A 144,179-nucleotide genomic window follows, 5' to 3' on the forward strand; every position below is an offset into this window, starting at 1 on the left:
TGCAGTTACTCCTAATGTCCGGTTAAGATTACTTGATAGTTGACACTCCAGGTGTTGTAGCAGATTTCCTCCAATCAGAGCGCTCAACGACTTGCCCGAATCGTTCGCCGTTTCTAGATGCCACACCAGTTGGTCAGTTGACTTGCAATTCCTTACCCGGCTTTCTTTCTTATTGTGTTTGGATCCAGAATCCTGGGTCTGGTCCGTTTAATTCGTATATCATAATAAACACGCTAAAAACACACACACACAAACGATGCTAACGGAAAAGAAATACACACGTTTCATACACAACACTAAGCAAACACTACTGGATCCTCCGGGCCAAGACGCGATTCAGCGTCACATATATAGTTATTATAATCAAAGAGGTCGGATTACATACTGATACGTGATTCCTTAATCGTACCACACTTACACACCATATCTTAAATACCAGCGGGATGGAATCATGAATGGTAGTCACAATTTGTAATTAAGACAGTTTATTGACATTGTTGTTGTTGTGGTCTTCAGTCCTGAGACTGGTTTGATGCAGCTCTCCATGCTACTCTATCCTGTGCAAGCTTTTTCATCTCCCAGTACCTACTGCAACCTACATCCTTCTGAATCTGCTTAGTGTATTCATCTCTTGGTCTCCCTCTACGATTTTTACCCTCCACGCTGCCCTCCAATACTAAATTGGTGATCCCTTGATGCCTCAGAACATGTCCTACCAACCGATCTCTTCTTCTGGTCAAGTTGTGCCACAAACTTCTCTTCTCCCCAATCCTATTCAATACTTCCTCATTAGTTATGTGATCTACCCATCTAATCTTCAGCATTCTTCTGTAGCACCACATTTCGAAAGCTTCTATTCTCTTCTTGTCCAAACTATTTATCGTCCATGTTTCACTTCCATACATGGCTACACTCCATACGAATACTTTCAGAAATGACTTCCTGACACTTAAATCTATACTCGATGTTAACAAATTTCTCTTCTTCAGAAATGCTTTCCTTGCCATTGCCAGCCTACATTTAATATCCTCTCTACTTCGACCATCATCAGTTATTTTGCTCCCCAAATAGCAAAACTCCTTTACTACTTTAAGTGCCTCATTTCCTAATCTAATTCCCTCAGCATCACCCGACTTAATTAGACTACATTCCATTATCCTTGTTTTGCTTTTGTTGATGTTCATCTTATATCCTCCTTTCAAGACTCTGTCCATTCCATTCAACTGCTCTTCCAAGTCCTTTGCTGTCTCTGACAGAATTACAATGTCATCGGCGAACCTCAAAGTTTTTATTTCTTCTCCATGAATTTTAATACCTACTCCGAATTTTTCTTTTGTTTCCTTTACTGCTTGCTCAATATACAGATTGAACAACATCGGGGAGAGGCTACAACCCTGTCTTACTCCCTTCCCAACCACTGCTTCCCTTTCATGTCCCTCGACTCTTATAACTGCCATTTATTGTAAATAGCCTTCCGCTCCCTGTATTTTACCCCTGCCACCTTTAGAATTTGAAAGAGAGTATTCCAGTCAACATTGTCAAAAGCTTTCTCTAAGTCTACAAATGCTAGAAACGTAGGTTTGCCTTTCCTTAATCTTTCTTCTAAGATAAGTCGTAAGGTCAGTATTGCCTCACGTGTTCCAGTGTTTCTACGGAATCCAAACTGATCTTCCCCTAGGTTGGCTTCTACTAGTTTTTCCATTCGTCTGTAAAGAATTCGTGTTAGTATTTTGCAGCTGTGACTTATTAAACTGATAGTTCGGTAATTTTCACATCTGTCAACACCTGCTTTCTTTGGGATTGGAATTATTATATTCTTCTTGAAGTCTGAGGGTATTTCGCCTGTTTCATACATCTTCCTCACCAGATGGTAGAGTTTTGTCAGGACTGGCTCTCCCACGGCCGTCAGTAGTTCCAATGGAATATTGTCTACTCCGGGGGCCTTGTTTCGACTCAGGTCTTTCAGTGCTCTGTCAAACTCTTCACGCAGTATCATATCTCCCATTTCATCTTCATCTACATCCTCTTCCATTTCCATAATATTGTCCTCAAGTACATTGCCCTTGTATAGACCCTCTATATAAACCTTCCACCTTTCTGCTTTCCCTTCTTTGCTTAGAACTGGGTTTCCATCTGAGCTCTTGATATTCATATAAGTCGTTCTCTTATCTCCAAAGGTCTCTTTAATTTTCCTGTAGGCGGTATCTATCTTACCCCTAGTGAGATAGGCCTCTACATCCTTACATTTGTCCTCTAGCCATCCCTGCTTAGCCATTTTGCACTTCCTGTCGATCTCATTTTTGAGACGTTTGTATTCCTTTTTGCCTGTTTCACTTACTGCATTTTTATATTTTCTCCTTTCATCAATTAAATTCAATATTTCTTCTGTTACCCAAGGATTTCTACTAGCCCTCGTCTTTTTACCTACTTGATCGTCTGCTGCCTTCACTACTTCATCCCTCAAAGCTACCCATTCCTCTTCTACTGAATTTATTTCCCCCATTCCTGTCAATTGCTCCCTTATGCTCTCCCTGAATCTCTGTACAACCTCTGGTTCTTTTAGTTTATCCAGGTCCCATCTCCTTAAATTCCCACCTTTTTGCAGTTTCTTCAGTTTTAATCTACAGGTCATAACCAATAGATTGTGGTCAGAGTCCACATCTGCCCCTGGAAATGTCTTACAATTTAAAACCTGATTCCTAAATCTCTGTCTTACCATTATATAATCTATCTGATACCTTTTAGTATCTCCAGGGTTCTTCCATGTATACAACCTTCTTTCATGATTCTTAAACCAAGTGTTAGTTATGATTATGTTGTGCTCTGTGCAAAATTCGACCAGGCGGCTTCCTCTTTCATTTCTGTCCCCCAATCCATATTCACCTACTATGTTTCCTTCTCTCCCTTTTCCTACACTCGAATTCCAGTCACCCACGACTATTAAATTTTCGTCTCCCTTCACAATCTGAATAATTTCTTTTATTTCATCATACATTTCTTCAATTTCTTCGTCATCTGCAGAGCTAGTTGGCATATAAACTTGTACTACTGTAGTAGGCGTGGGCTTCGTATCTATCTTGGCCACAATAACGCGTTCACTATGCTGTTTGTAGTAGCTTACCCTCATTCCTATTTTCCTATTCATTATTAAACCTACTCCTGCATTACCCCTATTTGATTTTGTGTTTATAACGCTGTAGTCACCTGACCAGAAGTCTTGTTCCTCCTGCCACCGAACTTCACTAATTCCCACTATATCTAACTTCAACCTATCCATTTCCCTTTTTAAATTTTCTAACCTACCTGCCCGATTAAGGGATCTGACATTCCACGCTCCGATCCGTAGAACGCCAGTTTTCTTTCTCTTGATAACGACATCCTCTTGAGTAGTCCCCGCCCGGAGATCCGAATGGGGGACTATTTTACCTCCGGAATATTTTACCCAAGAGGACGCCATCATCATGTAATCATACAGTAAAGCTGCATGCCCTCGGGAAAAATTACGGCTGTAGTTTCCCCTTGCTTTCAGCCGTTCGCAGTACCAGCACAGCAAGGCCGTTTTGGTTAAGGGTTACAAGGCCAGATCAGTCAATCCTCCAGACTGTTGCCCTTGCAACTACTGAAAAGGCTGCTGCCCCTCTTCAGGAACCACACGTTTGTTTGGCCTCTCAACAGATACCCCTCCGTTGTGGTTGCACCTACGGTACGGCTATCTGTATCGCTGAGGCACGCAAGCCTCCCCACCAACGGCAAGGTCCATGGTTCATGGGGGGTTATTGACATTACCACTGTAAAAATATTGACAATTACAAATTACGGACGAGCCACTAGATAAAACTTTGCAAATAAAATTAGAAACCCAACGTACTCAGTCTCTAACAAACAATTCGAAATTAAGAGAATAGGGTTACTGACAAACTTGAGAACTTCAAACTCCCATATAGGACTTCCGTCAAAATAGATATAATGAGAACAAGTGCTGGTAAAGGGTGACTTAATAACACTTGAACACTAGTGCCAAGCTAATATGCCATTACATAACATGACAGAACCACTTAAATAAAAAACTACGACAGAAACACTGATCTTTAAAAAATAAATGTTCACGTGTTCAGACGTGTTAAAAAAATTACTAGAAAAAGTTGCACAAGGAACTCAGCAGATGCTATGCAGTTTATGGTTTAGCCAGTTGCCAGTTCCTAATAATTGAGAAAACTAGTTCATATACAAGCAGATTACATACAATATATGTATCTACCAGCTTAACCCGTCTTGACGGAAGGAAGGTAAATACCAAACTTTGGAAGGAGATGTGTGAACAACTCCAGTAGTGGCCAGGTTCTTAAACACTGCCAGGCCTAGACCTCGGATGACATTTCAGTCCCCGCCAAGGCGCTGGCACAATCAAAAGTTTATGTGCAAATCACAAAGACATTCCAATAACTCCGAAACATAGAAACACTCGGAAGAACCTTTGACACACTTACACATGGACAACTGTATTAATAGAGTGCAAGCTTTAAAAAACGGCAACATAAAATCATTTGATTGCAAGAGACACAAAGCACTAGTAAAAATTCTGAGAAAATTTTCAAATAACGGCCACCATTTAACTAGGCCAACTGAACTCTTCCACACCGTCTTAAGATTCGACTATGAAAGTCTCACCATAATAATAATAAAGTTTAATTTCTCTGAGTGCGTCGGTGAACAAACACAATCAAGACGACTTTCTCCATATCAGGTACACGACACGGGGGAGCGGGTTCCACAGCTTCACCGCTTCCCTTCAAATTTTGTTCCCACTGAAGTCACAGAACTTGTATCTCCAAGCTGCCCATGTCAGCAAAACGTCCAACCGATTTCACACCACAACCTGTAACGGTCATCACACTCGTTCGGCAGCCGTTGACACTCGTCTCCCCGCGAACGTCACCAGATCTCGAGGGTTACCCGTCGAAGGCTAACAACCAACCACCTCGCTTCGCCCGCCAACCCGGAAGTAAGACACGCGAAAGCAAAGATAACTTAGCTCAACCACAATCGATCTCAACGATACATGAACAAAATAACATTGGCGCCAGCTCGCCACGGCTCACAGACATAAGCTTCGTATGACATTGAGTGAAGCCGAATTTTTGGAGGCTGCAATTCGTTGTTGCGATTGGGTTATCAGAGTGATGAATATAACAACTTCACGCCGGGTACTGGCGTAGCACAGGGGATAGCGTATGAACCTGCAGTGAAGAAGGCTGTAGTTTAATTTCTAAATGTAATCAAAAGAGTCTTATAATTATTTTTATTTAATTAATAGGTTTAAATGTAATTTTTTTATTTTTTATTCTTTGCTGCGTCATTTTCATCATCGTTTTGATTGACTTCTTTATTTTCTCTTATTTTTGGTGCTATCCTTCTTTTTTCGAGTTGAGTCGCCCGTGTCGTCTGCGATCTGCAAGCAAGTGTCGACCAGAACTGCTTGTCGGTTGGTAACGCGCCGGCTTGTGTAACCAGTGTGAGGATCGTTTCAGGTGACCAATGATTGCGAGAAATTACAGTTTGCTTTTAGCGCTGAAACTGAAAGTCTTGTGTCTTGAGTTTACTCGTAGAGGTTAGCTTTAATGGTCCTGCATAAAGCGATTTAGATTTTAGTTCTGTGGATGATTGTTGACTGCCATTTCGTGGGACACTTCGCACATCAAGGGGTTGTGATTAGGTTAGGACGTGAGTTTAAATTCAGGGCTTCAAAACGCGTCGTCTTCTGCAGTTCAGTCTTTGGTCACTTAAAATTAACTGCCAACAGAGCTTCTCGCATTCCCGTCACACCTCGTAGCGGCCAACATTGCCCGACGTTACACATTAACAGCATTTGTGAAGTGACCCACCTATAACCGAGTGGTAGCTGGCAGCCGATGTGGCAACACTGTAGGGACAAGTGACAAACGTCAATTACCAAGTAATTTTAAACGGACTATAGTAGTTCAATTATTTTTGTTATTATATGCTCACCGCCAAACATTCTTGTATACAACAGTTTACCTTATACTTCGAAGTCGAACACATGCCGCTAGTGATAAGATCCAAGTTATGCTACAAGGATCGCTTCCGGAATGTTTCTACAATGTGATACTACCCACTGCTTAGTTTGACACGCGCACGCCGACTATGTTTCGTTGCAAACGGTTGTGGGTAATGGTACGCGAATTAAGAGAAATAAGTTTGTGTTCCAGATCACCATTACTTTTGAACAGTTCTACATTTATCAGCTTTAACCGTGGTATGGAATCCTGGGAAATCAGAAATCCCATTTTAAATTGCTAAATACACTCCTGGAAATGGAAAAAAGAACACATGACACCGGTGTGTCAGACCCACCATACTTGCTCCGGACACTGCGAGAGGACTGTACAAGCAATGATCACACGCACGGCACAGCGGACACACCAGGAACCGCGGTGTTGGCCGTCGAATGGCGCTAGCTGCGCAGCATTTGTGCACCACCGCCGTCAGTGTCAGCCAGTTTGCCGTGGCATACGGAGCTCCATCGCAGTCTTTAACACTGGTAGCATGCCGCGACAGCGTGGACGTGAACCGTATGTGCAGTTGACGGACTTTGAGCGAGGGCGTATAGTGGGCATGCGGGAGGCCGGGTGGACGTACCGCCGAATTGCTCAACACGTGGGGCGTGAGGTCTCCACAGTACATCGATGTTGTCGCCAGTGGTCGGCGGAAGGTGCACGTGCCCGTCGACCTGGGACCGGACCGCAGCGACGCACGGATGCACGCCAAGACCGTAGGATCCTACACAGTGCCGTAGGGGACCGCACCGCCACTTCCCAGCAAATTAGGGACACTGTTGCTCCTGGGGTATCGGCGAGGACCATTCGCAACCGTCTCCATGAAGCTGGGCTACGGTCCCGCACACCGTTAGGCCGTCTTCCGCTCACGCCCCATCGTGCAGCCCGCCTCCAGTGGTGTCGCGACAGGCGTGAATGGAGGGACGAATGGAGACGTGTCGTCTTCAGCGATGAGAGTCGCTTCTGCCTTGGTGCCAATGATGGTCGTATGCGTGTTTGGCGCCGTGCAGGTGAGCGCCACAATCAGGAATGCATACGACCGAGGCACACAGGGCCAACACCCGGCATCATGGTGTGGGGAGCGATCTCCTACACTGGCCGTACACCACTGGTGATCGTCGAGGGGACACTGAATAGTGCACGGTACATCCAAACCGTCATCGAACCCATCGTTCTACCATTCCTAGACCGGCAAGGGAACTTGCTGTTCCAACAGGACAATGCACGTCCGCATGTATCCCGTGCCACCCAACGTGCTCTAGAAGGTGTAAGTCAACTACCCTGGCCAGCAAAATCTCCGGATCTGTCCCCCATTGAGCATGTTTGGGACTGGATGAAGCGTCGTCTCACGCGGTCTGCACGTCCAGCACGAACGCTGGTCCAACTGAGGCGCCAGGTGGAAATGGCATGGCAAGCCGTTCCACAGGACTACATCCAGCATCTCTACGATCGTCTCCATGGGAGAATAGTAGCCTGCATTGCTGCGAAAGGTGGATATACACTGTACTAGTGCCGACATTGTGCATGCTCTGTTGCCTGTGTCTATGTGCCTGTGGTTCTGTCAGTGTGATCATGTGATGTATCTGACCCCAGGAATGTGTCAATAAAGTTTCCCCTTCCTGGGACAATGAATTCACGGTGTTCTTATTTCAATTTCCAGGAGTGTATATAATGGAGAAAGACAGAAAAAGCAGATTTGGGTTGCATCTGGAGGGACTTTACAGCCTCGTTGCAGGCTGATTATTTCGCTTCAGTTTCCCGAAGGGAACCAATTTTTAAAGCCATTGCATTTCAGCATGTGGAAGACCACCTATCAGATTTGGGTTTAATTCGTCGGAGAAAGGTTGCCAACGAATCTTCATTTTGAAATAATGGATAGGCTAGAAATGAGTAGAATGTTTGAGAATACGAGTTTTTATCGTCCAATATAAGTGATAGAGCCACTGTGTCGTCAGGTGTCAGCTGCTCGTAATCTTGTGGTTAGCGTTGCTGAATCTCGATAACGGGGCCTCGAGTTCGAGTCCCAGGTGGGTAGGGGACGTGTGTGTGTGTGTGTGGCTATTTCATCATCATCGACGCGACAGTCACTAAATTTGCCTCAAATAAAAAGACTTGCTCAAGACGGCCGAACGCACCAGGAGGGGACTTCCGGCCAAGTATGCCATGCGCACTTGTTTTTGTTTCAATAGGTGTTGGACCAAATAATTTGAACATTGTGTGGATCTCTTTTTTGTTCTCAAGGCAGAGTGAACCCTCTGGAGGGTCACCATATACAAGCTCTGATTCGTCTTCAACAGGAACGCGATCTGATTGCACTGTTGAGAAAATACGACCTAGAACAGGAGAAACTCATTAAGCGTAACATACATTGACTAGCCAGAACATTATGACCACCTACCTAATAGCCGGCATATCAACCTTTGGCACGGACAACAGCTGTGGCGCGTCGTGGGATGGAAGCAGTGAGGCCTTGGTGGGTCACTGGTGGGAGTTGGCACCACATCTGCACACACAAGTCACCTAATACCCGTAATATTTTGACTAAAGTTCAGTCTTGATCACATCATGTATGTTTTAATGATATAGGTAACCGGTTTCGGTTCTTTCTACAAAACCATCATCAGACCTGTGGATAAATTTTAAGAGATACTAGATACCAATCTTGAAATGAAATGAAAGTGTCTAATGATGTCAAAATTTAACAAGATAAAATAAAATTAATTATACCCATGACTCCCTTAGGATGGTAGGCGGAGCTCTCCTCGCTGCTACACAGTCAACTGGTGTTTTTGAGTGCTGAGCACGAGCTTAAATATGCAGAGGCTCCGCCTACTTCCTGTCACACTACTTCACGACTGCCAATCAGCGTTCATAATATGACGCCATCGTCAAAGTATAAAAGTAGGAAATACACTAATAACATAAAATTGATTCATTTAAATGTCTGATTAACAGATAGTTAGTATGTCTACAGCTTATTTAAATTTTGGATAAAAACAGTGAACTACGATGTGTAATAGTTGTGCCCTCTATGGGCAACATTAATACTATTACAGTGCCAGTTACATCAAAGATGTGAAAGTCCTTGGCGTTGTGATATATATCGATTATACCGAGTCGCCTACATCACAATTGCATCTTTGTTGGATGCTGCAGAATCGTCTTATTTTAACTGTAGTTTTTATAGCAATATTCTTTATAGCAGTAGGGCAGCAGCCACGAGTACGTTCCACATTGTGTATATCTGATTAACTGATGATATTGCTGATTAAATTTTTTTTAAATCATCAATCTAATAGTATTTATAATAATCGATGTCAATTTAATAACTTTTTTATGTTGTGCAGCATATTTTACATACATTGCTTTTGCCATGGGTATAACTAGTCTTATATTTAAAAAAAACAAAAGAGTAGATGCTTTTATTATAAAATTTCGTCAAAAAGGTCGTAATAATATTTTTCGCGAAAATCGAATTGTTCATTGAGCAGCATTGATGATTTGGTTTTCAAATGAGCATATATCTCAATTTCTTCTAGGATATTCATAAGTAAGCCTTTATTTGCATAATGAAGAACTTGTAAATTCTGTTCTACTGTCCCCTCAGCATGATTATTGAATGCTATATGATGGCCAAATACAGACTTTGTTCGTGAGGTACCCGACGTATGTTCTTTGTACCTTACTGCAAAATTTCGACCTGTTTGGCCGATATATATTTTCTCACAGTCTCTACATTGGATCTTGTACACTCCTGATCTGGTAGATTTTCCATTATCTTTACTTACAGTATGTCTTAATTTTTGTTGTAACGTATTGTCAGTATGTAAAATATGCTGCACAACATAAAAAAGTTATTAAATTTACATCGATTATTATAAAAACTATTAGACTGATGATTAAAAAAAATTAATCAGCAGTATCATCAGTTATTCAGATATACATAATGTGGAACGTACTCGTGGCTGCTGCCCTGCAGCTATAAAGAATATTGCTATAAAAACTACAGTTAAAATAAGACGATTCTGCAGCATCCAACAAAGATGCAATTGTGATGTAGGCGACTCGGTATAATCGATATATATCACAACGCCAAGGACTTTCACATCTTTGATGTAACTGGCACTGTAATAGTATTAAGGTTGCCCATAGAGGGCACAACTATTACACATCGTAGTTCACTGTTTTTGTCCAAAATTTAAATAAGCTGTAGACATACTAACTATCTGTTAATCAGACATTTAAATGAATCAATTTTATGTTATTAGTGTATTTCCTACTTTTATACTTTGACGATGGCGTCATATTATGAACGCTGATTGGCAGTTGTGAAGTAGTGTGACAGGAAGTAGGCGGAGCCTCTGCATATTTAAGCTCGTGCTCAGCACTCATAACCATCAGTTGACTGCGTAGCAGCGAGGAGAGCTCCGCCTACCATCCTAAGGGAGCCATGGGTATAATTAATTTTATTTTATCTTGTTAAATTTTGACATCATTAGACACTTTCATTTTATTTCAAGATTGGTATCTAGTATCTCTTAAAATTTATCCACAGGTCTGATGATGGTTTTGTTGAAAGAACCGAAACCGGTTACCTATATTATTAAAACATACATGATGTGATCAAGACTGAACTTTAGTCAAAATATAACAATTAATTGATCACTGCTTTCCAAAAATGTTTACCAAAATAATACCCGTAAATTCCGGGGAGGGGGGCGATGAGCTCTGACGTCACGTTCTATCAAATCCCAGATAAGTTCGATTGTGTTCAGATCTGGCGAGATGGTGGAGCAGCACATCAGTTGGACCTCACCACTATGTTCTCGAACCACTCCATCACACTCCTGGCCTTGTGGAATTACGCATTATCTTGTTGAAAAATGCCACTGCCGTCGGGAAACATGATCGAGATAGAGGGATGCATGTGGTGTGCAACCAGCATATGATGCTTCTTGGCTGTCATGGTGCCTTCCACGAGCTCCACTCTCCACTGGACCCATAGATGACCTTGTGAATGTTATCCGGATCGTAATGGAGCCGCCACCAGCTTGTCTCCGTCCCGCAGTACAGGTGTCAAGGAGCCGTTCTCCTTAAAGACGACGGATTCGCGCCTTCCCATCGGTATGATGAAGAAGTTATCGGCATTCATCAAATCATACAACGCTCTGTGACTGAGTGAACGTCTAATGCCGACGGTCACGTGTCCATTTCAGTCGTAGTTGCCGGTGTTGTAGTGTTAACATTGGCACATGCAAGGGTCGTCGGTTGCGGTATAGCGAGGAAAGTAATTTAACTTCCCACAGCTAACGAGTGAAGGTCTAGAAATGACAAGCATCTCGTAAATATCTTCAGCGTTGCCATGCATGTTACATTGTTTGTTCTGTTTCGAACAGGTTTCCTCTGCAAGGAAAAAAAAAAAGCAATGGATCACTGCCACTAAACGTAAAGGCTTTACACTTACAAGAGGCAGTTTTTGTGTGGAAATCATTTCATGGAAGTAGCCTGTTTAGTAAGACCTGTTACTTCGAGGAGACATCTCAGACCAGAAGCAGTGGCATGACAGTTTGCATTTCCAACGCATTTAATGCCCAAGAAAAAACTTCCAGGGCGACAGATCAGAATAAAAACTCACCATTATAGTGTAGAAACTTGTGGTCATGTTGAACAAGTTAATCACTTGAACTTTTCGACACATAATTCTTGTATTTCTTTTCAGATAAGCGCATTTTCTCATTAGTACTGTGCAAGTTTAGTTTCATGTTTGTGCTACTAGGATTCTATTCTTGTTTCACTTCTCTCAGAGTTGCAAGACATCTAAAGAGTTTGAAAGTCAGTCACAATTAGAACTGGCTGATTAAGCCGTTGAACCGTTCATTTTTAAACCACATGTTGTTCATTGAGAAGAAAAGTCAAGAGTTTACAGGAGATGGGAGGAGAGAAATTATTCGATGAATGACTTTCTAAGTGCTCTTAAACAATAGATGTAACACTGAAGCATTAACGGCAATGAAAAAATAAAGTTCATATTTGATCTTTACAGTGTATTTTTTTGTTATGTAGTTTCAGTATCCTTGTTCATGCTAAATGTTTGCATTAGTCATCATTGTACACAGATAAATGATGGTTTCTCTTGGAACAATACTGTTGATATCTGTTAACTTCCATTAAAAAAAACCGCTTTAAACTTAATGATTTCATTACAGTTCCACTTTAGTGTACGGGAATTATATACAGTGAAAGAAGAGAATACAATTTTCATGTCAGGCAATTTTGGCAATTTAATACCGTGTCTATAAACAAAAATCTTAATAAGTTTCCTTTAATTTACGTCTATGGACACAAACTTTTTTTTTAACAGATTACCGGTTTGGGTCTACAATGACCATCAGCAGATCTGTTTTATAAAAACAAAGTCCTAACGTACTGCAGCCATAGTGACATCACCAAACGTTAAATGCAAAATCAGCAACAGCATTCCACTTTAGCGCGCTACTTTAGTTCACTTGTTGCAGTTTGTAGTGCCTTTGGATTAAATTTACTCTTGATTTTACTTACTGAAAATCTAGCATCTATTTTTTTTTCAGTTGGCTGAAATTTAGCTATTGGGTGTATTTTATTCTTACATTATAATTTTTGTTTCATGACTCTAGGCACATTTCTTATGATAATATAATTTTGGTTTATATTTGTAATAAAATTGTGTTGTTTAGGATAATGTATTTGCTCTCCAAAAACATCCAGCCACTTCTACGCCCACTGCTGCTGCAAAATTTGCCTTATCACTTCTTCTGTCTGAGGTTGTGTTCGGCCTCCAATAACCTAGTCGTCAACGAGATGTCAGACCGTGTCCTTCCTTTTTCTTACCTTTATTTTCTTTCTGGAGGTGGGAACTGATTCTTAACTAAATCAGATCATAGTGGCTCGGTAATATTTAGTAGTTGACGAGGCCAGGGACTACCCATTATTTCATCCCCACGGTCAGCAGACAAATATAGTGTAACGCCGGGACGAGGAATATTAGCATTACCAAAAATACACTATAAATCACGATGTTGTTGTTGTGGTCTTCAGTCCGAAGACTATTTTGATGCGGCTCTCCATGCTACTCTATCCTGTGCAAGCCTCTATGTTTCCGTGTAACTACTGATGCCTGCAGCCTTCTGAATCTGCTTAGTGTATTCATCTCTTGGTCTCCCTCTACGATTTTTATCCCCCACGCTTCCCTCCAGTACTGAATTGGTGATCCCTTGACGCCTCATAATGTGTCCTACCAAACGATCCTTCCCTCTAGTCAGGTTGTACCACAAATTTCTCTTCTCCACAATGCTATTCAGTACCTCCTCATTAGTTACGTAATCTACCAATCTAATCTTCATCATTCTTCTGTAGCACCACGTTTCGTAAGCTTCTATTCTCTTCTTGTCTAAACTGTTTATCGTCCATATTTCAATTCCATACATGGCTAAACTCTTTACAAATACTTTCAGGAAGGACTTCCTGATACTTAAATCTATACTCGATGTTAACAAATTTCTCTTCTTCAGAAACGCTTTCCTTGCAATTGCCAGTCTACATGTTATATCCTCTCTACTTCGACCATCATCAGTTATTTTGCTCCACAAATAGCAAAAGTCCTTTACTATTTTAAGTGTTGTGTCTAGACAAGACAGCCTAGACACAATGAGAGGAAGCCGAAAGGCACGCGCTAAGCTAAAGCAGGATGGCGTGAGGTCTGAAACAGGATACGTAATGAATGCTATAAAGAAAAGTATGTAGCTTCTGGAATACTTAACTTTAATCCACCCTTTTGGTACATCTGGAGATTGTGGCGATACAAGTGAGACTCTTTAGATACATGCAATGTTACTAATGGCGCCTTGCTAGGTCGTTGCCATTGACTTATCTGAAGGCTATTCTAACTATCTGCTCTGCAAATGAGCGAGGCTTCGTCAGTGTGCATCGCTAGCTACGTCGTCCGTACAACTGGGGCGAGTGCTAGTCCGTATCTCGAGACCTGCCTTGTGGTGGCGCTCGGTCTGCGATCACACAGTGGCGACACGCGGGTCCGACATGTACTAATGGACCGCGGCCGATTTAAAACTACCACCTAGCAAGTGTGGTGTCTGGCGGTGACACCACATTAAGTGTCTCATTTCCTAATCTATTTCCCTCAGCATCACCCGACTTAATTCGACTACATTCCATTATCCTCGTTTTGCTTTTGTTGATGTTCATCTTATTCCTTCCTTTCAAGACACTGTTCACTCCGTTCACTGTTCTTACAAGTCCTTTGCTGAGATAGATTTACAATATCATCAGCAAATCTCAAAGTTTTTATTTCTTCTCCATGGACTTTAATTCCTACTCCAAATTTTTCTTTCGTTACCTTTAATGGAAAAGAAAATTGAGAATGCGCTAGGTGACGATCAGTTTGGCTTTAGGAAAAGTAAAGAGACGAGAGAGGCAATTCTGACGTTACGGCTAATAATGGAAGCAAGGCTAAAGAAAAATCAAGACACCTTCATAGGATTTGTCGACCTGGAAAAAGCGTTCGACAATATAAAATGGTGCAAGCTGTTCGAGATTCTGAAAAAAGTAGGGGTAAGCTATAGGGAGAGACGGATCATATACAATATGTACAACAACCAAGAGGGAATAATAAGAGTGGACGATCAAGAATGAAGTGCTCGTATTAAGAAGGGTGTAAGACAAGGCTGTAGACTTTCGCCCCTACTCTTCAATCTGTACATCGAGGAAGCAATGATGGAAATAAAAGAAAGGTTCAGGAGTGGAATTAAAATACAAGGTGAAAGGATATCAATGATACGATTCGCTGATGACATTGCTATCCTGAGTGAAAGTGAAGAAGAATTTAATGATCTGCTGAACGGAACGGACAGTCTAATGAGTACACAGTATGGTTTGAGAGTAAATCGGAGAAAGACGAAGGTAATGAGAAGTAGTAGAAATGAGAACAGGGAGAAACTTAACATCAGGATTGATGGTCACGAAGTCACTGAAGTTAAGGAATTCTTCTACCTAGGCAGTAAGATAACCAATGACGGACGGAGCAAGGAGGACATCAAAAGCAGAGTCGCTATGGCAAAAAAGGCATTTCTGGCCAAGAGAAGTCTACTAATATCAAATACCGGCCTTAATTTGAGGAAGAAATTTCTGAGGATGTACGTCTGGAGCACAGCATTGTATGGTAGTGAAACATGGACTGTGGGAAAACTGGAACAGAAGAGAATCGAAGCATTTGAGATGTGGTGCTATAGACGAATGTTGAAAATTAGGTGGACTGATAAGGAAAGGAATGAGTAGGTTCTATGCAGAATCGGAGAGGAAAGGAATATGTGGAAAACACTGATAAGGAGAAGGGACAGGATGATAGGACATCTGCTAAGACATGAGGGAATGACTTCCATGGTACTAGAGGGAGCTGTAGAGGGCAAAAACTGTAGAGGAAGACAGAGATTGGAATACGTCAAGCAAATAACTGAGGACGTAGGTTGCAAGTGCTACTCTGAGATGAAGAGGTTAGCACAGGAAAGGAATTCGTGGCGGGCCGCATCAAACCAGTCAGTAGACTGATGACAAAAAAAAAAAAAAAAAACCTTTAATGCTTGCTTAATATACAGATACAATAACATCGGGGATTGGCTACAACTCTATCTCATCCTCTTCTCAACCAATGCTTCCCTTTTGTGCCCAGGTTCCTGTACAAATTGTAAATAGCCTATCACTCCCTGTATTTTACCCATCTAGACCTTAAGAATTTGAAAGAGAGTGTTCCAATCAGCATTGTCAAAAGCTTTCTCTAAGTCTAGAAATTCTATAAATGTAGGCTTGCCTTTCCTTAACCTATCTTATGTGACAAGTCGCAGGGTCAGTATTGCCTCGCGTGTTCCTACATTTCTCTGGAATCCAAACTGATCTTCCCGGAGGTTGGCTTCTATCAGTTTTTCCATCCTTCTATAAGGGATTCGTATTAGTATTTTGCAGCCGTGACTTCATAAATTGATAGTTCGGTAATTTTCACACCTGTCAGCACCTCCTTTCTTTGGAATCGGGATTATTATATTCTTCTTGAAGTCTGAGGGTATTTCGCCTTTCTCATACATCTTGCTACGCTTATTTTCATTCAGTATCGTCAGATGGAATTCATTTACGGATACCTCATCTTTAAGGCAGAAAGACTTCATTCCACAAAAGCGTGCCATGATAATAATAAATGGGTATGTGATGCTCACCCTCGATGATCTTGTAGACAACTTCTTAAGAAGTTGGGTATTTTAAGTACGGCACGATAGTATATATTACCATCTCATGAAATTTGTTGTAAGTAGCCCAGAAGAGTTTAGAACGAATGACGACATCGGTAGTTACAACACTACCGAAAAAAGACCTCCATTATTCTTAATTAAAATTCACTGTACCTCAGAACGAGATGAGTAATGGTGCTACCAAGTTCTTTGATCATTTATTCAATGATGTTCAATGTTTGACAAACAGCAGAGCTAGGTTTGGAAAGAATCTGAAAGTCCTACTCTACAGAAGAATACTTATTTAGAAACTTTTAACTTATTTAGTGCGAAGGTATTAGATACTTACTTGTGTTATTAAACTAAACTTGTTTGCTGTTATACGATCTCATCTGCAATGGGTCGGCGTATAGCCATATTCAAACACCAATTAAGTTAATATTCTGTAAAATGATTCGTTTTGTGTCATCTTGATATATCATACAAAGTGATCCATGAAACGGATAACTGACTAATTAACTCGGACTAAATTACAGGTGATCAATGATTATTAGTCCATGTTTTAAGATCCTTTAGCACTGAGCTATATCAACATAGCCCCCCCCCCCCCGCCCCCGATGAACCATGGACCTTGCCGTTGGTGGGGAGGAGAGGCTAGCGTGCCTCTGCGATACAGATGGCCGCACCGTAGGTGCAACCACAATGGAGGGGTATCTGTTGAGAGGCCAGACAAACGTGTGGTTCCAGAAGAGGGGCAGCAGCCTTTTCAGCAGTTGCAGGGGCAACAGTCTGGATGATTGACTGATCTGGCCTTGTAACACTAACCAAAACAGCCTTACTGTGCTGGTATTGCGAACGTCTGAAAGCAAGGGGAAACTACAGCCGTAATTTTTCCCGAGGGCATGCAGCTTTACTGTATGGTTAAATGATGATGGCGTCCTCTTGGGTAAAATATTCCGGAGGTAAAATAGTCCTCCATTCGGATCTCCGGGCGGGGACTACTCAAGAGGACGTCGTTATCAGGAGAAAGAAAACTGGCGTTCTACGGATCGGAGCGTGGAATGTCAGATCCCTTAATCGGGCAGGTAGGTTGAAAGGGTACAGTACCGCCCGACATTGAAAATAGATACAAAATACTTCATTATTTTTGTCAGAACAACACATTTTTTTTTGTAAAATAACTCAATTTCAATTAATACAGAGAAGCCAGATACCAGTGTGGGAAAGAATGACAATTTATTTATTTAATTGATCACATGTGCACTCCCACAAAGTAAATCCCTACATCCAGATAGTGAATGTGAATATATGATCATCTTTGAGGCGATCCTTTGGCCACCTTTGGTGGAACCAAAGAGATGAAACTTACCGAAGCTTTGAGCGCCTGAAATGTGACTGACCAATACGGTAGCAAGGTGCTCCCCCACTTCAGCAGAGGTGCAAGAGGACCTCGAGAACGGCCATGTTTCAGCACTCTGCCGCTGGATCTTGTGCTGTTAAGACCTGTCTTAGTTGTGCTCCGTAAAGACAAAAGAGTGGAGACATGGTATGTATGTGGAATATTTAAGAGTAGTTGGAAATAATAATTTCTCTGTTTCAGGAACTTTTGTGGGGAGAATTAAATGTCAGGCAGGTAATATTAATGGGATCGTAGTAATCTTCGGAAGTGACCAACGGTTACAATGAAACCACGTGTAGCAATAAGTTGAAATACTTCCGTGTGCTTAAGTTAAGCTGAATTACTAGCGTGTGTACAATAAGTTGAAATATTTAAGAAATAGCGTGTGTACCATAAGTTGGAATATTTAAGAAACGGCGTGTGCAGGACTTGAAATTAGAGACGAGTGCTTCCACGTGGTGAGTACTGTGTGAGTCTCAATCTGTGTATGAGACAAAGGATAAAGAGAAGTACTCGTCCATGGTATCAGTTGAGGACTCGCGTGTGTGATGAATATGTTCTTAATATTACTTTGCGTGATATGATTCCCTTTGACGCTAGATTCAAACTCTGAGAGAGAAGCAAGGTGAGTCGGCCGTCTATCCAGCAACGCCACTTGGCTTGCATTGCACAGGAAGACGTGCATATATCTCCAGAGTTCATAGTAGGAAAGTAGAATTGCGAAGTGGGGCAGTGTCGTGTGAAACTGGGATAAATATTAATTGAAGTGGGAAAGCTGAAAGTGATAATGTTGTGACTATTCCCTGTGTAGTATTTCATACTGTAGTGTGGTGTATGTCATGTAATTTGGGTATGTGTGGTTTGCATGGGGGAGTAGCAAGGTAGTTTCAAAAGATTAGTGGGTTATGCTTGTTCCTTCTGTACCGCTCGATCTGGAGGAAAGTTTCGTGATGATGATTGTGAGAGTCGAAGTGTGAGATATAATAAAAGATCCACCATCCTATCCAGAAAGTGCACTGTAGCATTAAATAATTACGAGACCATAATATAGAGACTCACCAATGTAAAGCCATGCCCACTGGGCGGAATTTCTCATGTGTTATTGTTGTAGGTTATAGAATTTGTGTGTTTAGGTTATAGAATTTATCGGAATAAATAAGATAGTGAAAAGAAAAAGATTGGTGGACTTTTCCTTCGAATTGTATGTTGTCATGATGTCCCGAATTTATAATGTGTGCGCCATTCATATTCAGTGCGGTGGCCACGTGTTGATAAAAGCCGTTAAATAAAAGACAAAAACAAAATGTGGTATTGCCAGTGCATAGTGAACAGTCAGAGTTCTGTAATTTACTGATAGTCAGATGTGCGTTTCCGTTGCGTATTAGTCATATAGGAGGATAATTGGTAACTTAATTGTGAGTACGAGAGTTCATGTTACTCGATAAATAAGAATGAATCCACTCGCTTGGCACACCACTCATCTTGCAGGCCTTACTGCTTGATGCCACAGTATGTGCAAGGCAAGTGGGTGCCTCTCAAGGATAGAAAGTTTAAAAAGGGAAATGGATAGGTTAAAGTTAGATATAGTGGGAATTAGTGACGTTCGGTGGCAGGAAGAACAAGACTTTTGGCCAGATGAATACAGGGTTATAAATACAAAATCGAATAGAGGTAATGCAGGCGTAGGTTTAATAATGAATAAAAAAATAGGAGTGCGGGTAAGCTACTACAAACAACATAGTGAACGCATTATTGTGGCTAAGATAGACACGAAGCCCATGCCTACTACAGTAGTACAAGTTTATATGCCAACTAACTCCGCAGAGGATGAAGAAATTGATGAAATGTATGATGAGATAAAAGAAATTATTCAGATCGTGAAGGGAGACGAAAATTTAATAGTTATGGGTGACTGGAATTCGAGAGTAGGAAAAGGAAGAGAAGGAAACATAGTAGGTAATTATGGATTGGGGTTAAGAAATGAAAGAGGAGTCCGTCTGGTAGAATTTTGCACAGAGCATAACTTAATCATAGCTAACACTTGGTTCAAGAATCATAAAAGAAGGTTGTATACATGGAAGAATCCTGGAGATACTAGTTGGTATCAGATAGGTTATATAATGGTAAGACAGAGATTTAGGAACCAGGTTTTAAATTGTAAGACATTTCCAGGGGCAGATGTGGACTCTGACCACAATCTATTTGTTATGAACTGTAGATTAAAACTGAAGAAACTGCAAAAACGTGGGTATTTAAGGAGATGGGACCTGGATAAACTGACTAAAACAGAGGTTGTACAGAGTTTCAGGGAGAGCATAAGGGAACAATTGACAGGAATGGGGGGAAAGGAATACAGTAGAAGAAGAATGGGTAGCTCTGAGGGATGAAGTAGTGAAGGCAGCAGAGGATCAAGTACGTAAAAAGACGAGGGCTAGTAGAAATCCTTGGGTAACAGAAAAAATATTGAATTTAATTGATGAAAGGAGAAAACATAAAAATGCAGTAAATGAAACTGGCAAAAAGGAATACAAACGTCTCAAAAATAGGATCGACAGGAAGTGCAAAATGGCTAAACAGGGATGGCTAGAGGACAAATGTAAGGATTTAGAGGCTTATCTCACTAGGGGCAAGATAGATACTGCCTACAGGAAAATTAAAGAGACCTTTGGAGAAAAGAGAGCCACTTGTATGAATATCAAGATCTCAGATGGAAACCCAGTTCCAAGCAAAGAAGGGAAAGCAGGAACGTGGAAGGAGTATATAGAAGGTCTATACAAGGGCGATGCACTTGAGGACAATATTATAGAAATGGAAGAGGATGTAGATGAAGATGAAATGGGAGGTACGATACTGCGTGAAGAGTTTGACAGAGCACTGAAAGACCTGAGTCGAAACAAGGCTCCGGGAGTAGACAACATTCCATTAGACCTACTAACGGCCTTGGGAGAGCCGGTCCTGACAAAACTCTACCATCTGGTGAGGAAGATGTATGAGACAGGCGAAATTCCCTCACACTTCAGGAAGAATATAATAATTCCAATCCCAAAGAGAGCAGATGTTGACAGAAGTGAAAATTACCGAACTATCAGTTTAATAAGTCACAGCTGCAAAATACTAACGCGAATTCTTTACAGACGAATGGAAAAACTGGTAGAAGCCGACCTCGGGGAAGATCAGTTTGGATTCCGTGGAAATGTTGGAACACGCGAGGCCATACTGACCTTACGACTTATCTTAGAAGAAAGATTAAGGAAAGGCAAACCTACGTTTCTAGCATTTGTAGACTTAGAGAAAGCTTTTGACAGTGTTGACTGGAATACTCTCTTTCAAATTCTAAAGGTGACAGGGCTAAAATACAGGGAGCGAAAGGCTATTTACAATTTATACAGAAACCAGATGGCAGTTATAAGAGTCGAGGGACATGAAAGGGAAGCAGTGGTTGGGAAGTGAGTGAGACAGGGTTTTAGCCTCTCCCCGATGTTATTCAATCTGTATATTGAGCAAGCAGTAATGGAAACAAAAGAAAAATTCGGAGTAGGTATTAAAATCCATGGAGAAGAAATAAAAACTTTGAGGTTTGCCGATGACATTGTAATTCTGTCAGAGACAGCAAAGGACTTGGAAGAGCAGTTGAACGGAATGGACAGTGTCTTGAAAGGAGGATATAAGATGAACAACAACAGAAGCAAAACGAGGATAATGGAATGTAGTCGAATTAAATCGGGTGATGCTGAGTGAATTAGATTAGGAAATGAGACACTTAAAGCAGTAAAGGAATTGTGCTATTTGGGGAGCAAAATAACTGATGATGGTCGAAGTAGAGTGGACATAAAATGTAGACTGGCAATGGCAAGGAAAATGTTTCTGAAGAAGAGAAATTTGTTAACATCGAGTATAGATTTAAGTGTCAGGAAGTCGTTTCTGAAAGTATTTGTATGGAATGTAGCCATGTATGGAAGTGAAACATGGGCGATAAATAGTTTGGACAAGAAGAGAATAGAAGCCTCGTAATGTGGTGTTATAGAAGAATGCTGAATATTAGATGGGTAGATCACATAACTAATGAGGAAGTATTGAATAGAATTGGGGAGAAGAGAAGTTTGTGGCACAGTTTGACAAGAGGAAGTGACCGGTTGGTAGGACATGTTCTGAGGCATCAGGGGATCACAAATTTAGCATTGGAGGGCAGTGTGGAGCGTAAAAATCGAAGAGGGAGACCAAGAGATGGATACACTAAGCAGATTCAGAAGGATGTAGGTTGCCGTAAGTACTGGGAGATGAAGAAGCTTGCACAGGATAGAGTAGCTTGGGGAGATGCATCAAACCAGTCTCAGGACTGAAGACCACAACAACAACAACATGTCAACATTAGCTTCACCAGGGAGTTTCTTTTATGCATTTCCTGTACGATGGTTTTCGTGGGGTATTGAATCCACATAGATCTATGCAGATTAAGTTCAACAATCACTTTGTTGACCGGTAAAAACTTGCTTAATTGTCTACGATTATGTGTTTCAGTATGTTTAAATTTTCTCCCATTACTGTGTCTGGTAGACGAAATTTTGCTTATGACATTGGATAGTGTAATTACAGCTATATCTGTTAGATTTGTGACTGTTGTCACAGACGCGTCAACTTAGCAAACAATCTGCCGTTTATGGAAGTCTGAATTTAGTCATGATGGTGAATCAACACAGAACCATAACGATCGCATATGTACAGACGTCTCGGAAAACACCCAATGGTGTCAATCACTAGCTTTATAATGAATCAGAAAATGAACTAGAGAAATAATGTGTCGATAGCAGATTGTTCATATCTTTTCTCCAACAAATGTAAAGTACTGTGTCTGTTGTATAAAACTTCATGTTCGTAATTAAATTTTTATTTCCGCTTACATTCGATTCCTGTGTACCACACTGTTCTTAAATATTCGTTACCTGTATCTCTCATTCTTTCTTTCTCTTTTGGTAGAATTACAGTTCACTTCCGGATAGTTGCTTAGTATTACTCATGGTCATCGTAATCGTCCTTCTTACCTTATTCTTTTTATACAACGTAATTCAATCTTCTTATTTAACTTCCAGTGTCCATTCCCTCTCGAAAAGCGGTGTATCCAAAGAAACTTGAACGGTTTAATCTTTTCTGTTTGTTTGTATGAAACTATTGTTTAAGACCTAACAGGTTCTCGTCATTTAAATGGAATAGATTGCTTCTTGTTGTTTGAAATGGTGGGAGTGTTCCTTGCAGCTACGAAATTCTCCTATGGATATATGGAGTACATGTGCTGTTGTTTGTTAATAGTGCTAAATGTCAGTAACTAAGATATCTAATTTTGTAAATTATTTGTCTAGTTCTAATCTTCGTGTCGATTACTGTAACAGTTCAGCTGTGTAATGTAAAAGATACGGTGAACATATTGCACCCTTATCACGCTCCTTAATCTGCAATCTTCTAAGAAGCATCATTCCGAAGAATGCCAGTTTCTGACTAAGCTTACATGGTAAGTAGGTAGCTCCTCTTCTCTAGAATTTTTCACAATTTTTCGCGTTTATATAGAGTTTTTGGTGAGTTTATCGTGATATTCTGGAAGTTTTTTCGGGCGTTAGGTTAAAGGTAAAAATACTATGAGTACTTTATCTTCCTCAGATAAAACAGTTTCTAGTAATCTCGTTTCAAAACTTATGGGCACCATGCTTTTATTTAACTAAAGCACGAGTACATACGTGAACATTCTTAAGAGTAAAATCACAGGGGATAAATTAATGGGGATCACGATGATACAGGTAAGGATTAACGATGAAGTTCTGAGAAATACAAGGGCACACATACATACACACATAGATTAACTCTAAGTACCAATAAATTAATTTGTACAGTAGATGTTAAACAGCTGTTAACGTTGAAAATGGTGTACCGGAGCGCCCAGGCGACATAATGGGCGGGACTCAGCAGAGCAGAGTAGCTTCCTCCAAAACTCATAATGAGAATGGTATGCTGCGTTTTAGTATCTGATGGACTATGTTTCCACCTATTTGTTAACGATTAAAAACAATTGTAGGTGACCTAAGTGAAATTTGCTGGAGAAATGATGGGTACCTAAAAATATTTTGCACCAACTATAGATTATTTGGAGGTACTTCTGTACTGTCGACGTACTGTAATGTACAGTAGATAAGGAAAGAAATACTGAGTTCTTGATTTTGACGCAAACTGTTTCCTTGAAAGTGGTAAACTGAGTCATCTATCTATTTTGCTACGAGTGAAAAGTTTTGTTTTGTGAAAGGGGATCGCTAACGTAAATAAATTTCAGTAGGATATCCAAACTAACTTTTTTTTTTTCAATTCTTAAACACGTTTTTTCGGGTAAAGAGTAACGGAAGAGCTCGCATATTCATCCAGTTGGGTCATTGACGATGGACATCCAGTATGTTCAAAGAAGGGCAGATCGTTTCGTATAATCGCCAAATAGTAGCGAGAGTGTCACGGATATTTTAAGCACGTCGGGATGGCAGTCATTAAAGCACAAACGTTTTTAGTTCCGACGAAATTTTTTTTACGAAGCTACAATCGACAAATTTCTCCTCTGAATGACAAAATATTTTGTTGACTCCCATCTACGTCGTGATAAAATGAAATAAACTGTAGTCCATACGAAAAGGTTTAGGCATGCATTTTCACCCACGTACTATTCGCGAGTGGAGAAGTAGAGAAATAATATGAAAGCGGCTCCACGCACCCTCTGGGTAACACTTAAGAGGGAGTTTCAGAATAATCGTGCAGATGTAGATGTGGCAATTAGAGTATACATAACGAAAATGATAATATTTCCAGGAATGGGTCGTCGGTATTGTTACGTTTAAGGAGGAAGCTGCTCTGCGACTGCATATAAGAGAATCAGTCAAGAGCGAGGAGGGAAGTTTGTAAATTACATAACAAAAGCTGATTGAATGAGTCGACTTGGTATGTGAGATTCGCGAGAACTACCGCGGTATCTCGGGGGAGAATCGATTGGTTTGGAGAGTTCCGCATGTAACTACACACACGCACAAAGGCATTCCACAGTGTCCGTCGATGCCGACTGCACGGGAAACAGTCTGCCTGCCTTCTCTAGTCCAGTTCGGGACGCGAAGTCGCATCCTGGCTGTGACAGGAGGGCGCTTCTAGCCCTGGCGGAAGGGCAGGTCGTCGTATTCGTACTCGTCATCGTGCTGGGGGCCGAAGCCGCCCCTGACGGGTGCTGGGGGCGGGCCCGAGGGCCTGCGCTGCTGCAGCGGGATGTTGACCTCCTCGGGCGAGTGGAAGACCTGGTGAGGGGCCGGCTGGGGGCGGAACTGCGGCACCTGGGGGCGGCCGCGCAGCACGGGGGCGGCGGCCGGGGGTGGCGGGGGCGGCGCGGCAGACCCGCGGATGGGCGCCGGCTGCTGGTGCAGACTCTCCTCCTCGTAGAAATTGTCCGGGTAGTAGCGGTCAGAGTAGCGCAGAGTCACGTTCGGCTTGTTCTGCACCTCCTCCGCGTTGATGGGCCGGTACAGGTAGTCGTTGACGAAGTGGAACTGCGACGACTGCTTGCAGATGTTCTCGCTGCTCGGCGGCATGCAGATCAGGTGCACCTGGGGGCAACGAGACTGCCGTTCAGAGCTGCTATCCAGATTCTACGTGAGAAGTAACAGAGCATCACAAGCTCTAGTAAGAGATGTAGTTACTTTGAGTGTACGCGAGCGACACCTATGATCTGTTTCTTGAACTAATAATTTGCACGACTGTGAGCTAATGCAGAGCCACCTGGCCAAACTTTAGAGTAGTTATTCTTGAGCTATCGTGAAAATCCGTTAGATGAAACTGTAATAGTCTTTAAAGCTAAGTAATCTAATAGGAATCAGAGATAGGGTCACAATACGTCTGTATTTATGCGCACGTGTCCGCATTTTCGACGTTTAGTGTAGCGTCTGTATATATTTTTATGATTTCTGCTTATGCCCGCATTTTTTTAGCTTTGGGAATTAAGATATTTTGATTTTTATTTTCATCTCGTCTCGTCAACAATTTATATACCTTTTCTTTCGGTTACTGAATTAAATCATTTGTTATTTGCTTACAGTTCACATGTAAACAGTTTGTTAGTGAAACGGAAAATATCGATTTGTATTGGTTAAAGTCGATATTTCGATCTTTTTAGCTTTATGACCTAAGATGTTGAGTCCCATAGTGCTCAGAGCCGTTTGAGCTTACAGTTAGCTGTAATATCTACGCTTCTTGGTTGTGTTTGTCTCCCTGCTTCCGGTTTTCACTTAATAATTTATTTTGTGCGATACACTTATTTTTAGCGATCTAGTGCACTCATCTAGCTATGTTTGTATAATAATATAACCATTTCACAACATAAAACTGAGCTAATCATGTTTCAATCGGCAGTACTAAAGGGATTAGTCTGGATCTTGAAAGGAAGATCATAGTCAGTGTTTTACAGTAGTCGTACTTTCTTATTCAAAACCAAAAATCATCCCAATCTAGTGCTGATTACCATAATTTTGTAAGAACTCATTATAAATGTTACTGTGGCCACGAATTAACAATAAAAAGGACAGGTCCATGGAAATGAACCATTGAGTAAACGAAGTCGCCTGAAATGCTACGGAACTGGCGGTATGCATTGTGCAGTTATTATTAGACTGGGTATCCATCAGATTGTGTTGATTGCTTAGAAGGACTCAGTATTGTTTTATGATTTATATGTCCACTGTGATCGCTTTCTAAATCTACGAGTATTTCAAGAAGTTAAATAATAACCGTTCAGCCGGCCGGGGTGGTCGAGCGGTTCTAGGCGCTACAGTCTGGAACCACGCGACCGCTACGGTTGCAGGTTCGAATCCTGCCTCGGGCATGGATGTATATGATGTCCTTAGGTTAGGTAGGTTTAAGTAGTTCTTCCAGTAACGATCAATTTGTATTAATTTTTGCCGCACAGAATTCTTCATATAAAAATCTGTTTTTCCAATTCTTCTTGATTAAGCATTGTCCTATAGCACAAATAAACGGCCGCTCGTAAATTCACAATGCGTTGCTACATTCTGGATGCCACGTCAACAAAGCGCTTACTTCTGTCTTTAATCACTGTCAGCTTGCAACTCTTTCTCTCTGTCTGCACACAAGTGCTTCTCAATCATGCTAGTGCCGAACTCTTAACCAGTCCACATTAGGTATTACTCATTAGGTATTACTTTGTCCCCAACTGGATCAGAATTAACTAGTTCAGTAATTGAATTTTTAACAGGCAATAGGTTTACAACATAGTGAATAGTTGACACGGTGTAAAAAAACCATGGACTAATAAAACATTATCGAATCACATATTCCGTAAGTCTACGAAGTCTAAGTCGAATGGGACTGTGTTTGGTCAAGAAGGACCAGGTATGATTCTTTAATTTATGTTCATTAATGACCAGATTTTCGAGTAATTTTATTTTCTACCTTTAGTTCCTCTATGGAGAACATCACATTTAATATCAAATGAAACCGTACTAGACTGGCTGAGCGTGAAAGGAGGTGGAGGCTGAAAGAGAATGCTTCCACCTTTGCTGAATATGCTCTGAAGGAATGTCGTTCATATGACATTAAATGAGAGTCCTCAATAGAGGAACTAAACGCAGGAAATCAACATTACTCGAAATTCTGGTCATTAATAAGCACCAATCAAAGAATCCTGATATAGTCCTTATTGACCAAACACAGTTCCATTACTAAACGTTCCCTTTCTCCCCTCGCCCCTTCCCTCCTTTTCTCGACCTTTTCCTCACTTTCATCCATTTGTCCGTATAACATAGTAGTCTGTGCTATTACCCACTTGTACAAAATATTAGGCTTAAACATTCATATTCTTTTAACATTTGAATACAGCATAAGAATTATTTACTCAAAGTCTCTTTGGGTACAATATAGTGTAATATAAGATTTACTTGTTCAGAGTCTCCTTGGGTACTACGTAATGCTTCTGTTTTATACCGACATGGACATAAAGTTACATATCTCTGTAGAACGATCTGACGATGGGATAGGAAGTCGAAATCCTGTTCATAACTGACTATTAAATAAATATTATTGTGGAACATTAAAGCTGCGTATTCATGTTTTAATAAATAACTGATATATTAACAAAACATCATTTCTCTGTAAAATGAAAATTCTGTGCAGTAAAAGTGTGTCTTGTTTCATATCAGATCGGCACTTCTATGAAATAAAGGCCTCCTTAGACACTACCACAATAAGCAATTCTCTCGGGTAACCAAACCAACTTGTTAACAATTTGGAAAGCTAGTGTTTCGAATGTAACTGTTTTCAAGGCACTAATACCATCGAATATTCCACATTTACATATAAGATATCATAACTATTTCAACTTCAAACTCTCTGATACCTTCCAACACAGTTACTGATATATATATATATATATTGCTTTCCCTATTATCTCACATACCTTCTGACTGAATAATTTAAGCATTTTTTTATTTTCATATATAAGACGCTTCAATCGTCACACAAGCTGGAAATATTCTGCATTATTTCGTGACAATAGAAGAACATAAAATCTGAATTCAAGGATGAACGGTTATTATGGTTAAAATGGCTCTGAGCACTATGGGACGTAACTTCTGAGGTCATCAGTTCCCTAGAACTTCATGCACAGTGACTGGAGGTGGAGATCCTCACACTCGGCAGTTCTGCGTGTTCACCTCATCGCCAGAAAAAAATGAGCTTCGTCTGTCCATAGGAAGGTCAAGGGCCAGCCCTCGCCAACTTCAATCCTTGCGAGAAAGTGGAGAGCGAAGTCAACACGACGTTGTGCGCCCTGTGGTGCAAGCTACTGTGCGATATGGTACTTGTACGGATATCGTTTGAGAATGGTTCGAAGCACCTTGCGTACAGTGGACCACGGGATGTTCAACTGTCGCGACACAGAAAGCGCACTACCTGACGATTGGGAAACGGGCGCAGCATTGTCTGCCACAGCAACAGCAATTTCATCAATCACGTGTGGTGCAACCGGTCGTCGATCTCTTCCCGGAGCGACGCCCAGTTCTCTAGTTGATACGAACTTCTTCATCATGCTCCGCACAACAGGTGGAGAGAGAGGACCCTTCCGTAATCTTTTCAGCCGGTGATATTCTCGAAATGCAGCTGCAGCCATAGTCTTGTTTTGATAATAGAGCTTCATCAATAATGCCCTGCTCATGTTGACACGTCAACAAGCGCACTGTGTCAGTTCAGGTATGTGAGACTATGACTCACGATGACTGAGCACGCCACGGGTTGGCCATAGTTGGAACTGGACGGTGGCGCTGTGACGCATATGCTCTCCAAACTCTGGACATTATTGCTACCAAGTTTGGTACTCGCACGGTAATTAGTTTCCATGTTATAACACGTTAAATAGGGAAAGTTTAATTAGAACCACCCTGTACCGGAGGTTGCTGATTGGGTTACAAGGCGAAATGCTAATGGTACCACAAACACCCTCTGGCACGCGCCAGAAGTTGGCTTACTGAGTGTAGACGTGGAAGCTGAAGTTGATGTAGATATGAAAAACTACTGGCGATACTGGGCGCCCCTGTTTTCATAATTCGGTAGTTATTTCGAGAGTGAGGATTGTTGTATTTCTTTCAGCGCTCCTGTGTGCACGCCAGCTTCATACGCCGACAGATCTCCGTAGCGAGTTTCTGGGAAAATCTAAACGAGGTCGGAAGTGGAGTTGGCGGCAACGCGTCAGAGCGGTGCGCCTGCGGAATATGCACACGGCAGCGCGCGGCTCGGCCGGCTTATCTGCCAAAGCCAAGGGCTGGCTGCCCCTGCACAGGATGGCCGCTTCCGGCCAGGGAAACGTCGCGTCCCTCCCCGCGCCGCATCGCATTCTCTGCGCCGGCGATTATGGAAATCGCCACGTCAGGACGCAGGTAGCTCGTTTTGCAAGAGCCGCCCTCGATACCGGCTGTTGGAACAGTAGTGACGGGAGAACTCTATTTAGACTGCCCGCTACTTAATTTCCACACAGGTTACGGCTTTGCTTGCAGGGCCATATTATTTTGCAGAAGCTACACGGTTTAAAATGCGGAAGTAATTGATATCTTTCCTCTGTACTGTGTAAAAGTCCTAAACGTACACTGATCAGCCAGGACGTTATGACCACCCATCTAATAGCTAGTATGTCCATCTTTGGTACGGATAACAGCAGCGACGCTTCATCGCATGGAAGCAGTGAGTCCTTGATAGGTTGCGGGAGGGTGTTGCATCACATCTACACACACAAGTCACCTAAGCCCCATAAATTATGGGGAGGGAGCGATGAGCGCTGACGCCAAATTGAAGCACATTCCATATGCTTTCAGTTGGGTTCAGATCTGGCACGTTGGGGAGTCAGCACATCAATTGGAATTCGCCACTGTGTTCCTCGAATCACTCCATCCCATTCCTGGCCTTGTGGCATGGTTCATTATCCTGTTGGAAAACGACACTGCCGTCGGGAAAAATGCTCGTCATGATGTGCTGTACATAGTCTGCAACCAGTGTATGATACTCCTTGGCGTCAGGGTACCCTGCACGAAATTCATTGGACCCATCGATGGCCATGTGAATGTTCCCCAGAGTGTAATGGAGCTGCTGCTAGCATGTCTCCATCCCATAGTACAGGTATCAAGGAGTTGTTCTCCTGGAAGACGACATATTCCCACACTTCCATCAGTGTGATAAAGAAGATATCAGGACTCATCAGACCCTGCAACTCTCTGCCATTGTACCAACATCTAGTGCTGATGGTCACGTGCCCATTTTCGTCGTAATTGCCATTGTCGTAGTATTCACATTGGCACACACATTGATTGTCGGCTGTGGAGACCCATCGTCAGTAGGGTTCGGTGCACTTTGTGTTCAGATACATTTGTACTATGCTCAGCATTAAAGCCTGATGTTAGTTCCGCCACAGTTCGCTGCCTGTCCTGTTTTACCAGTCTACCCAGCCTACGACATCCAACATCTGAAATAAGGGGTGGCCGGCCAACCCTAAGACGTCTGGACGTGGTTTCACCTTAGTTTTGCCACGTGTCGAAGACACTCACCACAGCACTCCACGAACACCCAACAAGTTGTGCAGTTTCCAAAATGCTCGTGCCGAGCCCCTGCGCCATCACAATCTGCCCTCGGTCGAACGCAGATAGATCGCGCGCCTTCCCCATCCCACACACGGACATCACGCTCACTGATACAACATGCACCGTGTTTGTGCCTGAGCAGCAGTAATTCCTCGCCAGGTGACGCTGCTATTGCCTGTAGGGGCTTATATCGATAGTACTTCGGTGATAATAATTTTCTGGCTGATCAGCGTACATCTGTACTTTGACGGATACTAGCTTCCAAACCTCGATTCAGAGAATGTTTTCCGTGATGGGAGTCTCGTGTGAACTATTCAGGAGCTATGCGAAGGCGAAATAGCGCTAGTATTTTCTTAAATTGACAAAGTTGCTACAGAGGTATTCTAACTAGAAATTCCTCCAGTATTTTCGTACCATTACGGTCCAGATAGCACAGTACGATCATCTCCACGGAGGGGAAAGTGGTGGTGTGGGGGGGGGGGGGGGTCAGGATAGCGTACTTGCTCCGTCCATCCCTCGCCTACACCCTCCCCCAGCCCTCGGGCCACCACGCCCATCTACTCTGGGGTACAGAGCGTGACATTACTGCCACATATGCTAAGCTATATTTTTTGTCACTGTTTCGTGGTTTTTTTATTGAGAGTATTGGATACGTGGCGCTGGGAGGACGGCTTTGCGTTTTCTGAATCACACTCCTGGTGTCGTCTCAGCATTCTGTTATTGGCAGAAGGCAGTCACTGAACTTCATTACAAAAGGCAAGCCACCCCAGGGAGAAGGGCAGTTTTCATGGATATGAGGGTGTGGCTTCCTTCGTGCTTTTGTGGGGAGAGCTGTTGCCTGGCCTAGGTCAGGGCGACGGATGCCTTGCCACCACTGCCATCCACAAAGAACAATTGAATTGGACATCTTTTCGTTTTCTGCGTGAACATGGAAGCTCGAGACGCTGCGGCACCGTCCGGCCAGCGTGAGAAACACACTTGCTTTCGCTCCTGACTTTAAGCCACCCAATCGAATTAAGTCGGGCCACGTCTGTGCTTGGCGCGAAGAGGCCGACCAATCAAGGAGACACTGCTCTAGGTCAGTACCAAACTTGTGTGTGTTAATATGCGTTTTGTACTTCAAGAGTGAGAATTTTCTGTTTCGTTCCCCTGTACTTTGAAGAAATAAGCAATATACTGGTTTGACACATTGGCAACAGCACTAACCTGTCGCCCATGTACAGTTTTTTGAAAGTTGGAAGTTGAGGATGGACAACGACGTTTCGTGGCAGTTGGTATCCCAGCCACTGTCTGGTGCTGATGGGCACACGCTTTGCTGATTTTAGGGAAATGTAAGTTTCACAGTCTGCAGTAGCACGATCTGTACTCCAAGCAGCTCACTTCTTACTTGTTCTGGCACCAACTTGCCCATTTCATTATAATTTGTGGTTTTGACTCGTTAACATTGAAATCGTGACCTGGCCTAATAAAGATAACTTGTTATGTTTTCTCCACACAGTCTTCCACAAAATTTGGTACCTTCCCACAGTGTTAGTGCCATTTTTGCGTGAACTCAATTCAAATTTTTAGAAAACTTGCTCTCTGTTAGCTACTTGTGTATTGGTCCAACATTTAGAGGAAATAATGTCCGTTTTACTCAACCTGAATTTCAATTACAAGTTCCTTTAAGTGTCCTACAACTTTTCCATTGTTAGGTGGCCCATTAATAATAAATGTAGCTTGTTGCACACCTAAGCTCTTGGTATTCAGTGGAGGTAACGAGTATTACTCATCTTGTTTCATTATAAGTCTGTTTATTGACTGGGGACAGAGCTGTGTCGATTTCCCCCTAGGATAATAAGTTTGCTCTATGTTGTTTTATGATTATTTGATTAATAACCTTGCAGTATTCATACGAAAGAACCAATAACATTTTATACCAACATCCATCCCATGAACCATGGACCTTGCCGTTGGTGGGGAGGCTTGCGTGCCTCAGCGATACAGATAGCCGTACTGTAGGTGCAACCACAACGGAAGGGAATCTGTTGAGAGGTCATACAAATGTGTGGTTCCTGAAGAGGGGCAGCAGCCTTTTCAAAAGCTGCAGGGGCAACAGTCTGCATGACTGACTGATCTGGCCTTGTAACAATAACCAAAACGGACTTGCTGTGCTGGTACTGCGAACGGCTGAAAGCAGGGGGAAACTACAGCTTTACTGTATGATTAAATAATGATGGCGTCCTCTTGGGTAAAATATTCCGGAGGTAAAGTAGTCCTCCATTCGGATCTCCGGGTGGGGATTACTCAGGAGGACGTCGTTATCAGGAGAAAGAAAACTGGTGTTCTATGGATCGGAGCGTGGAATGTCAGATCCCTTAATCGGGTAGGTAGGTCAGAAAATTTAAAAAGGGAAATGGATAGGTTAAAGTTAGATATAGTGGGAATTAGTGAAGTTCGGTGGCAGGAGGTTGGTTGTTGTTTGGGGCACGAAACCAAACAGCGAGGTCATCGGTCTCATCGGATTAGGGAAGGAAGTCGGCCGTGCCCTTTAGAAGGAACCATCCCGGCATTTGCCTGGAGCGATTTAGGGAAATCACGGAAAACGTAAATCAGGATGGCCGGAGGCGGGATTGAACCGTCGTCCTCCCGAATGCGAGTCCAGTGTGCTAACCACTGCGCCACCTCGCTCGGTGGCAGGTGGCAGGAGGAACAAGACTTCTGGTCAGGTGAATATAGGGTTATAAATACAAAATCAAATAGGGGTAATGCAGGAGTAGGTTTAACAATGAATAAAAAATAACAGTGCGGGTAAGCTACTACAAACAGCATAATTAACGCATTATTATGGCCAACATAGATACGAAGCCCACGCCTACCACAGTAGTACAAGTTTATATGCCAACTATCTCCGCTAATGACGAAGAGATCAATGCAATGTATGATGAGATAAAAGAAATTCTTCAGATAGTGAAGGGAGATGAAAATTTAATAGTCATGGGTGACTGGAATTCGACAGTAGGAAAAGGAAGAGAAGGAAACTTAGTAGGTGAATATGGAATGGGGGTAAGGTATTAAAGAAGAAGCCGCCTGGTAGAATTTTGTACAGAGCATAATTTAATCATAGCTAACACTTGGTTCAAGAATCATGAAAGAAGGTTATATACATGGACGAGGCCTGGAGATACTGGAAGGTTCCAGACAGATGGTAAGACAGAGATTTAGGAACCAGGTTTTAAATTGTAAGACATTTCCAGGGGTAGATGTGGACTCTGACCACAGTCTATTGTTTATGAACTGTAGATTAAAACTGAACAAACTGCAAAAAGGTGGGAATTTAAGGAGATGGGACCTGGATAAACTGAAAGAACCAGAGGTTGTACACAGTTTCAGGGAGAGCATAAGGGAACAATTGACAGGAATGGGGGAAAGGAATACAGTAGAAGAAGAATGGGTAGCTCTGAGGGATGAAGTAGTGAAGGCAGCGGAGGATCAAGTAGGTGAAAAGACGAGGGCTAGTAGAAATGCTTGGGTAACAGAAGATATATTGATCGACAAACTGTCTCCCAGAGAACCGTGCATCGTGAATCACGACAAATAGCGTGATAAAACAAAGGTACTCCGCACAAGAATATGCAAGAGCGTGCTGCACACCCCGTGCTGCGTTCTAAGGGCTCTGTTTGGAGTGGCTCAATCAGTAGCCGGGCCTACTGCCGCTTGTTGGATAAACTTTCTAACAAACTTTCTACCGTCTGATCGAAAAACTTGTGCGGCGTAAAATGGAAACGAAGGCAGGGGACAGTCATGCAGCAACTTTCGTTCGGAATTAACCGGACGGTCCCGGCGGTGTCGCCTCGCACTCACTTTCACGGGAACCAGAGCGTGCAGTCCCACCTGCCGCGACTCGCGACTCCAACGTGTTGCGTAAGGGCCTCTCGTCAACCACAGACGTGACCTGAGTTAGGCTTCCACAATTTGTTCGCAGTGACAAGCTATTTAAATTACGAACAAGTCCGACATTATCATTTGAGAAAGACGTGGTGTAAAACGATATATCAGCGTTTCGACCACTGTCGTAAGTTTCTTTCGTCAGAGGCTATGTATAAGCGAAACGTTGGTACTTCATTTTATACCATGACGTGGTCTACAAACCAGAAGTATTTTTATGGAAATTGAGGAATATTATCAATTAGATATATTGCAAATACCGGGTGATCAAAAAGTCAGTATAAGTTTGAAAACTTAATAAACCACGGAATAATGTAGATAGGTAAAAATTGACCCACATGCTTGGCATGACATGGGGTTTTATTAGAAAAAAAAAAAAAAAAAAACAAAGGCACAAAATGTCCGACAGATGGCGCTGGACAGCAAAACTGCTACTGTGACGGGTGAGAGATACGCCGATATGTTACAGAATCGCATCATCTCCAGCCTGGCTGATAAACACCTTCTGGAACGTTCGATGTTTATGCAGGATGGCGCTCCACCCCATATTGCTAGATGGGTGAAAGATCTCTTGCGCGCGTCGTTTGGTGATGATCGTGTGCTCAGCCGCCACTTTCGTCATGCTTGGCCTCCCAGGTCCCCAGACTTCAGTCCGTACGATTGCTGGCTTTGGAATTACCTGAAGTCGCAAGTGTATCGTGATCGACCGACATCTCTAGGGATGCTGAAAGACAACATCCAACGCCAATGCCTCACCATAGCTCCGGACATGCTTTACAGTGCTGTTCACAACATTATTCCTTGTCTACAGCTTTTGTTGAGGAATGCTGGTGGACATATTGAGCATTTCCTGTAAAGAACATCATCTTTGCTTTGTCTTACTTTGTTATGCTAATTATTGCTATTCTGATCAGATGGAGCGCTATCTGTCGGACAGTTTTTGAACGTTTATATTTTTTGGGTTCTAATAAAACCCCATGTCATTCCAAGCATGTGTGTCAATTTGTACCTCTCTATCTACATTATTCCGTGATTTATTCAGTTTTCAAATTTATACTGACTTTTAGATCACACGGTATATGGAATATATGGTGAACGCTAAAAGAATGAACAAAATACCAGGCTATGTGTTAAGATACAGGAAATGATTTCCGTGATGGTAGAGGCAGCCATAGAAACCAAAACGATTCACATACGTTCGACAAATAATTGAGGGCGCTGGTTGTGCTATTCTGAGATGAAGACGTTGCACAAATTGAAGACGTTTGTTTTTGGCGTGTGCTTATTTGTGGCAAGCTGTAAAAGTTAACTGTCGTCATTTGTGAACATGGTTGACATCTTTACAGTAACTATTTTGCTTAAAAACGCAAAATATGTAGAAAATCTTCACCTTTAGATTTCAATGTGCAGGAAATTTAAGGCCACTATCTGCCTAGGAACGTAGTCCCCTTTTTTGAGCTCTCAGTGGTGGTCGCAGTTCTTATGGAGCTACAAGTAAAATTCGGTGACATCGTTGGATCAGTATTGTATATAAATCAGAAAAAATTAAGTCTTGTTCACTACAATGCAATACCACAATGTATCGACAGCAACAAATTCAATTCCAAATTGAACAGGTGCAGTTTTGGCTTCAGAGGAACAGATACCACCAACCTAAAGGTCTTTCTTCCTTTTCCTTTCCTTGGAAAATTATCGATATTACTGTTTACCAAGGGTAATTGAACAGAAGAAAATACTTGTGTCGATTCAGTATCTACCGTAGGGGGTTACTGAAATGTATTTCCGCCATTGAAGAGACTATGAGATTTCTTTTAGCTGTAATAGCATATGCAGGGGTGGCCTAAAATGTGGAAAGAACACAAACACAACACGTTACCATGCCTAATACGGTGTAAGAAAACTGTTGGCATTCAAAACAGCTTCCAGTCGTTTCGGAATGGATACATACAGGTCTCGGAATCTCAATCTTTTCTTCCGGCAAACGAAGCGCAAGTTCAGTTAACGACGATGGAGATGAATAGTTATCTCGAACCCTTCTCTCAAAAATAGACCATAAAGGCTCAATAACACTGAGATCTGGTGAATAACGTGGCCGGGGGCAATCCCCGTGTTGACAAAACTAGGCATCGATAATGTGAGCTGCGTGAACAGGGGCCCCGTCGTCTTGGAACACAACATCACAATTGGGGAACAAATATTGTACCATGGGATGCACTTGATTAACCAAATCCGTCACATAGTCCTTCGCAGTAATGCGACGCTGCAGGGTAAGCATGGGGACCATGAAATACCGCCATATGGCTGTCGAAATAATCACCGAACCTCGCCATGTTTCACTCTTGGGACGTAAACTCGGCCAGAAGTTGGAAACATTGTGAAACAAGACTCATCCGACCAAATGACTTTCTTCTATTACTGGACAGTGCAGGTTTTATGCCGGCCGGGGTGGCCGAGCTGTTCTAGGCGCTACAGTCTGGAACCGCGCGACCGCTACGATCGCAGGTTCGAATCCTGCCTCGGGCATGGATGTGTGTGATGTCCTTAGGTTAGTTAGGTTTAAGTAGTTCTAAGTTCTAGGGGACTGATGGCCTCAGAAGTTAAGTCTCATAGTGCTCAGAGCCATTTGAACCATTTTTGCAGGTTTTATGGCTTCGGCACAACGTTTTCCTGTTACTTGACTGGAATTTCGAGTCGCTCTGTAGTCCCCAGCTTAAGGAGCTCCCTTCGTGTTGTTTTGGTGTTAACAGGGATCCAGAATGAGACACGCAGTTCTACAGTGACTTTTGCAGCTGTCGTCCTGTTTATTTTTGGTCAGGTTCCTTTTCAGTAACTGCCTGTCACAATAGCTCAGCACACAATTTTGTCCGCGTTGTGGCTTAGAGGATCTTCCACTTACCCCGTATGCGGTATAAATCTTCCTTTGGTTACGGAAGCACCCATCATACGAGCACCGACAATTCGCCCACGCCCGAATTCATTTTGCTCCGACGTAATGCATCCTAGCTACGCAGGACACTGTTCTGACCACGACTGACATGTTGACTGCATTGTACAGGCGCCGTTCGTGGTCAGATACAACAGCGCCATCTGCAGGCTTAGCTAGCATCTGCATTTGTGCTCAAGCATGTATTTCTCGCTGTTTTATATTATTTTATTTACACAAGTTCTGTAGGACCAAATTGAGGAGCAAATCTCCAAGGTCATGGAACATGTGAGTACATGAAATTAGAACGTAGAAGTAATAACAGCTAAAAATAAAATGTTTATGAACCCGAGAAAAGCTAATCTATAAGTTTCAGTAAACGCAGTCAACAATATGACATGAGAATCAGCTTAATTTTTCAAGGAACTCCAGAACACAATAGAAGGAGTGACCCCTGAGGAAACTATTCAGTTTTGATTTGAAAGCGCGTGGATTACTGCTACGATTTTTGAATTCTTGTGGTAGTTTATTGAAAATCGGTGCATCAGTATACTGCATACCTTTCTGCACAAGAGTTAAGGAAGTCCGATCCAAATGCAGGTTGGATTTCTGCCGAGTATTAACTGAGTGAAAGCTGCTTATTCTTGGGAATAAGCTGATATTGTTAACAAGAAACGACAGTTTCCACATTTTTATCTAACCTCTGTATGTATGTACATAGGAAGGCAACTTTGCAAAAAAAAAGTTCAATGAAAGCGGAGGAAGTCGTGACAGAGAAACTGGGAGATCTATATACAGTTTCACACATATTACGGATCAAACAAATGGGTCGAAATTTTATGCTCTACCATTTATAAAAGTTAAATAAATTAAAAACTTGGGGATAATTTTGACAGGAAAATGCGAATAACGATCTGCATGGAATTTTCAAGCCTAGTACCCAAACACAACGGTGCACTCCAAACAGACATAACCAGGAAAAAGTTCTGGGTAAACAGATAATAAACTTTACAGCATTTATGAACAAGTCTTGAGAACTGATTTCCCAGTTAATGATGCGTATCACGGATGCAGATTAAACGTTTGGTGAAAGAGGAGAATTTTATCAGTAATGATGTCCGAGGTCGGCCACACATTTGAAAGCGCTGTCGTTTCCGATAAAAAAAGGGTCTGTTACCAAACTGTGCACACTCTTATAAAACTAACTAACAGAAGAAACTCGTCCGCTTTAGAGCACTTGATGGGGCAGAGGCGGCGCCTCGTAGTGCGTTTACCTGGTGGAAGAGGAAGCCCTCGGGGCAGATCCAGGAGTGTCGCGCGTTGTCCTGGCAGTAGTGGAAGACCTCGCAGTTGAGCCCCTCGTCGGCGTAGTAGCCGGTCTTCTTGTTGTTGCAGTCGAACTTGGACTGCGGCAGCAGCAGGCTCAGTCTGTCGGGCTTCTCCTCCTCCAGCTCCTCCTCATCCTGCGAACAGCCCGACAGTAAGCGTACGCTCCGTATTGTAGAAATAATGTCTTAGCAAGGGAACATACCGAAAGAGTGGGCAGTGTCGCGTGTACACCTAGTGTGATAGCAGTCAAAATGAGATCGTCTTAGGGTGCTAGTGTTTTAACAAAAATAATCTACAAAACCAGTGACGTAACTAAACTACTTATCTTAGAAGATAGATCAATGAAAATCAAACCTACGTTCATAACGTTTGTAGACTTAGAGAAAGCTTTTTACAGTGTTAACTGGCATACTCTCTTCGAAATTGTGAAGGTAGCAAGGGTAAAATATAGGGAGAAAAAGACTGTTTAAAACTGGTACAGAAAGAAGACGGCAGTTGTAAGAGTCGAGGGGCATGAAAGGGAAGCAGTGACTGAGAAGGGAGTGACACAAGGTTCTAGCTTATCCCCAAAGTTATTCAATCTGTACATTGAGCAAGCAGAAATGGAATCCAAAGAAAAATTTGAAGTGGGAGTTAAAGTTCAGGGAGAAGAAATAAAAACTTTGTAGTTTGAGCATGATATTGTAATTCTGTCAGAGATAGCAAAGGAGTTGGAAGACCAGTTGAATGGAATGGACAGTGTCTTGGAAGGAGGACGTAACATGAACACAAACAAATGTAAAACAGGGATAATGGAAAGTAGTCGAGTTCACTCAGGTGATGCTGAGGGAATTAGATTAGGAAACGAGGCACTTAAATCGCCAAATGAGTTTTGCTATTTGGGCAGCAAAAAGCTGATATTGACCGAGATAGAGAGGATATAAAATGCAGACTTGCAATGACAAGGAAAGCGTTCGAAGAAGAGAAGTTTTTTGACATTTAATGTAGACTTAAATGTTAGGAAGTCTTTTCTGAAAATATTTGTATGGGTGTGGGGCGGGGGGGGGGGGGGGGGGGGGTGGAGGGAGAGGTGGCCATGTACGGAAGTGAAACATGGACGATAAACAGTTTAGACAAGAAGAGAATAGAAACTTGTGAAATGTGATGGGTAGATGACGTCACTAATAAGGAGGTAGTGAACAGAACTGGGGAGGCAGGAAATTTGTGGCACAATCAGACTAGGAGAAGAGACTGGTCGATAGGATACATTTTGAGACATCCAGGAACCACCAATTTACTGCTGGAGGGAAATGTGGGGAAGGGGGGGGGGTTAAAAATCGTAGAGGGAGACCTAGATATGAATATATTAAGCAGATTCAGAAGGATCTAAGTTGTAGTAATTATTCGGAGATGAAAACGCTTGCATATGATAGAGTAGCATGGAGAACAGCATCAAACCAGTCTTCGGTCTGAAGCCCACAACAACTACTAAACTAGGTACTGACTAAACAGTATAGGCTGGTTCATAAAGTGTCACATATTCCTACAGGAAGTTGTATTGGTCAACAGTAGAAGAAAAGTTACTGTAATGATATGTACGATTACCAATACATGTCGAGATATGAGCCAATCTATCATTTCTTCCCCTTCTATGTGTTACCTAGAGCGGAGAGTATAGGTAGTGCTGCATGAGACTTCTACGCATACCGAAACATCCTTCAGCTCTTCTTCGCAGTGAATCACGCACTTTTTTCAAACACACCTGGCTCCAAATTGATAGCATCACACGCTCCTGCAGTGTCTGCACATTGTCCACGGGTTTGGAATACACCTTTGCTTCTAAATGTCCTCATAGCAAGAAATGCAACGGATTCGGGTCCGGTGAGTGGAGAGGCATGCTGCCAGACCTTCTCAAGCAATCTATCTCCAGTGAAACGTTTCGGTGAGGTACTGTCTCAGGATCCGTACAAACGTGCCTCTGCCCCGTCGTGCATAAAGCACAGTCGCTATCTTTCTGCGAGGTTAACGTTCTCCAGTAGCGCTGGTTACTCATCACGCAGAAATGGCTGATACACAGCACCTATTAATCTGTTTGATGAAGTGTATGATCCTATGAGTCTGTCACCGGCAATTGCTCCCCACCCATTGACACTAAAGCGAGCTAGATGCCTCACCTCCATTATAGCTCGAGGATTTGTATCTGGACATACATGCGTATTGTGGTTATTTACTATGCTGTACCTTGTGAATCCTGTCTCATCTGGAGGTATACATCAGTCAGCACTAGTAGAAAGGCTCTTATCTTAACAGGAATTGGTTTCTGGACATACAGTGTGATTCACTAAGATTTGCAAATATTTTAATATGTTATTCTACAAGTAAAACTAAAGAAAAAAGTTCATATAAACATAGGTCTGCAAATATTTGGTTACAGAGTTACACCTAACAAAGCTAATAAAAGTTTTTGCCTGAAATTTACCAACTTCACTAATATGAAGCCATCGCAAAACTGTACGAGGTTAAAGTAAAGTAAGATTCCCATTATTTTGTTGTTATTGATCTGGTGAATCTAATAAAACATGTCCCAGACGTGTATCTACAGTAGTTTTCCAGAACATCCAGAGAAGCAAAGACGTAATTTCGTAAAATTTTTAATTTATTAACTAATTGGCCTTATTTGTTTTTTAAATTCCAGACAACTGCACAAAGTTTTCAACAGACATGTTGGAAATACTTTTCCAATCGCGTAGTAAGTGGAACTCTTCGAGCAAGCGTGGCATTTCTTCTTGAAGGAATTGTAAGAAGAATGACAACTGATAAATAAACGATAATGATAGAAACGCTTAGTACGAGGGAGAGTTGATAAATGAATTGTACTGCGATAGAGACATCAGAGTCGCACTTAACAATCTGAAATTTATTTTCCTTTTCAAGATACTCCCCTTGTGAGCTTAAACACATTTCCCATTGTTGGACAAGGCGATAAAAGCCACAGTGTGGAATTATTCTGGCTGCGTTCGCATCTAACGATTGACCTCTCAGCACAAGTTCGTTTGGTTCCTTACATTGCTGCAACCCACAAGACCGATGTGTTCTGCGGGTAGCTAAATATCCCTAGATGGGGGAAACTATCAGTATAACCAGGGCGGCCAGGACCTTCCTTGTTTATGACTTTTTCATGTTCTTTACTGAATTATTGTATCCGGTTGAACAATAATTTCCGTAAAATACGCTTCCAACAATATACAGGACGTATTTCACTATGGACGTGATCTGCGGACAATCCCTCGGCTCACAAAAATAACGTTGTTATAGTCGGGTACAAATTCATAGCACACCTGCCATCTTGGTCTGGCTGCAAGTCATCAGGCGTTTGCAGCGTGATACTGTGTATCGGCTCTCTCCCACGCTACATGTGCTGTCACCTTCTAGATACTCACAGGCAGGACATTTAAAACAATGTGTGGTATCCTGACCTTTGCGATTTATTTATTGATCTACTCATTTATCCTCGTAACTGGAGTACCAACATGTGAAATGAAAATTATCTCCACTTAAAAATCAAACATGCTCCTTAGCTACATAGGTCCAAGACAGCTCCCTAGCGACACTACAAACAGAAATTGTGTTTTAGTATATTATAGGCGGGTAGTACCGCATTTCATCTTCTAGACACCGTTAGTTTCGTCTGCAGAACATTCAGAACAATGTAAGGAAATTATTTGGCTAATAATATCGCTAGATGAGACACCACTGGAATAATCATGAGATAAAATCGGAAATTCAAAATCTACTCCCTACAGTCAATCATGAACCTATGGACATGTATGGCACGACATGGAACATTACGTCCTGAGATTTGCGCCGACCGATTAAGTGCATCACATGCCAAGATGCTTCATATCCATGAGAAACAGGTGACGTTACACGTTATTATTCTGTAAATTTTGGATCTCCAGTGAATAAGTTATACAACTGAACCTCCGAGGCATATTTTAAAATTACCTATACGAAATTTTTTTTCTTTGTGTGACTTGAGATGACGACAGACATCTACTTGACTGAAGGTAATTGAACAGAAAGAGGCCGAGCGTTCGAAAATACAACAATTATCGCAGCACAACAGTAAAAACGTTTGGTTTAATCGTCGGTTCAACGCCAGTAAAATGCGAGTATTAATAATGCAACAATTCGTTCGATGCTAAGTTAAGGTCCCTGGGAGTTCACTGACTACATGTAGACTAGAAACATCAAAAATACTGTAAATCAGTCCATCAGTTTGGTGACAAGATGGTAAGATATTAAAAACAATTAATTATAACAAGAGAATGATTCATCGGTTGAAAATCATAATATAGATCAACATAGATATATCACAAATCAAATAAAACAAGAAACTACGAAGATATCGTCAGCAGCCAGTGGGCGCATGTTGTATGGAATGGTCTCTACGCATCAGTTTACAGTACCACCTCCTAAAATGTTTGCTATTCCTCCTGAAGCAGCCTGGATCAGTAACAAGATCGAAGTTCAAAAAACCGCCTGACAGACTATACGAAGGGGGCCTTGGTTGGTATTCGAGGGAAACAATGTAATGTGTTCTGGTGCAGTGAGCGAGTATTGATGTCGTTCCGAAAGGAAGAGGGCTTCGTGACTTTTATCAAGAGGCAAAGGGAAAGGATAGTGCCGGAGATTGTGCCGGTGCTCGCTGAATGGCTTCTGTGGGGCAAGGAGCAAGAAAGGCCCGGAAGACGTGCTTTCAAGAGCAGCGCTTTTAGAGTGTCTTTCATTGTGTCTGCGGGAAAAAAGCCTCAGAGCTGTTACTTGTACGGAGGCCTTTGTTCCTGGCACAAACAAAGCGGCAGAGCGGCCGTGCCTCGAGTCTTGCACCTGACCGAGGGCAAGGCTATCTGCGCTAACCCGTATCACACCGGAGAACAATGCCTGAGTCAGTCGCGCTCATTTCATGGAAAGTGCGACGCGAACTGTTACATACCAACACGTGCTTTACCTGCGAAAGCAGAAAACAGTAGCGTCCTCTCGCTTATACTGCGTATTTCACGCACGACGCGACTTCAGCATACGCTGCGGCCCGCTCCTCCGACTCGATTTTAGCCGAACTACTCGTAGATGAGTCAGCGGTGGCCTTCGAGAGAAGTCCAAGAAAACTGTTGGGACCATTTAACGCTTCAGACTCCTGTTTCAGTAACAGTCGTTCGTGTGACCATCTCGACTATTTCCAGTTAGAGCGATAAGGAAGGACTTCACCATTATGAACAGACATTGGACAAGGAAAAGTAGAAAGCTACACTTGGAGCGGTGTCGCACTATAGTCTAAGGACGTTTCAGTGCCAGATTTCGATATCATATTTGGTACTGATACGAGTAACTAGAGTTATATCGATATCATGATAATAATGGAACAAAACTATCTATTCAAGCTGCATGGCTAGATACTGATCCCTTATACGAGGCCGGCCGGGGTGGCCGAGCGGTTCTAGGCGCTACAGTCTGGAACCGCGCGACCGCTACGGTCCCAGGTTCGAATCCTGCCTCGGGCATGGATGTGTGTGATGTCCTTAGGTTAGTTAGGTTTAAGTAGTTCTAAGGTCTAGGGGACTGATGACCTCAGCAGTTAAGTCTCATAGTGCTCAGAGCCATTTGAACCTTATACGAGGGGCGTTCGATAAGTAATGCACCCCAGTTATTTTCCTCCACCAACCTCCGTTGAAAAAAAGTGGAACTTGTTATAGGACATCGTGGAATATACCCGCTATAGCCTCTATAGTTTCATGAAGTCCCGACAGGCGACGGCGCTTCACATAGCGTTCAAAATTGCTTATGTAATGGAGATGCGTTCCAGGCAGACAACAGTCATCGCAGCGCAACAGTGAAAACCTTTGGTTTTTTGATCGCCGGTTCAAATTTGAATGATTTCGACAGTAAAAAACCACTACATTGGCTAACTACCTTCCTTTCTTGACTATTGCAAGAGTTAAAAGTATCAATGCAACGAATGGATTAATAATGCAACAATTAGCTCGATACTAAGTTAAGATAAGGTCCCTGGGAGCTTACTGTCCACAATCAGACTAAAAACATAAAAAAGTACTGTAAATCAGTCCATCGATGGGTGACAGTGTGGTGTGATATTCAAAAATCACAGTGAAGAACAGAGTGAGTCATTAGTTGAAAATTGTAAAATAGATCAATACAGATGCACAGCAAATCAGATAAAACAAGGAATGTTCTGAGACATAGACAACCACTTCTTGGCTGAGATATGTTTCCAAAAAGGATGGTCGAAAGAAATTAACATGAATTAGAACAACTGAAAACCACGAAGGAAATGGCTTACAACTATTTAAGACCATCGCACACACTTTCCAAATGTGACCAAATAATGTACGGCCCAAAACTACCAAGAGATAGCCAATAGAGGTTGAGTCTTCACGTAATACACTAAAAAAAAAGACAGATACATGTGGCATGACAATAGAGACTTAACTCTGTGAGGTGTTTCGTAACAGCGGAAACGAGCACTTTAGTAATCTTCCTCGGACGCTAAGGTATGCTGAAATCATTAAAGTGGGGTCGTAACAATTCAAGCCTGTAGCAACACAGCGGAAGTCGCAACCGTAATCTGAAAGTCACAGCGTGATAAGAGAGTCACAAAAAAGAACTGACAGATAAATGTTGATTAGCACTACCGCTTAACACACGTTGTACCTCACTGTCTAGAGAGGGAGCCTCTGCCTTCAGTCGCCGTAAATGATGTTCCAGACCGCACCGCCACGTGGACAGCTCATCGCAGCGAGAATTTTCCGCTTTAGGTTTGTGTAACCGCAGCTTAAAGATGAAAAGACCTCTTCTGACTTCTTATAATCGTTAGGCTAAATGTATGTATGATCCATGACAGCACATATAGCAAAAGATAGAGTAAACTGCGAATAGTTCATCACTATATTGCATGCTATGATGGGGTCTGGGGAGTAGATGAGAACAGTGGACTAATATTATACCGTGCCTTAATAAGTCCAGCTACGGAATAAACACGTCGTTTTCTTTTATTTTCTTTAGAGAGAGAGAGAGAGAGAGAGAGAGAGAGAGAGAGAGAGAGAGAGAGAGAGTATGCAAGCAGTATTGAAATGTCAGCTGTAATACAGAACTTGGGCAGCGACATGAATAACAAAACATGCTGTTGTAGATATTTCTGTTAAAACACGTTTTAAGCATGATGACCACAACTCCAGCTTAAATGGTTTCTCATCCAATATTTACTCATCATGATCATCATCATCGTCATAATCATCATCATCCCGTTCCAAGGATTAGGTGCTATAGTCACCTGTTCTAGTTTATATCATCCATCTACCTCTTGCAAGGTTTCCTTGTTCTCTCTTTCCAGTCGGCAGATAGTTCATTAATATTTTTGGCAATCTCTTCTCTGTCATTCTATCAACATGATTCTTCCATTTCATTCTGTACTCTTCTCTCTTGTCATTAACTGTAAAGACTAAGATCTTATTGTTTCATTCCTTATTTTATCCGTTTTATTACAGCCCTTTACGCATGTAATGAACTTGATTTCTGCTGGCACAGTTTTTTTATTTTTTATTTTTTTTTTATTCCTTGATTCGGAGCCACATGCAAGAGTAGGTACAACCGTAACTTTGTAGGATTTCATTTGTGTTATTCCAGTTGTTCCACAAACAGCTTGAAATTTATTAACCTTCTTCTCATTTAGTATTTGACAGTAAAATGAATAGAAAGTCCCTGATACTTATCTAATCCGAACGAAGCACGCGTGGGAGAAGAGGAAAAAATAAGAAATTGTGTTTTGCTGAAGGGAGAAACTCGTGAAATATTTATTGATCAAACAAGGACGGACACAAGTAGTGAGTTCTCCTAAGACAGAAATCCACTTCAAGATCATGTAAATACCATCGTATATCAGGAGCATTGTATTCCATTTAGGCAGTGACTACGCCAGCAATGTCATGATTCTCTCTGGAGCTGTATTTGACGGGTAAACATAGCGCTAGTGCGTAGTTGGCACTTACAACGCTTCGCTCATCAGGGCAGTCGAAAGCGTATGCAAACAGGGCAGCGGACAAAGTAGCACGGCGGGCGCATGCGCACTGCGGATGTCGGCCTGCGTAAACGACAGCGAAGGGCAAACAGAAGACTCGCGTGTTTACACTGGCGGGTGCACTCTCGTGAGCGAACGCTGCTGTACCGCGGAGCCGCGCCGAAACCTGACTACCTGGCACGAACAGGAACAAGAGACAGGCTTTATTCGGGACTGCCAAGGTCTAGGGCGCACACTATCACAAGCCGAGGGAGAAATACACAAGCACTTTTACTTTGGAATATTTAAACGATTCTGACAGGCGTAGTGGCGTCCGTCTTGCCTTTCTTGCACGGGAACTATCTCAATGGAGATCCGCTTAAGAAAAAGAATTCATCAACCATTCACCTGAAACAGATTTGTTACGCAGTAATTATAAATGCATGTCACTGCGTTCTGGCTGAAAATCTTCTTGCTGTGGAAAGATAGTGTAGGCATTGTCTCCAACGTAACGTTGGTATCGCTAATATTACATAACGATTTGAGACAATGATAAGAGGTTTCCGTTAAATGATGGAACGCGAAGGAGAAAGCATATTGATGCATTTTTAATCATTGTCATGGGTGTCGGTTACGAGACTGAAGTAATTGTGTTTGCTTTCTTTCAAGAGTATAATCGAAGTGAATGTCTGATTCACTCTCTTAGACAGATAGAGAAGTATGCAGTTAGGATATGGAGAAAGATGATTACCTCTAGAGGGAAATATTCTTAATGACCGAGCAATCCAGGCACTGCTTTACTTCTACCACTACCTTCATCCTACTTTCCGAACTTCACAGAAGTTCCCCTACATACTTTGCGGAACTAGTAATTTTGGCTTAAACGATATTGCAAATAAATGGCTTAGCCACAGCCTTAGAGATTGTTTCCAGAATGAATTTTCCATTCTGCAGATAAATGTGCGCTCTGCTGAAACTTCGCTGAGAAAATATGATACTTCCTCCCGAAATATGGGGGAGCGCTGTCTGTACTACATGGAAGAATCAGTTACAAAACGTTTATTGCTGGGAATCAATATTGTGCTCTTTATGTTTATCTGATTCAGGCAAGAGTGTATTAGTGGCTGCATGTCCTCTTGTCGTTGGTTGCTTACGTTGCTATCCAACAATTATTTGAATAAATTGGCCGTAGCGTTCTTTAACTTTAGAATATATTGTTAACTGAAGATTCGTCTTCTTTTTTTCTATTTCTGATCCTTTTCGATCATTGTAGCTTACTAGGAACTCCCTGTCAGGACTCAGGAACGCACAAGCAGCAACTCCAAAATGCAGGTGACTCACAAGACTCTTGAACATCGCATGTAGCATAACGTACAGGGGTTTGTAACAAATACATCAGCTGGTTTTATGTATTCTCTGCGAATACGCAATGTAATTCTACTACAGTCACGCCTCTCACCATGTAAAGCTATTGATAAGATAGCGTTAGAATATAGCATCCGTCAAGAGCGCGCTGGAGAAGAATAAAAACGGAAACCGTTCGTGTCCATTTCGAGGGTACTACCCAGGCACTTTCCTTCAGCGGCTTAGGGACACCGCGGGAAACTTGAAATTGATTGTTCAGCTTGAAACACCAACCTGCCGAATGGGAGTCCAGAGTCAAACTCTGCGCCATCTCGCTCGTTCTCTCAAACGAAGTACTGCCTCTCATTTATCTTTAGGGAGTGAAACTGTACTGATGTTACAGTAGGGCAGTGTCTGTGTTTTACAGTCTCAGGACTGAAGACCACAACAACAACAACACAACGTAGATCTATGCGACGTTGCTTCGGACATCCATGCAAGCAATCTTACGAGCATAAAAATGTCTCTTCCTTTGCAGGAATCATACCATTTTTATGCAAGCACTAAGGGACGTCGACACAAGGACATATGGAAGTTTTGTCTGGCTGTGAGTAATGTACGGCTAAAAAAACGGGTAAGGCGACCGCTCCTGTAAATCGAGATTCGAGTCCCGGCCCGGCACAAGTTTCCGTATGTTATTAGCAAATCGTATAGCCGTTGTGGCAACGGCCTTGCCGCAGTGGATACACCGGTTACCGTGAGATCACCGAAGTTAAGCGCTGTCGGGTGTGGCCGGCACTTGGATGGGTGACCATCCAGCCGCCATGCGCTGTTGCCATTTTTCGGGGTGCACTCAGCCTCATGATGCCAAATGAGGAGCTACTCGACAGAATAGTAGCGGCTCCGGTCAAAGAAAACCATCGTAATGACCGGGAGGGCGGTGTGCTGACCAAATGCCCCTCCTATCCGCATCCTCAACTGAGGATGACACGGCGATCGGATGGTCCCGATGGGCCACTTGTGGCCTGAGGGCGGAGTGCTGCTGCTGCTGTATAACCGTTGTACAATCGTATTTCCAGTATGCGATTGCATTTCATAATAAACTGATGGTTATCACTAATTTGACCTCAACGTCTTTGGCGACGGACTCGTGGATCAAAATGTTCTTTACCTAAATCTCGCTTTGAAGCCGAATAAAATTTCGATTTTTTTACTGTTATCATAAGGTTAGTAGTCAAGGAGCGAATGATTATGGCGTATGCAGGTGAAACTACTCTGAAAGACCGAAGTCCACTTCCAATTGGTCAGTACATGTCATCAAAACGTGACTCGGAAGGCAAGAACCCCAGAAACGGGAGCTACAATGGCATTTCGAATGACATAAGATTACATCACATATGTTTGGATGAGAAGAATGGAGCACAATTCTCTGTAGACTTTCTGAAACAAGTGTGTTCATCTATGCATTATTGAGCTCGTAGCACACATTACTGTTAAACTTCCTAACTCAGAGTCTGGTTTCCACTGGCAGCTTGATGAATCTGCCTAATATAAATGTGGGCCAAGATCCACTGCTCCTTAAACAAAATATTCTTATTCATGATTCGTTGTTCGTCCATACATGACAGGCAATCATAAGATTTTAGTTTTCACCTCAATAAACAGCGTTACCTGATTGATTCTATGTATGTTTGCAGATACATATCTACAGTGCTGGTACGCATTGAAATCACCGCACCACTGGACCGTAGCATGCCACCAGAGTAACCAAAGCAAAATGGCGCAGCTCACTGGTAAAATGGAATACCCTGCGGTTATTCGTTTTCTGAAGTTGCTAGAAGCGTGTAGTAACAATACACCATAATACGAGGCAGTGCTTTGGTGGTGCAGAGGGTGCCTGTGTTGACAAACAAGTCTGAATGAGGAAGAACGAAGTGGCGGACCATCCCTCTGTGAAGAACAGGAATTCTCAAGGGAAGTGGAACCCATCGCGCTCGAAGACCAGGGTATCACAGTCGATGAGATTGTGGGAGAAATGAAAATCAGACATGGATCAGTTTTCAGAATCTGATGTTAGACGGCTTTTGGACAGCAAAAAATTTCAGTTACCTACTTTCTCGTGCGAATACGAAAATATTTTGATAATTCCTTCCTACAAATGGGAAAATGGCCATCGTAGCATGATGGGTGTTCAGAAGAAAGGTTCGAAACAAACTGTGGGTATAATTGAAGTCTTTATTCAAAAGTAATCACTAGAGGCCCGAGCGCAGCTATCTTACTTTTCGCGAGCCGAAAGATTCCATGTTCCAAGAACTCCTGTGGCTGTGACGGGAATCAGTCTTTCACTGTGTCCTTCAGTTCGTCGTCCCAGTTGAAGCGCTTCGCTTCGAAAATTTTTTCAGCGGACCACACACACACGGAGGTCGCAGGGCGACTTGTCCGGGCTGTAGGGCAGATTGTCAAGCTGCTCCCACTTGAAATTGTCCATTAGACTTTGTGTGACCCTAGAGACGTGTGGACACGCGTTATCGTGGAGTAGAATTACTCCATCCGTGACGAGCTCAGGCCATTTGCTGTTGATGGAGTTGCGTAGGCTACGGCATGTCTCTCAGTGCACGTCACTGTTAATGGTTTTCCATGATGGCTGTCGAGATAAAGCATAGCGGGAAGCTGCACAACGGGGTGATTCTGCTCCACGGCATCCTTCACCTCATTGTGTACAGAACACGGTCACACATGCTGCCTCTTTGCGCTATCGATTTTTGCCTCACCCTCGTTTCCGCCTAACATGGCACACAATGACTCTTTCCTGTTTCCTTGGATGAAGAATCTATTGAGTGGTAGGCATTTCCAGGATGAAGACGAGGTGCTTTTCGAGGTGTAACGTTTCCTGAGTAGCCAAAAAGCAGACTTCTTCAACGAACGTGTCCACCAAGTCATCTATCATTGGTAAAAATATCTCGCATTGAAAGGTGAATTGTGGACGAGTCCTATCGCTATCACCAGGTTTCCTGGTCCCAAATGTACTTGTTCGAAGCAATAGGCAGAACTTCATTGTTGTTGAGGTAGCACAGATATGAGGAGGACTGTGATTTAAATACATGTACGGGAAGCAGGGACCGCGTCCGTAGCGGTGTGGTCATCGTAGCTGTCTGTCATGTCGAGGACTTCCCGGTACTGCCAGGGATTTTTCCTTGGTGGGTCGACTGTAACGGGATGCACTCTGGTTCGTAATGCCAGTTGAGGAGCTACTTGAGTGAAGACGAGCGACTCCAAGGTGCGCTAAATCGACAACGGCTGGAAGAGTGGTGTGCTCACCAGACGCTGACTCCATACCGCACCAGCATGATGCCATGTGGCAAACAACGGCACGGCGGTCGGTCGGACCGACTGACCCGGCCAGAGAATAGGAGCTTACGGGAAGTAGAAAGGCAACAAAATAAATGAATTAATAAATATAGATCACAGTGAGGTGGGAACATGATCTTACCGGAATTACAAGAACATCCTCTCAGTTCAGCATATCCTCTGGGATAATTAAAACATTTAGAGGTAAGTGTAGTGCAGTCTTCATTGCACCGGCGGCTTGTTGGGAAACGCTGTCAAGTTTCGCAACGTGCCAGCTGTTAATGCTAGTCTGCGAGGCCCAATGCATTTTCACGCGCTGTTGGCAACGGCCTCCGCTCTGTGCAGCTTTCACGCGAGCCGCTGTACACACTGCTGTCAATCTAACTGTGAGAGAAACCAGTGTAAATACCGGCGAGGGCAGTCACCCTTCTCTTCAAGTTGAGTTTCTCGACTTTTATTCACCAGGAAATAAGGTAAATAAGCATGTAGCGTCTGTTCGAAAGAACAGTGCAGATGCACACCAAGCTCGAACTCTTACGGGAATCGGCGAGCTGCCGCGAGTAATGAGGTTAATGAGCAAGGGCACCAAGTCAGTAGTGTGTGGTATAAGTTGAGGACGTGAGTCTGACGGGAGGCGTGCTAATGGCAGTCTGTGCGGGTGTGGTCACCACTGTGCCTGAACGGCGTAGTGGTCAACACAACTGCTTAGTGAACAGAAGACCTGTATTACACACCTGGTCTGGCACAATTTTTCAACTTGCCCCATCTATATAAATCAGTGCCCAGTGGCAGATAATGTCTTTATTTCCCTCATGTCTTGAATATTAGAGTAGCTGCATAGATATTATAATTAGATTTTCCTCCAGACGTTTTGCTACGGTCGCAGTTTCGAATCCTGCCTCGGGCATGGATGTGTGTGATGTCCTTAGGTTAGTTAGATTTTGAGTAGTTCTAAGCTCTAGGGGACTGATGACCTAAGATGTTAAGTCCCATAGTGCTCAGAGCCATTTGAACCATTTTGATCCAGACGTTTGAGACATCTTTATCTACGATAATGATGGAATATGAAGAAAAGGGGGGGGGGGGTATTGGACATGTGGAGAGCGTGCAGCAATGGTAGCCATAGTCCTGTGGTCGTGTAATGGTTAGCATTCCTGCCTCGCAAGTAAGGAAGCCCACGTTCCAGTCCCAGCCGTGGCACAAATATTAACTCGTTTCTTCGGATTGCATCATTATCGTAGAATAACTTTGTTTAGCGCTGGAGAAAGGTCCAGTCAGTGCGTAATTTATCACTCGTGAAACATCTATTTTTATTTGGAACTACAAGCAATGCTAGTTTCGCCAAAGGTGCGTTCTAACCTTTCTAGGAGAGGTGGATAAAATTTCGTATAGATGTTAATGCGCCCTCTGGCAAATCAATTCGTGGCAAACGTCCAATATTTTCGCACCGCATTCTTTCAGAATTCTGCAGATCTGAAATCTTACAAATTTCCTTCAATTTCTAGACAGTTCATTGCTCTTCAGTTTCTAGGGGAACCAAGTAAGACAGTAATCGTATACGTAAACAGAGCGATGGAAATGAGGTAACGTCCGATAGGCATGCAACACACTTAATTTACAGGTACAATCTTAACTGACCAATGCCACCAGGAAAACTACCATAGTCTTCGCTTACTTACGACAGTCTACGGTAGCCTACTATAGCTTTACAACTGTACGTAGTACTTACGCAAATATGAAACGTCTGGTGTAAGGTAGAGTGCAACACTGTTCGAAGAAAATCTTCGGTTTTGTGAGAGCAACAACAATAAGTAATAGAACCCAGTACGTTGTCCTCGATGGTGAGTGTTCATCGGAGGTGACGGTATCATCAGGAGTGCCCCAGGAAAGTGTGGTAGGTCCGCTGTTGTTTTCTATCTACATAAATGATCTTTTGGATAGGGTGGATAGCAATGTGCGGCTGTTTGCTGATGATGCTGTGGTGTACGGGAAGGTGTCGTCGTTGAGTGTCTGTAGGAGGGTACAAGATGACTTGGACAGGATTTGTGATTTGTGTAAAGAATGGCAGCTAACTCTAAATATAGATAAATGTAAATTAATGCAGATGAATAGGAAAAAGGATCTCGTAATGTTTGAATACTCCATTAGTAGTGTAGCGCTTGAGACAGTCACGTCGATTAAATATTTGGGCATAACATTGCAGAGCGATATGAAATGGGACAAGCATGTAATGGCAGTTGTGGGGAAGGCGGATAGTCGTCTTCGGTTCATTGGTAGAATTTTGGGAAGATGTGGTTCATCTGTAAAGGAGACCGCTTATAAAACACTAATACGACCTATTCTTGAGTACTGCTCGAGCGTTTGGGATCTCTATCAGGTCGGATTGATGGAGGACAGAGAAGCAATTCAGAAGCGGGCTGCTAGATTTGTAACTGGTAGGTTTGATCATCACGCGAGTGTTACGGAAATGCTTCAGGAACTCGGGTGGGAGTCTCTAGAGGAAAGGAGGCGTTCTTTTCGTGAATCGCTACTGAGGAAATTTAGAGAACCAGCATTTGAGGCTGACTGCAGTACAGTTTTACTGACGCCAACTTACATTTCGCGGAAAGACTACAAAGATAAGAGAGATTAGGGCTCGTGCAGAGGCATATAGGCAGTCATTTTTCCCTCGTTCTGTTTGGGAGTGGAACAGGGAGAGAAGATGCTAGTTGTGGTACGAGGTACCCTCCGTCACGCACCGTATGGTGGATTGCGGAGTATGTATGTAGATGTAGATGTAGAATAACAACAAAGAACTTTACGGAAGTAGTGTGCGGTTGCTGTTTTTGGCTGTAATAAGTTGACTCGTTGCACATTTGAAGCCTCCGCTCCATTATGAGCTTTAAGGAATACGACGTGCGAATGAGTGAAGTTAGCAAGTGTGTGGAGATGGAAACAGTAGCCCAGAGAGGTAGAGGAAGAGCACAGCCGGAGCCCAGTGCGTGGGATGGAAGCTACTGGTGTGGGTGTTACCAGAGGCTGTCCCTTTCCGGGCGGCGGCCCCGGCCTGCGCACGGCGTTGGGCGACTGCGGCTGCGGCCTCTGTATGGAGTAGTCGCGCTGCGAGTCCTGCGGGGGCGGCGACGGCGGCCGGCGGTACACCGGCTGCGGCGTCGGCGTCACGATGTTGCGACTCAGCTCGTCCTCCTCGTCCACCGGTGCCGCCTGCCGGAACGCCTGCACAGCGGCGGCAACAGCCGCGGTCAGCAATCGGGAATGAGAGACATTCATTACGTCTGTTTTTACACCCGGAGCAAGCGGCACCTACATCCCACTCTTACAAGGGAACATTTCGTATCAGATGTCTTACATATTCTCCGTAGGGTTTGAAGATCAGCGTGCGGACATGACTGTCCTAACATAAATCAGTTTTTTGAAAAACTCCGAAAAATCGACTTTGAATGTTGGAGGATTACCAAAGGCTGGTAAGTGCAAAACAATCATAGTGAGCACTAGCGTAAAACTTGAAAGGTATGTGCTGAGATTCGATCAGGATAGAGCCAGTGAAAAATGTCGATAGTTCCCAACCGCAAGGTTGGACGAGTAGTACATCTTCGAGTAGTAAGATCTTTGACAGCTAACAGATATAGGTGCACGCAGTAAAGGTTTGAGGAGTGGTGAGGAGATGCGCAGAGACAGCAGACGTGTTTCGAGTCGGAGCTAGATGCCTGCAGGAGGCAGCCGAGTCGTGACAGCATCAAAGTAAGAATTGGCGCTACGCACATAATAAGCTATATATTGAGCGAAACTCGGCACATACCTGGGGAAACTAGAAAGAATAATTAATAAAATAGGTTTTCTTTGGTTAAATAATGTCTAAAAGCTAGATAGAAAACCCATTGTTGATGCAATAAGCGTTTAGTGAAACTTTCTCGCAAATCCATGCTATAGAATTTTTTTTTTAGTTTTTCACATATGGCTTAAAAGTTTGAACAATAAATATTTTTTAGATAAAATTAGACTTTCATCTCACACCTTATGCTGTTCTCCGCATCCTGTGCTTACATTGAACCAAAAGGAACATTAAAGTAAAGTTCCCATGGGTAAAGATAATAATTTCATTTATCAGAGTAAAATAATCTATATGCCATTGCACAATTGGCAAATTATTCAGATCAGGAGCGAATTTTTATTAAGTAACAAATAGGGCCAAAATGAGTAAAGTTATGTAGAATGACAATTTTATGCCATTGCATTACGGCTGAGTTGAATATATGTTTTATTATCGGCTAAACGGGAAGGAGTGCACGAGCTAAGTCCACAGACGCAGTCAGATGCAGGTTGGTGAATTTCATTTATTTTTACCACGAAACTTTCATGCAGTCAGATGTGTATTTTGAGTATTAATTTTCCAACAATATTTTCATGCAGTCAGATAAAGTTCAGTTCAGTTAAATACGCAGTCAGATGCAAGTTTTATTAAAGACTAAAGCAGTCACATGCAGTTCAGTCTAGTTTAAATAGAGAATTTTTATTAACAACACTTTCAAAGTCTTATAGTCGTAAAGTGTTTGTTTCGAATACTGCTAGCAGAAATTTTTTAAAAACTTTCTGTTTGTATTACATATTTATTAACAAATGGAAATATTGGCTAACAAACACCGAGTGATATTTTTGTAATATAAATAACATATATTACTTTTAATTGCTGGTCATATTAAGATAAATTGAATTTTGATCCAAACAAGCGCAATGCCTTATTGTTAAATAAAATAGATATACATCATTAATACTGTTCAATCTCTGGAAAAAGTATTTAATTTTCTATTTATTTTTTTGTATTTTCGTACTAAATTTTAACTTGTCAATAGTCACATTGAAAGGGTCCTGTAGCCACCTTTCATTGCCAACTCTCGTAGTGGTCAAGTCGGCGAAGAGGTTTCCGCTACTTGTGAGAAATCCACCTGCGTTAGGTTGGTGGCGGAAATGGCATCTTGGGGTTTTCCGGTCCACGCGGAGCGTGGAAGAGGCTGGAGAAGCGGGAGGCAGTCTGCCGCCGGTACGGGAAGCGTACACAGCTGTGCTCCAGTTGAAGAAGGGTGAGTTGGACTGACCGCGTGGCGCGTTGTCACATAGAGAGGGGAGCTTTTAGCTTTTGGTCTCGAATTTCGTCTTATAAAGATTTACTTGCTGGGTTGCAGCAGGGAATGCAAGGCTTTTGTAGACTTTCAGTTTGATTCCCAATGCAGTCTCGACTTTGATCCGTGAGAGGAACGTGGCACAAAGGAGTTGCATATGTTGAAGTGCCCTCGGTTCAGTGTGAATGTTTATCTGCCTACAACTGTGTGTGTATGCTTCTAATATTTTCCGGATCTTGGTAATTTTTGTGTATTTGTGAATTTTCTTTGTCTCATGTGATTAAAATTTGGCCACGGTCCATAGAAATTGTCTCCGCGGACCGAGTGGGCACGCGAGTCTGTTATGAAACGTGTAGTATTTCACAAGCAATTGTACATAGTTAGCATGCAACAGCAGTCTATAGATGCACTACATCAATGTTTTAAGGAATAAATAATTTTGCCTTCAATCTTATCTTGTGTACCGATGTTACGTCGCCGTTACCTTCGCCATTTACCTTGTAGTTTTCCTTGTTGGCCCACCTATAGCGTTTCCATGTGCACAGGTGTAGTGATTAGTGTCCCTTTTTTTTTATCTGAAACAAATGCTCTGGAATAGATCGTGTTTTCACGAATATTGCTGCAGGCTGCACTTACGCATGGTGTTCACGCCCTCTTTACTTTACTCAATATTTGATTCATGGGAAGAATGCCTGGATCATATTAATAACTGCATCCCATTCTTTATCAATGACTTTACAATGAATGTTCTTTTGTGAGTTTTTCTTATTAATAAATTAAGTAATTTTCCGACTCAGTGCTACTTCTTCTTTGTCGTGTGGCTAGAGTTGGTGGCGACCCTATCTTTTATATTGATTTCAGTGTCAAGTAGCATTTTCTTATTCAAAGTGCGCGTGGCTCTTTTAGCTACCAGGATACATTCAAAGGGCGCTTCATGCTTCTTGCACATAGCGTCCTTTTATTCACGCTACTTACAACATATTCATCTGATTAGTGATTAGAAATAAAAAGATGTTATTTTCATTAAAACATCACTGAGCCTCAAGTCCTATGAAGAAAACAGAACTCCATCCATAGAGGGTCATGTGGTCAGCACACTGCTCTCACGGCCTTCTTCAGTTTTCATGACCGTAGCCGCAGCGTCTCAGTCAAGTAGGTTCTCGATTGGTTACGTAAGAGCTGATTGCATCTCACTTGCCAATAGCGCTCGGCAGATCCGAACGGTCACCCGTCCAAGTGCTGGCCACGTCCGAAAGCGCTTAAACCCGGTGACTTGACCGGAGCCGGCGTTACCTCTGCGGCAAGGCCGTTGGCACTTCAGATCCTCTGAGTATGAAGGAAATCTGACACGGTCAATCCCTAAGGTCCCCTCGTTAGTGAAGAGCATTAAATCTTATTTCCGAAAAGATCACTTTCCAGAGATTAAATTTACCATATGTATATTACAAATTACTTCACGATATATGTACAAGGGTATTCATAAACTTTTAATTATCACATAAAAAAGCGTAATTAAGTTTGTGTTTGAAACTTCCTCGCAGATTAAACTGTGTGCCGGACCGAGACTCGAGCTCGGGACCTTTGCCTTTCGCGGGCAAGTGCTCTACCATCTGAGTTACCCAAGCACGACTCACAACCCGCCCTCACAGCTTCAATTCTCCTAACTTCCAAACTTCACAGAATCTCTTCTGCGAACCTTGCAGAACTAGCACTTCTGGAAGAAAGGATATTGCGGAGACATGGCTTAGCCACAGCCTGGGGCCGGACAGAGACTCGAACTCGGGACCTTTGCCTTTCACAGGCAAGTCCTCTACCAACTGAGCTACCCAAGCACGACTCACGCCCCGTTCTGACAGCTTTACTTCCGCCCGAGTTCGAGTCTCCGTCCGGCACACAGTTTTAATCTGCCAGGAAGTTTCATCTCAGCGCAACCTCCGCTGCAGAGTGAAAATCTCATTCTGAAGTTTTTATTTGTTTGCAGCTACATGCCTGCAATCCTGGTAGACACTGTCAAGGTGCTGCACTACCATATTAGATCTTTAGAGGAGCCGGGACAAATTGGCGCAGGCCATTGAGAAGGTCTAGTATCGACACAGCGGAAATGGCGCCTTCCTGACAGGCCAATCTAGAGCGCTGAAGGAGGTGACAGTTAAAAACTTGTCGGCTGCCCTTCCTACTTATATGATTGTCCTTTTCCACAAGGTATCCCAACAAGAATGGTCAATATCCTGGGATATGGCAGCAACGATCATTCGAAGGAAAAAAGGTCTTGTAAAAAAGAACTCTAAAACACATACCTTAAAAGTTACGAGCACTTTTTCAACCTCACTACTGTGAAGCAAAATTTTTCTGCTGCAAGCTCTTTGCCTTCTGCAGTTTGAGAAGAGAAAGTATGAACCAAAAAAAAAGAAAAAAAAGTCAAGCGAACGTGTGCTTTGGGGAGGATACGTTACGAGCTATGAATAATCATTCGATAGAAGAGATATGCTTCAGAGTAGCGAACATGAAAAGTGCTTATGTTTACTGGACTTTTTTCTTGGTCTGGTTCATACTAGCACGTTTCAAAATATGGAAAGCAAAGAACTTGTAGTAAAAGAGATATTTTCACAGCAGTGAAGGTGAATAAGTGCTTATAGCTTTTAGGATATGTATTTTAGAGCCCTTGTTTACTAGACTTTTTTCCTGGTGCGTATTGTCCAGTAGTTAGTCGCAGTGTACCTGTTCATTACGCTCAGTAGATGTCAGCGTTTTCATTCGGAGTGCGCGAATACACTATCTGATCAGAAGTATCCGGACGCCCCTGTGTAACGCGGAATTGAGCACTAGATGTCGGACCAGTTAGTATGCAAGTAAAAGGAGTCGGAGTATTATATTGTCAGTAGAGAAGCAGTAAGAGTAGAATAGCTCGGTTAGGAGAGCTCCGTGACTTCGAAAGTGGAATGGCCTGAGTAACAGATCCATCAAGGACATTTCGACTCTTCTAAAGCTGCCGATGTCGACTGTTGGCGATGTGATTGTGAAGTGGAAACACGAAGAAACAACCACAATTAAACCACGGCCGCGCGGAGTGGCCGCGCGGTTTGAGGCGTCATGTCACGGACTGCGCGGCCCCTCCCGCCGGAGGTTCGAGTACTCCCCCGGGCATGAGTGTGTGTTTTGTTCTTAGCATAAGTTAGTTTAAGTAGTTTGTAAGTCTAGGGACCGATGACCTAAGCAGTTTGGTCCCTTAGTAATTCGCACATATTTGAATTGATGTACGGTTAGGGACCATCGAGCTTTGCTAAGTGTGGCTGTAAAACATCGCATGAAACCAGTGGAAGGAATCCCTAGTGAGATCCAAAATGCTGCTTGGAGATCAGCTAGCACAATGACTGTGCGAATGGAGTCAAGAAGAATGGGGGTACGTTGGACGTACAGCTCCTCATAAGCCACACATTTCTGCAGTCACTGCTAAGCGACATTTGAGGTAGCGTAAAGAGCGACGCGACTGGACAGTCGATTACTGGAAACGAGTGATTTGCAGTGGTGACAACTCCATGAACCTGTGACAACTCCATGAACGGTCTTGGTTTGGCAAATGCTTGAAGAATTATTCCTGCCATTATGTGTAGTGCCAACAGTGAAGTACGGAGGATGTGGTGTGATGGTATGGAGGTGTTTCTCAAGGCCAGAGTGTGATACCCTTATTGCGCTTAAGAAAACACGAGTTGCGTAATGTTATGAACACATTTTACAGCATTATGTACTGCGTAGAATAGAGGAACAGTTTGGACGATGGAAGATTGTTTGTATCAGCAAGACAATGCACCCTGTCGTAAGGCACCATCTATCTGTTAGGCAAGCTTGGTGGACAGTAACATTTCTGGACAGTAACATATCTGAACATGTACTGACTTTCCCAGAAGCGCCGTCTGAACCCAGTGGAATACCTCTGGTATGAGTTAGAACCTCGACTTTGCCCCAAACAACAGCGCCCACCTTCTGTGGTTCGGCTCTTGAGGAAGAATGGTCTAGGATTCCTTCACAGACATCCAGACACTTAAGTGAAAGTGTTCCCAGCTGAGTTGAAGTCATCATAAAGGTGAAGGGTGGAAAAATCCCATATTAATGTCCACTAGTAGGTATCCAGAAAGTTTTGATTGATAATGTAGATCTGTTGCACATCGATTCGCATAGAAGGTAATGGTGCTTTGGGATGTCCGTTGTCATCATTTCGCGTGTTAGGTATTACTGATTGTTAAAAAAGAATTGTATCCACCACGACAAGTGACGTGAAGAATCTAAATGGTCTACAAAATAGGGAACTAACTACTCAAAGAAGAAAGGGAAGATATCGTGTATTTGGTTTGCGTATATCATAAAATTGTATAAGTGAACCAATGACTGCGGTTTTGCACCTGAATGGACACAATGTCTGAGGTAGCAGAATCTTTTGTTTCTGAAGTGTCCTAGGCTGTTTTCTAACAACAGCTATGTACAATGGCAATCCCATTAACATACAAAGTCACTGGCCACTGTCTAGTGTGATAAGTGTGATAATGGAAGGAAAATACTTGTCAATCGAAATCTCAGAGGCGAAAGTTTAAAGTAAGAGAGAGCATTTTACCTTGAGGATGGTTTATCTCCGAATACATCTTGGTTCCTGGTCGGCGTTTCAGTCACATGAAGGAATGTACGCTACGAGGCACCGTAAAAATTTTGCGGTATTTTCTATTTTCTTTATTGTGGAACCTGACGTTGTCTCTTGTGTGGGGTTGTAAATATTTTCAGATCTACACATTTATGTGCTGTGTAATATATTGAAGTTATTTGGAAGATACAGTTAATTCTTTAGTTACAGAATTTTATGACGCGGAGAACTATCAGGTGGTTATAAATAAAATGCAGCTACTCACAGAGGTGCACTATGGCCTGTAATTATAGTATGGCAGCGAAACTTGATAGATATTCTAATGCATTGATGTGAAACCGATTTGCGCTGAAAAAAGTTCCAGTTTTGGCCACCAGGTGCAAATCTGGCACTATGAATGCAAGAAAGATGTATAGAAATGTTTCCATATGTGATTGATGTGCAATGGTACGTGGCCAGAAAAGGTCAAACCAGTGAGAAATATATAATGATTTTATTATTAAACGACGCTTGTACAATTTGTTCAGTAGGAGCAACGGAAACCTCACCGAGATGCTGTACAGTGCCTGATTTGCACCTGATGACCAAAATTGTAACTAGTTTTTTTTTTTCAGCGTAAATTGTTTCCACATTAGCATGTCTAATGCACATCTATCACGTTTCGCTGCCATACGATAATTACAGCCCCCTCGTGAGCAGCTACACTTTACCTATAGTATGCAGCTTGTGGAAGGCTGAGCCACAGTTTGTCGGTCGTCCACCATCTTATACCTCGTAAAGGAAGAAGACGTTCTAAAACGGAACATGGGATCTTTGCAAATTAACTGAGTTTGTGTAATGTGTTAACACTGTTTTGAAAAAGGAAATTTGTATTATTTTTCAACAGCTTCTGTTTCAAAACGTATTTAATTTGTAAATGGTTTTTAATAGTACTTGTACTTAATTTGAACTCGCTTACTGGTTATTGTTGTGTAATATATAATGTAACTGATAGACCATTAAATATAGAATGTAAGAGGTATACGCGCAGAAATTTTTGTACGTGGTAGCTTTATACGTACACAGATGAGTGTGCTGGTTGTTTTTTCTCTGGACTGAACAATTTTCCCACAAACACATCAAGTAATTTACTACGTGATATTTTCTGCGTGGTCGTAACTGCACCACTAAGTAGAGTATGTCTTTCATTATAGGCTAACCATTCTGCGTCCACATGTCGGCACTTCCTGACATGCTGCCCGGACGAAAATAAGCATTAATGGCTTGCTCTTGCCACAAGCACTTGGAGGTGCTGGCCAAGCTAAAACATACTACTGGTAACAGCTACAATTATTAGTCTGCAAATGAAGTAAAGACTGATGTAATGTTGTTCAGGACACTAACCCCAGTCACCAATAAAGGTGTCTGCACTTATACTCTTTACCCCCAGAACGGTTCGTACTCGCTTCGGCCATCCTGATTTAGGTTTTCCGTGATTTCCCTAAATCGCTTCAGGCAAATGCCAGGATGGTTCTTTTGAAAGGACACGGCCGACTTTCTTCCCATCCTTCCCTAATCCGATGGGACCGATGGCCTAGCTGTTTGGTCCCTTCCCCCAAAATCAGCCAACCAACCAACCGAGTCTTTACACCCTTGTAGTACTAACAAAATGTTCTCGAGTTCAGCATTTTCAAATTTCCATAGGATATTTGTTCATAGTTATACGACCATGTTGTACCGTGGAACGTTTTTTAACTTTTGGAAAAGACTTACTTTACAGAGCAATTTTTGTAATTTTAGAAAAAAAGACTGCAGTGCACAAAAAGTGAATGCCATTATTTCAAAAAGGAATAATAAAATATAATAGCCTCTATTACTGGACCTTCTAGAGGCGAAAGTGCGAGAAGTGTTCCAAGGTACAGCACTCTCCTGTACAATTAAGGGGAGTGAGTAATGTTGGCGATATTAATGCCATTGTATTGCTGATTTGTAAATGGAAGAACGAAGTCGTTAACAGTCGTCCGATTGGGGACTGGGAAGGAAACGGATAGTGTTCTTTCAAAGCAAACGTCTTGGCATTCACCACTGGCGTTTAAGGTAATCACTGACTTCCTAAATCGGGCTGGCCACACGAAGATTTGACCCACCGTCCTCCCGCAAGAGTGCAGCGTGCTAACCACTGCGCCCCCTCCTTCTGTGCAAACTTGTCTTATGGTTTACGGGTAGTTACGGGCAGGGGGCAGGCTGCGGTACCTGTGGCGGCGGGAAGCGCAGCTGCTGCGGCAGCGGCACCCCCTTGGGGATCTGCGTGACGCCACGGGGCGCGAACGTCTGCCGCTTGCCTCGCTCCTCCTCCAGTTCCTCGTCGAACTCCTCGCGCACCTGTGCGCGCGCGAACGCCGCCAGCGCCACCACCAGCAGGAGCACCCTCATCCTCGTGCCTGTAACACAGACACACAGCCTTCTTATAGCACACGCCTGTGGTATCTGGTCGCCTGCGTTGTAGGTTACCCGCCAAGCAGTGGTGCTTGCAGTGTTGCCTGTGCAGCAGGCGAAACTCTCACTTCGGCGAGGCAGATACAGCAGGGCTTCCCAAACTTTTTCTCTGACGGAACACTTTGAAAAACCTGGTACTTTGGTGGAATACGTTGATTATTTTCAGAGTCAATAAAATTAAAAAAAAGAGAAACATGTTTTATTTCGTGATTACTTCAGTTTTAAATTTTAACTAATAACGAAAAAGCCATAATAAAGTTTAAAAAATATTTAGTACCGTCAAAATATGGAAAAAAACCATATTATTAATAGATTTTCACGGGGTATTGATACATTTCATGCGGAGCACCAATGTTCCCATGAACTTATTTTGCGAAACCTTGCCCTAGAGAAGCACAGAGACTTTCTTGTGTACAAACTTTTTTTTGTATTTTGTATTTCAGCCTAAGATCGCTCACGTGGTGTCATTACAGGTTCCGACATTTTACGAAGTCACCAGATGTTCTTTTTAAAAAGAAAGAAAATACTAATCCACTAAATTACAAAATCAAAGTAACTGCTACGGATACGTCCTTGGATACGTTGTTTACTTACTCGCCAAAGTACAGTTGAATAGGTCACGACTGGCGCCTACAAAGTAATCATATCTGAACTTTGAGTGTTGAAACTGAAGGCAACGGCTGACTACGCAATACCTTAAAGTTTTGCATCACATAACGAGATGCGACGCGTTCTTGAAAAATGTTGATAATCCAGTTGTCGAATAAATAGGGAATGGGTAAGAAATATTGAGTTTGTAATATGTTATTTTCTTTCCCGTCTGCACGAAAAACATTAGGTTGAAAATACAAAAGAAAACTTAGGTACATCCTTATAAAAAGAAAATATTCCTTGTGCTACATATATTAAGAGATGAACAGTTCAGTATCAGACAGCAGAGACCGCCATAATAAATTTTTAGTTGGAATAATTTTAGATGTAACTGGAGGGTAAACTGTCTTGGCCTTCCATTGTTTACGCAATTTAAGAAACCATTGTCGCATGAGGAACTGAGTTTTAATTTCTACGTCAGTCTTTCGGTAATGCGACTCGCTATAAGTCGAACAAGAAATAGTTTTGTTACTTGCCGTCTAAACCTAAAGAACACACACACACACACACACACACACACACACACACACACACACACACATATATATATATATATATATATATATATATATATATATATATATATACTTGCAAATACAGTAACTTGCCGATTATCCTCGATAATGCAGACGCGGAGCTCCACGGACATCGGTAAACACCTGTAACCCGAAATACATATTATGTTTCTCCCGGAAATTGCTATTTACTGCACTTACAAAGACATGGTACATGACACATTTGAAAACCCACTGCTTTACTGAGGCGTTACTCGCCAGTAACTGAGAATTTACACAAAAAGCTTAAACCGACTCTCAGCGGAGAGCTTTGTAATTTTCTTTCACGAGGGATCTGTTACTCTTATTTTCACGTTGTCCCAAGACTTGCAGCGGAAGGATTTGTCAGGGATGTTCGACGGTGGAATTGCTGTCCGCATCATCTTTCTGCGATAAAGAACGAGGGACATGCATGATGCAATTGTTACTGTTGTTGTGAATTCCAGTCCCAAGACTAGTTTAATGCAACTCTCCATGTTGGTGCAAGTCTCTCCAGCTATGCATACTACAGCGACCTTCATCTATTTGGATCTGCTTCCTATATTCAAGCAGGGTGCTACTGACAATTCTTCGACAGAAAGGTGATGTTTTTCGGCAAGTCAATGCACGCCCTCCTACGGCTGCTGCAACGCAACTGCCCTGACCAGCAAGATCACCAGATTTCTCGACAACTTAACGCATATGAGACGTGATGAAGCGGAAACTTACTAGTTCTCCTGAGTCAGCAAGAACCATTGCCAAACTGATACTAAAGCTCAGGTTGCCTGGGACAGTTTATAACAGGATGCCATTCGGAATCCTTATGACTATTTGCATGCAAGGATACACACTTGCTTTACTGCCAGAGGGGGGTACTATGTATTAATGCGATTGTTTGGGCAATCTTTACTGTGGCAGGTGTTTCTCATTTGGTATGAATTTGTTATCGTACACTCCTACTACGACGAACTACCTGTCACAGCTGATGTCAACAAAATGGTCCTGCGCTCTTGTCCTTGAGGGTATTGCATTCTTTTTCGGGAGTATGTATGTTTCACCACGCTGTGGCTGCCTGGTGAGAGAAGCAGCATTGACGCTCACTCGAACTGATCAGAGCTTTGAGTGCCAGGACGGGTGTAAATATTTTGTCTGTACAGGTACAGGAGACGATCGGACCAGCCATGGGACCCCTCCCCGCTCAGCCTGCTCCTGCTGCTGGGTAGGGCTGCCGGCTTCCGCCTCGCAGTGAAAGCTGCCGCTGCCGGCTCGGCCCTAATTCTGCCATTACCCGCCTTACGCAACAGCGCCGCCGTATGCCTGCAGGGGAGGCCCTGCCGATGAAGCCGTAGATCGGGTCGGCGATATCGGCCACCCTGCTCCACATCTGCTGCGTCACAGCGCCGTTGAGAAATAGCGGGAAGCGATCAAGCAGCTACTAATCACTGCCGCACCGTGGATATGCAGGCGGGTTGTCAGGTGCTTGTGGAAAAGAGACTCTCTCTCCGTCCAACAACAGCCTCTAACCTGTGTTGTAACATCTGTTCGTCCTGAATCTGTGCTCGTGACAAACTTTCTTTATCCTCTGATACATCTGTAGTGTTTATTTATTGCCCAGTAGCTTTACATCCTTCAGCTGTTGCACTGAACACTGCTGCCTTTTAACATTTATAGCAAGACCATCGGACAAAAAATTGGTGACGCACCCCGGACTCATGACGCTAGTACCGTATAACACCGCCTGTAACCTTGATAATGGCATCAGTTCGACGAGGAAGAGAGTCCGAAAGTTTCTTCAGGTAAGCTACATCCAATTGAAACCGCAGATTGAGAATTAGATCCCGAAGAGATATCAAATTGCGCAGATGTTGACCCATACGTCCCATCAGCTAATTTCAAGTAGTAATCGTAAACACTACTTTAGGGATTGGCCTTAGGCTTGCTCCGACTGACCGAATGCTGCCTACATGGCAGTACGAGAAGCGCTCCATGATCTTCGAGCAAGTGATCAGCACGTCGCCAATCCCTCCAGCTTTTATTGCTAGCAGATCAAACCTGGCGATGCCTTTGCTTCTTTATTGAAGCAGCTCCTCAGATGGCCTCATAAGGACTGAGTGGACCCTGTTCCAGAACTCCCTACCACAGAAAAATCCGAGGAGATACCGGGAATCGATCCTGAGTCCCCCATGCCGCAGGCGGCGATGCTAATGTAGAGTAATTACATTTCTGGAATACATTTGTCTAGGTAACATATTTAAGAGATTAACATTGCAAATCACAGGTAAGTACAAGATAAGCCATTGTAAATGTGAAATGCTAGTACATTAATAACCGGTGTAACCGAAAGAATGTTGAATGCAAGCATGTAAACGTGCATGCATTGCATTGTAATGTCAGTATTTGGGATGGTGCTCCATGTATGTTACACTTGGTCGGAACTGTCGTCTGATGATGAGTCATTATATGTTCGATTGGAAACAAATCTGGTGATAGAGCAGGCCAAGGCAACATGTCGACACTCTGTAGATCATGTTGGATTACAATACCGGTATGTGGACGAGCGTTATTCTGTTGGAATTCTCCTGGAATGCTGTTCATGAATGGCAGCGACTAATACGGTCGCAGGTTCGAATCCTGCCTCGGGCATGGATGTGTGTGATGTCCTTAGGTAAGTTAGGTTTAAGTAGTTCTAAGTTCTAGGGGACCGATGACCACAGATGTTAAGTCCCATAGTGCTCAGAGCCATTTGAACCATTTGATTTCATTTACCGTGTGATCACTGACACGTGCAAACACGATGTGTTATCTCTCACGTCTCCATCTGGAGCCGTCTTACTGCGCTGATGCCACGAATGGGACTGCCAGAAACCACTGCAATGACGTTACTGACGTTAGCGGTGGAGGGTCACATGACTTACAGCGCTCCAAATCGACCAGTGTGCTCTTCTCAATGTGATGACGGATATTTTGTCTGTTTAGCTTATAACCTTGACATAATCTCGACATCTATACTTAGCAGATTAAAACGTTATTATAAAGAACCTCCTGTTTGAATGTGTGTGCTATCGATACTTCTCGTAAACCTATCAACGTCAATAGTTTGTTTCGTAACAAAACAGCTACATCGAGCAATACAGAGGACGAAGATGTATGGAAGCAAACCGCTGAAAATCTTAAGGTTCATTGAGAGTTGTAATGCAAAACGGAATAATAAGGTGAAGAGAAAGAACGTGCCACATTTGTGGACCATGACGTAGTACCCGAAGCGAATGAAATGGGAGGTGGGTGATGTGTACAACAACAACAATGAGGTAGACTCTGCTAACGCTTGACCGTGACGCTCTGGTATCGATAAAGCAACGCCTCTCTCGGCGGCTGAACATGGACTGTTGACGGAGCACACCTGCTCAGCTAGGCATCGAACCAGGGAGCAGCTGGTGAGCTGGCGTAGCAGCGCTTTCGCCGCCGTCACTTTCGCCGCTGCGGCTGGCCGGCCACTGACCGCCAGCAAGTGGGACGCCGTGGGGGCGGAGAGACCGGCGAAACCCGGCGCAACCTGCGGCAGGAATGCTGCGTCATTTTCGCGCTGTTCTCTTACTTATCAGTATCTGTCATGATTACAAGCGTGGCCTATCACAAAAGGAAGCTACTTGTTTCATAGTACCAATGCACCATTTAACTTGCATTCCTAGTCGATGTCGCTTACTCAAACCAAGGCGCTCCACACGGTGATCGTAGAAGCTATCATTAGTAAGATGTGGTCGGAAAGGAGAGTGCTCTCTGGATTGATGTTGAGCAAGGTTTGAAACCTGCTTATTCACCTCACTTTCGTTTTAGTTAGCAATCCAAAGTGAATTACCAAGAAGGACCGGAGGAATAACAGCCAAATTGATAAGGAAGGTAACACTTTGTACAAAGATCATATGATTGGAAATACAGCTCCATGAAGAGATGATGAAGGTAGTATTGAACGTTGCCTCCATCGCTGGCTATAACCGCTGCTACATGCCTCGACACTGAATAAAAGAGGCTCTGGATACGTTGTTGGGATATAGCAGTCCATACTGCTTCCACATATCGTCAAAGGTGATATGGTGTACCAGCGAGTGGTGTATACCGGGCCAGTAGTTCCGCAGTCATCGACCAGATGTTTCCGATAGGTGAGAGAACAGGTAGGCAAAGGCAGCACTGCAATACGATGAGCGACGAAGAAGACTTGAACATTCCGAGCCACGTATGGTCGGGCATTATGCTGCTGCAATGTGGCCATCGGAAAGCTCCGAAATATGGGAGGACAAGAGGCTCCAACACTTCAGAGATGTAACGCTGGCTGGTTAATGTACTGCCAATGCGTATTAGGGGGGCACGGGAGTGGAATCCCGTACCACCCCAAACCACAATAGGGGTGGATGACCGGTTTGGCGGTGCATAAGGCAAAAGTTCAACGATCTCTCATCACGTTGTTTTCAGACTCTAATCCGACCATCGTGGTGGTGCAGGCAGAATCTGCATTCGTCGGTAAAAGTAATGTCGTTTCATTTGGTTGTCCGTGTCCGTCTTTCTTCGCACCGCTGCCTGTGCAAACGCCTGTGGCGTTGACTCAGTGGTAAACGAAATAATGGACGCTTTGCAGACAGTCCACACTGCTCCAAACGACGTCGAATGGTAAGCGCGGACACTGCTTGTTGCGCAACAGACCGAATTTGTTGTGATATGGTTCATAATATGGCCGAGCGATCCATCACTGTCACACGCATAACATGCCTGTCATCACACGAGGTGGGCGCAATCGGTCTCGTCGGTCCGTCGTTCCCTCCTGCACCCAGCGATTACAGATCCTCATCACAGTTGTTTGGTTCCGTCCTACACTATCATCGATTTCTCTGAAGGATAATACGCAAGCCCTACAGGCAACTATTCTTCCTCATTAGAACTCCGAAACGGGCTCCAAAGATGCTTGCTGTCTTCTACGAGCCGTACTGAAGCTGTTTACGCAAAATAACCGCACGCAAGAACAATTCCGTCTGTTCCCCCTTTATACACTCCTGGAAATGGAAAAAAGCACACATTGACACCGGTGTGTCAGACCCACCATACTTGCTCCGGACACTGCGAGAGGGCTGTACAAGCAATGATCACACGCACGGCACAGCGGACACACCAGGAACCGCGGTGTTGGCCGTCGAATGGCGCTAGCTGCGCAGCATTTGTGCACCGCCGCCGTCAGTGTCAGCCAGTTTGCCGTGGCATACGGAGCTCCATCGCAGTCTTTAACACTGGTAGCATGCCGCGACAGCGTGGACGTGAACCGCATGTGCAGTTGACGGACTTTGAGCGAGGGCGTGTAGTGGGCATGCGGGAGGCCGGGTGGACGTACCGCCGAATTGCTCAACACGTGGGGCGTGAGGTCTCCACAGTACATCGATGTTGTCGCCAGTGGTCGGCGGAAGGTGCACGTGCCCGTCGACCTGGGACCGGACCGCAGCGACGCACGGATGCATGCCAAGACCGTTGGATCCTACGCAGTGCCGTAGGGGACCGCACCGCCACTTCCCAGCAAATTAGGGACACTGTTGCTCCTGGGGTATCGGCGAGGACAATTCGCAACCGTCTGCATGAAGCTGGGCTACGGTCCCGCACACCGTTAGGCCGTCTTCCGCTCACGCCCCAACATCGTGCAGCCCGCCTCCAGTGGTGTCGCGACAGGCGTGAATGGAGGGACGAATGGAGACGTGTCGTCTTCAGCGATGAGAGTCGCTTCTGCCTTGGTGCCAATGATGGTCGTATGCGTGTTTGGCGCCGTGCAGGTGAGCGCCACAATCAGGACTGCATACGACCGAGGCACACAGGGCCAACACCCGGCATCATGGTGTGGGGAGCGATCTCCTACACTGGCCGTACACCACTGGTGATCGTCGAGGGGACACTGAATAGTGCACGATACATCCAAACCGTCATCGAACCCATCGTTCTACCATTCCTAGACCGGCAAGGGAACTTGCTGTTCCAACAGGACAATGCACGTCCGCATGTATCCCGTGCCACCCAACGTGCTCTAGAAGGTGTAAGTCAACTACCCTGGCCAGCAAGATCTCCGGATCTGTCCCCCACTGAGCATGTTTGGGACTGGATGAAGCGTCGTCTCACGCGGTCTGCACGTCCAGCACGAATGCTGGTCCAACTGAGGCGCCAGGTGGAAATGGCATGGCAAGCCGTTCCACAGGACTACATCCAGCATCTCTACGATCGTCTCCATGGGAGAATAGCAGCCTGCATTGCTGCGAAAGGTGGATATACACTGTACTAGTGCCGACATTGTGCATGCTCTGTTGCCTGTGTCTATGTGCCTGTGGTTCTGTCAGTGTGATCATGTGATGTATCTGACCCCAGGAATGTGTCAATAAAGTTTCCCCTTCCTGGGACAATGAATTCACGGTGTTCTTATTTCAATTTCCAGGAGTGTATAAAGCTTGCAAGTGGCACTACTGGCGCCCGTGATGCGTGCCTGCGCTGAAATGCTAATCTTGTGCCTCTTCGTTGCCGCAATCACACGCTGCACATTTCACCCCATTTGGATGTTTCCTTCAGGGTGTTGCATTTTGTGTGACCAGCAGTGTAAATTTATTTGATACAATGTACTCCGAAAAGAGATGTATATTTATTTGATACAATTTATTCCGAAATTCGTTATTGTAAGGAGGATTTCAAAATGAATATAGCAATTGCGAACGGCTACAGATGTTTAATCCATCATAGAGAATGTTAAGGAAGGTCAAAATTTCTATTAGTGAGCAAGCGCAGTAAATCGGAAGCCGGTGCCTGCACAGTGAGGCATAAGAGAAAAGTTCCGTGTCATAAGTGGATCCCGTAGAGAAGGTATTCTGCGTGTTAGAATTGTGAACTTGGTTTGATTCAATGGATTTCATCTTTCAGCAGGATGGAGCTCCACCCACACTGGGGTGTGGAGTTTCGCTCATTATCAAACGAACATCTTCCAGATAATTGAATCGGTCGTACTGGACATGGCGATACTGTGGTCTTGGCCACCTCGAGCTCTGAACATGACACCCATTGGGTTGTGCGAAGGACCTTGTTTGTGAATGTGCCTCCTTTGCAAAAAACGATTCCAGAACTCAAAATGCGCTCGCGTTGGTGACTCCACATATGCTTCATAAAGTGTGGGTACAATGGATTATTACCTATGTGTTGTCCATGTGACATAGGGGAGTCGTAAAGAACACATGTAATGAAGGCAAAAAATGAATACTTTCTTTTACATTACCTGTTATTTTTATCGATATGTCGCTATGAAAAAATGGTTTCAGTCGTTTTTAATCACGATGTTCGTTTTGGATTGCCTCAAGTAGCCAGAGACCGAAAATGACAAGCGAGAAATATCGTTTATAAAGCTTTATCTGTCGTCCGCTAAGGCAGTACTCCTAGTTTGCGACTTATTCCATTTTAAAGCAACACTCTTCATACGAAGCGACGTCGCTTTTTCTTTAACTAGCCCGCATTCATTAGCCAAAGGGCTCAGCTGTTTTCGGCCATTATCAAGTTATATTCAGCTGATCGTGGAAGACTTTTTGTATAATAAACGCTGTCAACTTAAAGGAAAATTGACAACGGCCCGAGTAGACGCGCGCATTAGCACGCCACTTTCGGGATTTTGGGAGACGTGGAAGTTTGTTGGAAGTCACTAAGCGCTCCGTTTTATGAAAATCTCGTTTTTCATGCATTACATGTTTGCGACGTCATATCTCCTGAACTATGTGTCGTAAAATTATGTATTTTTTTTAGTACAATCAGTGGTATATGTGGATACTGTCCACAAAATGTGTTGCACAGTATAATATAGAAGGTAATTGACAGAAATTCGTAATGAAACGAACAGAAATGACATTTTATTCGAAGACAATAAGTATACCGAAAGAGCGATTTATAATGGTCCCCGGGACATTACAGAAGGCGGGGAGGGACATGATTCCTAATAGGATGCGTGATCACCACAGACGGCATCGCATGCTCTGCAACCCGCTCCCACGATGAACACAAGGTTGATAAGGACCCCTGTGGTAAGCCGTTCCATTCCTCCACCAGCGAAGCTGACAACTGTTTGGTGGTCGTTGCTATGTATGGAGATCCTGCGATACGTATTCCCAACCTATGGTACACGTGATCTATGGGATTTAAATCGAGATAACGGGCAGGCCAGTTCATGCGCCGAAATTCTCTCGTTTCAAGACCTCCTCTACCTACGCTGTTCGACGCGATCGCACATTGTCATCCATAAAAGTGAAGTCAGGGCCGAATGCATCCTTGAAAGGACACACATGTGGAAGGACTACAATGACACAATTAACACTGACAGGTGAGTGCGCCGTGTTGAAAGATATGGAGGTCAGAACACCCATGCAAGATGTTGCCAGCCGACGGGGTTCATGTCTCGCAATCTCGATGCCCAAATCATTCGCTCGAATAGTCCAGAATGTTCATCAAACCAGTCACGAACATGTATGGCCCTGTGACATGACATCGTTGTTTGGCAACATGAAGTCCATGAATGGGCTGCAAATGTTCTCCAATGTCGCCGAGAATAACCATTTCTGGTCAATGATGGCTTCAGTTGGACCAGAGGACCCACTCCGTTCCATGTCAGCACAACCTACACCATTATGGAGCCATCAATCAGCTTGCACAGTGTCTTGTTGACCACGTGTGTCCACGGCTTCATGGAGTCTTCGCTCCACTCGAATCCTACCATCACCTCTTACCAACTGAAATCGGGACTCATCTGATCAGGCCACGACTTTCCGGTCGTCTAGAGTCCACGGATGTGATCGCGAGTCCAGACGAAGTGCTGCAGACGATTTTTTACTATTAGCAAAGGCACTCGCGTCGGTCGTCTGCTGCCATAGCCGATTAACGCCGAATTTCGCCGCAGTGCGCTAACGGATACGTTCGTCGTACGTCCCACATTGATTTCAGCGATGCGATTATTTCACGCAGTGTTGCTCGTGTGTTGACAATGACAGCTCTATGCAAACGCCGTTTCTCTCGGTCGTTAAGTGAAGTCCGTCAGCCACTGCGTTGTCCGTGGTAAGTGGTAATGCCTGAAATCTGGTATTCTCGGCACACTCTTGGCACTATGGATCTCGGAACACTGAATTCACTAACAATTTCCGGAATGGAAGGTCCCATGCGTCTAGCTCCAGTTACCATTCCGAGTTCAAAATTTGTTAATTTTCCTTGTGCGTCTATAATCACCTTTCACTGTGAATTATATGAGTGCAAATGATATCCCCGCCAATACATAGCCCTTTCATACCTTGTGTACGCGATACTACCGTCGCCTGTTTATGTGCGTACAGCTATCCCATGACTTCTGTCTCCTCAGTGAATATGAAGTACTAAAAATCAAATTTTTGTAGTCCCTGGAAGCGGTTACAGGGCAGCCAGCAACTGGGACCGTGGACCATGAAGCAGGTCAGCAGTTTAGTAATGTATGTGTGTACAGCTTTATCGTGATTAGTACATACACACGGTTACAGACTTCGTGGTTCAGCTAGCGGATCACCTTAAGTGCAGCGCTGGCGGCGGCGCGTTCACTTTCGGGAGTGCGGTGAGTTACAGCGGCTGCTGGGGAATGTAGGCCGGTGTAAAAAAGCCGACGTGGGGTGTGAAAGTGCGGCTCTTGCCGGCTGCCGTATGGCGCACCAGGAAAGTGCCGCCTCTCGGGCACAGCCTTGCCTTGTCTCTCTGCCTCCCAGCAGCCGCTTGGCCTTCGGTTTCCCTCTGCGTGACAAAGCACACAGCTGCCGCGGGCCCGGCAGCGGAACCAATCGAATGGCACGGTTTCAGCCATCCCTCTACAAGTGAACGGCCACTTAACTCTCCACCTCGATTTAAGAGCAGACGTGTAAGACTCAAGTGCTGCATATTCACATGTCCGCCTTTATGTAGTTCTATAGGGATATAGGTACAATTTGATGTGTCACACCAATAAACATTCTATATTCTTGTATCCTCAATAACTGACCTTCCGTTTTCAGTGCTTCAATAACTGCAGAGTTACAGAGTAGCACGTTCTGCTGCTTTTGTTAACATGGGTACTGGAATATCTAAAACGATACGGGATCTGGAACATGTGTTGATTCCGTTTACACTATCTGACCAAAAGTATGCGAAAACCTATAGTGGATATTAGTAAGAGATGTGTCCACCCTTCCCATTTATGACGGAGTCTGCTGGGGACACTTTCAACGAAGCGTCTGAATGTCCGTACAGGAATGACAGCCCATTCTTCCTCAAGAGCAGAAATCAGTGAAGGTCGGGACTGATGACCTCAGAAGTTAAGCCCCTTAGTGCTCAGAGCCATTTGAACCATTGTTTTCAGAGAAGGTAGTAATCTTGGACGCCGGTCTCACAGATGCTTCTTTGACAGGGTACGATGACCTGCTCACACTATCATTCTCTCCGAAATGTTTCTCTACTGTAAGCAGTACACAATACTGTAAAATGTGTTCATATCTTTCCGCATTTAGCGTTTTCTTAAGCGCAATAATGGCGCAATGTCCTTACCAGAAGAAACTCCCGTACCGTAACAGCACCTCCTCCATACTCCACAGTCAGAACTACACATGACGGCCACTAATGTTGTTGAGTAATCTCCAAAACCCAAACCTTCCATCGGAGTGCCACAAGGTGCACCGTGTTTCATCACTCCAAATAAATCGTTTCCAATCATTCACTGTCCAGTGGCGTTGCTCTTTACACCATCTCAAGCATCGGTCATCACTACAGAAATGTACGGCGTATGAGGACACTCTCGACCATTGCACCCCGTTCTCTTTAACTCCTTACGTACAGTCATTGCGCTAACTGGACTGCAGGTAAAACTTAGGAACTCACAAGTGATTCCTTCCGGTGAATCCATGCGATATTTCACAACCACCCTCGGCAACGCTCTACAGTCGCTATCCGCCAGAAAAAGAAGTCCGACTTTTCTTGATTTAGCTGTGGTTGTTGCCTCTCGTTTTCACTTTGCAGTCACATCACCAACAATCAATTTGGGCCCCTTTAGCATGATTAAAGTATCCCTCATGGATTTGTTGCTCAGATGACATTCAATGACTAGTCCATGTTCGAAGGCACTGCGTTCTCGCGACCGACCCACCATGCTCTTATTGCTTTACTGCTTCTCTATGGACGGGACAACAGTATGCCTCAGTCTCTTTTTATACTGGGGTGTCCACCGTGCGGGATTAGCCGAGCGGTCTAAAGGCGCTGCAGTCATGGACTGTGCGGCTGGTCCCGACGGAGGTTCGAGTCCTCCCTCGGGCATGGGTGTGTGTATGTGTTTGTCCTTAGGGTAATTTAGGTGCGTAAGCTTAGGGACTGGTGACCTTAGCAGTGAAGTCCCATAAGATTTCACACACATTTGAACATTTGTTTTATACTGGGGTGTCCGTCTCTCGTTACATCTGATGGCCAATTCCATACTACTTAGGAATGTTGAGATACCTTTAATCACATAATGCTATACCAGAAATACCGTACCACGGGTGAGCACACAACAGAAACAGTTGGACTCGGAGAAGTATCGGACACTGATTACAATGTCATTGCATCATGCTTGGCAGGAGATCAGTCAAGTATGTATACACCGAGGAAAGCAAAACATGGTCTGTGACTATCTATATCACTTTGCACGGGACAGTACAAATATTCTGTACGTGTGTCGCACCTGTCCTGTCTCTACGCGACATCACGATCCTAACGGGCCAACATTTCTCCGACGGTAATCCAAAGCTATATAATTCATATCCGAGGGATACATAGGTAACTCTGTTCACACGATGAACTGTCTGTCTCTCCAGTCTTTTTGCATCTCCGTCTTTGCACAATGCCTTTCCAGTATGATACAGCTCTCTGTGCGGTTATGTCCTTGCACTTAGCATGATGTCCATCCAGACTATCGGTCAATGGTCACCACAAGTGCCCCGTTCCGGTGTATTAAAAAACTAGAAACCCGCCTCGATTGCAAAAAAGCACCTAGTGTTAACCTAGGTTTCGGTGTAGATAACTACACCTTCTTCAGAACAATAAAACCCACAAGTGCCTAAGAAGACCTTTGTCAATGATTAAAAGAACACTATAGCTAGGGCACTTATGGGTTTTATTGTTCTGAAGAAGGTGTAGTTATCTACGCCGGAACCTAGGTTAACACTAGGTGCTTTTTTGCAATCGAGGCGGGTTTGTAGTTTTTTAATATATTAACCAACGATTGCTGACGCGCTGCGATGTTGAAGGTTCTTCCGTTCCGGTATGTTTCCTCCGTGGCAAAGCGTTCCTCATTTGTTCCATATGAGCTGGTATCCAGAATCATTTTCTACACCGAACTGTGGTGGAGTCAGCGAAAGAAAATCTCTGACAGCTGCCAACTTCCAACTGGGAAGCACAAACGACTGCAGCGAAAACGATTGTCGTCTACAGAGCTGCAGTAACAGTGAGCCGTTGCCATAGAGACACGTACAAAATCGCGTTACGTGATTGGTGGAGGTAGACGCACGAAGCAGCAACGCCAAGCCCACTGCACTTGTCAGGGATATTCTTTCGACGAGCCTATTATCGAATTTATTTGCCGTGTCTAGAGCTCATTGCTGCTGACCGTGTTCACAACTCAACAGATCACTGCAGTTTGCTTTGGTGGTGAATGAGAGTCAGCGGGAGGAACAGCAACGGTTTCCAGGCATACATAATGTATTTATGGGGAAATACGAGTGCTTGAAATGCTAGCTAGAGATGAAACCAGTTTCAGAGTACTAGAAAACCTGTTCCTTTCCACCAATCGCGCTATAATTGACGGCTTTCTCTTTCAGCAGTCACCTGGGTTTGCTACCCGTAGACTAACTGCATCAGGTTTTTCCTGATATGAGAGCATCAGTAATCCTTTTGCATGAAGTACTGGATCGGAATCTCTCAACTAGTAGAGATATAAAAAATATGTTGCTACAAAACAGCGACAGATGCAAAAATACAAAAATATTACTACGCTGTGTAGCCAAAAAAGGGAATGCTTTGAGGCGCACGAAAAAAAAAAAAACCGTTCATTCGAATGATGTCTGGCGAAGAGCGCCGTTCTCTTCTACACGTTGGCCAACAAAGACGAATAGTAGCTTCCTGAACTCAAAGTTGGTGTAATTTCACTGTTGCAGAACTTTTCCTCGTGGGATATCTTAATCGATTTTTCCAGTCATTCAAAAAGCGACGCCGACCAGAAACTCTACAATGCTCCTGTGAGTGGGCTCCTTACAGGAAATTGCTTATCTCGAGCAATTAAGCAGTATTTCGCAATTAGTTCGACTTCTGCAGTTATGAGAAGATTTTTCAAAGAATTGCTGTAGATTTCTTCACATATGTCGATCGTTACATTTGGAACATGACAAACACTTATCCGTTACGGTGTGGCATGGTATGGTCGATAGTATAACTGAACATGATGGACTAGGCTGGACTGCGTTGAGATCTGGGCTTCGTTTCAGCTATGTGGCACTCCTGTTTTAGCTCATCGCTCGGCTATAGCTTTTGCTTTATTAACACCGAAATGATCATGTTGACAGATCCAACTAGTAGACACAGCTTGAAAGTTGAAGAAGTGCTCATTATTACGTTATTGGCTTCAACGTTCCTATCAAGAGATCAAAATACGCCGAGAAAAACATGCCCTCAAGATAATATCTCCTCCACCAAAGTTTATGTTCTCCACCATGTTTGGCATTATTCGTGTCGACACATGACGACTTTACAGCTACACCGTGTAGTTTGATTCCTCACTTCACATAATTCACTTTCATTATTTTAAAGTGAAATTCGGCATGTTTTGCAGCACTGGAATTCGAAATAAAGGTTAACTTCCATGATATTTAGTTTACTTACTGGAGGTAACCAACGGAATCTGAACACAACAACAGTAAAAGGCGTCACTTCTAGATGCAAATCAGAACTCTGGAGCCATAGTTTCTAACGAAGGCTGCCGATTAGACTTCACTACGACAATGACGGCCTCGATACATAATTTGTTTAGCGTCCCACGTTTATGTCGTGATTAAGCTATTCTAATCACTCGGTATGATCCCACACCTTCATATCGGCATTAGAGTCAGCCAAATAACACGAAAAAAGAGAACATACGTTTTTTTATTTATGTGCTCGGGATTCACTAATTGCACATTGCAACTATCGTGGCTGTAGGTTATGATCCTGACTTTACGATTGGGGATTGGCCTCCAGGTGATGACTGTACGCTCGGCGCTGCTATTACGATGATACCGTTATGCACGCGTTAATAACAGCACATCTGTCTGTGAGAAGCTCAGGTTCGTTAGCAAATCACAGGTCTCCTCCGCGCAACGCTTGTTTCGCTTACGCAAGCAACGCTACGCTGGCTGCTGCAAGCGCACGACTTTTCGTGACCCGGAGCGCTATTCGCGATGAAGCGGATCTCATATCCGGACCAGCGGCCTCGGAAATTAACGCAAAGTTTTCCTGACTCCAGCCGCGGCATCGACTCTTGCTCACGACTGACATTGGAGCCAATTCTGATTGCCTGTCGTAATCCTGTCTCTCCACTGCACACTCACTCCTCGTGCTACGCAATTAAACTGCTGGAATTTCCACGTGCTGTCTGATTGCTCCTATATCTGAAGTTAGCGACATTATGTGTTGTAAAACGACATGCGAGACTCCCGTTCTTGTCATAATAAGCAGTCGACTTTACTGTGTTACCCAAACAATTACACAAACGCGGACGAGGCCTCTTCTTTGGCTGGGATGCATTGCCTCAGAAATGAATTTAAATTAGTTCTAATCTCCCGATTGCAGTAAAGGCCTTCAAGAGCTATCCCTCTGTTGTAATGCAAATGCCAGCAATGGGAAAACCCCTTCCAGATAATTCCCATTCCGAGCCTCTCCACTCAATTCTCAACTCGCTGGGCATTGGTCAGAAAAAATTTGAGCTGTGCAATGGCTCCGATGTCGCATGGCTCTTCGAGGTTAAGAATGATGAGTATATGTGTAATACAATCCGCCTCCGTAGCCACTGATGCTCACGTACAGCGTCACAATCTCGCTCGGACTGGACATAATACATTCTAGTGCTGATCGCAGAAAAAACTGTCACTGAAATTTGATATGGGGAACTGAGAGACCGACGTGTAGTTATTGGCCCCTAGACTGTGTGCGATGACGGTTTAAGTGGCAAAAACTCATCGCAGAGTCTCTTGGACATTCCTTATGCGTATTCGTATGGGGCCATCACACCCAGAGGCCACCCACAAGAACAGGCCACACCCGCTCCATCACTGGGTTCAACTTATTTCTTGTTGAAATTTCAAACGTACACAACACCACAAAATCAGCAATGAACCATGAAACACTAGCCGTAATCATCCGCACGATACACACGCTTTACATTTAGCTGGCGAATCTCATTAAAATAACTTCACACATACAATATATAAACACAAAAAAATAACTATTGCAAATAAATGTGGGTTGTTACTGTCGGTATTTAGACCAGTTAAAACTTGTAGTTTGAGAGGGTCTGGTCGATAATTATAGTATTCATTATTCACTGACGTTTCCTCCCCATCTGAGGGCTACTTCTTCAGAGATGACTCGGCAGCTGCAACAGTGACCGGTTCGTCACTGAAGATGTATCCCGCAGATTGGCATGGAACCTCAATGAATAGTTTCATATATCGATCGCGGCCTCTCATCCCGGAAGTCTTAACTGAATACTCTTCAAATGCTAAACCTTTTTCTTAGAAAGCGAATTCTGAGGAAACAGTAAATTTTTAAACTGTCACCTGATATTCAGCAAACAGAAAATCAATTATTTTGTGTATCAAACACTTTAAGAAACTGATAAGTAAAGTCAACGTCTACGTATGGAATTAGAACAGAAACAACTCTGTGTTGAAAAAATTCTGACTTCGAATATTGTTTAAAATCTTCCTAAGCCACAGCGGAGAAACTCTGACTTTCTCTCTTTAAGGTCCGTTTTTAGCGGTATTCGCCGTGGATTGTCTGAGGAAAAGAAACAAAACCTCCGCTCTCACTGACCTTAATTCCTGCAATACCTCATTTCTTGTTGTTTGTAGCTACCATTTCCCTACAGGTAATGTGATGGCATGACTATTGGAGAAGTTTATCACTGACGGTTACGATGGAGTCTTAGTAACTTTCATGTGCAGGGTGTTTCTGGTCTTCCTCCAAACTTCTTTTTACAGGCTTGTGGAAGCAGCGGACCTGAGGGCTGAAACTGTGTCCTAGACAGACGACTAAATACGTTGTTACGAAAGAGTGTATATACTCCGCCTTTTAAATAACATGCTGGTTATCCGCACCACCTATAAAAATACTTTGTGATATTTTGAGTAGGGGCACGGTGGAATTTCAAGGGAGTAACGACCCTCCCAGAGCAGAATTATTAAGTAGTCACCTAGAGTGGTGTTAATACTAAAAGCGAAGTCTACATTTGCCAAGAAGAGTCGAAATTTGGAACACGAGTTCGCATTAATACAGTAGTGGAGCATTTAACGTGCGTACCATGTTGCTGAGTGCCAGTTTATTTAGTACGATGATGTCTAATTCAAGCATAAATCTGTCATCAATAAGTGATTTTACATTCACATACATGCGCGCGCAGACAGCTATTCTTTCGTCCAGGTGCGTTATGGTGGCTCACTATCAGAATGTGGTCACAAGAGCGACTGCTACGAAAAGATACACTGGCGTTGAAGTGAAGGTAATGGAGGTGAATTTCGAACACTAGTTCACCTCGTAAAGGGACGCGTGAGTTAAAAAACCTTTGTCACGGTGTGGCTTTCAACTCGCAAGATGCTGGTTGGAATCAGATGGTGGAAGATATTTTCGACTGCGGCAGGAGAGCTGCTAGAAGCTGAGAACTGTCGACGGCGCCCATCAAATCGTACACGAATGTCCTCCGATACATTTCTGTCCGGTTAGCAGTCTATTACGACGTGAAGGCAGATGAGACAGTTCGTGATGATTAGTACGTTGTGTGAGTGCGTAATGACGTTATGCTATGAAGCCGAGCTTTGTTTTTCCGAAAGAGAATTACGTGCTTTCATCTGGCTCATAATCGTTTTCACAACTTTAATTCCAGGCACAGAATGAGTGATGTGGCAGAGAGATTATACATCGTACCCGTATTCAGGAAGAGTAGGCTTCAAACTCACGAAGAATCAGTCGGAGTTTGGTTTCATGTGGACTCCACAAATGACTTCAGAAGAATGTCGGGAGTTTCCTCTCTATGAGCGCACACAAAACTGTCCGTTTGAGTTCGAAGTCCGTCTCTAGTTACATCTCAATTTATGTGACGTTCAACCTCAATATCCTTTCATTAATGCGAATACGGAAAATCGCACGCAAACCACCACCATTACAATCATCTGCGCTATACTGTTACACATCCACGCGCGGGATAAAGGACACTGCATACTATCATGTGAAGAACATTGCTGCGGCGGAAATGATACATCCTTACGAAGAAAATGCCGATTAGTGGAGTTACTTAGCTTACTTACGAAACCATCCTGCTGCCGGAAAAAATATGTAGAACTCATAGAAAAGTGTAACGTCTCATAAATGCAATAACACGTGTGTTGCGAAAGAAAATGATAAACTGGATGATGATAATATAAGCTGTCACGGCTGTTTACTCAGATTAAACCTGTTTCTAGGGGAAGCCTCTTAACAGGGAGCCCGCATCTCGTGGTCGTGCGGTAGCGTTCTCGCTTCCCACGCTCGGGTTCCCGGGTTCGATTCCCGGCGGGGTCAGGGATTTTCTCTGCCTCGAGATGGCTGGGTGTTGTGCGATGTCCTTAAGTAAGTTAGGTTTAAGTAGTTCTAAGTTCTAGGGGACTGATGACCATAGATGTTAAGTCCCATAGTGCTCAGAGCCATTTCTTAACAGGGAAGTGGTAGTACACTGGACGCTCATTCGGACGGCGGTTAAAATCTCGATCGGACAACCAGGTTTAGATTTTCTGTGATGGCCCTTCTGAACATCCTTGCCCCCGTTTCTACTGGCGTCGACATCGCTGACGGGACGTTAAACTCTAATATTCCTTCCTTCTTTCTTTTGTAACGATGGAAGTACTTGGTGACCACCGCGAAAATCCTCGGATAAACCGCGTAGCCGTTTGCAATTGCACAGAATCTACGATTCCCTCCTCCATTCGGTTAAGCTATTAGGTTTGTAAAGCTATTAGGTTTGTATTAGAGGGGTTTGGGACTGAAATTTTCGAGTGGTCATCCTTATTCACGTTTACCACCACTTGCACGAAATCTCTTTCGGGTGGTCCCTTCGTAAATATCGCAGGATTAATGGTGTGCTTTCGTATGTAGAGACAAGTTGTTGATTCCACGTCATGCACAATATATCGACGAACGACGCAGTTTTCTTGAAGTGCAGAGGGCTGATGCTCTTAGACTCTAATCATACTGGTTGGAGTCTGGACGGCGAGTCTCATAATACAGTTCGCAGCAGTTGAAGAAGACCACTGGGTCGGTCGTCGAACACCCCAAAGCACGTATTTGATCAATCACGCAGAGATAACCAGACCAGATGGCAGCTAATTACCTCGCCCATCTTTGTCCAAATAGGCTAGTGTTCTATCTCGAATGGCCTCTGTGTCTATGGGACATTGAATCCTTAGCTTCCAGCTTTACCTTCTGGCTGACGCGAGGAAGAGTGTGGCAGAGAGAGGGACTCACCTGCAGAAGAGCGCGGTACTGTAGCGAGGTGTTGCGGGCCGTGCGGCGACGGACGGGGCAGAGCGGCGGTGTCGGGAGAAACTCCGCGGGCCGCCCGCGCCGCGTCTTATATACCCGCGGTAGGCGGCGCGCCGCCCCACGAAGACTCCAGCCGCCGCAGCGCCGCCACGCGCAGGCGAGAGCAGCGCCGCGCCAGTCCCCAGTCCACCAGGCCTCTGTGCTGCCGAGCACTCGTCTTCATTAACAGCTCTCGCCACTGCAGTGCATTTCAGCTGCAGCAATAAGACACTAATGAGGGCTGCTCAACACAATATCAGGTTGCACGTCAACGTACGTACTCCACAAGCTGCCAGACTGCGCATAACGGAGGGCGCGTACCTTCTACATCTACATGTATACTCCGCAAGCCACCCAACGGTGTATGGTGGAGGGTACTTTACGTGCCACTGTCGTTACCTCCCTTTCCTGTTCCAGTCGCGTATGGTTCGCAGGAAGAACGACTGCCGGAAAGCCTCTGTGCGCGCTCGAATCTCTCTAATTTTACATTCGTGATCTCCTCGGGAGGTATAAGTAGGGGGAAGCAATATATTCGATACCTCATCCAGAAAAGCACCCTCTCGAAACCTGGACAGCAAGCTACACCGCGATGCAGAGCGCCTCTCTTGCAGAGTCTGCCACTTGAGTTTGCTAAACATCTCCATAACGCTATCACGCTTACCACATAACACAGTGACGAAACGCGCCGCTCTTCTTTGGATCTTCTCTATCTACTCTGTCAACCCGACCTGGTACGGATCCCACACTGATGAGCAGTACTCAAGTATAGGTCGAACGAGTGTTTTGTAAGCCACCTCCTTTGTTGATGGACTACATTTTCTAAGGACTCTCCAAATGAATCTCAACCTGGCACCCGCCTTACCAACAATTAATTTTATATGGTCATTCCACTTCAAATCGTTCCGTACCAAAACTCCCAGATATTTCACGGAAGTAACTGCTACCAGTGTTTGTTCCGCTATCGTATAATCATACAATAAAGGATCCTTCTTTCTATGTACTCGCAATACATTACACTTGTCTATGTTAAGGGTCAGTTGCCACTCCCTGCACCAAGTGCCTATCCGCTGCAGATCTTCCTGCATTTCGCTGCAATTTTCTAATGCTACAACTTCTCTGTATACTACAGCATCATCCGCGAAAAGCAGCATGGAACTTCCGACACTATCTACTGGGTCATTTATATGTATTGTGAAAAGCAATGGACCTATAACACTCTCCTGTGGCAAGCCAGAGGTTACTTTAACGTCTGTAGACGTCTCTCCATTGAGAACAACATGCTGTGTTCTGTTTGCTGAAAACTCCTCAATCCAGCCACACAGCTGGTCTGATATTCCGTAGGCTCTTACTTTGTTTATCAGGCGACAGTGCGGAACTGTATCGAACGCCTTCCGGAAGTCAAGGAAAATGGCATCTGCCTGGGATCCTGTATCTAATATTTTCTGGGTCTCATGAACAAATAAAGCGAGTTGGGTCTCACACGATCGCTGTTTCCGGAATCCATGTTGATTCCTACAGAGTAGATTCTGGGTTTCCAGAAATGGCATGATACGCGAGCAAAAAACATGTTCTAAAATTCTACAACAGATCGATGTCGGAGATATAGGCCTATAGTTTTGCGCATCTCCTCGACGACCCCTCTTGAAAACTGGAACTACCTGTGCTCTTTTCCAATAATTTGGAACCTTCCGTTCCTCTAGAGACTTGCGGTACACGGCACTAATAGCCAGTGTACTCGCAAATGGCGCGAGAAAAAAAACTACTTACCCTATGTCTGCCTCCTTACGAGCTCTAATTTCTCTTATCTTGTCTTCGTGGTCCTTAGGCAAAATGTTCGTTGACAGCAGCAGAATCGTTCTGCAATCAGTCACATAAATTTTCTCAGCACTGTTTCGCACGAAGAACGTCGTGTTTCCTTCAGCGACTCCGATTTAAGCTCACGAAGCATCTCCGAAATACTAGCGTGTTGATCCAGGTAACAAGTCTAGCAACACTCCTATGAATTGCTTCGATGTCTTGCTTTCATCAGACCTCGTGAGAGGTACTCAAGAATGTGTCCCACCTGTGTCCTCCGCTTTTCTGTATATGAACTAATACTTCCCTAGAATTCTCCCAATAAACTGAAGTCGAGCAATGTAAGTTAATGCGGATGAATAGGAAGATCAAACATGTAATGTTAGGATACAGTATTAGTAGTGTCCTGCTTGACACAGTCAAGTCGTTTAAATATCTGGGCGTGACGTTGCAGAGCAATTCGAGGTGAAACGAGCATGTGAGAACTGTGATAGGGAAGGCAAATGGTCGACTTCGGTTTATTATCAGAATTTTTGGAAAGAGTGCTTCACCTATAAAGGAGATCGCATGTAGGACACTGTCCGACCAATTCTTGAGGACTGCTCGAGTGTTTCGTATCCGTACCAGATCGGATTGAAGCAAGACATCGAAGCAGTTCAGAGACAGGCTGCTAGATTTGTTACCGGTAGGTTCGAATAACACGCAAGTGTTACGGAGGAGCTTCAGGAACTCAAATGGGAATACCTGGAGGGAAGGAGAAACACTATCGATAATATTTAGAGATGTGGCATTTGAATCTGATTGGCGAACGATTCTACAGCCGCCAACATATACTGCGCATAAGGACCACGAGGATAGGATACGGAGGCGCACAGACAGTCGCTTTCGCTCTATTTGTGAGTGGAACAGGAGGGGAAATGACCATTAGTGGTACGGGGCACCCTCCTCCACGTACCGTACCGTGGCTTGCGGAGTGTCTGTGTAGATGTAGATTCGTCTTCCGTACTACCGACTCCGCGTGATGGTTCCATTACATATCGTTTACGTCACTGTGCCAAGCAGCATACCACTAATACTTTATTCCAACATTAGAGGATTGTTTTTCCTACTCATCTGTATCAACTTACATTTTTCTACATTTAGAGCAAGCTGCCATTCATCACACCAAGTAGAAATTGTGTGTAACTCATCCTAAAACATCCTACAGTCACCCACCGACGAAACCTTTTGGTATACACCGTTGTCATCATCAAATAGCCCCAGATTGCTGCTCTCGCTGTCCGTCACATCATTTATGTATGTAGAGAACAAGAACGGTCTTATCACACTATCGTGGGGCTCTCCTGACGATACCCTTATCGCTGATGAACACTGGTCGTCCAGGACAAGGTACTGGATTCTATTACCTAAAATGTCTTTGAGCCATATGTCTGGAACCTAGTTCGTATGCTCGGATCTGCAGTGGGGCACTGTGTCAAACGCTTTCCGGAAACCTAGGAATATGCAGTCTGCCTGTTGCCCTTCATCCATTATTTGAAGAGTATCGTATGAGAAAATGGCAAGATGGGATCTGAATGAGCCGTCCCTTCCAAATCAGTGCTGATTTGTGGACAGAAGCTTTTCTGTCTCAAGAAAATTTGTTGTATTCGAACTTCGAATATGTTCAAGGATACTGTAGCAAACCTATGTTGAGGGTCTTTGTCAGTAATTTTACGGGTATATTCATTTACTCTTCTTATATACAGCAGTCATCTGCGCGTTATTCCAGTCACTTGAGACTTTGCGCTGGGAGGGCCTCGCGATAAATGCTAACTAAATAAATGACCATTGCCGAAGACTACTCTGTAAAATCTAATTGGGATACCATCCGGACCAGACGACGTATTCACTCCAGAGGTGCCTATTTCATTATTCTCCACACGGAAGCCTGGGTGCCATCCTCCTTATAAGGTGCAGGACCACCAATTTTTGGGATGGGGATGGCTGGGGAGATGAGGGTGTCCCAGTCTTCCGACTGCTTAGATACAACCCATCAGGACTTCCTCCTCGTCTCAGAGTAGCACTTACACTTTCGCGTCCCCAAATGTTGCTTGGATTCCGAATCATCAGTTTAACAAGTTATGATTGCAAATCGTGACACCAATAATTTGCTGAAGATTGATCTCATATACCATTCAGAAGGTTGAGGTTCAGAAGACCCCAGCCTACTCTGAGCTGAGCACCTGTTGGACACAAACCTCAACACCAATCTATCCACCACTGCGCAGTGGGAGATAGATTAGAGCACCGATAATTGGACGATTCACTGCCTCACTTCTGATCCCATACAACGACTTTCTGGGTTCGAGGATCCCCGCCGACAATGGGTAAGCTCTTAACAGGATCCGAATATCACATGGGATTTGCAAGGACCTTCTGTACAAATGAAGCAAAAGCTCAAATCCTCAATGTGACGGTGGTGCTCTGCGCGAGAAAACGGATCATGTGAGTGGCTGTAGCATCAGAGCATACCGAGAATCGAAAACAGATCTATGTGAACTGAACGACACTGCAGTTTCCTGGCTGAAAGGCTTAGACAACAATATTTAGCGATTATGATTGCTGTCCATTTCCTTTAATCCACTGTCAATGTTTTTAGTGTGAATTTAAGGTTCATTTTGTTATTCTTTTTGATACTTATTGTTCATTTTGATGTACTCTTTATTGTTCATTCAACTGCTCACCTTACTGTTCACTTTACAGTTTCTTTTTATTAGCAAATTTTACAGCTTAGTTTTACTGGTAGTTTCACAGCTTGTTGCAGTGCACATTGTGCTGTTCATTTTACTACATATTTATAGCTAATGCGCAAAAACTCTGATGTACTTTTTTTCCAGCTCCTCAAATTACGTAATTCAAATGCTCAATCTACCATAAAAGTCGAAGTGTTTATGCTGAAAGATAAGCAAATAAAAAATACAGAAGATTGGAAAAACTGCTAGTAGTCGCGCTCAGTGAAGATCAATTTGTGTTCAGGAGAAATCTAGGAACAAGCGAGGCAATAATAACGCTACAACTTGTATTCGAAGGTGGGCTGAAGAAAGAAAACCCTACGTTTGTATCATTTGTAGATTTACAGCAAATTTTTGAGAGTGATGACAGCAATCTTCGGAATTCTGAAGGAACAGGTATAAAATACAGGGAGCGAAAGGTTATCTACAACTAGAAAGAAAACCAAACAGCATTTATTAGTCGAAGGTATGAGAGGGAAGCAGTAATTGGGGATTGAGGTGAGACATGGACCCATGTTGTCAACAAGGCACTGAGCAAGCTGGTGGTGACTCCATAATGGTATGGGCTTTGTGTTGTGGATTGGCAGGAGCCAACCCACGGGGTTTTGAGGAAGCCGAAAGGCACGCGTTTAAGCTCACGCAGACTGGCGTGAGGTCTGGAACAGGACAAGGTATTTAGACTTCAGAAAAAAGGTGGTACTTGGTGGAATACTTAACTTTAATCCATTAGTGTTGAACGTAGCTCTTGTCTGTACATTATTTACAATATCAATAGCAACTGATAATGGCGCCTTGTTAGGTCGTAGCAAATGACGTAGCTGAAGGCTATGCTAACTATCGTCTCGGCAAATGAGAACGTATTTTGTCAGTGAACCATCGGTAGCAAAGTCGACTGTACAACTGGGGCGAGTGCTAGGAAGTCTCTCTAGACCTGCCGTGTGGCGGCGCTCGGTCTGCAATCACTGATAGTGGCGACACGCGGGTCCGACGTATACATACTAGCGGACAGCGGCCGATTTAAAGGCTACCACCTAGCAAGTGTGGTGTCTGGCGGTGACACCACACTTTGTTTACATGGAACGGACTGGGTCCTCTGATCCAACTGAACTGGATCCTTTGGTCCAACTGAACCGATCATTGACTGGAAATGTCTATGTTAGGCTACTTGGAGACCATTCGCAGTCATTCATGGATTTCATGTCTCCTAACAACGATGAAATTTTTATGAACGACAGTGCGCCATGTAACCGGGCCACAATTGTTCGCGATTGGTTGTAAGAACATTCTGGACAGTTCGAGCGAATGATTTGGCCATCTAGATAGCCCGACATGAATCCCATCGAATATTTATGAGACATAATCGAGACGTCTGTTAGTTCACAAACTACTGCAGCGGCAACGATTTCGCAGTTATGGGCGACTACAGAGGCAGCTTGGCTCATTATTTCTGCAGGGGACTTACTGAGTGCATGCCACCTCGAGTTGTTGCACTATGCTGGCCAAAATGAGGCCCGACGCAATGTTGGGAGGTATCCCATAACTTTTGTCACCTCAGTGCAACTGTGTCTCACTCTCACTGTTCAAAAATGGTTCAAATGGCTCTGAGCACTATGCGACTCAACTGCTGCGGTCATAAGTCCCCTAGTGGCTCTGAGCACTATGCGACTCAACTGCTGCGGTCATAAGTCCCCTAGTGGCTCTGAGCACTATGCGACTCAACTGCTGCGGTCATAAGTCCCCTAGTGGCTCTGAGCACTATGCGACTCAACTGCTGCGGTCATAAGTCCCCTAGTGGCTCTGAGCACTATGCGACTCAACTGCTACGGTCATAAGTCCCCTAGTGGCTCTGAGCACTATGCGACTCAACTGCTGCGGTCATAAGTCCCCTAGTGGCTCTGAGCACTATGCGACTCAACTGCTGCGGTCATAAGTCCCCTAGTGGCTCTGAGCACTATGCGACTCAACTGCTGCGGTCATAAGTCCCCTAGTGGCTCTGAGCACTATGCGACTCAACTGCTGCGGTCATAAGTCCCCTAGTGGCTCTGAGCACTATGCGACTCAACTGCTGTGGTCATAAGTCCCCTAGTGGCTCTGAGCACTATGCGACTCAACTGCTGCGGTCATAAGTCCCCTAGTGGCTCTGAGCACTATGCGACTCAACTGCTGCGGTCATATGTCCCCTAGTGGCTCTGAGCACTATGCGACTCAACTGCTGCGGTCATAAGGCCCCTAGTGGCTCTGAGCACTATGCGACTCAACTGCTACGGTCATAAGTCCCCTAGAACTCAGAACTAGTTAAACCTAACTAACCTAAGGACATCACACACATCCACGCCCGAGACAGGATTCGAACCTGTGACCGCAGCGGTCGTGCGGTTCCGGACTGAAGCGCCTTTAACCGCTCGGCCACTACGGCCGGGCCACTCTCACTGTGAATAGCAATAAATAGGTAGTGCAGGGAAGCTAAGGCAAAAAGGCAATATGAAAAGCGTGAAGAAATCGAAAAGAAATGATTGCCATAAGGACTGATTCAACATATAGAAAAGTCAAAAGAAACTTCGGTGAAATGAAAAGCAAAGATGGTAACATTAAGAGTATAATGAGAATTCTGTTCAATGTGGAGGAGAAAGCGGGTAGGTAGAAAGAGTACGTTGAAGACCTCTAGAGAGGGAAGACTTGTCTGATGACGTTGTGGAAGAAGGATCGGTAGTCAGTGTAGAAGAGATAGGGGATCCAGTATTAGTAACAGAATTTAAAAGAGATTTGGCACATGTAAGATAAAATAAGGTAGAAGAGATAGATAACATTCTATAAGAATTTCTAAAATCATTGGGGGATATGGCAACAAAACGACTATTCACGTTGGTGTGTAGAATGTACGAGATTGGCAATATATCATCTTTTGAGGAAGTATCATCCACACCAATTCCGAAGACTGCAAGAGCTGACAAGTGCGAGAATTATCGCATAATCAGTTTAACGGCTCATGCATCCAAGTTGCTGATAAGAATAATATACAGAAGAATGGAACGATCAGTATGCCTTTAGGAAAGGTAAAGGCACCACAGAGGCAGTTCTAACGTTACGGTTGATAAGGAAGCAAGAATAAAAAAAAATAAAAAAAAATCGAGGCACTTTCATAGAATTTGTCGATCTGGAAAAAGCGTTCGACAGTGTCAAATACTGCAAGATATTCGAAATTCTGTGGGAAATAGGATTAAGCTATAGGGACAGACGGGTAATATACAACGGGTACAACAGCCCTCCCCCCTCAAAATCTTATGTTTAACAACTTTCTGGTCCTCTCCTATAGGTCTATCTGTATGATGATTTCCGTGAGATGTGTGCTATGCATAGCAAGTTCAGAGAGTGTGCACAATCCAAAGTAGACACTAATCCCCAGCCATACAGGGGAAATAAAATATGATTAAGTCAGCTCAGCACTCTGTTGGCAAAAACTAGCATCTGACAAATCCTCAAAACATCTCAGCCTGTACCCCGGGCATTAGTCGTAGTTGGTGGTACGACAGGAAAAAAAAAATCTCCTAATAACGTCTGCAGTGCATTGTATTACCACGCATAACAAGCAATTCATAAATCTCCCTCATGCCGCAGATATAAAGTCACCTCTCATGCCACAAAACAAACCGCTACATCCGTCAAAACTTAAATACAAGTGAAAGAAACTGACGAATTCCCACAGAAAAATTCCCCATCTCACAACAAAAAAGACTTGTTTCACACAACATATGGGCCCTAGTCAAAAGACCCGAAGATAAAGCAGTGTAAAAAAATAAAATAAAATAGGGGAAAGATACATTTCATTTAATTATCTCAAACGTTGCTTCCTTGACGCTCCTGCAAGAGACCAAACACATTCGCCGGTAGCTCTCTCTGATTGCAGCTTCCCCTCCATTGTCTAAAATGTGTATAAAACCGGCATTATACTCGTCCAACGAAGGATTAATGCGCCGTGAAACTGTGAGACAGGGTAACGTGGGCATACAGATATAAATGAGGAATTTCCTCAGTGCGAAGAAGTGCTCATCATCAAAATACTGTATGTTGACGGGCACAGACCCTGATGCCGCACATGATTTTCTGGCCGTGGCTCTCTCTCACAAATATGCCCCTTATTATAGACGGTCTGCCCACTCTCTTCTAGGAGTGTTTATGGCGCTGCATCTCATAGTCACTTAATCTCTCTTCTCTACTTCTCTATATCTCGTATTAGTAAATTATCGAGACACGTGAACGATCTTGAAGTAAATGTAAAAACAGCCGAATCATCCTGATTCAGTGACATAAACTACAACTTAATGACGAAGAAATACTTTCGAATATCTGCATAACTGCAGCTTACTCCGCTGAAGACAAGAGAACGTAAACACGTATTTCACACATGAGAAGAATTTATTTATTTTGTTGCCTATTCTTATTATGACGGCACTTTCCTTGACACCTGACAACTTTGGAGAGAACCTAATATTTCGCACAGTCTTACAGTTCACTCGACTTTCTAATACATTAACATTTTTGTAAATGTAATTACTTTTTCTTCAGAGGTGAATGTGTTGAAGATCCGTTTGCGGCTCAGATGCACCAAGAATTGTGGCATTTATTTCCTCCGATTTGGGAAACAATGGTGCTGCTTTTTGTCTTTTATTATCATGTTTGTGTGGATTTTCCTTCACCTACAGTTGTAGTAGCTTCTGTGCTACTCTGAATAATATAGGTATTGCATTCCATGCACGTTTCCTATGTTCCACATTCACTGATTTGAATGAAGTGTAATGAAGAAAACACGTTTTGAGTAGATACACGACGCCTTTCTGCAGGTCTTCATCTGTTTACTATCAATTTATTTGTTCTTAAAGAACACGAAATTCTCCAGTAAATGTCTGTAGCGTAAAAGAAAATCATAATTAAACTGTTCTGTAATGTTGCGGTTCACGCCTCCTAGAGTCGTCCCTAAAAAGACAAATGTGGTGTCTTCTTCTTGTTCTTCCTGTAATTCATTGCGCTACAAATGCTACCATTTGTGAAAAATATTCTACAGACCACTACAAACAATTTCGATTCGCTTTCGGTTTTATAAGATCTCGCCGAACTCAGTACTTTAATTTCCTGGCCGCTTGACGCGCTGCAATAGCAGTGGGTAACAAATCAGAGACGGAGTGTCATAACTGTCAAGTTAGTCTGTGATTATTCTCTAGTAGTGGCGGCACGGCGTCCTGTGCACTGAGCGGGGAGGGGGGGGGGGGGGGCGCCGGCTCTGCCAACAAAAGTATGGAGCAGGCCCTGGCCGAAATTCTGCGAAAACTGTCCAACTCCCCTGGGATGCTCGTCCCTTCTAAAGAGATTCAGTGAGCACAGTCTGCCATCAAACAGGAACTTGAGACTAGAGCAGGAGCGCACCTTCCCAACGAGAATGACGCAAAGCTTTGCTCCCAGGCACACATGTCCAGTACTGACAATAAAAATACCACAAAACAGTGGCAGAAAAATGAAGCAAAATCGCATAGTAATATGTGCCAGTCACCTCACAACACATAGCGGACATGTACTGCAGATCGCCATGTTGAACAGTGTGCACTGGACGTTATGTTTCGAAATACAACGGCGTTGTACTCTGTCGTGAGATCGTCAGATCATCGCTAATCCTATTGTGATGAGCAGGGTGTCTGTTATTTCACATTAAGTGAAAAACCATGTGAGTCCACTATCTCGTTGCCTACGCATGGTGCTACCATCCTTCAACCAATTTCCATAGGTGCTCTCGGCAGTAGCCTGTGAATTGCCAACAATTGAGGAGTTCCTAGATAACAGAACGCAGCATGTCATTCTCAATGGAGAGAAGTCTTCCGAAGTAAGAGTGATTTCAGGTGTGCCGCAGGGGAGTGTCGTAGGACCGTTGCTGTTCACAATATACATAAATGACCTTGTGGATGACATCGGAAGTTCACTGAGGCTTTTTGCAGATGATGCTGTGGTGTATCGAGAGGTTGTAACAATGTAAAATTGTACTGAAATGCAGGAGGATCTGCAGCGAATTGACGCATGGTGCAGGGAATGGCAATTGAATCTCAATGTAGGCAAGTGTAATGTCTTGCGAATACATAGAAAGAAAGATCCCTTATCATTTAGCTACAATATAGCAGGTCAGCAACTGTAAGCAGTTAATTCCATAAATTATCTGGGTGTACGCATTAGGAGTGATTTAAACTGGAATGATCAACTACGTTGACCGTTGGTAAAGCAGATGCCAGACTGAGATTCATTGGAAGAATCCTAAGGAAATGCAATCCGAAAACAAAGGAAGTAGGTTACAGTACGCTTGTTCGCCCACTGCTTGAATACTGCTCACCAGTGTGGGATCCGAACCAGACAGGCTTGATAGAAGAGATAGAGAAGATCCAACGGAGAGCAGCGCTCTTCGTTACAGGATCATTTAGTAATCGCGAAAGCGTTACGGAGATGATAGATAAACTCCAGTGGAAGACTCTGCAAGAGAGATGTTCAGTAGCTCGGTACGGGCTTTTGTCGAAGTTTCGAGAATATACCTTCACCGAAGAGTCAAGCAGTATATTGCTCCCTCCTACGTATATCTCAGGAAGAGACCATGAGGATAAAATCAGAGAGATTAGAGCCCACACAGAGGCATAGCGACAATCCTTCTTTCCACGAACAATACGAGACTGGAATAGAAGGGAGAACCGATAGAGGTACTCAAGGTACCCTCCACCACACATCGTCAGGTGGCTTGCGGAGTATGGATGTAGATGTAGAACCGAGATGCTCGTTCACAGGTTTCATGTCATATGTTCTGTCCTTGTCCAATTCGCTTGTGTCAGTGGATTTCCTCATTTGCAGCTCCTGTCGTCGCTGGAACCATTCTCCATTCTTGTGTTCCGCTTTCATACATTTCTTATCCGCTCATTAGCAGTAACGCTAGGCGGTATTCATTCTCTCGGTGAAACGTGGTCGTAATGTTTTGGATCAGCAATGTTTATAGGAAGCTTCAGCTAGGTTTCCGTACTGTTCGTCTGTTATTCAATATTTGGCACCAGGTTTTCGGATTGTATTAGGCGATTTTCGTCAAGTTTATCTCTATTTAGATTTAGGAACATATCTTTTAGGCTAACGCGTGAGTCTAACAAGTCTGTGTGCAGATGAGAAGAATATAACGTATTGTTGCGTGAAACTGCTATGTCTCCTGTTTTGACAGTACAACATCCCTTGCCGTCCGCAATATTCTTCCCTTGCTAAATCAACATCTGTATACATGCTCTGCGAAGACCTCTGAGTGAGTGAAACATAGTGGTCAGTATTGTACTACTAATTAGAGTTTCTTATCGTTCGAATCGCCCGTCGAACTCTGGAGTCAAATCAGAGACAACCCCATAATCAACAAGGTAATGAAGGCTCAAAAATAAGAGCATTTTGGATCACGAACGTTATTTTATTCGTTCGTTTGTCACCCAACGCCGCACAAAGATTCATAAGCAAAGCACAATGCCCTGTGCCCCACGACGTACCACTAAAACTTCTCAAGGTGCATTTCTGGATAGCATGTCTGTTCCAGACGCGGATGGGCGACCAAAATTTTGCATTCCAGTTCTCTCATGCTTATCCACATATCAACCGAATCATCACAACTTTTTTGACTACATGGCACTGCAACTCACAATGGAGTATTACGAACTCGAACAGTTCTAACACTGCTTTCCTTGGAACACTAATGTTCAACGACATGGTTTTGCTACTATTTCAACAACTGGATATTATTTGTCCCTCTATTGCGTACCTATCATCGACCGCCAGAGTACATGTGAAAAAAGGGAAGAAAAACATTCGAAAATAAATGACATGGAAATACATGTAGGAGAAAAAGAGACGACCACCATGAAAGAATTATCCGAAAACGATGGAAGTCAGTATATGGGATTACATGTACAGACAAGTGTACATGTACAGAAAAATTGGATTATTTATTGAAGAGAAAGAGCTGCGCAAATGGAGAGGGTCAATAATGGTTTGGTCCACCTCTGGTCTTTATGCAAGCAGTCATTCTGCTTGGGACTGATTGAGAGTTGTTGGATGTCCTCCTGAGGGATATCGTGCCACACTGTGTCCGACAGGCGTGTTAGAGCTGAAGAAATCCTGGTCGGAGGAGGGTCCTGTCCATAAAGCTCCAAATGTCCTCAGTTGGGGAGAGATCTGGCGACCTTGCTGGCCACCGTAGGGTTTGGTAAGCACGAAGAAAAGTAGTAGAATCTCACGCTGTGTGCGGGCGGGGGATTACCTTTCTGAACTGTATTCCTAGGATGGTTTGCCATGAAGGGAACAAAACGGGACGTAGTATATCGTCGACGTATCTCTGTGCTGTAAGGGTGCCGCGCATGACAACCAAACGGGTCCTGTTATGAAATGAAATGGCAACCCAAGCCATTACTCCAGATTGTCGGGCCGTACGGCGGGCAACAGGTAGGTTGGTACTCCACTGCTGTCCCAGGTGTCTCCAGACACGTCTTCGGCCTCGAATCACATTGAATGGAATAGAATTGTTTTCAGTGGTGAGTCCTGCTTCGAAATGAGCCCCCTAGAGCAGCGAAGACTTGTCTGGAGACGCTCCAGACAGTTGTGGGATACCAACTAGATTGTCGCACGTCATACGGCCCGACAGCCAGGAGTGATGTTCTGGGCTGCCATTTCACTTCATAGCAAGTCCCGTTTGGTTGTCATTTGCGGCACCCTTACAGCACAACGGTACGTCGACGCTGTTGTACGCCCCGTTTGGTTTCCCTCCCTGGAAAGCCATCCCAGACCTACATCTCAGCAAGATAACGTCCGCTCGCGCACGGCGAGAGAATCTACCGCTTATCTTCGTGCTTACCGAGACCAACGTTGGCGAGCAAGGTCGCCAAATCTCTCCCCAACTGAGAACGTTTGGATCATTATGGTCAGGGACCTCCAACCATGTCGGGATTTTGACGATCTAACGCGACAATTGAACCGAACTTAGTACGACGTCGCTCAAGAGAACATCACTACCAAGGCTAATAACTGCTTGGATAAAGGGCAGAGGTGACCCACTCGTTACTGAGTTGCTCAATTTGTGAAGCTCTTTCTCTTGCATAAATCATCCAGTATTTCGAAACTCGCAACCATTTGCTTCTCTGTACATGTACATCTCATATGTCTGTTTCCGTATCCGGATAGTTCCTTCGTGGCGCAAAGTCTTTCTTGTGTTAGAATGCATTGCATGTAAGAGTACCGCCGGCCGAAGTGGCCGCGCGGTTCTGGCGCTGCAGTCTGGAACCGCGAGACCGCTACGGTCGCAGGTTCGAATCCTGCCTCGGGCATGGATGTGTGTGATGTCCTTAGGTTAGTTAGGTTTAACTAGTTCTAAGTTCTAGGGGACTGATGACCTCAGCTGTTAAGTCCCATAGTGCTCAGAGCCATTTGAACCATTTGTAAGAGTACATGGCTCTTGCAACATAAAAGTGCCAAAAGCGCATTTACAGTTATCTGATAAAATCCGTTTTTGAAAAATGAATATGAATATAAATTGTTATTGTTTAACATTATCTTCAGTAGGTTACCCTCCATTCAGAGGCTGATGCACCCAGCGACCGTTATTTGGATTTGTAAATAATAGATTTCAGCTGTCAGTCGTCCTTTGGAATTCTTATTGGCAGATCTAGATTTCAGCTAGAAACTAGCCATTCTCAATGCACTATCCTCTTTTTTTTGTCGATGCATTTAAGGCCAGACCAACAGGCATTACATGCACTGACAAAAAAAAAAGAAAAGAAAAAAAAAGGATAGTGCATTATTGAGAATGGCTAGTTTCTAGCTGAAATCTAGATCTGCCAATAAAAATTCCAAAGGACGACTGATAGCTGAAATCTATTATTCACAAATTATCTTCAGTTCTAGTATCCAGTACAACATAGACACTGTTTTGGGACAGCTGAAGTTCCTTCCTCGCTCTGTTGTTAGCGGGGGCACGGCTCTGTAGTGGTCGCCGACACGTGAGCTTCTTCGCTGGGCCGTCACGCCGCTGGCAGAAAGCAGCAGCAGCAGCAGCTTTCACTGGACTGGCAGCGCGCGCTGGGCCGGCACCAAGGCCGCGCAGGGAGGATGTACGAGCGGTGCGGCTGCCTGGCCGCCCGCCGCCTCTGCAGTCTGGCTGAGCGCAGCGCGCTGGCGGTCAATGCCACACGCCCGTGCCGCCCCGTCCGAGCTGGCAGGTCCCACTCTCTACCTGCCACTGGTCCATCACCTGAGTGTGGACCCAGTGTGTCGACTATAACATCTCCAGAATGGAAACTCGAACCAAACTCAATTCGCTCTAGTAGGAAACAATGTCCAGACAAACTGATTTGCAGATCTTTAACCAATCTTCTTCCTCTCTCTCTCTCTTTTTTTTTTTTTTTTTTTTTTTTTTTTTTTTTTTTTTTTTTTTTTTTAAGGGCTTTCAATCAATAACGCAAAACTTTAATTTCTGAAAGCTTCTTGATTTTATTCTGGATTCCAGTACACTATATTATTCCCCACAAACCCTTCCTTTTCAACATAATCTCCGTCCAATGCGACGGCGTTCCGCTGCCTTACTGGTCACTGGGCGAGCCTTTATGACCGTACGGTATGACTCTCAGTAGAGTCCTGCTGCATCAATAACCTTCTCATCATCCACACATCCACATACTGCTTCCTGTGGAATGTGTCCGTCATAGTGCTAAACAGATGGAAATCGGAATGTGTGAGGCACGAGCTGTGGAGTGGGTGAGGAATAACGGTACAAAGAAGTTTTGTGAGCTCTTTTTTGTACTTTCAACATTGCAGCACAGTTAGAAATCGTGATTATCGAATATATAAGAAACTATCAGCCTCAATTGCGGTAATGAAACCAACCTTTACCTAGGTTTCAGCCCAAATAATTGAGCCTTCTTCAGAAGATATACCTGAATCTATAATTTCTCTAAGAGGGCATGTCCAGATATAAAACTAAAACATCCTGAATAGGCGTAGTCACATTTTAAAAATGTGGTACATAAGTACTAAGTCAACACCAAGACATAACTTAAGCTCTCGCGTGCGCCTCGTCTCCATGGACGCCGTGCGGTGGGCCTCGGGAGCTCAAGTGAGGGTGAATCAAACATAGGCCGAAATTTTTGTTTTGCGGGCCTTTTTATGAACGGAGAGCGGCACGATATCTGCTCCTTATTGGTTTCGTTTTCACTCATTGTTCTCCACACCGTTTCTTTAGTCAGATTCGCAATATCGGAGGAAGAGATGCGGTCAACTGTTACGCAATGCAATGTACAATAGCGTAAAACCGTTAGAAATTTTAAAAAGACTTACAGTACAGTTCTAGGACAACAACCTGGGAAAGACTCAAGTCTACGCATGACACAAACAGTTTTTGCGAGGACGAGAAACAGTTGAGAATGCAGCTAACCAATGTCGCCCGAGGACCAGCATGATTGAGGAGAATATTCGCATTGTTGCATCTACATCTATATTTACACTCCGCAAGCCACCCAACGGTGTGTGGCGGAGGGCACTTTACATGCCTCTGTCATTACCTCCCTTTCCTGTTCCAGTCGCGTATGGTTCGCGGGAAGAACGACTGCCGGAAAGCCTCCGTGCGCGCTCGAATCTCTCTAATTTTACATTCGTGATCTCCTCGGGAGATATATCTAGGGGGAAGCAATATATTCTTCATCCAGAAACTCACCCTCTCGAAACCTGAACAGCAAGATACACAGCGATGCAGAGCGCCTCTCTCGCAGAGTCTGCCACTTGAGTTTGCTAAACATCTCCGTAACGCTATCACGCTCACCGAATAACCCTCTGACGCACCGCGCCGCTATTCTTTGGATCTTCTCTATCTCCTATGTCACCCCGGCCTGGTACGGATCCCACACTGATGAGCAGTACTCAAGTACAGGTCGAACGAGTGTTTTGTAAGCCACCTCCTTTGTTGATGGACTACATTTTCTAAGGACTCTCCCAATGAATCGCAACCTGGCACCCGCCTTACCAACAATTAAATTTATATGATCATTCCACTTCAAATCGTTCCGTACGCATACTGCCAGATATTTTACAGAAGTAACTGCTACCAGTGTTTGTTCTGCTATCATATAATCATACAATAAAGGATCCTTCTTTCTACGTACGCGCAATACATTACATTTGTCTATGTTAAGGGTCAGTTGCCGCTCCCTGCAGAGTAGATTCTGGGCTGCCAGAAATGACATGATACGCGAGCAAAAAACATGTTCTAAAATTATACAACAGATATATGTCAGAGATATAGACCTATAGTTGTGCGCATCTGCTCGACGACCCTTCTTGAAAACCAGGTTATTCAAGACGCTCGCCCAATGACAGTTGCTGAAATTGCTACAGAGGTTGCCATAAACTACGGTTGTGCTCAGCCGTTCATTACTGACAACGTTGGATATAGGAAAGTGTCTCCTCACGCAGAGCACATATTTCGTGGTCTCGACGTGTACAAACAGCTACTGACAAGCTACCAAACTGCAGGGGAACATTTTCTGCACCGGATTCTGACCGTCGATGAAACATGGGTGCACCATAATTCCCCCCCCCCCCCCCCCCGGAATAGAAAAAAGCAGGACGGAATGGCAGAAAAAGCACCTGTCAAAGCCAAAATCGTATCTCCGCTGGGAAGGTTCTTGCAACAGTCTTCCTTGATTTTAAAGGAATGTTACTCGTCGATCTCCTCCACTAACATCGTGCTATTAGACATCGTGAGAGAGCAGAATGGGGCGCGCCGGGGAACTCACGGACTTCGAACATGGTCATGTGGTTGGGTGTCACTTTTGTCACACGTCTATGCGCGAGATTTCCACACTCCTAAACGTCCTTAGGTCCACTGTTTCTGATGTGATAGTGAAGTGGAAACGTGAAGGAACACATACAGCCCAAAAGCATACAGCCCGACCTCGTCTGTTGAATAACAGAGACCGCCGACAGTTGAATAGGGTCGTAATGTGTTATAGGGAGACATCTATCCAGACCATCACACAAGAATTCCAAACTCCAGCAGGACCTACTGCAAGTACTATGACAGTTATGGAGGAGGTGAGAAAACTTGGATTTCATGGTCGAGCGGCTGCTCAAAAGCCACAATCACGCCGGTGAATGCCAAATGACGCCTCGCTTGGTGGAAGGAGCGTAAACATTGGACGATTGAACAGTGGAAAAACGTTGCGTGGAGTGACAAATCACGGTACACAATGTGGCGATCCGATGGCAGGGTTTGGGTATGGCGAACGCACGGTGAACGTCATCTGCCAGCGTGTGTAGTGCCAACAGCAAAATTCGGAGGTGGTGGTGTTGCGGTGTGGTCGTGTTTTTCATGGAGGGGTCTCGATCCCTTGTTGTTTTGCGTGGCACTATCACAGCACAGGCCTACATTGATGTTTTAGGCACCTTCTTACTTCCCACTGTTGAAGAGCAATTCGGGTATGGCGCTTGCATCTTTCAACACGATCGAGCATCTGTTCACAAAGCACGGCCTGTGGCGGAGTGGTTACACGTGCGCCTGTTTTATGTCATGGCTATAAACAACTGCGTTCACAGTTTTTTAAGCTGCAGATTTCTTATGCTCATTGTTTTATGCCTTTGATTACCTTGATGGGTAAATGAGAGTGCTTTAGGTATCATACCTTATTTCTTACCTTGGGAGTTACATGGCTAATGTCATCTGAGGGATTTGACACATATTACGACAGTGGTCTTACTTGCGTACCAATAATTGGTAAAAATTAATCAATGGCGCAGCTTTGAAATCGGCCCTGTGAAACGAGCACACTGTCTCCTCCACGCCGCTTCGATGATAAACAATGGCGTCAGTCAAGCAGTATTTTCACTGGCATTACGATCTAACAGCAATGTGCAATCACTTGCATGTATTTCTACATGTCAACCTGCATGCCAGTACGTGTGTGACTTCCAGCCAGCCGCGCGGGATTAGCCGAGCGGTCTCAGGCGCTGCAGTCATGGACTGTGCGGTTGGTCCCGGCGCAGGTTCGAGTCCTCCCTCGGGCATGGGTGTGTGTGTTTGTCCTTAGGATAATTTAGGCTTAGTAGTGTGTAAGCTTAGGGACTGATGACCTTAGCAGTTAAGTCCCATGAGATTTCTCACACTTCCAGCCACTGTTACAGCTCTCAGATCCTCTCCTGCTGGATGGAACATATCGATATTTTCATTGCGATAGGGTCTGCAGCTGCGATGAATTCTTTGAAATATTTCTTGAAGCCTTCAGCTGCCACTCTCTTTATTTCTTGTACCATTGTGCAGTTTCGGCCTTAGGCCATTTTCAAATATTTTATGGATGATTTTTTAGTAGCAAATTATGCCATATACGTCGTTGCTCCTATGGCATCTTGTTATGCTCATAAAATAAATCTGAGATGTTCATGCTATTTTAGGAGCACGTTACTTTCTATCAGTACATACCTTAGATTGTGAAACGTTCAATCGGGTTGCTAGGAGTCTTGTACTTGAACGAGGACTGCGCTCTACTGAATTAAGAATGTTTTCCTCTTCTTGAACGTCACGATGTATTTCGGAGTGAATACGAATACTGGGAAGAGTACCAGTTTCTAGCAGTGTTCGCTATGTTCCACTAAATGTTTTGGCACTCGGAATCCTGCGATTAGGATATCGACGGTGATATTCGGCAACATCAGCTTTCGCATTACCATCACAGAAGCCCAAAATGTACACCATCTCTCCATACTCTTGCGATGAAAACTTGTACGGCATCGCAAAGTGTACTGTACACAGGAGACAATAACAGTAAACAGTGACTGCAGTATCAACAACGTGGTTGTGACGCAAACGTACCACACTCTGCACTTGTCTACCTAAGGCTGATCGTTTGTCCTGTTAACACAAGTGTAGCGCTCCATACACCGTGGCATGTTTCGGAACTCTGTTGTAGCTCCTTAATTATGGATCTGATCACATTACTGTATTTACATTTTTTGTTCCAAATAACCTAATGAATAACCTCCAGCAACCGAGAGAAAACCTCGTGACTCATGTGTTACATAAGACACCTATTTCTTCATTTGTTGCTAGCTTTCGTGTCACAATTTTATATACACTTAAAGGTAAAAACCGATCAACGTCCTGTGTGCCAAATTGACTATCGCTGATGTAATTGGTGGGCAGTGGGTGGAGCATCCCGTATTTAAGCAACAGGTACATCACGGTCTTTAGCAGTTCGCGTTCGTGGAGGTGTAGCGTCTGCCCACCTCACAGGCACCATTTACATCATGTGTAAATTTTCTTCTTCAATTATTTGGTACATGACATGTATTTTATATAACATATTTTATACATCACTGCATCCCTCTAATTCTATTGTATGTAAATATTTCAGTGTAGCTCTGAAGATGGTCTAAAGCAGACCGACACCGATAACATCATATAAAAAATGAAAACAAGTTTATTGCGATTGTGACTACATATATTCAATTTTAAATAGTAAAGGAAACCTAAGAAAATCTGAAGTAGGAATTAAAGTCCACGCAGAAGAAATAAAAACGTTGAGGTTTGCTGATGACATTGTAATTCTGTCAGAGACAGCAAAGGACTTTGTAAAGCAGCTGAATGGGATGGACAGTGTCTTGAAAGGAGGATATAAGATCAACATAAACAAAATTAAAACAGGGGTAATGGAATGCAGCCGAATTAAATCAGATGATTCTGAAGGAATTGCATCAGGAAAAGAGACTCTGAAGGTAGTCGATGGGTTTTGCTATTTGGGCAGCAAAATAATTGACGATGATCGAAGAAGGGAGAATATAAAACAGACAGGCAACGGCAAGAAAAGCGTTTCTGAGGAAGAGAAATTTGTTAATGTCGAATATGGATTTAAGTGTTATGAAGTCTTTTCTAAAACTATTTGTGTGGAATGTAGCCATGTATGGAAGTGAAATATGCTACAGAAAAATGCAGAAGATTAGATGGGTAGATCATGTAACTGATGAGGAGGTACTGAATAGAACTGGGTAGAAAAGACATCAAGGGATCTCCAGTTTGGTACTGGTGTGGGGGATAAAAATCCTAGGGAGATCAAGGGGTGAATACACTAAACAGATTCAGTAGGATATAGATTGCAGTAGATATTTGGAGATTAAAAGGCTCGCAAAAGATAGACTAGCACGGAGAGCCGCATCAAATCAATCTTTGGACTCAAGACCACAACAAAAACAATAACATACTAATACATACATCAATTGACTCAACTAAGAAATCTGTCAGTGGAGTAAAATGAGATAACCAGTCAGAAATCAAACTGTAATTTATTGGCAATTAAACTTTTTATGGCTACTGGAAATTTATTGTAAATGTGTGTTCCAAAAGACTGGATGTCTCTCAGTACCAAAGTAAGTGAATTTAAATCTTTATGTAGGTTATTCCTACTTCTAGTAGTGGTCTATTATTTATGACAATTTTCATTAAGGATTAACTGTATTCGGAAACAGCATTACAATATCCAATTCTTTCAACAGGCCACCGCGAGACGGTCTTGAGTTCGCTTCTCAAATAATTGGTATTGCTTTTGGTCACGAAGAACCTTAGCTTGGATCGTTGAGTTACCCCTCATAAAGATCCCTTATGACAGTAGCGTAAATATTTCAGCTTCTTTTTTATTTTTGCGTCATTTTGTGTGCTGATATTATCCACATTGCAAGTAAAGAATTGTTTAGGTGCTTCAGCAGTTATGCGGTGTACTACTCAAAACAGAGTTTATTATTAAGTTGTAATATCAAGAATTCAGCAGTGACTATCTTCATATTTCAATTGTAAACTGGGAGGAAAATTCTTACACATTCTGACCACACATAGCGCTTTTTTACGAAGCTTGAAGTTAAAGAATTTCATGTCAATGAAAATTTAAGTAATCGCTCTTTCTAAAACTATACCTGATTTGCTGGTTATTGTAATGTCTGTATAATATGAAAGAAAAAGCATCTGGTATAGTTACTGAAGAAAAGCGATTCATACACCCAAGAAAAAGTCAGGGTATAGAATCTTGTGGGACGCCACCTGTAACTACTTGCCACTTAGATGGTGACTGATACGTAACTCTTTGTCGAACTGATTTAAGCAATTGTTGTTTTTATACAGAGAAGATGCACTAAAACTAATTTTGAGCTCCAAGGTTGTATCTCAAAGACTCATAAAAAACACGACTCCATGAATGGAAAAGTACGGCGTAATGCAAATAGAAGCGTGCACGAATGCACAGATCTCAAATCTCCAAAGGGAGTGGTGCGGAGAACATAGGATATGCCCGTTAAGCAAACGCACATGTCTACAACGAGTATACAAAACGTTAGCACGTTCAGTCAACTTAGGCGACACCAAACAGATTTAGGTCAAGTAAGGGAATCAATTTCGTTGTTGATCAGATGAGAAGTAATTTGGAATTTGGTATAGAACCAACTTCACATACTATATACTGGATGCAAAAAATGGCTCTGAGCACTATGGGACTTAACATCTGAGGTCTTCAGTCCCCTAGAACTTAGAACTACTTAAACCTAACTAACCTAAGGACATTACACACATCCATGCCCGAGGCAGGATTCGAACCTGCGACCGTAGCGGTTGCGCAGTTCCAGACTGAAGCGCCTAGAACCGCTCGGCCACATCGGCTGGCTACTGGATGCAATTGACGTTTTCACAAAAATAACTGCGATTCTGCCCGAAACTACGCTTATTTATAGAACGATATATGAATTTATGCTTGGAAGATCAAGTATTCGAAATAGGAAGGAGAAATTTGGTAGCGGTACGAATCGTATTCTGTCATTTAATCCTTGCAGAGAACCCGTTATGCAATGAGTCACAGCAAAAACATTATCTGAACCTTAACTTCAAACTGATTAATTTTACGTACAGGAACACTAACGATTTCCTGTTTTATAAAGCGAGAAATTAATGAAAATTATTTAACAACCGTATGATCCAAAGCATATGAATGCGCGCAGTTAGTCTTACGAAACAAATTATTAGGAAAGACGCCGTGAAATAAGGGAAAGCGTGCTCTTGCAATGCAAACAAGATTACACAGCACCTTCGAAGAAATGGAGACGTTATAAGCAGACTGATACAGACCTCTACAGGTACCAGAAGTCACACAGAATTGTAACAGATGTTTCTCAAAGTATGTGACTAGCACAATGCAACAGCAGAAATAAGAATCTAGTCACATTTGAAATTTTATGATACAGAATGAAGGTACAAAGGTTATGGACAGAAGTAGTACGAAGTAAAGGGAATACTTAAGGTGAACAACCAATGTAAAATCTTTATCAGACGCAGAGGATGTTGAAGGATATGTGATCAGCCAGCGTAGTTTAATTGTATGGACAGACAATACTCATTTATGGAAGATGTTGGATGTAGTGAGTACGTCGGTAAGACGATTATCACAAGAAGAAGACGAAACACGAGATTGATTGAGAAACTACTCATGGAGAATCTGTTTTTTGAACGCTAATAGAATTTTTGGTCAACCCTTACACCTTTCTTAGGATGTTGTTGTTGTATCATGACTGATACAGGGATTAGTGATCACAAGGTCGTTGTAGCTCGGCTCAATACCGTTTCTTCCAAATCCACCAGAAACAAACGCAAAATAATTTTGTTTAAAAAAGCGGATAAAGTGTCACTAGAAGCCTTCCTAAGAGACAATCTCCATTCCTTCCGAACTGACTATGCAAATGTAGACGAGATGTGGCTCAAATTCAAAGATATAGTAGCAACAGCAATTGAGAGATTCATACCTCATAAATTGGTAAGAGATGGAACTGATCCCCCATCGTACACAAAACAGCTCCGAACGCTGTTGCAGAGGCAACGGAAAAAGCATGCGAAGTTCAGAAGAACGCAAAATCCCGAAGATTGACTAAAATTTACAGACGCGCGAAATTTGGCACGGACTTCAATGCGAGATGCCTTTAATAGGTTCCACAACGAAACATTGTCTCGAAATTCGGTAGAAAATCCGAAGAAATTCTGATCGTATGTAAAGTACACAAGCGGCAAGACGCAGTCAATACCTTCGCTGCGCAGTGCCGATGGTACTATTACCGACGACTGTGCCGCTAAAGCGGAGTTATTGAACGCAGTTTTCCGAAATTCCTTCACCAGGGAAGACGAATGGAATATTCCAGAATTTGAAACACGAACAGCTGCTAGCATGACTTTCGTAGAAGTTGATACCTTAGGGGTTACGAAGCAACTCAAATCGCTTGATACCGGCAAGTCTTTAGGTCCAGATTGTATACCGATTAGGTTCCTTTCAGATTACGCTGATACAATAGCTCCCTACTTAGCAATCATATACAACCGCTCGCTCATCAATAGATCTGTACCTACAGATTGGAAAATTGCGCAGGTCGCACCAGTGTTTAAGAAGGGTAATAGGAGTAATCCATCGAACTACAGACCTATATCATTGACGTCGGTTTGCAGTAGGGTTTTGGAGCATATACTGTATTCAAACATTATGAATCACCTCGAAGGGAACGATCTATTGATACGTAATCAGCATGGTTTCAGAAAACATCGTTCTTGTGCAACGCAACTAGCTCTTTATTCGCACGAAGTAATGGCCGCTATCGACAGGGGATCTCAGGTTGATTCCGTATTTCTAGATTTCCGGAAAGCTTTTGACACCGTTCCTCACAAGCGACTTCTAATCAAGTTGCGGGCCTATGGGTATCGTCTCAGTTGTGCGACTGGATTCGGTCGCAGTTCGTAGTAATAGACGGCAAATCATAGAGTGAAACTGAAGTGATATCAGGTGTTCCCCAGGGAAGCGTCCTGGGACCTCTGCTGTTCCTGATCTATATAAATGACCTGGGTGACAATCTGAGCAGTTCTCTTAGGTTGTTCGCAGATGATGCTGTAATTTACCGTCTAGTAAGGTCATCCGAAGACCAGAATCAGTTGCAAAGCGATTTAAAAAATATTGCTGTATGATGTGGCAGGTGGCAATTGACGCTAAATAACGAAAAGTGTGAGGTGATCCATATGAGTTCCAAAAGAAATCCGCTGGAATTCGATTATTCGATAAATAGTACAATTCTCAAGGCTGTCAATTCAACTAAGTACCTGGGTGTTAAAATTACGAACAACTTCAGTTGGAAAGACCACATAGATAATATTGTGGGGAAGGCGAGCCAAAGGTTGCGTTTCATTGGCAGGACGCTTACAAGATGCAACAAGTCCACTAAAGAGACAGCTTACACTACACTCGTTCGTCCTCTGTTAGACTCTTGCTGCGCGGTGTGGGATCCTTACCAGGTGGGATTGACGGAGGACATCGAAAGGGTGCAAAAAAGGGCAGCTCGTTTTGTATTATCACGTAATAGGGCAGAGAGTGTGGCAGATATGGTACGCGAGCTGGGATGGAAGTCATTAAAGCAAAGACGTTTTTCGTCGCGGCGAGATCTATTTACGAAATTTCAGTCACCAACTTCCTCTACCGAATGCGAAAATATTTTGTTGAGCCCAACCTACATAGGTAGGAATGATCATCAAAATAAAATAAGAGAAATCAGAGCTCGAACAGAAAGGTTTAGGTGTTCGTTTTTCCCGCGCGCTGTTCAGGAGTGGAATGGTAGAGAGACAGTATGATTGAGGTTCGATGAACCCTCTGCCAAGCACTTAAATGTGAATTGCAGAGTAATCATGTAGATGTAGATGTAGATGTAGATGCTGTTGTGGTCTTCAGTTCAGAGACTGGTTTGCTCGCCATGCTGCTCTATCCTGTGCAAGCTTCTTCATCTCCCAATACCTACATCCTTCTGAATCTGCTTAGTGCATTCATTTCTCGGTGTCCCTCTACGATTTTTACCCTCCACGCTGCCTTCCAATACTAAATTGCTGATCCCTTTACGCCTCAGAACATGTCCTACCAACCGATCCCTTCTTCTGGGCTAGTTGTGCCTCAAATTTCTCTTCCTCCCAATTATATTCAGTACCTCCTCATTCGTTATGTGGTCTACCCATCTAACCTTCAGCATTCTTCTGTAGCATCAGATTTCGAAAGCTTCTATTCTCTTCTTGTCTAAACTATTTACCGTCCATGTTTCACTTCCATACGTGGCTACACTCCACACAAATACTATCAGAAACGACTTCCTAACATTTAAATCTGTACTCGATGTTAACAAATTGCTCTTCTCCATAAACGCTTTCCTTGCCATTGCCAGTGTACGTTTTATATCCTCTCTACTTCGACCATCATCAGTTATTTTGCTTCCCAAATAGCAAAACTCATTTACTACTTTAAGTTTCTCGTTTCCTAATCTAATTCCCTCAGCATCGCCCGATTTAATTCGACTACATTCCATTATTCTAGTTTTGTTTTTGTTGATGTTCATCTTATATCTTCCTTTCAAGACACTGTGCATTCCGTTCAACTGCTCTTCTAGGTCGTTTGCTGTCTCTGACAGAATTACAACGTCATCGGCGAACCTCAAAATTTTTATTTCTCCTCCATGGATTTTAATACCTACTCCGAATTCCTCTTTTGTTTCCATTACTGCTTGCTCAATATACAGATTAAATAACATCGGGGAGAGGCTACAACCCTGTCTCACTCCCTTCCCAACCAATGCTTCCCTTTCATGCCCCTCAACTCTTATAACTGGCATCTGGTTTCTGTACAAATTGTAAATAGACTTTCCCTCCCTGTATTTTACCCCTACCACCTTCAGAATTTGAAAGAGAGTGTTCCAGTCAACATTGTCGGAAGCTTTCTCTAAGTCTACAAATGCTAGAAACGTAGGCTTACCTTTCCTTAATCTACTTCTTAGGATAATGTGGAATATTCCATTGAGATGAAGACCTTCAGAGAGGGAACAGTACCTCAGGCGGGGAAAAATATTGATCTGTTGCTTTGGTTTCACACTGATAAACAGGCTGATGCTGTCAAGTTCTTTGTAAATTTGACTCGATTTCGTGATCACTGAAATAACATGACAAACCCTCTAAACCCGTTAATTTTCATTTGGCTTCCTGCTCCCGTTCTGGGTGATTGTCTTCTTTTGTCAGTCAGTGTAAATTTAGTGTCCAAATTTCCAAGCAATCTTAATCTTGGAACTACACCTAGATCTTATCAGATCACACACTTGACATCCGTTGTTGAATAAAGGCCTTCAGATTTCTCCATGTATTTTGTCTTCAATTATACACTTCTGTAGAACTCATGCATGTTCCTTACTGTCATTTACTCACATTTCACTAAGTCGTCTCCTTGGTCTATTTTCATCTCTAGTCATCCAGTAAAAGAATCATTTTGTCCATCTGAATCTACAGCTACAGCTACATCTACATATATACTCCGCAAGCGGTGACTGTGCATTGTACCACTACTAGTCAGTTCCCTTCCTGTTCCGATAGAAAGTAGAGGTAGGGAAAAACGACTGTCTGTATGCCTCTGTACGAACTCTAGTTTCTTCTATCTTATCTTCGTAGTCCTTACGCGAAACGTACGTTGGCGGCTGTAGAACCGTTCTGCAGTCACCTTCAAATGACAGTTCTCTAAATTTTCTCAGTCTACAGTTCTTTCATCTGGCTATGTGGACCATTTCATTTTCATTACAGTCAAAATTATGTCCTCCGTTCCGGTACGTTACAAGAACCATTTATTTGTTTTACTGTCTCTACTAGTAATTGTAAGACTGGCCAATAATGAAAATGTTCTGGGTTCAAAAATAACTGATTATTATGTATTTCCACCTGCTGAATTCATAAATAACCATAAAAATAACCGATTAGCTCTTAATGTTTCTAGAGTCTACATTTTCTGTTCGGAGAAAATTTTATTTTTGAACGCGATATTCATCCACATTGGATTGCAAGAAATAGTAAAGCTCGTGAGAAAAAGTCATTGTTGAGCCTCTCGTTCACCCAAAAGACGTTACTCTTCCACCCCTACGTATAAACCTGGGGTTGATAAAATTTTTTTCAAAGCAGTGAACCAAGAAGGACAGGTTTTTATGTATTGAAGATACAAATTTCCTGCATTAAGTAATGCAAAGGTTAAGGGCCCAAATTCTTCTACTTGTAACCTATAAAATCTTTCTCTAACTTATTTCGTTACGATTAACTTATCATGCTTAGGAAGAATAAGTTGAAATCTCTCGAAGTTACGAAGACACTGCTTTCACGTCAGCCAAACATTCAGACGCCGCATGTCGTGAAAGTCCTATAGATACCTACAGCTGTGGAGAAGGAAGCCAGGAGAGTTCTCCACATGATTTGCCGAGTAAAGTGTTTGAGAGTCGTGCTTATGTCCTCATTTAAACGAAGCTGTGCGGCTTCCTTCTGGAATGGATGGTTTTACGTGCCGGCGAGAGAAACAACTTAGTGCAGATCATAGACGCTACGTTATTCCGTATGCACCGTGTTGTGAGCTTCCTGTTTTCGGTTCTCTCTATCTTACGATCATTCAATGATATGTAGTGCAGCACTATTGGCTGAGAGACCCCATCTGCGATTTTTGACCGCGTTGTGCAGTCTTTCTCTTTGACGCCAGTCCGGTGACTTGCGCATCCCCGTGATAGGGATGAGATGAACTGAGGCCCACGAGAAAGACAGGCCGAGGTGTGTACGTTCCAGCTCGTGACACTGCAGGTCTTACTAGCGCCAGCAGCCGTTTCCGGAGGGGATCGAGTAACTATTTCAGACGAGTTTAATAATTCTTGATTGCGTGTTTAAAAGCATCTAATTTCTCGATAGCACACGACAAAATTAAGACCTTTAATAGGTAACTTTTCAATTAAATATCGATTTCCCATTGGCACTGCATGACACCGAGCGTCCACGGAGTGTGGCGGACAAACCGACTAGTGTGATGTTGTAGGGCCCGTATATTTCGCTGCCCCCGAGAAGAGTAGTGTGACGTCACAAGTTCACTGCGTGTTTATCGTGGGCCCCGAGATGAAATCATTTGGACAATATAAAGCACCTTGCCTCGGATCGAAGAAAATCTGATAACCCCCCGCTCTAGAGGCATCGACGCTAACGACTAGACGACTAACTGGGACATCACTGGCGGGGGAGTCACAACATTATTTCTTGCTTGCTGTTTGATTGTACTGTGGGTGTCTTTTCGTCGTTCTCTGAGTTATTCAAGCAATATATGCCACACTCTATGAATGGAAGTGTGTGCATAGAAAATTTACATCGCATAATGGTTTATTTAAAAAGACTTAAAATTTTCATGAACGGTTCTAAAATTACAGTATCCCAGCAAGAAATAGTGTTCAGATCGTGGTAATAAAATGGCGGTCCACTGGCGATGTCGTTAATTCTAAGCCGTAACTGTAAGCACTCAGTTCGATCTCCCCAAGCAGTTTAAAATGATTCTGTAACATACTACTACTAGCCCAAAAAACTTGATAAGACAGGTATTAAATGTCATTATGTACTTAAGTCCTAGCATCTGACACATTGCCGCGTTTTCATTTGCTCAGGGATTACTTGCACGTAATAAAGAAAAGGCAATTAAGTATTGCTAGAGATTGGAGATTGATTAAAAAGATGTGGGATGGTGAACCAGAGCCGACACTATATTTCATGAGCATTGAAGCTTGGTTTCACCTTTCTGGACACGTGAAAAGCAGGACTAATCGCTGCTGATGCGTAAAAAACTCTCGCACTGTGCATAAAATCCTCTTCACGACGATAGGAAAATTGGAGTTTTGTGCGCGATTTCTGGCAGTTGAATTATCAACCCAGTGTTCTTAAAGACCAATGTCAAAGAAGAGGTTTCCTTCAAATTTTCAAGAACGTCTGCTCTCAGTTAAAGGAACATCGAGGGTAGTACTTGTTTATACAGCAAGATGGAGCTACTTCCATACGCCTTGTCAACACTATGACGTGTTCATGAAGCCAAAACTGGCTCCCGATAGCGTATCAGACGGGTTCCATCGGCTTGAGACGCGGCGAATTTGATGAGTAAGATGTTGATGTGAGTTCATTACAGTGTTTGCACTACAGAACACTGTAGCACGATTCTGGCTTTGTGACACGGACAGAGGACGGTGTCGGTGAATATATCTAGCATGAAGTGATGCAGATGGTTCGCAATAAAGTTAGGGTAGTCTGAAGCTGTCATGGTGCCTTCGATTACTAACACAGGTTCCACGGAAGCCCTGAAGAACGTCCCCCACTGCATAATACTGCCTCATCTTCTGTATCCGTAGCGCGGGGCATGTTTCGAGTGTCCGGACACGTCGATTGTGCTAGTGTAAAAAGAAGTGAGATTCATCCGACCAGGCGACACGTTTCCAGTGATCCAAGGTCTAGTCTCAATGATCCAATTCCCACAGCTGTCCCAGTTGACGACGTTATTGGGTCAACAATCGAGTATATAAGGGTCTTGTGCTGCGGAAATCCTTGTTCAACAAAGTGCGATGAACTTGTGTCTGAACCGGAATTGTAGTCACAGGTACATTATAAACAAGTCAAGTCTCCGACCTCCACATTGTGCTACGAGGCGTTCACGTAGACCGTCTTGTCCTTCACTCGTGGTTTCACCGTCCTTCAACCAGTTTCCATAACTGCTCACGAAAGCAGGAGGTGAACGAATGACCAGCTTTGCATTTTCCGAGATGCTCGTCCCCAAGCTCCAGGACATAACAATTTGCCCTTTGTCAACATCGCTTATGTCAGTGGGTTTCTCCATTTGCGGCTCCTATCGTCGCTACAATGATTCCCCATACGTCTCTGCTTCGCGTATATCTGGGGTGGTTATAATTAAACTTTAGCTACTTCAGAGGGTGTTCATGAAAAACAACTGATCGTAGGACAATGAAACTTTGTGGAAACATCTGTAACGACATGCGGAAGAGAAAAAACAAAAAAATGAAAGGTACGGAGTTTAATTTCCAGGTTTACGTTCCAGGTTTACGAATGTTGCTCAATTTGACGACCATCCGCGTCCACGGCAGCCTGGATCCGCACTAGAGACTGGTCTACTGCTGATTGAAACGTGTCAAGTGAGATGTTAGCTACCTCCCTATCTATGCTCATCTTCGTCTTTCATCTTGCCTTAGTGTCCCGTTGATAAACCCTGTCCTTTCAGGTGCCTCCACAGCCACAAATCACTGGGGTTCAAATCTGGTGATCTTCGTGGCCACACAGATTGGAACGATCGGCCAATGATTCGGTTTTCTCCAAATGTGTTACGGTGTTACCGAGTGACTTCACGAGCAACGTGAAGTGGAGGTCCATCGTGCATCAGAACGGTTGAGTCCAAAGCACCTCTATCCCGTAGAGCTTCGATCACATGTTGGCGAAGCAGATTGCAGTAACGAGTTCATCATAGAAAAATGGACTAATCGTGAACTGTGCCGCGAAGCCACAACACACAGTTTGCCCCATTGCGGGTAAAGTGTGCTTCATCACTCTACTAAATTGTCTAAGGTCAAATGTCGTCAACTCCAACCCTCGCAAGAAACGTAAGAGCAAAATCTGCTCGAATGTCTGCTTCCCGTGGCAAAAGTTAGTGGGTAATGTGAAGTTTTCACGGACACCATTTCTCAGTTGTTCGTAGCACTTTTCGAACCGTGGGCCATTGGATGTTCAGCTGTCGTGACACACACTGAAGCGCCAAAGAAATTTGTATAGGCATGCGTATTCAAATACAGAGATATGTAAACAGGTAGAATACGGGATTGCGGTCGGCAACACCTATATAAGACAACAAGTGTCTGGCGCAGTTGTTAGATCGGTTACTGCTGCTACAATGGCAGGTTATCAAGATTTAAGTGTGTTTGAACGTGGTGTTATAGTCGGCTTGCGAGCAGTGGGCCACAGCACCTCTGAGGTAACGATGAAGTGGGGATTTTCCCGTAGGGCCATTTCACGAGTGTACCATGAAAATCACAGGAATCCGATAGAACATCATATCTCCGACTTCGCTGCGGCCAGAAAAAGATCCTGCATGAACGGAACCAACGACGACTGAAGAGAACCCTTCAACGTGACAGAAGTGCAACCCTTCCGCAAATTGCTGCAGGTTTCAAAGCTGGGCCATCAGCATGCGAACCAGTCAATGAAACCCGAGTGCACGACACAAAACTTTACGCTTCGCCTGGGCCCGTCAACACCGACATTGGACTGTTGATCGCTGGAAACAGGTTGCCTAGTCGGACGAGTCTCGTTTCAAATTGTATCGAGCGGATGGACGTGTACGGGTATGAATGGGGATAACCCTGCGTTCGGTGTGAGACGGCGGTGGGGTGCGTGGACTGCTGTAGCCTGTTGTGGAGTTGTGAACCGCTGAGGGCTACGGCGGGGACCAAGCCTCCCCGTCGTTTCTAGGTCCACGGTTCAATACGCAATACACACACACACACACACACACACACACACACACACACACACACACACACACACACACACACACCGGTATGAATCCATGTACCCTGCATGTCAGCAAGCTGGTGGAGGCTCTGTAATGGTGTGAGGCGTGTGCAGTTGGAATGATATGACACCACTGATACGTCTAGATACGACTCCGACAGGTGACACGTAGTACGCATGCTGCCTGATCACCTGCATCCATTCATGTCCACTGTGCATTCCGACGGACTTTGGCAATTCCAGCAGGATAATGCTGAACCCCACACGTCCAGAATTGCTACAGGGTGGTTCCAGGAACACTCTTCTGAGTTTAAACACTTCCGCTGGCCATCAAACTCCCCATACATGAACATTATTGAGAATATCTGGGATGCCTTGCAAGGTGCTGTTCAGAGGAGATCTCCACCCACTCGTACTTTGACGGATTTATGGACAGCCCTCCAGGATTCATGGTATCAGGTGTACCAGTTTCTTTGGCTCTTCTGTGTAGCTCGTGCACTGCCTGAAGAAGGTACATTGGGTCCAGCATTCAGAGTCATGGCAACAGTAGCTTCTTCGACAACGTGTGGCGCAATTGGCCGTCGACCTCTCCCAGCAGCAGTTCCAAGATCGTCAGTTAATTCGAACTTCGGAATATATTTCTTCAAACCCGGTGCGGAAAGAGGACCGTTCTACAGTCCTTTAATGCGTCGATATTCGCGGAAAGGAGCATCACTATTGCTTTACGAGTAAATCCCTGCTCACCTTGTCCGTACTCATATAGCTGCCTCCAGCTGTGATGCACAATGATTCTTGTGTTTCACCCCTCTGTCGCCGTACCAGTACCGGCGGCTGCCGACAAGTTGTCACGCTCACACTACTAACTGCGGAAATCCTGTGGCGCATAGTCTGAATACCATTCATATAAAGCTAGGTACCCATACAGCAAATAGTTTTCCGTCTACACTGGCTCAAGTAGCGACAACTTAATTGTAACCCTGTGCTTCTTTTACCGCGTCAAGTGACCGCAACATACCAGCCGGGATTCAGTCATTGAGTTTTGGCTCAACGGTGTATTTCACTGCATCTAGGAAGACATTTATGGCGCTCACCCTCATCAGTTAACTTCCACTTTCTCGGTACTCTCCACTGCGCGGTCGTTATCAGTATAATGCTATCTACAAAACCGAGAGAAATGGATACGATCACTTGCTTACACCTAATCAGGTTGTCTGATATTACATGTACTGGGTGACTTTTCGATGTGTGCTGAAACACCGCCTTTAGAAACTACATACAGTTTACTGACGAAAATTCATTTTCCAATTTTTTTGTTTGGCCACAGGTTTAGTAAATAACGTTGAATACATTGAAGATTATCTTAGAAGAAAGATTAAGAAAAGGCAAACCTACGTTTCTAGCATTTGTAGACTTAGAGAAAGCTTTTGACAACGTTAACTGGAATACTCTCTTTCAAATTCTGAAGGTGGCAGGGGTAAAATACAAGGAGCGAAAGGCTATTTACAATTTGTACAGAAACCAGATGGCAGTTATAAGAGTCGAGGGGCATGGAAGGGAAGCAGTGGTTGGGAAAGGAGTGAGACAGGGTTGTAGCCTCTCCCCGATGTTATTCAATCTGTATATTGAGCAAGCAGTAAAGGAAACAAAAGAAAAATTCGGAGTAGGTATTAAAATTCATGGAGAAGAAGTAAAAACTTTGAGGTTCGCCGATGACATTGTAATTCTGTCTGAGACAGCAAAGGACTTGGAAGAGCAGTTGAACGGAATGGACAGTGTCTTGAAAGGAGAATATAAGATGAACATCAACAAAAGCAAAACGAGGATAATGGAATGTAGTCAAATTAAATCGGGTGATGCTGAGGGGATTAGATTAGGAAATGAGACACTTAAAGTAGTAAAGGAGTTTTGCTATTTAGGGAGTAAAATAACTGATGATGGTCGAAGTAGAGAGTATATAAAATGTAGACTGGCAATGGCAAGGAAATCGTTTCTGAAGAAGAGAAATTTGTTAACATCGAGTATAGATTTAAGTGTCAGGAAGTCGTTTCTGAAAGTATTTGTATGGAGTGTAGCCATGTATGGAAGTGAAACATGGACGATAACCAGTTTGGACAAGAAGAGAATAGAAGCTTTCGAAATGTGGTGCTACAGAAGAATGCTGAAGATAAGGTGGGTAGATCACGTAACTAATGAGGAGGTATTGAATAGGATTGGGGAGAAGAGAAGTTTGTGGCACAACTTGACTAGAAGAAGGGATCGGTTGGTAGGACATGTTTTGAGGCATCAAGGGATCACAAATTTAGCATTGGAGGGCAGCGTGGAGGGTAAAAATCGTAGAGGGAGACCAAGAGATGTATACACTAAGCAGATTCAGAAGGATGTAGGTTGCAGTAGGTACTGGGAGATGAAGAAGCTTGCACAGGATAGAGTAGCATGGAGAGCTGCATCAAACCAGTCTCAGGACTGAAGATCACAACAACAACAACAACAACAACATTGAAGATTTTGTTTATAGAAAAGACCCTCAAAAGCCGCCTTTGTCTGGAACAGTCATTCGCTTGTGGATATCCCAAGAGACACGCGCGAAGCTCACGTTAAGGTGAAAGCATGCAACACTCGCTCAACACGTCATTTGTCACGTACCCTGCCGGACAAGTCACGAGGGAACACGGTTTTTCCACGATTACGACCCTCTATCGTATGGTTGTCGACTAAAATTTTTCGTGCACTTATTGATCAGCATGCTTCGTTTAGATGTAGTAGCAGCATGATATCTTGCTAATATAATTCTTTTACGTATGAATTAGATTTCTATTCAATTAATTTTTTTCAAGGTCAGGAAAAGTGATTGGTTTACGTGAAAAGAGGGACATAATTTTCCGATCCCTTTCACCAATACCTCTTCATTGTTTGATTTTCTAAACACACCAAGAAGACATTGTATAAAGTGTGAATAACCTAATGGGCAAAAATTGCAGGCAGCAATAATTGAGACGATAAGGAGCGGGAAAGATCATATGAGCATAGGGCCAGAAATGCGTTTCAAGGGAGGTGCATTCACTTGAAAGTGGACATAAGTTTTGACAGCGTGGGTATCAATAATAGAAAGCACACATGTAAACACACAAGCCAAATGGGAATGCTCTGCCCTTACCATTGTTTCGGCTCTACTCGCAAGAGGGCAGTGAGCTGGAGCATCATCATATAGTAGCCACATTACCCTTAGTATCAGCAAAGATCCGTATGGAATGGAAATCTGCAACGTTGATGTGCATATACAGACAAACAAATGATTACAATTTCAGAAAATTTGGATAATTTATCCAAGAAGAGAGCTTCACAGATTGAGCAAGTCAGTAACGCGTTGTTCCACCTGTGGCCCTTGTGTAAGCAGTTATTCGGCTTTGCATTCAAATGGTTCAGATGGCTCTGAGCACTATGGGACTTAACATCTGAGGTCATCAGTCCCCTAGAACAGAACTGCTTAAACCTAACTAACCTACGGACATCACACACATCCATGCCCGAGGCAGGATTCGAACCTGCGACCGTAGCAGTCGCGCGGTTCCGGACTGAAGCGCCTAGAACTGCTCTTCCACAGCGGCCGGCGGCTTTGCATTGATAGATAGAATGGTTGGATATCCTTCTGAAAGGCATCGTGCCACATTCTGTCCAATTGGCCCATTGGATCATCAGAATCCAGAGCAGGTTGAAAGACACTGCCCATAATGCTCCAAATGTTCTCAACTGGGGAGAGATCCTTGTTGGCCAAAGTAGAGTTTGGCAAGCATGAAGACAAGCAGTAGAAGCTCCCGCTGTGTGCGGACGGGCATTATCTTGTTGAAATGAATGGCCAGGAATATTGTTGACGTACTGCTGTGCTGTAAGGTGCCGCGGATGACAACCAAAGCGGTCCTGCTATGAACATAAATGGCTCCCCAGACCGTCGTTCCTGGTTGCCACGCTGTATGGAGAGCGACAATCAGGTTGATATCCCACAGCTGCCCGAGACGTTTCTACTCGCTTCTTCGAGCTGGAATTTCATTGAATGGAGTATAATTGTCTTAAGTGGTGAGTGCCGATGACAAGGGAAGACGTGTCTGGTGAAGCTCCAGATAGCGGTACATCGATGATATTGTACACCCCAGTTTGTTGCACTTTATTTCAGCAACATCACAGCCGCCCGCACACGGAGCGTGTCTTCATATTTGTCAAACAATACCTTGGCCAGCAAGGTCGCCGTATCTCTCCCCAACTGAGAACGTCTGGAGCATTATATGCAGGGCCCTCGAACCAGCTCGGTGTTTTGACGTTATAACGCGCCAACTGGACAGAATTTGGCACGATGTTTTTCAGGAGGACATCTTACAACTCTGTCAGTCAATGCCGAGGCGATTGATTGTTTCCACAAGAGCCACATGTGGACCAACGCGTTATTGACTTGTTCAATTTGTGTTAATGTGAAAAATCAAAATACTGTATGATATATTAAAATGTGACAAAATCAGTGGAAAATATATTTACCTAAAAAATTCTGCAACAACAATCTTCCAATGTATTTAGTTCAAACCAATCACGAGGACGTGAAGTTATATTTTCAGCTTCAAGGATCAGATCCCTTGACAAGAAGAACTGGAGCCATCTCAACATGACAAGCTAAGCAGACTTGAGAGTTTATTGTAATCTTTGCTTCTCTCAAATCTTCATTAAATACTTTACTTATTAATTACTTGAACTGTGCGTTGTTAAATATGGACAACAGATGGAAGAAGGAAGGAGGGGAGATATTACACGTTTTCAGATGAGTCCAGATTTCAGTTGGTGAGAGTTGATGGTGGGGTACGAGCGTAGCACAGACCCTACGAAGCCATGCACCCAAGTTGTAAACAAAGCACTGTGCAAGGTGGTGGTGGCTTCATAACGATGTGGGCTGTGTATACACGGAATGGACTGATCCAACTCAATCTATCATTAACTAGAAATGGTTATGTTCGTCCTCTTGGGGATCATTTGCAGCCATGCATGGACTTCATGTTCGCAAACCACAATGAAATTTTTATGGTGAAAATGGCCATGTCACTGGACCACAATTGTTCGCGATTGGTTTGAACATTCTGGATAATTCGAACGAATGATTTGGCCGTCCAGATTACCCGAAATGTATCCCATCAAACATTTATCGTACGTAATCGAGATCAGTTCTTGCACAAAATCCTGCACCGGAAACACTTTCGCAGCTTGCGAGCGCTATAGAGGCAGCATTGTTTAATATTTCTGCAGGGGACTTCCAACGACTTGTCGAGTTCATATCACGTGGAGATGCTGCCCTACGATGAAAAAAGGAGGTCGGAGACGATATAAGGAGGTATCCCACGTTTTTTGTCACCTTAGTGTATACGAACCTCACTGTTATGCCCCGGACGACAGACCCGTCTCACAGAGACCAATCATTCTGCTGTGTTCGAACGCACTCGCACGCTTATAGACCACCCTGTGATGTTGGCAGGGCGTAATGGTACTTGGTTACACGTGTCCACTTCGCATTACGGCTCTTCATCAACTGAGCGTTGCGTAACACTTACCTGCCCAGTCACAGAAAAAAGAACGGTGTTCGGCCTACGTGTACGCCACCTCTCCGCCACTGAAATCACTTATTGTGGTTCCGCTGTTCAACACGTTCTGTTATCTTGGGGTCATGCATAACACTGCATCTGAGTGTTCACTTTTTACGAACAGTAGTGTATAACGCTCAGTCAATTGTTGCCAGCGCGACTGCTGGCAGCGACGGGAATTTTCACGTGTTTGTCACTCTAATGTACAAATGGTAGCACCAACTACACGAGGGAATGTTGAGACCCTTGGCCCCTGGAGGACATTAAAGTATGCGGGAAGTTATGATCCCACTGAATGTGAGAGGGTTAACAGGCAACAGTAACGGTTGTCGGGCGCCGGGGCGCAGCGGCGGACGGAGCGAATGTGTGAGCGCTCACCTTGGCCTCCTGGGCGGACGCTGGCAAGGCGGGGGTGGCTGGTCCCGCCGCCACGGCGCCGCCCGCTGACCTTCCAGAACCAGTAGCAGCGGGCGCAGCTGTCGCGCGACAGTTGGCGGTCGCGCCACCTCCCGGACCTGTAGGCTCACCTTATCGGTCTAGTAGACATTAACACTTTGCCGTCCGCACGTCTCGTACAAATTTATTCGCTTGGCGCCGGCAGCGCTAATTCGGATTATTTGGCTTGTCGCCAGCCGCTTGTCACCTTTCCGTTGATGACAAGCTTCAGACACATTGACTTTTCCTTCCTTTAATTTTTCAGGAAATGCTCTATTTTACCATATCGTTCCACAAACTCGAATTCTCTTTTCAAGTAACTTCTCTGCAAGTTCTACAATGTTATAATAATTATCCATATAGAGGTGACGCCACTTTCCATGAAAAGGCGTCAATAGTTCCATCACTGTTTTTGCTAAAGGTTGTTCAGCACCAGAATATACCTTGAATGAGGAAATGTATCCCGTACTCGAATCACACAGCATCCGATGAGTATGCCGTATTTCGTAATTTTCGACGGATTATAAACTTTAAAATTTAACTGTCCACGCCACGGTATCATTCCTTCATCAAGTGAGATGTTTTGCCTTAGATTAAACGTTTCTTTAAACTTTTTGGTAAAATAATCAATTACGAATTGCACTTTGAAAAGCCGGTCGGTATTATCCGGTTTATTGTTGTTGTCGGAAAAATGTAAAAATAATATTTGTCTGAATCGGTAGCGGGACATCGTTTTGCGAAATATCGGTGTGTCTATCAACGGATTCGTTGACCAGTAATCATTTTATTTTACAATTCACATAAGGATAGCAAGCCCAAACCATTTTCTAAGTTCGGGGCCCGTAACGTCGACAAATTTGGCATTTTTTAAATCCAGTTTTCTTCTATTGCAATTTTGACTGTAATACTTATTGGTTTTGTTGTTAGTATATTCAAATAGATCGTTCCCAATATATAATTCTACGATATCCAGGACGCTCTGTGTATCTTTGGGAAATATGTGTGGACTCGTAGATTCTTCAAATTTATTATTGGTCCTCAGTAGATCATAGTCTGCCTTCTTCGCATGATTCTTCCGAATTAGTTGGCAACCGTAGCGTTCGCCGAAAACTTCTTGGACGTATTTCACTATCTTCCGTCGATTCTGCTTCGCTTTCATTTTTTTGATATCCCATGTCTTCTTCCCAACCGGCCAAGTCGCCCGGAATGTCAGATAAGACGTCCGCGCATTCATCGTAAATAATCGTATCGCCTCTTTCGTCTGCCATGATGAAAGTGCGCAAGTACTTATAAAAACAGAGAACTTGTTGACGTGTGTAAGTTACTGTTACATAAACAAAACACCAACAGAAGGAGAAAGATACTGAAGTGCTGTCACCGGCCACTGCGCGATACTGTGCACACGACACCACTGTGGTGTCGCCGGCCGTCGACCGCTATTTCGCGCACGACACCACTGTGGTGTCGACGGACGCCAAAGTGTTAATACGTAGCCGACCGACAGAATATGACATCTTAGTAGAATTCTGAACCTTCTAACACTGCGTGTATCTTTAATAGCGCTGTTGACAAACCGACATCGTGTCTGAATCGGATATTGTAGCTTATTTGTTCATGTTAGCGGTTGTTGAGTTCTGTGGCTGTGGATTAAATCAGTTGAACAAATACAGCAAACAGCTGCTTTGTACAGGGTGAATAAACTAAAATTAGCATCTCAAATATTGCGGTAATGGAAAGTGCTACTGATGTGTGGTTTTCACAAAAGGGACTACTAGTTAGTATCTTCTATTGTTAGCCAATAAACAGATCGTAATAATACTTAGATAGTATATTTTTGTGCGAACTTTCACTTTTTGAAATGGAAAAATGCGTATTGATATTAACAAACTAAAAGCAGCGAAATTAGAATGTCAGTGGTGTTTGTTGCAGGAGTCTAGAGCGAGTCGTTTACGTGATATCGTATTTAGAAAAGTTTCCACTCCGATACTCGTTTATGCCATTCAACCTCCTTAGCTGCTAGATACGATGTTATTATGTTTGCTTACAACGTGGTTGTTCTTATGTTCTTATGACTGTGAAATCTTATGGGACTTAACTGCTAAGGTCCTCAGTCCCTAAGCTTACACACTACTTAACCTAAATTATCCTAAAGACAAACACACACACCCATGCCCGAGGGAGGACTCGAACCTCCGCCGGGATCAGCTGCACACAGCGTGGTTGTGTGTTTCTTGATAGCACTGCGACTTGCTAGTCAGTTGTGTGTGACAATTCCAGTGGTATGTCGTGAGTGGTCGATGGTATTTACCATTGTAGAGAAAGCCGACATGCTCATGGCGAATGGAGAGTGTAGGAAGAATGCAGTTCGTTCTGGTAACGTGTATGCGGCCCGATATCCCAATAGACGTCAACCATCTCGGCAATTATTTATCAACCTCTTCAACTAGTTACGTTTAAGTGGTAGACCACGTATCAGAAGGAAATAAGTGACGACAAAAGAGGGGGAGATTAATTTTTTGCTGCTGCTGCAGTTGATCCGCACAGTAGCTCCCGCGCCATCGCACGGGAAAGTGGCATGAGTCAGGCAAACGTCCCACGCATTCTCCATCGACATAGGTTCCATCCCTATCACATTGCTCTCTGTCAAGCGCTGCATGGAAACGATTACGAGAATGGTGTTAACTTCTGTACATGGGCGATATGACAGGTTACTTCAGACGGAGCATGTATCTTGTTTAGTGATGAAGCCGATTTTACCAATCACGTCCAGGTAAACCGCTGAAACACGCACTATTGGCCTGTCGACAATCCCCGTTGGCTTCGTCAGGTGGAACGTCAGCGTCCATGGAGTGTAAAGGAATGGTGCGGGATAGTGAACCACCAATTCATGGGCCGGTTTTTCGTATATGGAACACTGAATGCGCACAAGTTCGTAGCCTCCTAACAGACCATCTTCCACGGATGCTAGAAGACTTTTCTCTGCAGACTTGGAGGAACCAGTGGTACCAACAGATGGCTGTCCAGCCCACAGTACATCAAGTACTACAGCATGTCTTCACGAAATGTTTTCAAATCGCTGGATTGGAAGCAGAGGACCCGTACCTTGGCTGGCCCGTTCCCCGAGTTTGACGTATGTAGACTTTTTTCTGTGGGAATAGCCGAAAGACGCCGTCTACAAGGACATACCAACTGCGCTCGAAGATATGCAAACGACATTTTAGTGCAGCCTGCTCGAACATCTCCACTGAAATGCTAGCACGTTCGCAACAATCGTTCCATATCAGACTGGAAGCCTGTATTTCCGCTGCCGGTGGTCATTCTGAAAACAACAAAATCAGATGGTTCAAATGGCTCCAAGCACTATGGGACTTAACATCGGTGGTCATCAGTCCCCTATAACTTCGAACTACTTAAACATAACTAACCTAAGGACATCACACACATCCATGCCCGAGGCAGGATTCGAACCTGCGACCTCAGCGGTCGCGCGGTTCCAGACTGAAGCGCCTAGAACCGCTCGGCCACACCGGCCGGCTCTGAAAACAACCTGTGATGGTCAGTTGTCGTGTTTTGGGTCAGAATACAGGTAATTAGTGTATGCACTTGTGTTGTTCTTTATCTCCTTCTACCACAGGTATTGTAAAAGTGTCAGTGTGGGAAATTTTCAAAATACGATGTCTCGCAAACGACTCGCACTAGAATCCTGGAACAAGCACCGTTAATATTCTGGTTTGGCCTACTTTATTTTTTGATAATGCCAATAGGCATTGTTTTATTTGAAAAGTGTATGTTTGCACAAAAAACATTTCAGCTAAGTATTATTAAATATGGTGACTGGCTAACAATACGAGCCCTTGATAACCAATCTGTTGCGTGAAAACCTCAAATTAATAGCAGTTTCCATTTCTGCGTTATCTGCTGTACAAGTACTAGGCGACTGACTCTGTATGTACACTATCTGATCAATAGTGTCTGGACACCTATTAGTGGAAATTAATATGCGGTGTGACCACCTTCCGCATTTGTGTCGGCTTCAACTGCCGTGATTGATGGCTGAATCTCCACATAGCGTAATTTCAAACGGTTATATGTCTGTTCCTGTTCGGTGAATTGTTAGGTCTAAGAATTCAGATACTATGCGATGCAATGCATCAAATGATCAATGTTATCTGTTGTAAATAATAGTCAGTGGGCCATGATATCGAGTGTTATTAAGAAGGCTCAGATTCAAGGGCAGTTATTTGTTGTTGAGTTTGAAGATCCTGCAACGCATAAGTCTGCAACTGAAAGGGTGGTCGTAGCACTGATATTTACCTACCAGAAAGAGGATTCCGCTGTAGACAGGAACTCACAGTAGCTGTGGCCATAGACGTCAGCAAACCAATTTGAGGATAGTGTCTTACTCTGTCGCCAGCTGCCGAACAAATCGTTACATGATGGGGACATGTCGCCGTGCATAGCATAATTAAAATTCATTTGCCATTTGCTTCTCTGTTTTCCCAAACTTCTTGGTCCAACATACTGACGACATGCAATGAAGTAGGAGGATAGTCAATATTTAATGTCGACATGCGTCAAGTATTTTATTTGGGCTTACATGCAAAGGCGAAATTCTTTTTAAGTTCTTCCAAAATAGCTGAAGAAACGTACCAGTTGAGAGACCAAAGTCTTCCATTGTCTCATAAACATAAGTTTAATAGCGTTGACACTACCCTGTGACAGCAGACTTCATACTCAAATTTGTTATTTTTCTTGGGCTATTTCTGCAACGCATTTCACAGCGTGTTTCTTATCACTGTAATATCGAATTTCACTGAAAGAGCTCCATGGCTACATAAAAAAAGCACGCATGCTTCGGTATGTTGGTTACTTAAAAAGTACACAGCACAAATCATACATTATAAAAATACCAGCGTCCTTGCCTGCTACCAACCGTTTATCGATGCCTTGAACCGTTTGCGCAACATCAAGAGTTCACACGTTGATTATTCCATACTCCTGACACGTAGCTGCTGTTGTGATATTCGAGGTCTGTTCAATAAATTCTGGAACTTTGTTCACAAAATTTCTCTAGGTCTACCTGTTACTTAATGTGCATGGCCTCCTTTGAAGTACTCTCATCCACAATTCATACACAGCCCCCAACGCCGTTTCCATTTCCGGAAGCAGTCTTGGTATGCGTTCTGCTCGATCGCGCGAAGCGCCGTCGCGAATTTTCTTTTACCTCGTCTATCGTTGCAAATCTTCATGGTTTTCAACTTCGGAAATTAAAATGTGTCCGTAGAGGCCAAGGTCTGGAAAGTACAGAGGATGAGGTAACACAGTGACCCTTTGTGCAGTAGTCACCCACGAACAGGGACGAATGTGCGAATGTGTTGTCGTGATGCAAGAGCTATGATTTGTCTCGCCACATTTCAGGCCCCGTCCTTCACACATTTTTTGCAGGCATCGCATCACATCCCGGTTAGTAGTTCGTCGCTGTGGCACGAATTCATGGTGAACTAATCCTGCTAAGTCAAAGAAAACTATCAGCATTGCTTTGACATTTGACCTGACCTGATGAGCTTTTTATGTCTTGCAGAACATTTTCCGACCCATTGTGAAGACTGACCCTTGCTCTCAACATCATAACCCTAGACCCATGTCTTATCACCAGTTATGATTCTCTTAGGGACACCTCGTTCTCATCTGCGCGATCCAAAAACTCCTCACAGATTGCGAGGCGAAGATCTCTTTGGTCTTGACTCACGAGCCGTGGGACCAACTTAGCGGCAATACAATGCATTACAAGATGTTGTGTCAGGATTTTATGACATGGTCGAACTAAAATATTACATTCTTTTGCAATCTCTCGGACAGTCAGTCTTCGACTGGCACGCACAAATGGTTCAAATGGCTCTAAGCACTTCGGGACTTAACATCTGAGGTCGTCAGTCCCCTAGACTTAGAACTACTTAAACCTAACTAACCTAAGGACATCGCTCACATCCATGCCCGAGGCAGGATTCGAGCCGGCGACCGTAGCAGGAGCGCGGTTCCGGACTGAAGCGCCTAGAACTGCTCGGCCACAACGGGTGGCTGGCACGGACAATTTCGTTGACGTTTCTGATATGAGCATCGACGGTAGACATCGAAGGCGTTCTGAACTAGGATCATATTTAACTTTTGTCCGGCCATTTTTTAAATGGAATGACCCATTCGTAACACCGAGCACTCATCAATCTCGAAATGCGCAAACTGTATGATTTAACGTTCTAGTTAATACATCACTGAACATTAGGTAACACAACAATGGAAGTACCGGCAGTAACACATTAAACACAGGCGTGTGCAGGGACGCCAACAACATTTTGCTCCAAGACACGAATTTTGCGAAATTACGAAGGTCCCAGAATTTTTTGAACAGTCCTCATATTTGGTTATAATAGTTTGCGTGTGTAAACCTTTACAAGTTACAAAGAAACATTTATTGGAAAGATGGACAGGAAAGGCTGGTGGAACGTAGACGGCGTTGAAGTGCAGCGTTGTATTTACCATGTTAGAGGATGCTGCAGTTCGACAACAAGACAAAACTGCCTGAAAAAAAAAAGGATGCACTCTGATGATTACAAAATCGAGTCAAATGTACAAAGAAAATATACAAAGAACTTTGCAGTTTGACCCCACTGTCTCCTTCGGTAGCTACGGTGTCAGCGTGGCTGGATGCTAAGTGTAGGGGTCCGGGTTCGATTCCCGTCGGTTCGAAGATTTTCTCCCCTCGGGGACAAGGTGTTTTGTCGTCCTGATCATCATTTCAACATCACCGGCACGCAAGTCGCCTAAACGGCGTCAACTAAAATGACGCCGTTTAGGAATCCTATCAGTAATATATTAATGAGGTCGGTGGTGTCAAATAAAAGAACATGAGGCAGTTCTTTGTAGCCTCCCCACTATATTTGTTTCTGTGTGAAATTTAGCCCAACTTTACCTCCCACTCTATAAAAGTCTATGTATTACCAAAACTATGTCCTCAAAATCTAACTTAAACTCGTGTGCTAACCTTTGACTAAACAGATCCTAGTTTGAACTGAACTGTAACTGGTCAGAGTGCAACATGTCTTTATATTAAATGCGCAGCTGAAGTAAAGCAATTATGTGGACCTAATAAAAACTTCCATTTACCTCGCGTCTTGACAAAATTGTTGCAGATTTCTCGACAGCACAACAGCAAACAGCAAGCAGGCAGCGGCTACGCTAGATTACTATTTCTAAATACACATTCAACCTGTAGCAGGTGGTAGTTCGTATTGACAAACAGCAGGATGGGGGGAGTAACTATTCGTATGAAATGATATTCCAAGACAACGATTGTAGAATGAAGTATATGTATTCAAAAAGAGAGAGTAAAACTTCGCTTGATCTTCACGTGTAACATACGTCTGAACAATACAATGCTTAACAAAGTGAACAATGGTGTAAGGAGGGGACAACGTTAACAGAGAATTTCTACAAAAATCAAACAGCTTATTCAATTAGTATGTTAGTGTATGATTGAGGAAGTGGGGTGGTCTTTCTCTCAGCTCTGAGTAAGTTAACTAGCTGACAATAACCATTCCTAACTGCGCACTGCCGCAGTTTTATCTCAAACTTCTGTTCTTCAAAAAATGATAACATTATTCAAAATTTATATCCTCTTCGCCTTCCAGTGTGTACATCATATTCATCCTTGCTGTCCTTTACAATAAATCTTTCTACATCTAACAGACACAATCACAAGTCAACACAGCACTACTGAATGCGTCCATCACTTAGCACACTTCAACTAAGAATGTATCAGACTGTACAATGCAAAAACTGTGCCACGACAAGAGCAAAGATTGTTTAACAGTAACGTAACTTACTCTCTCTCTCTCTCTCTCTGACGTGCACATCGATAACATATAAAAACCAAAATGACATGACGACCTTACAACTTGAACGAAAAGAGTCATTATTCTCACATACAGGAACTTATACTGATACACACAACTGATGAAGACCAGATGGAGGAAAAGTAACGAAAGAAATAACAAAAGAGGAATGTCAGATAAAAGATACAGATTGCTTTACAAGACTTGCTACCAAGTCTTCCAAATGTAAAACGTTATAAATTCATGTTGTACATATAGGACTCTTTTTCTTTGTCATCTGTGGCATAGTTCACAATAAGTTTATCACATTTTTTCTTAGAAAAAAGTAATTTTGCTAACACAGGAAAAACAAGAAAACTCCTATAATATTTTTATACACTCTGAAAAAATTTTTGTTGCTAGATGATGTAAGCTAACCACGCCAAAAAGAAACTACAGTTACATTTTAACGTTTAGTTCCTTATTTCAAACCACTGAGATTCCGGGAGCTCTGTGTAAAAATATGGACATCCTGTGTGTCTAAGCATTGAAACTTTCCTCTAGATGAGAGTTTGTGACGTTATGCGAGCCGCATTTGCTCTGTGTCTGGCGTGTGAGGCGTGCAAAGCCTTCTAGGAGACTACAGTATAACAAATCGGCTGAAGACGTAGATGCAGACGACAAAGGAAGAGCTAGCGTGAGTTGCTGAGTATTGTGGCCGCTCCGCTGTTGCAGTTTTCCCGCCTCCCTCGATCTCGTTGACCGATAAGCAGTGAGCAGCGAAACAGGGCCAGAGAGAGGGGGACCAAAATGCTGTTGCACCAGCACTGACCTCAATTAAGTCCGACCTGAATCAAGGGTAGTGCCTCTGGCTGGACTAATGGCTCTGTTTCAAGTATTTGCGCACAGTTAACAGCATCAGATAGCTCCAAATTCTTGCTCTCATTCCTGAGTTTGACAAGCCGCCCATTACGCGCAACGGAACACGTTGAGATTCCGGAACGAATGGCGAAAGCTGGGGATATGTTCAATAGAACAACAAAGTTTTGATATACATGTCAATTTTTGTGGGGCAAACGCCTTTGGAATGCTCATATTGAAACCAGTTTCGTACTAATTACATTTCTGTGGATATCGAAACGTTGCTTAATTGGAATGACATACATATTTAAACAATGTTGTCCAAATATCGCACTAGGTTAATCCAAAAGGTAATAACCGTTGTGGTTTCATAAATTCAAGAAAAATATTTCAGTAGCGACAAAGCTTAATTTATTTTTCTACTTAACCACTTTTGTTGTTAAGACATCTGTAATGTTTATCCACGAGGTTTGAAAGTTCCCACATTGTAGTCGGCTATCGCTAGGCCAGCTGTTCACTCCATTTACCTCGGCAATACTTCCAAAACGTTTTCCGTCTAGAAAGTGTTTCAGTTTCTCCACTAGATACTTCAAAGAATTTGTGAAGAATTACAGACGTTGGGGGTCGAGTTTATCATGGACATTTTTTCGTCCATTGCTGAAAATTTCATATTTATTCCGTTTATATCACCACACACGACCTGTAATTGGGAGTAGATTTCCGACAGTTGAACTCTTTAGCTTTAAAAATCTATCCACCCCTGTGACTCACAGTCGGTCTGATTTTGTACCACCCAGTTAATATTAAATAATTAGTGCACAGTGGCTATATGTTATGACTTGATTAGAAGCTTGGTATCTGTCTGCGCAGTGGGACTCCAGAATAGGTCGTTACTTCCTGTTTTACTCTCGGAACAAGAATAACAATAATTTTCGGGCTATGCCGGTTACATCGTCTTGAAGAATTCTGTGCTGTGTTGGTTTAGGCGTTTCGCGGATGCGGAGAGGGGGGCGGGGTAGGGAGGATTGGTGGAGGCTACTCAGAGTGGAAAGTACAATCATGGGGACCATGAGGCAAGCACATGAAGCGTGATCCCATAGCCACACACACACACACACACACACTACTTTACACAGTTAACTTCAGTCAAAACATGAAATAAGCAAAAACAAGTTAACCAAGAGTCCAATGCGTTTCAAATACTTTGGTTAAACAAAATAACATAATCTTATCAGTTACTCCCCCGTTTAGCCAAACATCAAACAGCTGTTTGTCCGTGCATCATTGCTCATAACAATACAGGTATATTTTAATTAAATACAAATTCTAACTGTTACTTACGTGACTGTTCATTTAAGTAGTAAGACTATCTTTTTACGTTCCTAATAAGAACATACAAACCTAATTGAATAAAAAACTGAATAATTCCACAAAAAGAGATACAATGCCTGTTACTGTAGTGCAAGACAAAACAAGAAAGAAAACATAATGTCAAAGAAATATATATGTTTCAATATAAACATAGAAATATAACTGCTAACAAAATGTATTTGCTTATTGACCTTGAATGGAGTCTACCTGGGCACACTTGTATGTGACACCAGAAGATGATAAGAATATTAATGTAAACCAAACTGGAACTATGATATTATAAACGATGTATATCTCTGATAGGCTTTATAAAGCAGATCGCTGATTGTGCACGACCGCAGAGCCAAAGACACTGTTTCTGGTCTGAGATTGTAGTGTTGGAGTAAGAGAGGATGGAAAAGGCAGTTTTTGTGGTGTGCTCTTTGAAGCCATCACGTGTTAGATTAATCTAGGAGTGGTATCGATAGCTACGATGCCACAGTGCAGGTACAATTTATTAAGGTGCGTTTACACTGCCATTTGTATCGGCACATGTATGAGATACAAGTATATGCGACTTTGCGACATGTATCGCGACTTGTATGAGTTGACAAGTATCAACCTCATACATGTATGAGCGTGCGTTTACACTGGTTGATATGTATCACTGTGCGATAGCTTTCGACGACGATTTGGAAGATTTCACATTTTTATGTGCTGGTACACTTGCTCTTTTGGAAGATGATAGGAAGAAAAGGCGGAGGAAGGGTAGATGGTGGCAGAGAGAGTTTCTCGCGAATTAACGCTAAAGGATGGCGCATATTTTAGAAATTATGTGAGGATGAGTATGGAGGATTTCCGCGGTTTGTTATCACTTGTGGCTCCTCTTGTGTCCAAAACCAACACAAACTTTCGGGAAGCGATTCCACCAGAGGATCAGTAGGCAGTAACACCCCGTTTTTTGGTCACTGGGGATTCCTCTTGAAACGAAGATTTCATTTCAAAACATTTGCATTGTCGCGCGATTGCTAATGCCAACGTCTCACACACGATTGTCGGCATCCGTTGTCAACATTATCACGCGAGGCCGCCGGAATAATAGCAAAAAATTGATATACGTGCCAGATGCATGAAAAAATTATAGAATGTATTACATACTCTGATATATATATATATAAAACTTTTACCTTCACTTCTTGGCATAAAACTTGCACAATAGCCTCGCAAACACGAAGAATAATGTTGCATATGGCACTTTTTGATGTTCTATGCAGATACATTAACGTCGAAACGATAGTTTCTAATTCATAGTGGGCGAGCCACTACAGATTTTGCCTTTCTAACTTCTAGCCAATGTTAGATTTGGTTGATGTACAGCTTCGCATCTACGTTCTAAAATGGCTCTGAGCACTATGGGACTTAACATCTGTGGTCATCAGTCCCCTAGAACTTAGAACTACTTAAACCTAACTAACCTAAGGACATCACATACATCCATGCCCGAGGCAGGATTCGAACCTGCGACCGTAGCAGTCGCGCGGTTCCGGACTGAGCGCCTAGAACCGCTAGACCACCGCGGCCTGCTCTACGTTCTCTTGTCAGCCAAAGTTAAGTACAATTGATGTATTCAAGGTATTGTGTTGTCATATAGTAAAACCACTTTTAATTGCAGTACCGAGAGATTTTTACCTCACCTGCTCCTAATCGCTTGCTACATTCGGCCTACCCTTCAGGTTACAGGAGCCGACCCACACGCCGCCTACCAGGCGGGATACAAAAGTAGGTATGTCAACATTGTTGAACATGGAGCAGAAGCCGTCATGAAAGCAAAGTAAAGATGTTAAATAATTATGATTTTTGTTTTGCCAGCGCGTTAGTATAGATGAGTTGGCTGATAATTTGTAATTGTTGAGTAAACCCAGAATGTACCTAAACTGATTTCATAAAAAGGCTAGTTGGGTATTTCACTTTTTTAATGTTTCTAGGATCTGTTAACAAAGCTATATGTAATCTGATGATTTGCATTTATGCTGGTTTACTGAGGTTAGATAACACTTATGTAGAGGTTTTCTTAAATTAGTCATAATGCCTTCAAAGTCTTCTAGATAATACTTGCTGTATAAATCTCATTGTTTGTGCATCAGTTAGTAAATATGGTATTTTTTTACCAACGTAACTTTAATTGTCAGATGTTTTTGAAAAGACAAATTTAACTTGCAATATAATATTGCTAAAAAACTCAGTGTTAGTAATTCACCATAATCAGTACCGCCTCCCTGTCCAGGTCATATGTTTTTCAAAGAAGATGGATTTTTCCTAAATGTTTTCATGTATCAGGCAAACAAATTTCACCTGCATTTCAATATGGCCAGCTTTGCACACGATGCCGCATAACAGCGCATAAAGCTTCACTCAGAACTGCAGAAGTCTCATCTGTTACACCCCCTTTTTGCGTAATACTAGTGTCGATCGTCAATTAAAGCTCATGGTGTTCACATTTGCCACTTGAAGTCAAAATCTGAAACTCTATGATTTTTATGTTATGTAGTTATTGAGAGGCCACATCAGCCACTGTAATTTACGACAAGTTAGATAAGTAAAGATAATTGAGGGTCACTGTAGACCATTTTGATAGTTTTATCTCTTGTGAAACTTAATTTAAACCTAGATTATAGATGTGATATGGCATAGGTCATCCTTCGATCCATTGTAGAACTTGGAAACCCACTCAGGGAATATTCGTTCACATTTTTGTTGAACACAGTTGGTTTTTACCATCCTGTATTAAAACATTTCCTTTTATCAATAGTGCAATTTATAAACAATGTTTTGTGAGTAGAATAAAATTTCCAATGGTAAACTTAACTGCTTTTTCGACGTTATTTTACCAGCTAACTAAAAATAGGAAAGCCTTGAACCCCTTCCACTAAATTTAGTTAGTATTAAGATTCTTTTACAGAGAGTGCAGTGGAGCTGACGCTGAAATCATTAAGTATTTGGTTATATCATCGCTAGTCTCACTGAACTCTTCTGAATTCTACATGTCATGTGTGGTCTGGAGTCTCCTTACCAGCAACAGGTCCCGGGTTCAAACTAGTTAATTCCCTAAAAAACACGCTCAGAGCGTCGTTGCGCGAAAGTGGTAGGGAGACACGACTTAGAGCAAACAGACAGCACGCAGAATGTTAGATGGCGTTACCCAGAAAGTATTCACAGAACAAGTTTTTCAATTCTACCGCCTTAGCAAGCTGTGGCCAAAAATTTTTTATATGTTCACAGCTGGTTCTGAAGACACGGCTGTTTCTTGAGTAACCTCTTAGCTTGTACAGCGTCTTTAATGATTAAATGCAAATTGTTACTTGATTCATTTTTGGACGCAGTTCTATAACCCATCATAATCTTGGTCGGAACACTAGCTCACATGTATCCCCTTCCCTTATATAAATTAACTGGTGGTCGAGCCATAAAGCAGATTGTCCTTTGGCCTGGGTAAAGGAGGTAAATGATTCGCATATCTTTAAGCTAGAATATTATCAAAACCATCTACTTCTTTTGACTGTCCACTTTTCTTTCCCAATTCAATTTTTACTTATCTTTCCCTTTTTTCCTTTACAGAGACGTCTTATTCTCGAAGATAGTGCCCCGTTCTTCCCAGCCTAGTTCTGCCCCTACTATTTTCCCTGGATGGTTTCCTTAATTGTGCGGTGATGATTTTCCGCATATCCTCTTGGAATAAATGCATTGCGAAGTGACGCAGTTCTCAACAATGCAGGTGTTTTTGCATACGGCCTATGCCGTTGCTTAGCATCAGTTTGAGACGAAGCGGCTGGCAAGCAATATTTATGTGGCCATCCCCAACTAGTGAAATCTTAGGGAAACCTTGAAATACAAGGAGGACATGGAACAACGACAGCAGTCAGAAGGTAGGCCATTAATGAACATTTAATAATTTAGGTCAATCCGTCATTTCCAAAACGTTGGCATCGAAACGACCGCATCTGTCTGCGGACCATGATAAATTGTCACAGGAATGTATAGTTAAAGAAAATGAAGATCTTAGACACTGCTTTTATATTTACGGTTATTTGACTGAGCGAACCAGTAGTCTAGACTGTTTATCAAGGTTTGCCGGAGGCAATTTCAGTTGGAGAAACATGAACTTTATAATCTTATAATCATAGGAAAATCGGAATTCTAAAAATTGCACATTCTTCTACAAAGTTTTCGTGGCAAGTAATCTCTGTATTCGTAGGTAAAGACATTGTTCAACAAGTCGAGCGTGTCACCGATGTGTACTTTCCGTGCACATATCGTAAGATATAATAAATTTTTGTAAGAATTCTAATGATTGTAGAAGAGTTTCAAACTTTAACTTTTTGCTCAGAAAAGTAATTTTGCGCTTTACAGCATCGTGTATTATGAATGAAATGAAATGAGATTTGAAATTGCTGTTTGTGCTTTCGAATAATTAATTAAGACAGGCGATCTTCATCACCTTGTGTCAGTGCATTTCGTATCCTTAATCCTAGTGCAGTGTGTCCACATATACTTGGTTTCTTGACTCCCTAGTAGTCATTCGGTAGAGGTCGATGAAATTCTAACTGCTAATGTGGTAATTCATCCCGTTGTCAGTTTTGGCCATGAGATGATATTACGCGCAGTAGGCCTGACACTACAGTGATCTTTGTTTAACGCTGTGTTTCATTTCGGTAGTAAGTAATTCGAAGCAGTGACTATGATTTGCACATGACCTCTTATGCCTTTGTGTACTCCTGAGCTCACACAATAAGTATTAATAATATGAGAAGAATCTCGGAACAGTGATTGACAGGAGTAGCTGTTTCGCTAGAAGTCGAAAGACTGTGTATAACTTCGGCTTGATATTCATTTCTTACCGCTCTGTATCAATGTAAGCTCTTCAAATTTTGTTTTTATCTTCAGGACAATAACTACCTTTTTTATTGCGAAATTTAATGTCAGTGTCTGTATATATTAGTTTTTACGTGGTATTGTGCATAATGAATGGTTATTTGACCATGACATTGAAATGAGTGAAATTGATGATGAGGTCTCAAGCAGAGCATTGGGAACAAAATATAAATGTTTCTGATGATATTAATGGTTTAGATAAATCTGTGTTGTACTTTAATAGTTTATATTTACGAATTGTAGATTCATGAGCCTGAACGGGACAAAATTTTAATCCAGTAAGTTTAACAAGATAAATTGATTTAATTAAGTGATGGACGAAAATTTTATTGCGAAAATTGTGCGTATAATAAGACATGATGATCCTCTAACGGAGCCTACATTGAAAATTTTTAGTTTAATTTGCTTGTATTTTAAATTTACAAGTTGTTGTTATTCTACAATGAGTAGATGAAACTATTTTCGCAGAACAGACAAAAATCTATTGTCCAAGCCTTGAGTAGTGCTGCAGTCATCTGAGCAAAATGTAGGGAGACAGGCGTTTGCATGTGAGCGAGTGTGTGCGAGTGTATTTGTGTGTTTGTTTCTCCTACAGCTCGAGAAAGAAATTTCATTCCGAAAGCTAGCAAAGCAAAACTCTGTACCTTTTGTTTGTGCACCTGTCGACGACGCAGCGCTTCTGCCTTTCGGTGAGTCGTTTCCTTTATTTCTAAATAATTATTTATTCTCAACAAGAACTTGTCGTACATTATTAATGTATACCTGGGTTCAGTCCGGTGAGCATATGGGAGCATATGGTTGTTTGTGGTTTGATGTGTAGAAGAGGGATACCCTTAAGCAGATAGCTTTGTCATTCCACACACGCAAACACATGAACACAGTACCCACTTTGCTGAATCGCCGATCGATTGTTAACCCTAACCGCGCGAGGCGCCGTTAAAAAAATTTAAGTGTCATGATCAAGATAAATATGAAAATATGTTTAACAAAGACGTTTACTACGTCTGTTTTGAATATTAGTTATGTGAGGTTGATCAAACGTGCGTTGTAGTGTAGAATGATCTAAGAACAAATAAAATCTACGACTTAAGGCAAAATTGTTATAAAAAACAAACTTACAGCCCCATGATACTAACGCATGGATATCGTAACTCTGTAAGTATTTATCATATGATCTCTGTCTAACTTGTATGGAAAAAACTGTATTTTTGTAATAAGAACATCTATTTAAGCACAATCACTGTGATTTGTACGATGATGCTTCTGACTCCACTGTCCGATTGTTGCATGAACCTGGCCCACGCTGAACACCCCATGTCGGCACGAGTGGTGAGCCGTGCTCCGGCTAGCGTTTGCGCCGTTGACATGTTGGCGTCGTGTATTCGGATTGTGACCTCTCGTTTTCTTAGTGCGTTCACTGGCAGCCACTACGTTTGCTCTTTTTGTCTGTCCGTGAGGCCGGCCGCGGTGGTCTAGCGGTCCTGGCGCTGCAGTCCGGAACCGCGGGGCTGCTCCGGTCGCAGGTTCGAATCCTGCCTCGGGCATGGGTGTGTGTTATGTCCTTAGGTTAGTTAGGTTTAAGTAGTTCTAAGTTCTAGGGGACTTATGACCTAAGATGTTGAGTCCCATAGTGCTCAGAGCCATTTTGTCTGTCCGTGAGTGGCAGCAGTGTTGTTTATCGATAGTGAGTACTCTGGTACTATCTTTGGAGCGACCTCCAGTATTTCCGGGTCGTTGTGTGTCGGAGTTCATAGGGTGGACGGAGCAGTAGTGAGGTCGGCACTGCCAGTACTCGGTCGAACGCTGGCGACGTACATGCACTGCTCGACGGAACGATGTGGTCGTGAGAGTGCACAACCACGTCAAGGACCGGATTCAGCTTGCTTAAGTTGAATGGGTCGTTATATTCCAGTGGTGCAACCTTCACTCGTGTGTCTGTCTCCGTCCGTCGAGGTGACCTCATAGCAATAAGTTGTCAGTCGACGATTCATACTGGGACATTTCCGTGCCCGACTTGAGCGGGACCGACCGTTGGTTTGTCGTTGTCCCAGCGGACGACGTGTATTTGGTTTTCTAACCGCTTCTGGCTCCTCTGTGTTTGCGTCGACTTGTAATTCATCCTGTTGCTCCACAGTGTCTGGTTTTAATTTTGTTTGAGTTGTTTGTGGAATTGTTTCCGCGGGTCCGTGTGTATCTTGTGTGGTTTCAAGAAGCTGTCTGTGTAGTGTATTAAGTAGTTCAGTTGGGGCAGAGTAGCACTGAGGTCCGACAGCGCCAGTACTCGCCGAGGGGGGAGCTGGCGACATATGCACTGGCCGATGGAAGGATGTGGTCGCGAGAGTGCACGACCACGTCGAGGACCCGATTCAGCGAGTTTAAGTTGAATGGGTCATAATATTCGAGTAGTGCAACTTTCACTTGTGTGTGTGTCCGTCTGAAGTGACCTCATGCCATCAAGCTGTCAGTTGGCTGTTTTATGCTCCGACGTTTCCCTTGCCTGACTTGATTGGCGACGACCGATTACTTTAGATGTAACCTTCTTTTACGTACGTCAAGTAGACGAATATATTCAGTATGTTTGTTTGTATTATGTTCAAAAATGGCTCTGAGCGCTATGGCACTCAACTGCTGAGGTCATAAGTCCCCTAGAACTCAGAACTACTTAAACCTAACTAACCTAAGGACATCACACACATCCATGCCCGAGCCAGGATTCGAACCTGCGACCGTAGCGGTCGCGCAGTTCCAGCCTGTAGCGCGTAGAACCGCTCGGCCACTCCGGCAGGCTGTATCTATGTGTAATGTAATATGTTTTGAATGATCTGAAATCAGAAATGGAGAAATCACACCGTTTTTGAAGACAAATGAACTGTAACAATAACGACCAGTGAAAAACCTTAAACACAACTAAGTGAGTGCGGATATCAAGTGATGATTCGTGGAATGATATTGTGAACTTGTAAAATGAACTAGACCAGTGCTGTTCAAGGTGACTGTGTAAACAGAATAATATGTAAAAAACATGCAAGTCTAACAAATTCTCTGATGTTAAAAATATTTGTAAAATGTATAGAATCTATGGTAGGAATTTCTTCCTGATCTTGTTAAAAAATAATTGCTGAGTCTTTGTTAGTTCCCTGTAACACTTTCTCATTAGCTTTCTCTGTCTGAACTGCATAAAGTGGTTGAAAGGTACAATGTTTATAATAATATCATTATTCTTCATCCTAACTTTTAATTTTTAAATATTTTTGCAGCCTCTTTTAACGGTGAGCGTCGGGCTAAGTTAGTCGTTACTAATATTGCGATGCTACTTGATCGTCCGCCTTTGCTGCAGTTTGAATGCGCATGGCATGGTCAATCGACGAACCTGTGTCTATTCTAAGTTAAAGTTACGAGGAATCATTGCAGTGCAAGGCAAAGACTATCATTGAATTATTGATATTTTTTCTTACAGTAATTGCATTATCCTTTTACCAATGAGTCAACAATCACTGATTACCTCGATTTTCATTTCAGCTCCCGTTATTAAGATAATTCCACTTTCTTTTCTTGCCAGTAACCAAATGCAATGAACCTTTAATATTCAGTTCAAAATAAAGAGAAATTATAATGTCTTGATTTGTATGTGATTTTCTTTCAGTAATTGCAAAATCGAGTCAAAATCACAAGGAACTTGGCAGTATAAGTCCACTTATCATATATTGTTGCACTCCCTCTACCTCTACATCTACACCTACATAGATACTCCGCAAGTCACCGTATGGTAAATGGAGGAGGGTATCTTGTACCACTACCAGTCATTTGCTGACCTGTTGCATTCGTGGCAGCGGTAGAATCGTTCTGCAGCCAGCTTCAAATGACGATTCTCTAAATTTTCTCAATAGTGTTCTGCGAAAATAGCGTCATCTTCCCTCAGGGATTCCCATTTGAGTTTACGAAGCATCTCCTTAACACTCGCCTGTTGACTGAACGTAGCAGTAACATATCTGGCAGCACACCTCTGAAGTGCTTCAACCTGATGATGATCCCACACCCTCGAGCAGGACTCAAGAATGGGTCACGCTAGAGTTCCACACACGGTCTCCTTTATAGACTAGATAAGCTACATGTTCCTGGAATTCTCACAATAAACCGAAATCGACAATTCCCCTTCCCTACTATCGTCGTTACGTGTTCGTTCCATTTCATTACGCCTACATATTTAATCGACGTGACAGTGTCTAGCAGCACACTACTAGTGCAGTATTTCAACATTACGGGATTGTTTTGCCGGCTGATCTGCATTTACATCCTTCTACATTTAAAGCAAGCTGCTATGATATTCTTCATTTGAGCGGCCATAGTGTCTGTAGTTGCTTTATAATTCATGAGGGTATATTTGATCCGTCGTTGCATCTAAAAAAAATGGGTGATTTTTTCACCAGACGCGTTTCGCTTTATTGAGGTAAAGCATCATCAGTGGTCTGTAATTAAGTTTATTTACATTTTGATTTGCTTTTTAGATCGAAAAACAGTTCGTTAAGAATAGGTTGGTTTGTAGTTACGGTGATTTTTCGGCTGCTTTCTCGCTTACATCGGGAAATGCCGTCTGTTAGCACATCGTTGTTTTTCTGTGTTAGACACTGATAATTTTCGTCTACTTTTTTATATGTTCTGCAGCACTATGCATTGGTCACTGAGCAACTGTTTATTTCGTGTTAAAGCTTTTTGTATGTGGAAATTTTCTTGGAAAGGAAGCAGGTGTCTGTCTTACTGATTTTTGTGATATTCATATCGTTTTCAGTATTGCTTGGTCTATTGTGTTCTTCTATTAGATGATCCGCAAATGTTGAATGACTCGTACCGTATATAAAGAACACATCAGAACATTCAAGTACGGTATAAGTCATTCAACATTTGCGGATCATATAAAAGAACTCCTCTCATCGACCAATCTCTAGAGTTTGTACAAGGTGGAAAAAATCACTCTGTATACCTTACGAGATATGGTAACAACACTAAACACGGGTAATGTTAATGCTACAGAGAATTGCAGTTCTAATTATTTACGTACCCGCATATGATATGTGCGTCTACGTAGTTGCATTGACATCTTACTATGTCTTCTGGGTGCTTCAATTTTTTGTAAGGCAGTGTACGTCGTTATTATTGTTAGAATCTTAGGCATATGTGACTCGTTAAATGTGAGGGTGGCTCAAAAAATTGGTTTAAATGGCTCTTAGCACTATGGGACTTAACATCTGAGGTCATGAGTCCCCTAGAACTTAGAACTACTTAAACCTAACTAACCTAAGGACATCACACACATGCATGCCCGAGGCAGGATTCGAACCTGCGACCGTAGCAGTCGCGGGGTTCCGGACTGAAGCGCCTAGAACCGCACGGCCACCGCGGCCGGCAAATGTGAGGGTGACGGCGAGTTATAATTTGAGGCAGGAAGGGGCAGTGACAAACAATGATGCCCCCCCCCCCCTCCCCCACACACACATTCTCCCAATTAGAACCGTACATCCGCGCCTGTGTAGGGACGCTATCTGCTTCCACCTTCCAATAAGATAATTCGCTGTTTACTCATGTTCGTGTGCTTTTCAAAATCTTTAAGATATCGTGTGTAAAGAATTTAAGAGGAATGGGAAAATGCACGAAAACTGAAGTTCAAAAAATCATCAGAGGTGTAGCGCTACCTCGACTGGAAAAACACGTCAGAAAGTACAGTCCCATTAGTCGCCGGGTGGGAATTAGGGAACCTCGAAAATCTATGGGCCGCGAGTATAGTATCTAACTCTTTGCCCCACTTTGTTCTGTAGAGAGTTGGGGAAGAAAAATGGTGTCTCGGATAATATGAAATGGAATACTTAGATTTTTCGAAACCTATACATTTGCGGCAATAACATTTTGACAATATTTAATAACAATATTACCAAAGTAAGTCGCATTTCTCAGAGAATAATTTAAAAAAAATGGTTCAAATGGTTCTGAGCACTATGCGACTTAACTGCTGAGGTCATCAGTCGCCTAGAACTTAGAACTAATTAAACCTAACTAACCTAAGGACATCACACACATCCATGCCCGAGGCAGGATTCGAACCTGCGACCGTAGCGGTCACGCGGTTCCAGACTGAAGCGCCTTTAACCGCACGGCCACACCGGCCGGCGAGAATAATTTAACTTTGCCAGACAGCTATCAAAGAAATCTTTTGAGAAATATTGAGTTCACGATGAAATTATCGGCAATCATATTATGTCTGAAACTTGTAGTGACTGACTAAGCATACAGGTTTATTTTAAAACTGTGTGATATATTCGCTGAATATTGCACTGTTTTAAAATTGCGCATAGGTCCTGTAAATTTAATATAATTTTTATGATACTTGTTTTGCATCCGGAAACAGAACGTCTCAGGGCTCAAATATTACAAGTATTGCTTAAATTGGATGTGGAACCTATTGTTGGGAAAATACTTTTAATTTCTATTTCCCATAATCATCTAGTATTCAGGGTAACCGCCTTTTTCAGCTAACACTGCAGCTAGGCTATCGGGTACCAATCTGGGTGCTGGTGGACTTCCTCTGGTATCCGGGCCCATGCAGTCTGCAATGCTTCGCTCGGTAGCTGCCGAATGTACGGAGGAAGATTCACATGCGGCGTATATGAAATGGAGGTGGTTTCACACAAGTTCAGTAGGGGAAACTGGGGCACACACGCCACAGGGGCACGATGGCCAATTAGTATTACGGGGTGATTATGATTAAAGTTAAACTTTCAAGACCCTGTAGACATAACACTACTGGTCAGAACGACGTCAAATGTTAACGGAATATTATCGGAGAAGGGGAAAAACGTATGTTAGAAGAAAAAAAATATTGTGAAAATTGATCAATAGATGGCGCTGTACGGTATGTGTCAGAATGCGTCAAAGAAACATCCATTGACGTTGGTATAAACACGCCGAGTACACGGCTTTTCATCCTTTCGCGTCTGCGACTTTCGCTGTGACTATCTCAATGCGGGATCGCGCTCTGCTTGTAAAGCTGT

The 144,179-nt window shown here is 43.3% G+C and overlaps 1 protein-coding gene across 1 annotated transcript; it reads right to left on the bottom strand.

Moving 5' to 3' along the window:
- Positions 1-23,409: 23,409 nt before the first annotated feature.
- Positions 23,410-84,109, bottom strand: LOC126481347 (uncharacterized). Its single transcript, XM_050105042.1, has 5 exons — positions 84,009-84,109; positions 63,781-63,968; positions 54,814-55,017; positions 39,005-39,193; positions 23,410-25,354 (listed from the first exon to the last, which is right to left on the bottom strand). Exons 2-5 carry the CDS (start codon positions 63,958-63,960, stop codon positions 24,905-24,907), a joined length of 1,023 nt encoding a protein of 340 aa, XP_049960999.1. The 5' UTR covers positions 63,961-63,968; positions 84,009-84,109; the 3' UTR covers positions 23,410-24,904.
- Positions 84,110-144,179: the final 60,070 nt, after the last annotated feature.

Source organism: Schistocerca serialis, chromosome 5, assembly GCF_023864345.2.
Source record: "Schistocerca serialis cubense isolate TAMUIC-IGC-003099 chromosome 5, iqSchSeri2.2, whole genome shotgun sequence".
NCBI classification, from domain to species: Eukaryota; Metazoa; Arthropoda; class Insecta; order Orthoptera; family Acrididae; genus Schistocerca; species Schistocerca serialis.

Coding starts and splice junctions, on each gene's coding strand:
- LOC126481347 (XM_050105042.1), bottom strand. CDS start 63,960: ATGAGGGTGCTCCTGCTGGTGGTGGCGCTGGCGGCGTTCGCGCGCGCA. Junction 55,018..63,780: donor TGCGCTTCCCGCCGCCACAG/GTACCGCAGCCT, acceptor GCCGCTGTGCAG/GCGTTCCGGCAGGCGGCACC. Junction 39,194..54,813: donor CCGGAAAGGGACAGCCTCTG/GTAACACCCACA, acceptor GGCTGTTCGCAG/GATGAGGAGGAGCTGGAGGA.